Source organism: Haliotis cracherodii, unplaced genomic scaffold (assembly GCF_022045235.1).
Source record: "Haliotis cracherodii isolate W230 unplaced genomic scaffold, xgHalCrac1.p SCAF_15, whole genome shotgun sequence".
In the NCBI taxonomy this organism is placed as follows: Eukaryota; Metazoa; Mollusca; class Gastropoda; order Lepetellida; family Haliotidae; genus Haliotis; species Haliotis cracherodii.
In genome coordinates, this window is record NW_027266270.1 from 31313019 (window position 1) to 31420487 (window position 107469).

Consider the following 107469-nt stretch of genomic DNA (forward strand, 5'->3'; position numbering starts at 1 on the left):
ATGTAAATTTAAAAATTATTTCTGAGGGATTCTTTGACGAAGTACTTGAAATCATACGCGCATTCTGATTGGTTTGTCGTATTTTCGCACATAACATTCATCGATAGGGGGACGAGTCTTCTTGCAGGTTTCGGAAAGGGGCGAGTGGTGACGAATGCGGTGGGACAGGGCACGCTCGCCTTTTCGCGAACACCTGGTATCGTCTCAGTTTGACAGTGATTCACAAACACATGCTCATGATATAGCAGGAACCGTACAATCGGCTCTGCTTTTGGCAGATATTTCTTGGGAATATGGAAAGGGTTTCGTCGGTTTTATTATTAAAGTATCGCTTCCAGTTTCTTGGTTTCTGGAACCGCCTCCGTGTGCTAGTGGTAGAGCGTCCGCCCTGAGAGCAGAAGGTCCAGGGTTCGATCCCCGACCGCGTCATACCAAAAGACGTTAAAAGATGGTACTTGTTGTTACCCTGTCTGGCGCTCAGCATTAAGGAGCTGGTCGGCTCGGAGTCAGTATACTGTGTCTGAGTGGGGTATTCATGTTAAACTGCGGCATGGTACCTCAGTGGGTTAGCACTATAAATCGTCATCAGTCCTGACTAGTACAAGCAGCCATACACACACACGTGCATGCAAGTCGCTTATATAAGTGCAATAATCTTGGACGCGACGTTAATCCCAATTTCACCTCACCTCTTGGTTTCTGTCAGTTTTGTTGTAAGATAAGACTGTGAGGATCCTTGAGGCACTGGCGTTTATATTTAATTTAGAATTTTATATTGTGTCATTATGTAATAATACGGCAATAGTTTTTCATTAGTCATTGCATACTCAATGAAGACATTTAGTTCATAATTAATGAAAAGTGAAATAAAGATCTTTGATTGCAAATTAAGTATTCGTTTACTCGACTTTAAAAACGCACATAACATCAACGGGAAACGTCTATATATAATGTCAACGTTGACGTATAACGTGGACGTCGAATTTCAACATTGACTTCTTACGTTGACGTCTTGTGTCAGTGTTTAGTCTGTTGATTCCAATAAGGCATTGCGGTATTTAGTTTGTTTTGAAATAATAGTCAGCTGACATTGGTTACAACATAAACAGACTATTATATCAGTATCACGCATTCTAACTAATTATATCAATCATTGATTAATATTATTAGATCTATATATAAAAAATAACTGTATGATATTTGCCTATTTATTAGATGTACACTGTTTGCACTTTCAAGTACATTGTACATATCCTTTTACATCACCAGTAGACCCATGAAGATCCGAGGTAGAATAGGTCTTCAGCAACCCATGCTTGCCGTAAAAGGTGACTATGCTTGTCGTAATTTCGTGGACCGATGCTCATGATGTCAGTCACTGGATGGTGTGGTCCAGACTCGATTATTTACAGACCGCCGTCATATAGCTGGAATATTGCTGAGTGCGGCGTTAAACAACAAACCAAACCATAAACATCATCAGCGTCGTATTGTGCACTAGGGTTCATCAAAATCATTCTTCACTTGCAATATAATGTTCAACGGTATATATGGAAAAAGCGGCAATAATTGATACGCTCTTGTCAATCCTATTATCTTTTTGTACAATGAAATCTGTTTGAACTAAACAAGCTTAGCACGTTTATACATATGATCTTGCACCATTGTGAACGTTCAGAGATAATACAGTTAACCTAATCCCTAAACCCCACATGGGTACAATATGTGAAGCCCATTTCTCGTGTCCCCCGCCGTGATATTGCTGAAATATTGCTGTAAGCGGCGTAAAACCATACTCACACACTAATCCCGAAATCGAACTTGAAAGATACCACTCACTACGGTGGTCAACCTGTCACTCCTGAAACATGTAACGACAACAAGTGTTTGACCTTTGGTAGCCAGTACGGACAAATATCTCCCTATGGGGTGCCGATGTACTATCAATGACTTATAGGCTGATGCTTCTCCTTGGACATTTCAGAAGCATTAGAATGAATCATTTCTACGTTTGTGTTTATAGGGTGACATACAGACAGATTATTTATTTGAGTCTCACCTCGTCACATATATAATACATGGGGAACAAGAACATTAGAATTATCTTAGTATTAAAGCATATAGAGAAACGAGCGACTCCATACGGAGTTGTCAGAGACAACAAAACAATGATAACAACATAATTTACACTTTCACACATGTAGAAGATAAAGGTGGCTGAAAAAGGCTATTAATGAGAGATAAATCTATAACGCTACACGATATAAAGTATCCAATAGGGTTGTTCAAATTTTATTGCTTTTGGTAAAAGACACCACAAATACACATGACATGGTTTTTACTGCTCTTGGACACATGGTCAAGGTCGTCTACGATGGTCTTTAAAGGTTTTGCTAGAGTCGTTTAACATGACTGTTTATTACACTCTCGATAAAGAGAGGGGTGGCACGGGTGGCCCAGTCGTCTTGGCGCCAGTGCAGCCTTGCTGTATAGACGTGCGTCCCTTGGGAACGCCAGAAACCTATAGTCGTGGTTTCGAATCCCGTTTGTCTAGGTTTGTCCGCACCATACCCGTGATCGTAGGTTTCACCAAAGCAGCGATAAACCCAAATCACTAGTTCCATGAAGAGATACATATATTTTTCATATACAGTCAATTCTCGTTAATCCGACAATCGGCTTTATCCGACACTAATGATGGGAACCGATTAAATCAGTGCTATTTAGACCCGTTAATCCGACAGTCTCGCGCTCCGACTCCGACACACCTAATTTGCAACGAATTGGTGAAATCACTCATTAACCAGTCTCGTTAACACAGTTATCAGTGGTACACTGTCGGGCAAAAGGAAATATACACTTGAATAGATTTGACCAAAATATAACTAGGTTGAAAACCGCCGCCGAAAACACTGCAAACTCACGTGAAATAGATCGCCATCGAACAACCATTTCTTCTTTGTTTTTCATTATCCTCAATCAAACGAGGTGTATGCGTTCTGTGTTTCATCTGTCAGAGATCGGAAGGTCCGGGTTCGATCCCCGGCCGCGTCATACAAAAAGACGTTAAAAGATGGTACTTATTGTTACCCTGTCTTGGCGCTCGGCTTTGGGGAGTTAAAATAAAACTGACAAGCGCGGAGTCAGTATACTGTGTCTGAGTGGGGTATTCATGTTAAACTGCGACATGGTAGACAGACAGACAATTTAATTTATTTAAGTCTCACCTCACAAGTACAGGGTAAAAATATGTTATACAGAATACAATAAAAAATGAGCCACCCTTTAAGGGTTACGAGAGACTATATATGAACTAAAAATATACACAAAACATAAAACTATATACACATAAAAGGTTATCACTAAAAAATAAATCACTGGTATCTCAGTGGGCTAGCACAAAAAAAATTAAATAAATAAACCCCACTGACCTCACCTTTCATTGTATAACCAGCTGATGCACATGCGTACGGTGCAAAAATTGCATGACTAAATGTACTTACAAAAACATGTGCTTTTAAAATCATAACCATTACAAAAAATGAATGGGGATGGACCAAAGCGCCGTGTTGTCTGTGGCCAGTTGCTTTCTTCCATCAAGCTGATACCCCGTGCTGTAACTGAAATACTGTTAAAAGCAGCGTTAAATCAGACACCCTCGCTACAAATAGGTGAATGGTCAACAAATATAACACCTGTGTTAAGACCCGTGCAAATCAACCAAGTTACTTTTGGTCCTAATGATGATTAGTATATCTGAATGGTGTCGAAATTGTTTTCTTTTTGTAAAGAAATTGAGTGTCAAATCCAAAGTATAAATACAGATAAAAACTGTAGCGCGCCACTCGTTAAACAATGCTTGTTTAAGAAATTCCGCCATTTTTTTTTTTTTATGAAAACATTATCCTCTGTATCGAAAAGACATAAAAAAACGTCTTGACTCGAGGAGGGTGGAGTCTGCAGGTTTTAATGATGCTGTGTTTTGCTCTTTAAGTCCAATACAAGCGGGTGTCATTATGCAATAGGTTGTTTGAACAACTAATTGTTAATCTTAATTGAACCACATCTTTGGATCAGCGCAACTACAACAATAGTGTGTGAAAGTGGCTCCCTGCTTCAGCATTCTTCTAAGACAATGCGTAAGATTAATATCCCTGCCGATTTGTCAAAGACAAAAATGTCACGCGCATGCGCTGAAACGACCTTGTACTAATTGGCCCAAGGCCCTCGTAAATTAGTCTTGATTTGTTGTCTTTGAAATTAGATACAGCAACGGTGCATAATTGTACATGTGCTGACATCAAATAGACCATTTAAATACAGAGAAATTATTTTTACACTTTCTTTGTTCAACACAGTCATAAAACTGTGTTTACTTGATTGCTTTTCAACAATTGAAGTATATTAAACCTTTGCGCAAAAATAATTTGACGAAAATTTAAAACAATGTCATATTCGTTCTAAAGAATCCAATCTTTCGATTCTAGAGATTTCATAATACCCGACTTATTATGGTAACAATTTACACAAAAATCCACAGAGGTCAGATTGGGATATTTCAGCCTACACGTAACTCTGATCATTATTATTACAAACCTCATCAGTCTATTCTTTATGTTTGTTTCTTAGAACACGTATAAGCACATTTAAGCAATGCCACGTTAGTTATAACACTCTTCGTTAATACATTAATTTAACATTTAAATTATAATCTAAATGTTACAGTTCATCACCACGTTTCAATATGTTTTCGTGCTTTTAATTTTTTTAAATAAAATCAGTACGATTCGAAAAGATTAACAAAACATTTATAAAAAAATACAAATTCTAAACCATCAAAAATTTAAAAAAAACATATTTGAACTTATAGTGTCAAAAATAAAATATTTTAAGCAACGAAATAGTTAACAAACAATTAAGTAATATTTAAAGAGTAATTATACCTGATCATATAAGCTTTAAAAATCAAGAAGATCAACACAGAAATAAATAAAAGGGGAAAACAAAGGGTTCAATAGAATCACCTTCGCTCAGACCGTTCACGGTTAAGACATCTAAAGATGCATTATATCATAGTTGACACACGGTGTGTCAATCACAAGACATTACATCTTCCACAGAACAGCCTGTCAAAGCTCAAGATGTTCCTACACCGGGATTAAGCCCTGAAATGACAGTGGGCGGAGCTTAGGAGAGAATAGTCTTGGGAGACAAGACGAGAGGCGATGAATTGACACTGTTACCCTAGGTATTTAAGCCTGCCGTCCACTGTGCAGATTCAGTGGTGACGCCAACTAGCTTCGGGATCAGTGGGTTTAGCTTTCGCCACTTCTTCTGCGCATTCTGCATCTCTACCAAGGTAAGAAATGTCACAAACTTGTTTATCCTCATCGGGCGTGTGGCAGCTTTTATGTTAAACATTTCTTCTGATACAAACATACATTGTATAATTTAGTACATTACGATTGTATTTTGGTTATCAGAAATTCCTATGTTTAGATTATCTGATAAAGTAGATTTCACAAATGTTAACAATTTATAATCATCATACGTTATATTCTTAAAACGTATTCAAATACGTGTATGTACGAAGGTATGGGTAAAATACAAGTATAAGATAAGTATATTAATATCAAAAATAAATTCTTTGTCAAATTGAACACCAACATTTCCGCGTGAGTTGGTTTACACTACATGCCATAAAATTGTACCCTCTACACAATTATACATGAACTTCGTACCAATTTATTAATGTAAGGAGCTAAATTTAGGAGTTGAAAGATCGAAGTCAATATTAAAATAATTTGTAATTTTGTTTTCAAATTCATTCGTGATTACATGTAGATATATTTTCGTCAGGCATGTCCAGGTAACGCTATGCTAGGCTGTGAGCAGCGTTATCGTTCGACCAATCCATGGTGAACGTTATCACCGTAGCATACAGGCAAACACGGTGAACGCATTATGTCCTCATGTCGAGAGGACAAACACCGTTTTATGTCGTGTTGTGCAGAATTGTGTAACAAACTCGAACTTGTCTACATGACATTGTATCTGTCAAATATACGGGTATATTACATTGAATTTAAGAGCATTGCTTATGCATTTTATTGCATTCTAGTAGCCATGGGGGGTGGGGGGTGGTGACATTGCTGGAATATTGCTAAAAGCGGCGCAAAACCATACTCACTTACTCACTCATAGCTATGTAGCTGAAATGGCGACGCGACGTTCAATAATAACTTACTCTCTCTCTAACACATATTTCTGATCATAATAGGGTTTTACAGGACGCAGACATTGTGTTTAAAACAAAATTTGAAATGAATGCAAACACTTGACATTTCGAATCCTGTGGAACGCAAACAAGGATGACCGACATAAAATAATTAAATGTTTCATATAAATTAGATTTGTATACTTCCAAGAAATATAAAGTTCATGATTACAGAGGTAGACTTTTTGAGATCTATGAATTGAAATCCCCATCTAATAATAGCCTTAAGTCGTCTTTGTAGGATATCAGTAAATCTTTTAGCAATCAAGTGAAGCGTGCACCAGCATGAGACCCCAATGGTCATGCATTGGACCCCCAGAATATACTCCTCCAGAAGTAGGTAGCGCCAGATAAATCATTGCTGCAAATGTCTCGCTACAGACAAGCATTTCACGGCGTACATTGTCTGTTGGACACAGATCAATTACACAGGTAGACTAAGTGCTCTGCGACACACATGAGAAGGTACATGCGTTTTCTTGGAAAGAAAGTCCAACAATATGCCACCTGTGATGAATTAATCCTGTAATGTTGTCACACGCCAACGTCACCTGGTTACTCATACCTTGAGGCAAGCAGCCAGTGTTAGAGCGCCGTGTTTCTCAAAGCGTGGCTCTGGTTGACCCCTGCCGTGATATTGCTGGAACATTGCTAAAAGCGGCGTAAAACCAAAACTCACTCACTCAAAGCATTGCTCTGGTGTCCCACGCCGTGATATTGCTGGAACATTGCTAAAAGCGGCGTAAAACCAAAACTCACTCACTCAAAGCATTGCTCTGGTGACCCCTGCCGTGATATTGCTGGAATATTGCTAAAAGCTACGTAAAACCAAAACTCACTCACTCACTCAAAGCCCTGTTCTGGTGACCCCCGCCATGACATTGCTGGAATATTGCTAAAAGCGGCGTAAAGCCAAAACTCACCCACTCACTCTCTCAAAGCATTGCTTGAAAATTGTAAATGGAAAGCTTGGTTTTTTAATTGTACAAAATAAATATTCTAACAGCTGGGCAAAAGAAAGTACACACCCATGTTTGATGGTGGCTAAAAATGAAACAAGCAAGAAATGGTTATTGGACGGTGATGCAGTTGATACGGGTATCATAGGTGTGTTTTTTACCTTGAGTTTTCTGTGTTTTCAGCCTTGTAACCTTTTGATAACGTTTGTAATTTTTTGGTCACATCCAATTTTTTTAATTGTATACTTTCTTTTGAGGTCTTGGGGGAAGTTATCGTCGAAAAAGAGTAAGGGCAGGTGGATCTTGCAATATGGAAATAGCGTAGAGAAAGAAACCTCGCAATCTGATTGGTTCATTGTTTCATGCGTGTTGAGTTTCACTTGTCGTTCCTCTTGAAATGCAGTGCAGCTTAAGGTGCCTCTCAATTTCATACATCAACGAAACTCCCCGCAATTAAATAAATAGCGTATTGTCCTCTTTATCAGTGCAATTTGAATTATTTTGTTAATAGAGAATATACGGATGTCAACTTCTTTAGTATGAGTAACACGAGGTTTCTGAGTATATACTTACTCCTACATTAGGTGAATACGTTATAAATGAATAACTTGTCATTTGCATTGCTTGTATTGAATCGACCTTAAGATAGTCAATACTGTCTGTGTTTGGTGTGCGTGTATGCATCGTATGTATTAAGTAAATTTTGTATATTTTTATTTTCGTTTTTCTTTCTCACCTCAAACAATAACAAAACCTTTCAGAAAAAGCAATTCAAAGGCAGGTTATTTGTAAGGGAAAGTAATGCAGTTGGTAGTCCTTACTTAGCATACAGTGGGTGGGCTGACAGAATGTCACATTAATTATTACTCCCCAAACGCAGAATGGCAGGAATAATGGGTTACCCCCTGTCACCGTTGTTGTCAAGACAGCAGTTGTGTCAGACCTGAAGTTAAGACCCCTGCTTATCACCTCAAGGCTTAATCACGTCACGGCGGCGACGACAAACGCCTAAACTAGGCAAACACGAGAAACGCGCTAGCGCTTTAACATTGTCTGTAGACAGGCTCCCGGTTTGTACCGAAACCGACACGTGTGATGTATCACTGCCGCCGACTGCATCCCAGGTGAGACTAACCAACGACTTGACCTGGGTCATTATGAATATACAAATTAGACCGGGTTCATTAAGTAAGCGACTTGCATTTTTCTCTCCGCATCCTATAAGTAGATCTATGGTGCGCGTCTGTCGCGGAGTGGTTGAGGTGAAATACAAATGAAAAATGAAAAAAAATAACCATGCTGAGTTTTGGACCAGTCTGTGGTAACTGTCTCCAAGCAATTTCAGCGTGTCCTGTTTTCAGTATGAATATTCAATTTCAGAGATTCTGCTCAACCGGGGTTCATCGTATGTCGCAATGTGTGTCCTGTTTGCTCTCTCTCCCACTGCAAAGAATATGTTTTCTAACAGGACGGTCTATTGAACGTGTTTGACAAGGCGCTTAAGGCTACTGAAAGGAATATGATGACTGGCTAAATGACAAATATGGACGGTCTCCTGTTGTCAGCCCGCCAAACTGCCATGAACCACGTCAGTGTAGTATTTCATCGCAATTGTAGCGTCCGTTAGCTTGTCTATCAACTGCAGTCGCTGACGTGTCCCGACGAGGGGGAGGGGTTGACGGGGGTAAAGCTGTCGAACGTGTTTCCGAGCCGGTGCACGTTTGTGAAGGGAAACACTTTGAAACAGACGATGATATAGTGCACTTAACTACTGATGTAGCAGAACGAAGCCATTATTATTATTAAGGCCCTCTACCCCCAGATCAGTCAATATTCTATCTCCTTAACTCTGCAATTATGTAATATGATGGCGAGTCAAAGATTGTGTAAATTCAAACTTTAAGCCGAGCCTGTGATTTTGTATAATACAATCCTCATCGTACAGACAGTGTGAATATACCACTCCTTTAGCACCTCATACATTGAATATATACCACCCCTACAGCGCCCCAGACCTTGTAGGTATCACAGCCCTACTGCGGACCAGACCTTGTAAATATACCACCCCTACAGCGCCCCAGACCTTGTAGATATCACAGCCCTACTGCGCCTCAGACCTTGTCGATATCACAGCACTACTGCGCCCCAGACCTTGTAAATATACCACCCCAACAGCGCCCCAGACCTTGTAGATATCAGAGCCCTACTGCGGCCCAGACCTTGTAAATATACCACCCCTACAGCACCCCAAATATCATACTTGTTTAGAACTATGAACGACGTTGCTAGGTGACATCTGTCATCTCATGAGAACCATGACGTAATGGTAATTATTAATGTGCTACATCTAAATGTCAAGGGATGCGGGTTCACATAAGGTTACTCACACAACACCTGTACCGACTATGTTGCTAGTTGTCCCTTCATGTCAAAATGCCCGGTTGCCAGACAGTTACAACAAGTCTTGCAATATATTATTGTACCATGACCCAGCCCGATTAAAACAAGAACTGCAGTCGGATCCGCCACCTGTTGAGATCTTCTAAAGCCAAGAGATGCAATAGCGAAGGCCAAACTAACTGTATTTTTGAGAGATGGACAGCTACTCGAACCTATATAAACAGAGCAGCCAAAGATAAAAATGAAATCATACCAATATACGAAAATAGAAATCCTATCAATACAAAAACAGAAATTTTAGGAATACTAAAACTAGAAATAGATATGTGTACCCTACTCACAAACATGAGAAAAGAGTCTGTAACTTTAACTTTCATTTTTTAGCAATGTTTTGAATGATTTTTTATCTCTCATAGGCCTATTGGACTGGTGCCTGTGGTTTTATATTCACCGTCTTATCACTCTTATGTATTTACAAAGATGTGACATCTGAACTATATTTCGTCTTCTTCTTCATTATCTGATAGCACAGGGACGTAATTTACCGTACGTGGTTTTTTTCTTGACAGAACGTATTAATTTTACCTTTTTTCCCATCGCTTCGTCATCAAATTTACAGCTATGGTATAAGTACGCGTCTGTCTGTATCGTCTTTATTGCCAAGCATATACCTACATAAACACTTTCTTAGCTTTTATGTTTACAGTTTATAATGACGCTTTACCATAAGTCAATTAACCACAATTAAAACCTGTAACCCACCACTGTAACTGATACAATATTTACAAAAGACATAAACAATCTAGTTATACTTTTGCTGTTAACTGACTATTCATTCATCTGTGACCGTGTACAGTTATATCATGACTGAGGTTTGTCTTTTTCTACATTTACAGACTTCCCACAATGAATGAGAAACGCTCAGTATCTATCAGTGACGCGGCATCAATGAACTCACCTGGGTGCCTGGACACGAAAGGACGACGTTTCTCCTGTCCTGCCGTCAATGTCGTTGACAATGCCATTGTCATCAAGCGACCACCGTTCACGCAAACAGCGTTCGACGATATCCACGCCAAGACCGAGTTCGAATCCAAGAGCATATCCGAACGCTTGAAGAAACAGGCGTATTGCTCCAAGAAGCGACTATGGAAGCTGGTGAGCGGTTATCTCCCAATCCTCAAGGTCCTACGGTACTACAACATTAAAGAAAACATTCTGATTGACATCCTGGCAGGTTTAACAATTGGGGTACTACATATCCCCCAAGCACTGGCGTTCGGCCAGCTGACGTCTGTGAAGATCGAGAACGGCTTGTATACATCTTTATGGCCTGTTATCATCTACGTATTTTTCGGAACATCTGCCCACGTTTCCATCGGCACCAGTGCTGTGATCTGTATATTGACTGCTAGTGTTGTGGACCGTCAAGGCGGGGCCTTTGTCGCCGCTAATCCGGATATTCTGAACTTTACATTGAACGGAACCCAAGTGCCTCTTAATGAAATCCCTGCATACTTGGATTACAAGGAAGGGGTAGCCATGGCTGTGACTTTCGTTTCGGGGTTAATGATGATCTTCATGGGCGTCTTCAAGCTCGGGTTCATCACCGCCTACCTATCCGAGTCGTTCTTCTGCGCGTTCACTTCAGGAGCTGCCATCCACATTGCCACAAGCCAGGTTCCAGCTATGCTTGGTTTGGACATCACGAAACACGGCGGTCTGTTCAAGTTCATCAATAACTACATTGAAATCTTCTCCCACATCACCGAGGTCAACGTTGCTGCCATCGTCTGTGCCGTCATTACTTGTCTCATCATCGTGCTGGTCAAGGACTGCATTAACGAGAGATTCAAGCATAAGCTCTTCATGCCAATCCCTATCGAGCTTTTCGTCGTCGTGTTCGGATGCATCGTTGGCTACTTTGGTGACCTAAACACAAACTTCGGAATCGCAATCGTCGGAAGCATCCCTAACACCATTCCCCCACCTGTCATTCCACCACTGGCAGAAGCCCCCGATTTCTTGGCCGACTGCTTCATCATCGCCATCCTCATCTTCGCCAACACCATCGCCATGGCTAAGATCTGCGCCAAGAAACACAACTACGAGGTTGACGATAGTCAAGAACTCATCGCCTACGGCATGTGCAACTTTGTCAGCTCTTTCTTCAAGTGCTTTCCATCAAGCGTGGCGCCCCCACGATCCATGGTTTCCAGCGGCATGAACACCAAGACGGTCGTCAATGGCATATTTACGTCCGGTCTGATGGTCCTCGTCATCATGGTCATCAGCTTCGTCTTCGAGGTTCTCCCCAAGTCAATCCTCGCAGCCATCATCTTCATCGCTCTCAAAGGACTCTTCATCCAGATTCTCGACGGACGCAAATTCTGGCGTGTCAACAAATTCGACTTCGTCATTTGGTTCAGCACCTTCACCAGCGCCGTGTTCCTCGACATCGACTACGGTCTCTTCATCGGCGTGGGTGTGTCCCTCATCACTGTTGTGTTCCAGACTCAGTTTGCCCGCGGATACAGACTCGGCAGAACCATGAAAGACAGCACCCTTGTGGAGCACAAGAAATATCAGGATTCCGTCGAGATCCCTGGCGTCAAGATCTTCCGCTTCGAATCTTCTCTGTACTACGCCAACGCCGAGATCTTCCGATCCAACCTCTACCGATGCACTGTTAACCCCAGAAAACTACTGAAGATGATAAAGAAATACGAAAAGAAAATGGGCAAATCTGGGAAGAGTGTGATGCTGCTAAGCGAAGAAAGAAGAAGCTCCGTTGTGAAGACATCAGTGCCATCAACAAACACGACTGGTACCACGAATTTAAGCACGTCTGAGAACAACCTCACTGGACGTATGAACAGCACAGAGTCAACAAAAAGTGACAGCACCAAACGCAACTCCGGCTCCAGTATGGACAATCCTGTGTTCACAATCACCGACGAAGCACAAAATAACAGCTATACGCTCAAACAGAATGGCTTCAACGCCGACGGCAGCATGAAACGCCACGGAAGCATTGACTCCACCTTCTCCACCGTCACCATCACCACAATCAACTCCGAGGACGAAGAGGTCGACCCCGAGGACGGCGGCATCCTTGTGACGGATGAGAAACTAAGAACTATGAGACGCACGCACCACGTCATCGTCGATTGCAGCGTCATCAACTACTTGGATGCCTCCGGCGCCAATGTCCTTAGTCACATCTTCACTGAGTACGACCACGTCAACATCAAACTGTTCCTGTGCGGTTGTTCTTACGGCATGCGGGAAGCTATGAAACATGCTGGTGTTTTCAATAAGATTCCACAGGAAAATATTTTCTTGGATCTTTACGATGCCCTTGCCGTTGCTAAGATACAACGGGCCATTCCGATGCTGTTGGACGTGACAGATTATTCCGATGACGAGGCTGCTGAAGATTCCTACATTACAAAGCTATAACCATGGCAACTGAATCGCAATCGAGAATCTCATAAGCACTACAAATGCAGTTCCATGTAAAGACTTCGCACTCGGCTGAGCCGATGACGTCACTGGACATGGAATGATTTGATTGGTTCATCGCACTCCATATGTGTTTCACTTATGTATAATACTCAGGTGTGGCGTTGTATATGCGCAATATCTATCTATCTATATATATAAATGTGTGTGTGTGTGTGTGTGTGTGTGTGTGTGTGTGTGTGTGTACGTGTGTGTGTGTACGTGTGTGTGTGTACGTGTGTGTGTGTACGTGTTCGTGTTGCATTCTTTCGTCTTTGATACTGTCGATACTACGCAGAACACTGATGACAAGATTTATCAGAACTTTGGGACTAAAACTTACACAAATATGACCCATTTGTACATATGTATATATGAAATACGTATATTATAAGACGAGATTCAACTAAGAATGGTTATAGTGTGCTAATTGTAATGCATGTTAGTTTAAAACGTTCTAAATATTATCACACAATATGGAATTTGTTCATGATACGTTGTTGTGTTTCACCGCTGGTGTCAGGGGAATATTATATAAGGATCTGTTTGAAGATGGGAGTTGTTGTCACGGAAGATTAAATAATTTATATTACGCTTGTGTTCTGTTCTTATAAAATATCGCCGCAATTCGCTGCGTCCCTCGTGATCGCGGGTTGGAATCCCAGATTGTTCCTGATTCTAGGTTCCTAGGCGCCTTAGATCCTCACACAATACACAAACAACATACTGCATGCACTATCAGTGACGATTTAGCTTTGCATGAAAGACTCACAAAACACAAACAACATAAGCACTGTAAGCCACGTTCAAGCACTGGATATACGTGCAATGGTGGCTACTTAAAAACAACAACAACATACTACATGCACCATAAGTGACGATCTACTACTGGATATACGTGCAATGGTAGATCCTCACAATGCACCAACAACATACTGCATGCACTATAAGTGACTTGGAGCCTCGCTATGTATGTACTTGGTGCAACAAACCGTACACAAACAACATACAGCATGCACTATTAGTGACGATTTAGCCTCGCTATGCATGTACTTGGAGCAACGCACAATACACAAACAACATACTCCATGCACTATAAGAGACGATTTAGCCTCGCCATGCATGTACTTGGAGCAACGCACAATACACAAACAACATACTGCATGCACTATTAGTGACGATTCAGCCTCGCTATGTATGTACTTGGAGCCAAACACCGTATACAAACAACATACTGCATGCACTATCAGTGACGATTCAGCCTCGCTATGCATGAAAGACTCACAAAACACAAACAACATAAGCACTGTAAGTGACGATCCTCCACTGGGTAGACGTGCAATAGTAGCTGCTCAACATACACAACCAACATACAGCATGCACTGTAAATGACGATCCTCCACTGGATAGTGGATAGACGTGCAATAGTAGCTGCTCAACATACACAACCAACATACAGCATGCACTGTAAATGACGATCCTCCACTGGATAGTGGATAGACGTGCAATAGTAGCTGCTCAACATACACAACCAACATACAGCATGCACTGTAAATGACGATCCTCCACTGGATAGTGGATAGACGTGCAATAGTAGCTACTCAACATACACAACCAACATACAGCATGCACTGTAAATGATGATCCTCCACTGGATAGTGGATAGACGTGCAATAGTAGCTGCTCAACATACACAACCAACATACAGCATGCACTGTAAATGACGATCCTCCACTGGATAGTGGATAGACGTGCAATAGTAGCTGCTCAACATACACAACCAACATACAGCATGCACTGTAAATGATGATCCTCCACTGGATAGTGGATAGACGTGCAATAGTAGCTGCTCAACATACACAACCAACATACAGCATGCACTGTAAATGATGATCCTCCACTGGATAGTGGATAGACGTGCAATAGTAGCTGCTCAACATACACAAACAATATACCACATGCACTTTAAACCTGCATGCACTGTAAGTGACGATCCTCCACTGGATAGACGTGCAAGAGTAGCTGCTCAAAATACACAAACAACATAATTACATGCTCTGTAAGTGACGATCCTCCACTGGATAGACGTGCATTATTTATTAGCTACTCACAATACACAAACAACATAATTACATGCTCTGTAAGTGACGATCAAGCACTGGATATACGTGCAATCGTAGCTACTCACAATACACAAACATAGAGGTTATCACGCGAGTGTGTTTCGGGATGGTAAATAATATCATGCATTAGGAATAAACGTTGTATTTAGCGAGCTATGGCGAGCTAAATATATAGTGTTTATTCCTAATACAGGATATTAACCATCCCCAAACACACAAGCGTGATAACCTCTTTATCATACAATGTCATTCTTTAACTCTGTGCTTGAAAATCGCTTTGCCCCTCTCACAAACATTACCTAAACATTGCGAGTTTTCCTGGAATGCGCGCATTAATATATTACGTCATATATTACGTCACAGGGTATGTGATGTGTCAGTCGGACAGTGACAGTAGCCAATATAGTTCCAAGTGAAATCTGTTTCTTATACAGTGGCGAAGCAACATATACGCAAAACAACAATTGTTTTTATTTGCATTTCGCGGCAATCCATCGGTCTGTCCGCCGGAGTAGCTTCCCTTTGTCAAAGGGAAGCTACTCTAACCCCAGTCTATGCATCTTCCCAAGGCAAGAGAGTTAACTGACTTTAAAAGTCCAGTTTCCACCCTTGCCGAACTCGGCTGGAATTCCTGGGCTCGATCGTAGCGCAACCAGTGGCTATTACGAGTTATGTCCCTTCTAAGCCTTTCCTATGGACCAATCCGATTCCATCACTTGCATTTGTTTCAAACAAAATCGCGGCGCCCAGTCAAGACGATCTGATCGATCATCAAGATCTATTTTGTAATAAAACGGGTCTTACATCGCGAAGTACATCAACTCACGTGAGCACCTTGATCAAAAACATGTAAAGGTTAGGAAAACGAGTTGGCGGTGCACATGCTTTACAAATCCTGCAATGGACCGAAATCTGCACGACAGTTTACAAACCGGATGAAAATTCAAATGCGTGATTTTGATTGGACTATGCATAGACTCGTTAGTCCAGCCAAAATGTAACTCCATAATACTAGCCTGGTTCGGCAAGGGTGGAAACTGGACTTTTATTGTCAGTAAACTCCCGTGCCTCGGGAGGATGTAGTCTATGAGACGTCACGGCCACGTTCAGACGCTGTTGATAGTCGGCCTGTCCTGTCATAACGTTAAAAAGTGCAATCAGATGTACACACAGCGATAAAACGAACAAAGGTAACAATTCAAACATATTTCGGCCAAGTCCAAATATTTTAATTTGTGGAATAGTTTTCAAGCTGCAGAGGTAAAAAAGCACAGATATGGCTACTGATCCCACTTGGCTAGGCCTAGCGCCCTCGCAAAATTGTTTCGAAATTTATATCTCCAAAGTTGCCAAAACTTATAACATGCCTTAGCTACGTCACAGTTAGACACTGATTTTAAGTATATTAGACTGTTCTTTTGATAATGATAGCAATTATCTCTGTAGTTTATCCAGACTCCCGATGGTTAATTCTGATTCGATTGCCGAATGTCAAGGGCGACGCCATGTTTGTTTATAAACACTGAAAGTAGTCCCTACTTTTGATATTTGCATCTCTATCCGCTTATGGCCCCAACGGAAATCGTTTTTATCCGTTGGCTTTATCCTGCCGAGAAACCTGCCCATTATATAATAAAACATACTACATGCACCATAAGTGTCGATCAAGCACTGGGTGACGTGCAATAGGAGCTACTCAAAAAACACAAACAACATACCACATGCACTGTAAGTGACGATCCTCCACTGGATAGACGTGCAATAAAAGCTACGCAAACATACTACATGCACTTTAAGTGATTATCCGGAATGGCTATGCATGAAATCAGAGCTATTCACAATACACAAGGACCGCCTCCGTGGTCTAATGGTAGAGCGTCCGATCGGAGAGCGGAAGGTCCAGGGTTCGATCCCCGACCGCGTCATACCAAAAGACGTTAAAAGATGATACTTGTTGTTACCCTGTCTGGCGCTCGGCATTAAGGGTCGGCTCGGAGTCAGTATACTGTGTCTGAGTGGGGTATTCATGTTAAACTGCGGCATGGTATCTCAGTGAGCTAGCACTATAAATCGGCATCAGTCCGGCCTAGTACAAGCAGCCACATACATAAATGTTATATATATAAGTGCAATAATCTTGGACGCGACGTTAAACCCCATTTCACCTCACCACAATACACAAAACAACATACTGCATGCATTATTAATATACATGTCCATTTGTCAAATAAAACAATGTCTCGCGCATATGTTGAGACGACCTTGTACCCAAGCCTGTCGTATATTAAGCTTAATTTCTTACCATTTTTCTGTCATGATTTAAAAAGTCCCATCTAAGTTGTCTCATAAATTAGATACAGCGACGGTACTCCAAACTGTTCAAATTAGAGAGATTGGGGTATATATTGGATTGCTATAACATATTCCAATGTCTAAACATGCTGACATATATATAATATACCAATCAAATACCGGGAACTGACTCTTACGCTTCTTTCTAAAAAAGAGATTTCATAAATACCCGACATATCATGGTAACAATTTACAAAAAATCCACAGAGGTCAGATTGGGATATTTCTGCCAAAACGTAAATATAATCACTGTTATTACAAACGTCATCAGTATATTCTCTATGTTTCTTAGAACATGTCTAAGCTCATTTAAGCAATGCCGCGTTAGTTATAACACTCTTCGTTAATGCATTAATTTATCATTTAAATCATAATCTAAATATCACAGTTCAATAACCACGCTTCAATATATTTTTGTGCTTTTAATTTAAACCAATAAAATCTGTTGAACTTGAATACTTAGTTTAAATAAACATTCATATTCACACACTGTAATCAGTAAAAAATCTAAAACAAAGCGTTTGAACTAAAATGCATAAAAATAAAAATTTAAACATAATATGCAAAGAAAAATCGTTGACACAAATTTCAATCATATTTCGAAAATAAATATACCTGGTCACATATTAAAAATCAGGAAGAAAACGATTAATACAAAAACCAAAAAAATGAGAGAAAACAAAGCGTTCAATAGAGTCTCCTTGGCTCAGACGATTCTCGGTTAGACATCTGAAGATGTATTACATCATAGCTGACACACGGTGTGTCAATCACAAGACATTGCATCCTCCACAGAACAGCCTGTCAAAGCTCAAGATGCACCTACACCGGGATTTAGCCCTGAAATGACAGTGGGCGGAGCTTAGGAGAGAATAGTCTTGATGGCGATGAATTGAGAGGTGATGAATTGACACTGTTACCCTAGGTATTTAAGCCTGCCATCCACTGTCCAGATTCAGTGGTGACGCCTACTAGCTTCGAGATCAGTGGGTTTAGCTTTCGTTACTTCTTCAGTGCGTTCCGGATCTCTGCCAAGGTAAGACATATATCACCAAACTTGTTTATCCTCATCGGGCGTGTGACAGCTCTTGGTGATGTTTAGTGGTAAACATTTCGTCTGAAACAAACATTACGCTTTTATTTTGATTATCAGAAAATTCTATGTTGCTTTATATTAGATGAAAAAATAGATTTCATACATGTTAATATTTTTCATCGTCATATGTTATATTCTTAAAACTGTATCGAAATACGAACTGGATTGTAAAATTAATAAGCGTATTAAGGTTTACATACAGATATGTATACCTGATAGCAAATATAATTGAAAATTCGCACAGGTCTTACGTATACGTTAATTATCAACACATGCAATGCAATTATATCGTTTACAAAAGTATACATGCACTTTGTACAAGATTATTAATGTAAGGAGTTAAATTTAGAGTTGACACGCCGAAGTCAATACTAAAATAATTTGAAATTTTATTTACAAATTCATTCTCAAGTTCATTCGTGATTACCTTTAAGAATATTTTCGTCAGGCATCTGCAGGTAATGCTGTGTCAGTATGTAATCAGTGACAGGTCCATGGTGAACGTTATTACCATAACATACAGGCAAACATTGTAAACGCATAATGGCCTCATGTCGAGTGGACAAACACCGTTTTATGTCGTGTTGTGCAAATTGTGTAGCAAACTCAAACTTGTCTACATAAAGTTGCATCAGTCAAACATGTGGGTTAATCACATTGAAATCAAGTGCATTGCCGTTGAAGCATCTTGGGCGGATACAGATTTGGGGGGGGGGGGGGGGGGGGGTGCGGGGGTGCGCACCCCCCTTTTTATTTCGAACGAAATCTTTATTTCTGTATAAATTACCACCAAAGACAATAAATAGATCTTAACTGTGCAAACACACACACACACCCCCCCCCCCCCCCCCCCCCCCCTTTTAAAAAAAGCTGTATCCGCCCATGTGTTGAAGCATATTATTTCTGTATTAAATTCGCGTAGCTATGTGGGGAGGTGGCGCCTAGATATTGTTGGAATATTGCTGAAAGCGGCGCAAAACCATACTCACTCACTCATTCATATCTACCAGCTATGTGTCTGAAATGGCGATGCGCCGTTCAATAATAACGTACTCTGCTTGTAGCACTGCAAGTACGACTGATTTCTGATGATAGCAGGGTTTTACAGGAAACAAACATTGCACCACTTTAAGAAACTCAAACTCTACACCAAACACAGTCAATAATACTCTCACACAGAGGACAAGGTAAGCCGAAACTGCTAAGGCAGAAGGCCTTGAAGCAACAACCAACCACACGAAATACCAGGTCACAGTGCATCACTTCATTCTGGCGTATAGAAAAGGGATGTACAGTAAACTACGGTTATAACGAACACGCTTATAACGAACTGACGGATATAACGAACTTACTTTTTTGGTCCCGACTATTTGCTGTAGTTATACTGTATATATGCTTACAACGAATTACGGTTATAACGAACTAAAATTAGTAGTCCCTTGAGTTCGTTATAACCGTAGTTTACTGTAATTCACCCCGTTAATAGAAAGTATTTAGTGTACAGATTTTCCCATGCCTTCATCAACTTATCAGCTATGGTATAAGTACGTGCATATCTGTATAGTCTTTATTGCCTAGTAGACACCTTATATTTTATCTTTACATTTTATAATGACGCTCAATCATAAGTGAACCATTGCTGTTGAAGAATAATATTTTTTTATTACATTCTAGTAGTTGTGTGGGGCGGTGGCGCCGAGATATTGCTGGAATATTGCTGAAAGCGGCGCAAAAAATAATCAATCATTCACTCGTATTTATGTGGCAAAAGTCACTGTGTGGGGTCGAATTGAGTATAAACACAATGAAAACCCACAACTGTAACTGATACACCTTTTACAAAAGACATAAACAAACTAGTTACATTTTTACTGTTAACATTTCAACATTGAATATTAGTTCATCTGTGACCGTGTACAGTTATATCATGACTTAGGTTGTTTGTTTTCTACATTTACAGACTTCCCACAATGAATGAGAAACGCTCAGTATCTATCAGTGACGCGGCATCAATGAACTCACCCGGGTGCCTGGACACGAAAGGACAACGTTTTCTCCTGTCCTGCCGTCAACGTCGTTGACAATGCCATTGTCATCAAGCGACCACCGTTCACGCAAACAGCGTTCGACGATATCCACGCCAAGACCGATTTCGAATCCAAGAGCATATCCGAACGCTTGAAGAAACAGGCGTATTGCTCCAAGAAACGGTTATGGAAGCTGGTGAGCGGTTATCTCCCAATCATCAAGGTCCTACGGTACTACAACATTAAAGAAAAACATTCTGATTGACATCCTGGCAGGTTTAACAATTGGGGTACTACATATCCCCCAAGCACTGGCGTTCGGCCAGCTGACGTCTGTGAAGATCGAGAACGGCTTGTATACATCTTTATGGCCTGTTATCATCTACGTATTTTTCGGAACATCTGCCCACGTTTTCCATCGGCACCAGTGCTGTGATATGTATATTGACTGCTGGTGTTGTGGACCGTCAAGGCGGGGCCTTTGTCGCCCGCTAATCCGGATATTCTGAACTTTACATTGAACGGTACTCAAGTGCCTCTTAATGAAATCCCTGCATACTTGGATTACAAGGAAGGGGTAGCCATGGCTGTGACTTTCGTTTCGGGGTTAATGATGAGGGCGTCTTCAAGCTCGGGTTCATCACCGCCTACCTATCCGAGTCCTTTTTCTGCGCGTTCACATCAGGAGCTGCCATCCACATTGCCACAAGCCAGGTTCCAGCTATGCTTGGTTTGGACATCACGAAACACGGCGGTCTGTTCAAGTTCATTAATAACTACATTGAAATCTTCTCCCACATCACCGAGGTCAACGTTGCTGCCATCGTCTGTGCCGTCATCACTTGTCTCATCATCGTGTTGGTAAAGGACTGCATTAACGAGAGATTCAAGCATAAGCTCTTCATGCCAATCCCTATCGAGCTTTTCGTCGTCGTGTTCGGATGCATCGTTGGCTACTTTGGTGACCTAAACACAAACTTCGGAATCGCAATCGTCGGAAGCATCCCTAACTCCATTCCCCCACCTGTCATTCCACCACTGGCAGAAGCCCCCGATTTCTTGGCCGACTGCTTCATCATCGCCATCCTCATCTTCGCCAACACCATCGCTATGGCTAAGATCTGCGCCAAGAAACATAACTACGAGGTTGACGACAGTCAAGAACTCATCGCCTACGGCATGTGCAACTTTGTCAGCTCTTTCTTCAAGTGCTTTCCATCAAGCGTGGCGCCCCCACGATCCATGGTTTCCAGCGGCATGAACACCAAGACGGTCGTCAATGGCATATTTACGTCCGGTCTGATGGTCCTCGTCATCATGGTCATCAGCTTCGTCTTCGAGGTTCTCCCCCCAAGTCAATCCTCGCAGCCATCATCTTCATCGCTCTCAAAGGACTCTTCATCCAGATTCTCGACGGACGCAAATTCTGGCGTGTCAACAAATTCGACTTCGTCATTTGGTTCAGCACCTTCACCAGCGCCGTGTTCCTCGACATCGACTACGGTCTCTTCATCGGCGTGGGTGTGTCCCTCATCACTGTTGTGTTCCAGACTCAGTTTGCCCGTGGCTACAGACTCGGCAGAACCACGAAAGACAGCACCCTTGTGGAGCACAAGAAATATCAGGATTCCGTCGAGATCCCTGGCGTCAAGATCTTCCGCTTCGAATCTTCTCTGTACTTCGCCAACGCCGAGATCTTCCGATCCAACCTCTACAAATGCACTGTGAACCCCAGAAAACTGCTGAAGATGATAAAGAAATACGAAAAGAAAATGGGCAAATCTGGGAAGAGTGTGATGCTGCTAAGCGAAGAAAGAAGAAGCTCCGTTGTGAAGACATCAGTGCCATCAACAAACACGACTGGTACCACGAATTTAAGCACGTCTGAGAGCAACCTGATTGGACGTATGAACAGCACAGAGTTAACAAAAAGTGACAGCACCAAACGCAACTCCGTCACCAGTATCAACAACCCAGCGTTCACAATGACTGACGAGGCACAAAATAACAGCTATACGCTCAAACAGAATGGCTCTAAAGCCGACGGCAGCATGAAACGCCACGGAAGCATTGATTCCACCTTCTCCACCGTCACCATCACCACAATCAACTCCGAGGACGAAGAAGTCGACCCCGAGGACGGCGGTATCCTTGTGACGGATGAGAAACTAAGAACCATGAGACGCACGCACCACGTCATCGTCGATTGCAGCGTCATCAACTACTTGGATGCCTCCGGCGCCAATGTCCTTAGTCACATCTTCACTGAGTACGACCACGTCAACATCAAACTGTTCCTGTGCGGTTGTTCTTACGACATGCGGGAAGCTATGAAACATGCTGGTGTTTTCAATAAGATTCCACAGGAAAACATTTTCTTGGATCTTTACGATGCCCTTGCCGTTGCTAAGATACAACGGGCCATTCCGATGCTGTTGGACGTGACAGATTATTCCGATGACGAGGCTGCTGAAGATTCCTACATCACAAAGCTATAACCATGGAAACTGAGTCGTCTTCGAGAATCTCATAAGCACTACAAATGCAGTTCATGTAGAGACTAGCTCTCGGCTGAGCCGAGCGAAGCTGATCATGATGTACTTCAACAAATAATTGTCATTAACCTTCATTTGTAAGCCTGATTACTAACCATACATTTCGTTAGCTATTTGTTTGCGAAATCACATCTCGTTAGGACTATATAATACAGGGATACTGTGCTTTGTCCTTCTGTTACCAAACTATGAGCCACAGCATATTGAAATCTACTTAAATTCATATTGATTTGTAATAATGTTAAATGCAATACAGCCAAGACAATATCAAACACTGTTCGTATGACAACAAATTCTAGCAATCATTCGCAACCTGGACATTCACATGTCCCAATCAAAAGTTGAGTAGTGTAAGACTTTCATTCTTGTAACTGTTCTGGTTTTAGACTTTAGATGACGTCACTAGACATCGGATGATTTGATTGGTTCATCACACTCCTTAAGTGTTTCACTGATGTATAATGCTCAGATGGTGCTTTGTATATATGCTATTTATGTGCGCTTGTGTTGCATTCTCCCGTCTTTGATTATATAGATACTACGCAGAACACTGACAAAATTGGTCAGAACTTTGGGACAAAAACTTACAAAATATGACCCATGTGTACATATGTATATGTGAAATAAGTATATTTTAAGACGACATTAACTGTAAAAAATGTTAATTTAAATAGTTTCTAAATAGTATCACAGAAAATGGAAATTTATGTTGATACGTTGTTGTTTTTGACTATTGGAGTCAGGGGAAAGGTATATTGGATCTGTTTGACGATGGGAGTTGTTGTCAGGGAAGATTAAACTAATTTATATTACGCTTGATTTCTGTTCTTATTTAACATCGCCGCAATTCGCTGTGTTGAGTTGCATCACTCAGGCGTGAGAGAAAGCCATGATTGTCTGTTTGAATCCCAGAATACCCTAGAATATGATGCTAGGTACATTCACAAAAGTGACGGTCCTGCATTGGCTCTTCATGCAAACACAATACACAAACAGAATAATGTTTCCACTATAAGTGACGATCCTCCACTGGCTATGCTTGTAATTGCAGCTACACACAATACACAAACAACACACTGCTTCCACTATAAGTGACGATCCTCCACTGGCTATGCTTATAATTGCAGCTACACACAACACACAATACGCAAACAACATACTGCTTCCACTATAAGTGACGATCCTCCACTGGCTATTCTTGTAATTGCAGCTACACACAATACACAAACAACATACTGCTTCCACTATAAGTGACGATCCTCCACTGGCTATGCTTGTAATTGCAGCTACACACAATACGCAAACAACATACTGCTTCCACTATAAGTGACGATCCTCCACTGGCTATGCTTATAATTGCAGCTACACACAATACACAAACAACATACTGCTTCCACTATAAGTGACGATCCTTAACTGGCTATGCTTGAAATTGAAGCTACACACAATACACAAACAACATACTGCTTCCACTATAAGTGACGATTCTCCACTGGCTATGCTTGTAATTGCAGCTACACACAACACACAATACACAAACAACATACTGCTTCCACTATAAGTGACGATCCTCCACTGGCTATGCTTGTAATTGCAGCTACACACAATACGCAAACAACATACTGCTTCCACTATAAGTGACGATCCTTAACTGGCTATGCTTGTAATTGCAGCTACACACAATACACAAACAGCATACCTTCTATGTCCCTCCTACTGACCAAACTGACCTAAGATTCCACTTCTCAAAATCACTTGCATTTGTTTCAAACAAACTGGCGGTGCCCAGTCCAGACGATCTTATCGATAATTAAAATCTATATTGTAAGAAAACGGGTCTTACCTCGCGATGCGCATCAAATCATTTGAGCACCATGATTAAAAACATGGACAGATTTGGAAAATATCTGTTGACGCCCAGTTGACGGTACACATGCTTTGCAAATCATGCAGTCGACCGAAAACTGCACGTTGAAATCCATGGTGTTTATTAACCGGATATCTAGTTTGTTACGCGATTTTGGTTGGACTATGAATAGAGCAGCCAAAGTATAACTCCATAATTCCAGCCTAGTTCGGCAAGGGTGGAAATTGGACATTTATAGTCAGTTAAATCCCTTGCGTCGGGAGGATGACAGCACCCCAGACCTTGTAGATATACCATCCCAACAGCACCCAAGATATCATACTTGATAAAATAGCATGTTGCTAGGTGACATCTGTCTTCTCTGGAGAACAATGACGCAATTAAATTATTAATGTGCTACATCAAAACGTCAAGGGATACGGGTTCACACGAGGTTACTCATATATAATACTTATACCGACCATGTCGTCTAGTTTTCCCAAAACGTCATAGTGCTACCAAGTCTTGCAATTTATTATAGCGTGACCGGGTGATATAATATTAGTTAAGTCAAGCATAAAAAAGGAATATGCACGACTACATTATGATTACTTGTAAACTCTGCTCCGTGTGCTTCAACACACTGAATACGTATTGAACTGGATTCACTCAGTGGCCTCAGTTATTTAAGCATATAACCTCAGACAAACTAACTGATTTTCTTCAATGTTGTAAATATATTAAAGAGGATATTGTATTACGTTCATCCCATTTGTAAAACTTGTTTAATGTTGCACCAATATGTATATATTCTATATGTCAATATTTTTTGTACATGGACCTGTGGCCTTTATACTGAATAAGGAAATTGAATCTACCATTGAACTGGATTTAGTCTTATGTTCTCATTACATAATGTGAGCGCAGAAATAAGCCTGTAAACCTCCCCACTTGGACACAATGGTATAGTTAATTTGCTATCTCGCAATTACATTACTGAAACTGACGAGTTTACCCATAGAAATAAGATAATCACCCTTATACAATCTTTTACGACGTTCTCGAAACTGTCACCCAACCAAGGTATTTCTTTTCTAACTGTATCTCTGGTTAACAAGTGTCCGCTTTCCACGTGTTACACGTGCGCCGTCAGTATGCACGTGCGGCGTCAGAATTCACGTGCGCGATGTCATCACATGCCGTGTATTCAACCTGACGCGAGCTTATTTGTGAGTATGTTTACCTGTTCAATATCGACATGCTACTGCTATATATTCATCTTGTTTGAGTCATATCGTTGTGGCCTAACATTATCATCTTTGTTCACTTTAAGAGGTTGAGTATTGTCTGTGACTTCATTTATTGATTCCAATGAGAACGGGACAGGACAAGTGCACGGGTGACAACAAAGGAGAATAACCTTATATTTTTAACTCTGTAATCAAACATAATTGTGAAGATACAACATAATCTATAACATGCATGTTAACTAGAATAGTACTTCCATATTATTCTGGGGGCACGGGTGGCCCAGTCGTCTGAGGCGCCGCGATTCGCTGTGCAGAGTTGCGTCCCTTGCGTACGCAAGAAACCTATGATTGTGGGCTATTTATGGGGTGTATCATCTAAGTATTTTTTCGGAACGTCTGCCCACGTTTCCATCGGCACCAGTGCTGTGATATGTATATTGACTGCTGGTGTTGTTGACCGCCACGGCGAGAATTTTATCGCCGCTAATCCAGATATTCTGAACTTTACATTGAGCGGTACTTAAGTGCCCTTTAATGAAATGGTTGCATACTTGGATTACAAGGAAAGGGTAGCCATGGCTTTGACTTTGTTTCAGGATGAAGGATCTTCATGGGATCTTCAAGACATATCACCAAACTTGTTTATCCTCATCGGGCCTGTGACAGCTCTTGGTGCTTTGATGTTTAGTGGTAAATATTTCGTCTGAAACAAACATACGGTTGTCAGTACATTACGATTGTATTTTGGTCATCAGAAAATTCTATGTTGCTTCAAATCATATCAATAAGGTAGACTTCACATATGTTAATATTTTTCAGCGTCATATGTTATGTTCTTAAAACTGTATCCAAATACGAACAGGACTGTATAGGCAAAATAAGAATCGATTAAGGTTTACAGAAAGATGTGTATACTTGATAGCAAATATAATTTCTTGGACAATTTGAAAATTCGCACAGGGCTTACGCGTACGTTAATTAACAATAATTAATGTACGTTAATTAACGTGCAATAAAATGATATCGCTCACATTACTACTAGTATACGAGGGGGCACGGGTGGACCAGTCGTCTAAGGCGCCGCAATTCGCTGTGCAGAGTTGCGTCCCTTGCGCACGCCAGAAACCAATGATAGTGGGCTCGGATCCCGGTTCACCCCGATTATGTTTCTAGGTTTGTCAGCACCATACCCGTGCTCATGGGTTTCACTGAAGTGTTCTGAGACCTGCATCACTTCGGGCTTTCCTCCCACATTAAGCTGACACGCCGTGATGTAACTGGTATAATGTTAAAAGCGGCGTAAACTCAACTCAACTCACACTGGTATACGCGAACTTTGAACCAAATTATCACTGTAAGGAGTAACAGTTGGAGATGATACACCGACGTCAATATCTCCGTTATTTACCATAACATACAGGCAAACACGGTAAACGCATAATGTCCTCACGTCGAGTGGACAAACACCGTTTTATGTCGTGTTGTGCAGAATTGCGTTACAAACTCGAACTTGTATTAATGAAGTTGCATCTGTCAAACAAGCGGGTTTATTACATTGAAATCAAATGCATTGCTGTTGAAGCATAATACTTTTTTTATTACATTCTCGTAGCTGTGTGGGGCGGTGGCGCCGAGATATTGCTGGAATATTGCTGAAAGCGGCGCAAAACCATACTCACACACTCGTAGCTATGTGGCTTTAAAGACGATGCGATGTTCAATAATAACCTGCTCTCTATAACGTTTCGTAGATCTACAAGCACGATTGATTTCTGATGATAGCAGGGTTTTACAGGACGCAAATATTGCACCATTCCTAGAGGCAGAAACTCAAACTCTACACCAAACACCGTCAATAATATCATATACGATTACTATCGGACCAAGGGAAACAAGTGAAGATATGTTGGGTCCCGTCACACGCTTAACCATAAGTCACTGTGTGGGACAGAATTGAATAAAAACACAATGAAAACAAAACACGTAACCCACAACTGTAATGATACAATATTTACAAAAGACATAAACAAACTTATTATACTTTTACTGTCAACATTTCAACACTGACTATTCGTTCCTGTGTGACTGTGAACCGTTCAGTTCTATCATGACTGAGGTTTTTTTTATTTTCTACATTTACAGACTTCCCACAATGAAGGAGAAACGCTCAGTATCTATCAGTTACGCGGCATCAGTGATCCCACCCGGTTGCCTCGACACGAAAGGACGACGTTTCTCCTGCCCTGCCGTCAATATCGTGGACAATGCCATTGTCATTAAGCGACAACCATTTACTCAAACAGCGTTCGACGATATCCACGCCAAGACCGAGTTCGAATCCAAGAGCATATCCGAACGCGTGAAGAAACAGGCGTATTGCTCCAAGAAGCGACTATGGAAGCTGGTGAGCGGTTATCTCCCAATCCTCAAGGTCCTACGGTACTACAACATTAAAGAAAACATTCTGATTGACATCCTGGCAGGTTTAACAATTGGGGTACTACATATCCCCCAAGCACTGGCGTTCGGCCAGCTGACGTCTGTGAAGATCGAGAACGGCTTGTATACATCTTTATGGCCTGTTATCATCTACGTATTTTTCGGAACATCTGCCCACGTTTCCATCGGCACCAGTGCTGTGATATGTATATTGACTGCTGGTGTTGTGGACCGTCAAGGCGAGGCCTTTGTCGCCGCTAATCCAGATATTCTGAACTTTACATTGAACGGTACTCAAGTGCCTCTTAATGAAATCCCTGCATACTTGGATTACAAGGAAGGGGTAGCCATGGCTGTGACTTTCGTTTCGGGGTTAATGATGATCTTCATGGGCGTCTTCAAGCTCGGGTTCATCACCGCCTACCTATCCGAGTCCTTCTTCTGCGCGTTCACATCAGGAGCTGCCATCCACATTGCCACAAGCCAGGTTCCAGCGATGCTTGGTTTGGACATCACGAAACACGGCGGTCTGTTCAAGTTCATCAATAACTACATTGAAATCTTCTCCCACATCACCGAGGTCAACGTTGCTGCCATCGTCTGTGCCGTCATCACTTGTCTCATCATCGTGCTGGTCAAGGACTGCATTAACGAGAGATTCAAACATAAGCTCTTCATGCCAATCCCTATCGAGCTTTTCATCGTCATCATTGGATGCATCGTTGGCTACTTTGGTGACCTAAACACAAACTTCGGAATCGCAATCGTCGGAAGCATCCCTAACACCATTCCCCCACCTGTCATTCCACCACTGGCAGAAGCCCCCGATTTCTTGGCCGACTGCTTCATCATCGCCATCCTCATCTTCGCCAACACCATCGCCATGGCTAAGATCTGCGCCAAGAAACACAACTACGAGGTTGACGACAGTCAAGAACTCATCGCCTACGGCATGTGCAACTTTGTCAGCTCTTTCTTCAAGTGCTTTCCCTCAAGCGTGGCGCCCCCACGATCCATGGTTTCCAGCGGCATGAACACCAAGACGGTCGTCAGTGGCATATTTACGTCCGGTCTGATGGTCCTCGTCATCATGGTCATCAGCTTCGTCTTCGAGGTTCTCCCCAAGTCAATCCTCGCAGCCATCATCTTCATTGCTCTCAAAGGACTCTTCATCCAGATTCTCGACGGACGCAAATTCTGGCGTGTCAACAAATTCGACTTCGTCATTTGGTTCAGCACCTTCACCAGTGCCGTGTTCCTCGACATCGACTACGGTCTCTTCATCGGCGTGGGTGTGTCCCTCATCACTGTTGTGTTCCAGACTCAGTTTGCCCGCGGCTACAGACTCGGTAGAACCATGAAAGACAGCACCCTTGTGGAGCACAAGAAATATCAGGATTCCGTCGAGATCCCTGGCGTCAAGATCTTCCGCTTCCAATCTTCCCTGTACTTCGCCAACGCCGAGATCTTCCGATCCAACCTCTACAAGTGCACTGTGAACCCCAGAAAACTACTGAAGATGATTAAGAAATACGAAAAGAAAATGGGCAAATCTGGGAAGAGTGAGGTGCTGTTTAGTGAAGATAAAAGAAGCTCCGTTGTGCCGACTGAAAACACGACTCTAAAAAAAAGTGACAGCACCAAACACGTCTCCGTCTCCAATATGGACAACCCTCTGTTCACAATGACTGACGAGGCACAAAATAACAGCTGTGTGCTCAGACAGAACGCCGACAGCAGCATAAAACGCCACGGAAGCATTGACTCCACCTACTCCACCGTCACCATCGACACGGTCAACTCCGAGGACGAAGAAGTCGACCCCGAGGACGGCGACATCCTTGTGACGGATGGGAAACTAAGAACTATGAGACACACGCACCACGTCATCGTCGATTGCAGCGTCATCAACTACTTGGATGCCTCCGGCGCCAATGTCCTTAGTCACATCTTTACTGAGTACGACCACGTCAACATCAAACTGTTCCTGTGCGGTTGTTCTTATGATATGCGGAAAGCTATGAAACATGCTGACGTTTTCAATAAAATTCCACAGGAAAATATTTTCTTGGATCTTAACGATGCCCTTGCCGTTGCTAAGATACAACGGACCATTCCGATGCTGTTGGGCGTGACAGATTATTCCGATGAAGAGGCAGCGGAAGATTCCTACATCACAAAGCTATAACCATGGCAACTGAATCGTCATCGAGAAACTCATAAACACTACAAATATAGACTTGCCACTCGGCTGAGCCGAGCGAGCCTGATCATAATGCACTTCAACGAATTTGATACTGTTCATTTTTAACTGGGGCGTTCGGGTAGCCTAGTGGTTAAAGCGTTCGCTCGTCACGCCGAAGACCCGGGTTCGATTCCCGACATGGGTACAATGTGTGAAGCCCATTTCTGGTGTCCCCCGCCGTGATATTGCAGGAATATTGCTAAAGGCGGTGTAAAACCATACTCACTCACTCACTCACTCATTTTTTTAACTTTCTTAACTCTCATTTGTAAGCATGATTAGTGATTGCTGATCAAAATGTACTTGTCATTAACCCTTATTTGTAAGCCTGATTACTAACCATACATTTCGTTAGGAACATGTTCATGAAATCCTCTCTTTACGAATATATAATACTTAACCTTTGACAGGGATACTGTGCTATATCGTTACATTATCAAACTAAGAGCCACAGCGTATGGAAATGTACTTATTCATTTTGATTTGTAATAATGTTACAACTTGGTCAGATTCATGACAATATTAAACACTATTCGTATGACAACAAATTCTAGCAATCTTGCAATCGCCGCCTGGACATTCACATGCCCCAGTCAAAAGTTGAGTAATACAGGACTTTCATTTTCGACAATTATTCTGTTTTTTTTACTTTACATGACGTCACTAGGCATCGAATGATTTGATTGGTTCATCACACCCCATATGTGTTTCACCTATATCTAATACTCAGATGTGGCTTTGTATAAATGTTATATATGTGTGCATGCTCGTGTTGCATTCTCCCGTCTTTGATTATATAGATACTATGCAGAACACTGCCAAGATTGTTCAGACGTTTGGGACAAAAACTTACAAAATATGACTCCTGTGTACATATGTAAATATGAAATAAATATATTTTAACACGAGATTCAACTAAGATTTTATATATAGTAGGCTAATTTAATGCATGCTAATTTTGAATATTTTTCTAAATATTATCACAGATAAAGGAAATGTATCATAATACGTTGGTGTGCTACAGGGGAATAGTATATATGGGTCTGTTTAAAGGTCGGATTTGATGTCAGGGAAGATTAAAATAATGTACAGTACGCTTGTTTTCTGTTCTTATTAAACAGCTCCGCAATTCGCGGTGTGGAGCTGCTTTGATTAGGTGTGACAGAAATCTATGATTGTGGGTTCGAGTCCCAGATTATCTGTGATTGTGGCTTTAGGTTTATTATGACCTTACCCGCAGTCGTTGGTTTCAACGAAGAAGCAAGAGCCGAATACCTCAATCACTTTCTTGTTGCGACATACACAGATGTCAAACGCAATACATGTTTACATCTGTTATGATGCAGTTCAAACAACACAAAGTGTTTCTGCACATATTTACATACTATCGGAGTTAAACACATTGCATAATAAAACGTGAAGATCCGGGTAAGAATTGGCCTTCAGCAACCCATGCTCGTAAAAGGCGACTAGCGGAATCGCGTGGTCAGGCTTGCACATTTTGTTCATGCATGTCGTCGTGTCATTGTTCATAATGTCAAACACTGGATTGTCTGGTCCAGACGCGATTATTTACAGACCGACGTCACATGTATTTATAGTTGGAATATTGATGAGTGCGGCGTTAAACAACTAACAAACAAACTTTGCATAAAAAAGGCCCGCCATACATCCGGAGACGATCCTGCACGTGTAATCGTAGCTACACACAATACACAAACAACATGCTACTATGCACTCTGAATGACATTTCAGCACTGGTTATATTTGTTTGTTTGTTTGTTTGTTTATTTGGTGTTTGACGCCGCACTCAGCAATATGCAAGCTATTTGTCGATGGTCTGTAAATAGTCGAATCTGGACCAGACGATCAAGTGATTGACATCATGAGCATCGATCCACGCAAATGGGATACAATGACGTGCATCGTCAACAAAGTCAGCGGGCCTGCTTACCCAATCCGTTAGTCGCCTTTTAAAGCAAGCATGGGTTGCTGAAGACATTTTAACCCGGAAATTCGCGGGTGCACTGGGTTTACATGCTATGGAAGCTCACTGTTCTAGCTATATGATCGCGGCCTTTAAATAGTCGATTCTGTACCACACAATCCAGTGATATAATTATCAGGAGGCCACGACCGTGGCTACAATGTGTGATGGGGATGGGGGAATGGGGGGGGTGGGGGGGGGAGACAGATGGAGTGCAGGTCACAGACCACTTTGGAGAAACCTACGGGCACTTGCATGGTGTTGACAAACCCAAAATCATAACCTGAGCGATTCTGGTATGAGAGATCCTGGCACATCTAAGGGCCTCAACTCTTCAAGATATACTTAGTCTCAAATGAAATTGGAGTCACAAACTTAGCTGAAATATGCAATGAAATGACACAAAATGTCACTAGACCGTGGGTACCTTTATCGTTGCTTTTTGCGTGAATGAGGGTCGGTTGGGGTTAATGCTCTTTGAGAGAATGAAGTTTTGTCCGCCATCACTTGGTTCGGGGGGTGTAGGAACGCAGTTCGTCCGTCTGTCCGATTCTCATTGGGAACAATGTTTCTGAAAAAAGCTATTGAAGTTAGAGAAATGAAATTTTACACACTGGTGTAACTTGCCACGATCTCAACTGAGTTCGAAAATGTGTCTTACATTTATTACATGGTTATGGCCCTTGCTCCCTGCTTTTCGACTGCGTGAAATAGGAAACCACTGAAGCTCCTTGTATGAAACTTTGCAAGCTTATCTAAGAGATACTTATCAAGACTGAGTTCGAAAGTTGGTGCCATAAATATTTTTTTTCCAGAGTTACTTCCCTTGCTACATGTTTTAAGATTTTGAGATTACACAGTTATGGCCATTTATCCATGTTATTTTACAAAGAGCACAGTGTTTGCAGTGGAGACATGCAGAAACTCCTGAAATTGCATAAATGAAAATTTGCAAGCTTATCTAAGATATGATTATCAAGACAGTTCGGTGGCCCTGTCGTCTGCTGTGCAGAGTTGCGTCCCTTGGGAACGCCAGAAACCTATGATTGTGGGTTCGAATCCCGGTTCACCCCAATTATGTTTCTAGGTTTGTCAGCACCATACCCGTGCTCGTGGGTTTCACCGAAGTGGTAAACGCCTAAGACCTGCATCACTTCGGGCTTCCCGTCCACATTAAGCTGACACACCTCGATATAACTGGAATACTGTTAAAAGCGGCATTAAACACAACTCACTCACTCAAGACATTTCGAGAATTGGTGCCATAAATTATTGTTTTTCGGAGAAGTGGCTGTTAATGTGTATTAATTTCACATTTAATCATTTTTTCTGAAGAAATATAACAATCTTAGTGCTTATCTCTTCTTAAGATTGTATAGGACTCTTTTTCATAGTTAACATAAACTTCCATGTTATTCACGACTATATTGTTATATGGGGGAACTGATCTATCCGACAAATAAAGACATTTTCTCAGTGCCGTTACAAAACTCTTAGATCGATACACGCCAAAACGTTTGAGGCCGCAGTCAAAACAGTTTTGAATTATTGAAATCTTGCTTGTGCTGTCAACCCGCACGGGCCTTGTGCCCCTTCAAACTCAGTGTCACTAACGCATTCTTTCAAAGTGATCAAAATTATTCAACGGGGCGTCTAGAATGAGTCACGCCAGAAACCTTTAAGACTATGCATCATGGACGCGTGTCACGTGACGCGTCACCCGAGGCGGTCCGCCATGACAGATGAATGCGGGACTTGTGTTTACATCTTGGTCTGTAGCCACATTATAAATCTCTCAGTTTCCTGGCTAACCTCGCTATGTCACTCATGCTGTAACCGACATGCTCATCAGGTGGGAGACGGCAGGTTATAATGGGCTCGGAACAAACAGCTGTATAGGTTTAATGGCTATTCGGGTAGACTTGACCAGGGTGGGTCAGAGTTTGAGGGGAACTATTTTAGGGACCTGTCATTTATTATGGGGTCGGTCAGAGGAGGGACATACATATCTGACAGGGGTCAAGCAATATAAACACTAGGCTCTGTAACTCATATATTTTTTCGTATATTTGCAATGTTACATTAATTAGTGGACAATTATTTATGTTTGAAATATGTTGTTTGGTTTCAATGAAAATAAACTGCTTTAAAATCGTGAGAAGAATTTTGAGAGGGACGAAATCATAACATTCATTTTGGATGGTTAATAGTTTCATCTATAACCGGTAATGTCCATATTATAAAACGTGCGAGTATTGTTTCTTTGCAAAAGAATAGAAGCAAACAGCTATCGTTGGAACCTGAAGTGTATTGTACTCCAGACGCTTAAGCATGCACATTTGATCATACTTTTCATCATGTTTGTATTATGTTTTTGTTTGTTTTAAGGCCGCACTTTGCAATATTCCAGCTATATGACGGCGGTCTTGAACTTAAGTCTGGACCAGACTATGCATCAATCAAGTCAGCGAGCCTAGCCACCCGACCCCGTTAGTCGCCTCTTACAAGCAAGGGTTGCTGAAGACCAGTTCTACCCTGGAACTTCATAGATCGTTTGTATTGTGGGCCTAGGACCTAGCGTACAGAGTAAACTGTCTGTCTGGATGGATGGATGGATGGATGGATGGATGGATAATGTCCGACTCATCCCAACCTGCACAGGATGGTCTCTTACTGGTGATCATTGCAATAGGCCGGAATATAAATGAGATTGAAATGCATGCTACTTGTCTGCTTCAGATGACCTTGTCAAGCAGGATCTGTGTCTTGGCCTGCCATCGAAAACAAGGGTGTGAACTAGAACACTCTTATGAAAGAGGCCCCTACGGCGATTCCGGTTCAGAATAGGTCCCCAGTATTTTATGCTTATTTTAAGATCCCATTAAAATGGGATCGTGTCCTTGACGGCGTTGGACGTTGTTCATGTTATCTTCCACAGCTTTGATTATCCTATTTACATGCCGCCACTATACAGCAGGACTTCTGTTTGTTTGATTATTTGTTGTTTAACGCCGCACTCGGCAATATTTCAGCTATATGTCGGCGGTCTGTAAATAATCGAGTCTGGACAGGACAATTCAGCGACTGACGTCATGAGCATCGACGGGTATGGTGCTAACAAACCTAGAAACAAAATCAGGACGAACCGGGATTCAAACCCTCGATCTCAGGTTTCTGGCGTGCCCAAGGACGCAAAGAGGATGCAAAGTAAGAGTTATAAACAGACATGAAGGTGAGGTGAGGTGAAATTGGGTTTAACGTCGCGTCCAAGATTATTGCACTTATATAGCGACGTGCATGTACGTGTGTGTGTTTGTGTGGCTGCTTGTACTAGTCCGGACTGATGCCGATTTATAGTGCGAGCTCACTGAGATACCATGCCGCAGTTTAACATGAATACCCCACTCAGACACAGTATACTGACTCCGAGCCGACCAGTCCTTGTTTTAGCCCCTTAATGCCGAGCGCCAGACAGGGTAACAACAAGTACCATCTTTTAACGTCTTTTGGTATGACGCGGCCGGGGATCGAACCCCGGACCTTCCGCTCTCCGGGCGGACGCCCTACCACAAGACCACGGAGACGGTCAACAGACATGAAGATAGAATCTACCAGAGATGTTGTATGAAGAGATGTGTCAAGCAACAGTGACATGATCACCATCTAGAAGAACATCAATAACCACGTTGCCGACGAAGCAAAGATCCAAGTTGACAACTTTTTGCCAACCCGAAGACCAGCATTGGAGAAGAGTCCGCACCTTGACTAAAATATGTTTCTTGGATTGTTTGTTTGTTGTTTAACACCGCACTTAGCCGTATTACAGCTATATGACGGCGGTCTGTAAAATTATCGAGACTGGACCAGACAATCCAGTAATTGACATCATGAGCATCGATCCACGCAATTGAGATCGATGACATGCATCAACCAAATCAGCAAACCTGACCCTCCGATCCCGTTTGTCGCCTCTTTCGGCAAGCATAGTCGCCTCTTTCGGCAAGCAGTCACCTCTAACGGCAAGCATAGTCACCTCTTACGGCAAGCATAGTCTCCTCTTACGGCAAGGATAATCGCCTTTTACGGCAAGGATAATCGCCTTTTACGGCAAGCATAGTCGCGTCTTACGTCAAGCATAGTCGCCTCTTACGGCAAGCATAGTCGCCTCTTACGGCAAGCATAATCGTCTCTTACGACAAGCATAGTCGCCTCTTACAGCAAGCATAGTCGCGTCTTACGGCAAGCATAGTCGCCTCTTACGGCAAGCATAGTCACCTCTTGGTGGTCATGTATCAAGCAGACTTATGTACAAGCCGCCGTCACGTAGGAATATGCCAAGTGCGGCGTTACACATTAATAAACATGCAAAGCATCGTTTCGCATTAAAATTCAAACTAGAGCTTCTTGGAATTTGCACGCAGGGCCTACGCGAACTACGTACAGTTGCTGACTTGTACTAAAAGCTGTCTGTGATAAATTAATGTAACATGGCGTACTGACTTCGCCTGGCCCTGTTTCTCATGACCTCACGTGACCAGGGTATAATATAACAGATATTTGTTGATGTGATGAATGCGTAACAAGAGCAAATGTGAAATGTTTTCAGCAAGAATCATTTACACACGATAAACCACTTTGGTGAAGATCTAAAAGATACAGGAAATTACCGTATTTCCTCCAACATTCGCGCCGGTCCTTAATTACCGTCCTGCGCAAAAATAAAGTTTCAATCAAAGGAATTTAAAGTTTGACGGTATATATACTGAACCAAATTAAAAACTTCACAATCCTAAAATTTTAACCAGTTATCACTGTGGGCCCTTATTGTGTATTTAAACAGTAATGGCCACATATTGTCTTCAGATAACACACGTTTTTGTGCAGGTGAATCGATCAAAATCATGTGCAAAGCACTATAGTGGCAAAAGTAGTTTTTCACGTGCAACTGGTCACGTGGCAATAATACCGCACGTGTTTTCAGCCATACTTGTTAGCAGTCATTAACAAAAAAAGAAAAACACAAGAAAACAAAAGTCTTTACGGCCATTTGTCATGCCACGCCTTTCAAATGTGCAACGTGAACGTGTCATCGGCATGTTGCAGACGGGAACGTCCGTAGCTGAAGTCGCAAGGACGATGGGTTGTAGTCGACGGACTGTTTATGATTTACAGACGCGTCTACAGCAAACGGGTACCACCGCTGATCGCCCTCGGCCAGGTCGACCACGTGTGACGTTACACGCAGAGGATCGTCAGATTGTCTAACGTCACCTCCGTAACCGATTTTTGACGGCTACTTCAACCAGAAATGAACTGTTTAGGGGTAGACTGAGTGCGCAAACTGTTCGAAACCGTCTGAGAACTGCTCACCTTCAAGCACGACGGCCATACTGCGGGCCAAATCTGACTCAATTACATAGGCGTAAACGTCAATTGTGGGCACAGCGACACTTACGATGGACTCAGAGGAATTGGAATCAAGTCGTTTTCAGTGATGAATCCCGATTTAATCATCGATTTGGTGATTGTAGGGCGAGGGTGTGGAGGCCCCGTCATGAACGTTACGCCCAGTGTTGTGTACAGGAAGTTGACAGATTTCGAGGCGGAAGTGTCATGGTGTGGGGTGCTTTCTGTGGCAATGCACGTTCCAGGCTTCTTGTTATCCGTGGCAACTCAACGCTGCTGCTCACCGCGACCAGGTACTGGCACCAGAACTTCTACCTTTTATGGCAGCACATGGACCCGGTTTGATCTTCCAACACGACAATGCCAGACCCCACACAGCAATTTTGACAAGGAATTTCCTTCAGAATGCGGGAGTCAACGTCATGAACTGGCTGTCAAGGTCTCCCGACCTCAATCCAATCGAACACGTCTGGGATGCTCTTGGCAGAAGTCTGCGCACTGTGCTTGGAACAAATTATGGTTACCACCGTTAATTAAAATCCTTCTTTGGACATTAATGATTAAAAATTACCTTCTTTGATACATTTGTCCGTTGTATATCATAAATGGGATTACTTTTTAAAATGTGAAGTTTTCAATTTGACTTAATATGAAGATTGAATATCAGATTGTCTACATGACACTGCTGGGGGCTGCGGATTGTTCCCTGAGGTGAGGTGAGGTGAAATGTGGTATAACGTGCGTGCGTGCGTGCGTGCGTGCGTGCGTGCGTGAGGGGAGTTGAAATTGGGTTGTGCGTGCGTTAGGTGAGGTGAAATGGGGTTTAACGTGCGTGCGTGCGTGAGGTGAGTTGAAATGGGGTTTAACGTGCGTACGTGAGGTGAAATGGGGTTTAACGTGCGTGCGTGTGTGCGTGAGGTGAGGTGAAATTGGATTTAACGTGCTGGCGTGCGTGAGGTGAGGTGAAATGGGGTTTAACGTGCGTGCGTGCGTGGGTGAGGTGAGGTGAAATTGGGTTGTGCGTGCATGAGGTGAGGTGAAATGGGGTTTAACGTGCGTGCGTGTGTTCGTGCGTGAGGTGTGTTCAAATGGGGTTTAACGTGCGTGCGTGAGGTGAAATTGGATTTAACATGCATGCGTGCGTGCGTGTACTAGTCCGGAATGATGCCGATTTATAGTGCTAGCTCACTGAGATACCATGCCACAGTTTAACATGAATACCCCACTCAGACACAGTATACTGACTCCGAGCCGACCAGTCCTTGCTTTAGCCCCTTAATGCCGAGCGTCAGACAGGGTAACAACAAGTACCATCTTTTAACATCTTTTGGTATGACGTGGCCGGGGATCGAACCCCGGACCTTCTGCTCTCCAGGCTGACACTCTACCACTAGACCACGGATGCGGTCCAGTATGGAATAAATTACACAAAAGTTCACATTGAACAGCACATAGTGTCAAGAATATATCTGTTCCTTACTGGTTAAAACAAATTACAGACCCAACATGTTTGTGTATATCACATTTTATTTGCCTCTTTCCCCTTGATGAAGTATAACTTGGTGGAAATATTCTTCTCAATCTACACGACATATTTATGCAAGGGTACATTTAACAACACTTTTGATGAGCAAAACAACACTGAATGTTGTGTTCACTCATGTGCCACTTTCAGTCTAAATCACATGGTATAATCTCTCAATATGGCCATTATGGGGTGGAATATATGGACATAAGATGTTTTCTCTGAAAGGAACAGTTGAAGAAATGTTTGTCTTTTCACAACAGATTGTATTAGGGACATTCAACATATCCAGAAACAATATTTCTTTGGTAAATTTGAGACAAAAACAATGTTTCAATTGAAAAACATATTTTTAAAAAACACAAAAACCTCAGCCTGTCACTCACCCCCCTATAACCTGCATTCATTATATTTCCGGAATGATTTATTTCATATTTAGTCGACTGACTGCCAGATCATGTTCCCATCTTAAGAGATGTGTCGTGTCGGTGCAATCTCATGTTATCCTCAGAGGATACCTCTCTGCATGAGACCTTCTGCTCTCCGGGCGGACGCTCTACCACTAGACCATGGAGGTGATCTTGTTCAGCAATAACTTGACATCTAAGCTAAAGATCCAAAACATCCTTCATTTCGACTGGACAGTCAAAGTTTGATGAGACTTGGTCTGTCAATGGCTTGTCAGGTCTTCACACAGAGAGGTATTGTTTGGGAGATAAAGATTTGATTTTAATGGAGTAAATTTTATGCCATGCTATGTAAGAAAACTCCAATCCTCTGTACCCAAGAACTCACCCTAGAATTATGCTAAAGTAACCATGATAACACTGGAAAATCATTGAAAGACCAGGGCCCCGTTCCACAAAGCAATCTTAGCGCTAAGATGATCGTAACTCCCATACTTTAACATAAGCTTACGGTGGTCGTAGGGCTAAGATCATTTAGTGGAACGGGGCCCAGACCAATATAATGTCTATCTTTGCCAAAATGAAAAGGACTGGAGGCAAAGAATTTTATTTTTATTTTTTGTAATTAAAGTTAGAGTGATCTGTAAAGCACAACATAAACTGATCTAGCCTAACTAAGATTAAAAAAATAACAAGAAGAACCTAATGAAAATTATTTTGGTAAAGCTTCGAAGTCAAATGATGTAATTAAAAAATGTATCATGTTTGACTGTTGATTACTTGAACATCTGAAACAGCATATAATGATTATTACAAACAAGATGAATATAATATACCAATTTTAAATGGAAACAAATCCAGTGATCATAACCCATGGAAACAACAGTGTTATTGTCATCTAACTTACACAAATAGTGACAAACTGTTGACGAGATATGTGACACTACATTGTGATTTCGATCGACTGCACGATTTGAGGTAAGACACGTTATATTACAATATAGTTCTTGATTACCAATAAGATCCACTTGACTGGGCACAGCCATTTTGTTTGAAGCCAATGCAAGCGATGTGAGAGGTGGAATCTGATTGGTCAATGCAAAGGACATAGAAGGGACATAACTCATTATGGCCACTGGTGGCGCTACAATCGAGCCGACGATATTCCAGCGTAGTTTGTCAAGGGTGGAAACTGGACTTTTGTAGTCAGTTAACACCCTTGCCTCGGGAAGATGGACTACTAAATAAAATAATAAAACATTAGATGACTCTTTGTCAATCACATTCAATAGACCATTCTCTCATTTCATTTTTTTTATTTTATTCTTTGGACCATGTTCTCTTGAGATCACTTTAAACAACATGTTTCTAGTCTTTAAATATTTTCGACCACTGTGTTAATTTTTTTCAATCCGGAAACAAAGTAGTTAAACAAAATTAGACGTTTAACAGGGCTTGAGTACTAACATGGTAAGAGAGCTAATGGAGAAACAAGGAAATAAATAAACAAATAAACAACCAAGACAAGCACAAGCAGACAAATAATATGAACATACAGAGTTGAAGATATGAACTGACAGTCACATTTTGAAATATTTACAAAACAAAGTCACTAAACCATCTTTTATAACTAACACCATTGAACTACGTCAGAAGTGTACATGCACTACACTCCTGGATCACCCATCAATACATATTGACCCTAAGTAGTGTTATTTTCAACCAACAAATTTAAGGAACAGCCTGTTTCCCGAGAGAGGGAAATCAGACGTTGCTCACATTAATTGACCCGGCGTCTATTAAACGCTGGTGTGAATTAGAGGCCAAGCATCTATTCTGTTCAATGGTGGCACAGTGGCAACTCACTACCTTACACAAATACTAGTCATACAAGTGAGTGAGTGAGTTGGGTTTAACGCCGCTTTTAACAGTATTCCAGTTATATCGTGGCGTGTCAGCTTAATGTGGGAGGAAAGCCCGAAGTGATGCAGGTCTCAGACGTTTACCACTTCGGTGAAACCCATGAACACGGGTATGGTGCTGACAAACCTAGAAACATAATCAACGCGAACCGGGATTCGAACCCACAATCACTAGTCATACAAAGTGAGTGAGTATAGTTTTACGCCGCTTTTAGCAATATTCCAACAATATCATGGCAGCGAACACCAGAAATGATCTTCACATATTGTACCCATGTGGGGAATCGAACCCAGGTCTGCAGGGTAGGCCAACATTTGCAGGAAACTGACATTATAAATCACAAACATATGAGACTTGGTGTCTATGAGAGGCTGGGCTGCTAATTTGGGGACAGAGCGTATGACCTGGCATAAAGTAGAGGTGTGTATTGGAGCCCCGAAGCTTAATAGAGGAAATACAGTATACATATTGCTTCAAAACAATATCAGGCAAAGGTAAAGTTTGCATTAACCCATGGAAAAGGGCCCCATTTCCTTGCTGGACACTAAAATAACCCCATGCCACTATAACATTGTGTACTGGGTGTGTGTATTTGTGGATGATGGAGAAATGTAGTGTGTACCGTATTCGTCGTAATAAGCGCCCACGTCGATATTTGCTGATATATTGGCTGGTGAACAATCCCAATTAGCACCCCTTCCGATTGATCAATGTACACAAGACTTATTTATTTGCGTATAATACAGACTCATGTGTTATATGCATAATTATGGGCAAATAAATTCTTGGAAAATATATCTGTCATACATAAACATTTCAGTCTGTCATCATAAACCACAAAATTTATCTATCAACTCGTGGTTTTTTTCACCAAAATAATAATAGCCCCCTAATAAGAGCCCCCTATTTCTAATTTTGAGAGCACCCCTGGCACTTATTACGTCGAATACGGTATATATATATCTATACACACCTGTGCAGTACCGACGATGCACTAACATATATTAACTAACATATATACAGACATTCCAAAATCAATTCACACTAAATTTTGTCTCTGCTTGTTAAAAATGAAATCCTTATATTACCAAGTCTTTGAAAGGCATTTAGAAGTGATACACATAAGGAAGAGAATTTATGGATGTCAACTTCTTTATAATGAGGAACACAATATTTCTGAGTACATGCTTATTCCTTCTCCAGATACAGATACCCAACAAATTTTCTTTGACCATAAGATCTATATAGGAAATACTGTGAAAGCTTGTTAATCTGGGCCTTACTGATTCTAACTGTCCAGGCATTTTATTCTTTATTATTTGGCTTACAAACATTTTGGCCTGCAGGTGGTTGAAAGAATAAATAATAATTTTCCCCTTCCATATTAATAATGCTACTAATGCTTGAAAAACAAACTCATTTTAACATGATAAGATACAGATATATAATTGATACATTTTTTTATATGTATTTTTCTCCACTTTTTTTTAAACTTTTTTTTAATCTCATGTTTTGTTTTTTTTCATTTCACCTAATTGAAAGCAGAGTCACCAACCCTCCCCACATAAACCAAAAAAGTTGTCCAAGGACATTTGATTTTTTTAATTCTGTTAATCTCATAAACCAATAAAAAATATAAGGCCTAAGCTTAAACTGGTAGAGATATGTAAGTTTATATTTAAACTGAGCTTCTCTCCAAGTGTCCACATTAACAAGGGTGCAGGCTGACAAGAGTTTCATTACATACCATGACACGACAAACCACTACACATTAACTGCACAGTTTAACATACAGGAACCCAAATTATAACATATATGTGGTACATTCCCATGTCAACCATACAGCTTTTGGTATACGTGAGATTAACACACTATATAGAGAGAAAATACAACAGTACTATCTCTTGGAGGCAGTTGTGTTTAATGTGGAAATAGTATTGGAGAATCCTTTACATACTAAACAAAAAAAGAAAGGGATCATGAATATTTTGGGGGAAATTGAGTGCTCAGCTATCCCCAGAAATATTCATGATACCTAACGTTTTTTATTCAGTACACTTAACCTCTGGTAGGGATATTGCTAATATTCAACCCATCCTCATTTATCCAGTGTATAATAGTTTTCCTGTTACGAAACATTCCCTGGGCCTATTCACCACCATACCTCTTTCTGAAGTCATGAAAACAAAAACTGATTAAATTACACCAATCGTTCATGACTGAAACAAACGCCAAAACCAGCAGAACTCAGACGAAACCATATCAAAACTCGATTCAACTGCTGTGTGCTCTTAAATGCAACCAGAATGTCTTGTAGCATCTTTTCCAGTGAAAAGTTTAAAGTCTTCTGATTCAATTAAATATACTACGAAAAAGAAGTTAATGACCACCCAAATCTTTCGTATCACAAAAGCTGGTATGACAAATTAACCACAGTACTATCAAAGAATTGGGTGGTCCTTAACTTTTTTTTAGCAGCATACATTGTGAATGTAGCCTGCATCTATGATTTTGATTGTTTCAATTCAAGGAGAAAATTCTGTGCGAAGTTGGTGATAACGGACACGGAGCTGGTTATGTCACTTCCAGAACTATGGTATGGCGTCACTTCCAGAACTAAGCTTTGTTGTTTGTTTATTTGTTTGTTGCCACACTCAGCAGTATTCCAGCTATACGACTGCTGTCTGTAAAAAACTGAGTCTGGACGAGAAAAACCAGTGACTGAAATCATAAGCATCGTTCCTCGAAATTGGGATACAATGATATGCATCAACCAAGTCAGCGAGCCTGACCACCCGATCTCATTAGTTGCCACTTATGACAAGAATAGTCACCTTTTACAGCAAGCATGGGTTGCTGAAGAACCATTCTACCCCGGATCTTCACGGGTCCCAGAACTAAGGTATGGCGTCACTTCCAGAACTAAGGCATGGTGGTGAATTGTTCCTGGTCATATCACAGCAAATAACATGCACACCACACACCAAACTGAGTACATCCAGTGTGGGTGGCCCTGGTCCCGACAGGCATCACTAGCTCAGTATTCCTATCTTAAGTTGAGTAGCATAAAACAAATGGTTTGAGATAAATCGAAATAATATGAATCATATTTAAAAGGATCATACAAGCAACACATAACACATAATATAAATATCATCAAATAATGTAATGGAAGCACTATTGGGACCATTCAAATCAAATGTAATGAATTTTGTCATTTATTATTCTAATTGATATGAAGTAATATTTACGCTAAGATTTAACCATCATGGTTAATAAAAATCTAACAGTAAGTTTTATTGCACTTTCCCAGGGATATGTGCCAAAACTCACACAAAAAGTGTCCAGAAGTTAGTTTTTTAGTAAGATGCCATGACTCAATGCCAAAAAATGTGAAGAAACTAATGTTCGGAATTTCTGGATTTGTGATACATTCTATTAAGACATTGCATCATGACACATTGTATAAAGACATTGCATCATGACACATTGTATAAAGACATTGCATCATGACACATTGTATAAAGACATTGCATCATGACACATTGTATAAAGACATTGCATCATGACACATTGTATCAAGACACTGCATCACGACACATTGTATCAAGACACTGCATCACGACACTGTAAAATCGAACATTTTCTGCTTTTATATCAACTGTTAGCATTTAATATCAATAAGGGAAATTGGGCCATAAACCATAAAGAAAACCCTTACAGAAATATCACACACATATAATTATGTCTATTTCTCTGTATTCTCGCAAAATAATCATTTGACAAGGCATAAATTGGCTGTTACCATGGCAGCTGGGCACTATGTCATGAAATCCTTTAGTGTACTGACATCTACACATGCAGACAAGTCATGGAAGCACTAGCATGCAATCATTTGGCATAGCAAAATATAGTAACATTATCTGAAGCAAAAATAATATTCAATCTTCATATCTCAACAAGCTCTGACACACATCAACCTTGTGTTGTCATAATAGTGTTTTAACAACAAATTGTATACCTTTGGGAAATCAGTTCTCAGTTCTCACTACCACTGCACAAAGATCTGAGGACATCCCAATACAGGTCAGGTCAGAACGACTTTTCGCATACTTTGACCGACCAATGAAATCATCAACAAGAAATTGTCATTCACCAACCAGAAAGAAGCTTTCTTAAGCTTTTGACACTAGTTTCATCTTGCGACTTCCATTCCAGACTATGCTTTGAAAAATATTGATTCAAAACTTGAAAACTAACAGATGGCCAAGATTGTATAGCAGCACTTCCCAGAGGTCATGGAAAGTCTTTCATTTCAATGTTTATCCAATTGAAGTAAGACATAGACAAATATTTCTACAGAATCAGTCGTACAGCACGTAACTGTCGTTTGGAACGCCCCGTGTTGTCCTTTTCCACGTCGTTTAATTAGAAGACATTTCCAGTGCATGTGTGTGATCCTGTTCCCTTAATGACTTCACTTTTGATTTACATCTTTACAAGAGATGTTAATTTTCACGATCAAAGGGTAAGTGATACATTCAAGCTTGAATTAATATGCATGAATAACCCATAGAACCACAGAATTAATGTAAAGTAATACAGTCAACAAAGTATAAAAAGACAAGAGCCTGACATTGTGGTCACATTCACACATTACCTATGTTGAAACCATGAACCAATGTAACAACAAACACCTTCATCAAAATAGTTTCATGTACAAATTTGCAAGTCTCATTCAAATCAGATCCTTTAACATGCTTAGACATCAAGACAAACCCTCGCGAGGAAGTCGTATCACGTGAACTCTTTAACCAGCCAATCATCATGGAGGTTTCTAAATTCTTGGTATGAGGAAGCGAAGCATATATATATGGAGAAGACTGCTGCATCTAGGAATGAAATGAAAACAGGCAGTTCCAAGTGGAGAAAACGAAAGGCCAAAATTATGTTGTGGACTGTTTTCACCCTGTTGTTAAAATCACATCTTTCACAAGGACTTCATCTGGCTATGGTTTCATTTCTCCCAAACCAACCTTAGAACTTCTTTCCATAAGCATGACCCGAGTCTGGCAGATGGCCAATGAGTAAGTGAGTGAGTATGGTTTTATGCCGCTTTTAGCGATATTCCAGCAATTTCACGGCGGGGGACACGAGAAATAGGCTTCATACATTGTACCCATGTCAGGAATCGAACCTGGGGATTCGGCATGACGAGTGAACGCTTTAACCACTAGGCTACCCGACCGCCCCAGATGGCCAATGAAGTGGAATCATGTTAGTCTACATATAACAGCTCTAACCCCAACACATCATATATTTTGATTGGGCTTTGTTCAGGGTTCACCTCACAAGACCTCCCGGGGAGTTTTTGTCAGATCTTGACACAGGGAACTGTCAAAGCTAAAGAAAAGATCTGATTTTTAAGACTGCAAATATTCTGCAATAACACAGTATATCTACAGTATATACAACAAAGAACGTATCAACAAAGCAAATACTAGCACTAACAGATGGCATCAATAAAAAGTCCTTTCACCTAAACATTTTTTGGGTAATATATAAATAAATATCAATAAAACATCTTATGACCCAACAACATTTTTGAGATAATTAAACAACTTCAAAATTTGTTGTCCTTGATATTACAACATACAAACTCAGGGTTGAAGTATTTCTTGAAGTAATTTCATTAGCATATGCTGTCTTGCTGTGGATTTTATTTGTAGAAATGGATAGATGGATATTTCAACTTGATAATTTTTCTGAGTGAGTCTGGTTTTACACAACTTATAGCAATATTCCAGCAATATCACAACGGGGGACACCAGAAATGAGCTTCACACACTGTATCCATGTGGGGAATCAAACCCTGGTCTATAGTGTGAGGAACAACCACTTTAACCACTAGGCTACCCCACTGCTCCAAGAAATATATCAAATGAAAGCCACTGCATTATCCGCTTTGAAAGTATGAACTATCTCAACTACTTCTTTGAAAACAGTTTGTCAATAAAGGAAATAAGAGTATTTTTTTCAGCATCCATTGTAACTTTTCACAAGACCCTAAGGCAGTTACATAATGGGGTCCATATGTTGCAAATGCCCCAAGACTAGTCTTAACCCTATGTATCAAATATCATAATGCATTATGACAATACATATTTTTTGCATTTCATCAAAGTTTTCTACATCTGAGCTAATAAATTTGAAAATACACTCTAGAAGATACAAAGCTATTATGATCACAGATATTAAGAGCTTGACGGAGCTGATGCCTGACTAAATGTACTCGTCTGGGTTAGTAATCTTCTGTTTCTCATTTTTGAGACTGAATCGCATACATTGTATTGCTTTTCAAAATACTTCACTAGTACTGGTTCAGTTAGCATGGATGCAAGAAATTGTTCAAAGGAGATCGACCATTCTGAGTCTGGTTTGCTGGAGTTTTGGGATGACTCTTCGTACGACTGTTGACCCTCGGAAGCGACGCTGCTACGACTTTCCCGAGAAGCATCAGCACTGTTGCCTGATTTTTGACTTGAGTTGCCATTTTCTTCTTCGGATACATTCTCCTTCAAACTGTCCTCAGTTTTCAGTTCCTTCTGGGAATTATCACCTTTAGACTTGTCAGAATTGTCTCCCTTTGCATGAGAGTTATCCCCCTTAGATTTGTCAGCATTGTCTCCCTTGGCAATACTGTCCTCCCCATCAGTTACATTGCTGTTTGGGTCTTTAATAGCCACAGCATTATCACCTTCTGCTAAAGTTTTATTGGTCAAATTGTCTTTATCTGCAGGAGGATTGGATGAATTCGTTGGTGTATTTACATGACTTTCGAATGGCGAACTGCTCTCGAGAGTTCTCTGACTTGGGCTGATGGACATGTCGCTCTGACTGTCGATGCTGGAGGACAGAGGCAGGTCAGACTCAGTAAACAGGCTGCTGTCTCCTGATTCACTTTTCCGCATGAATCGTTTCCCAACCTCCCCTATCTGAAGAAGCAACGTGCCAATTGTGGCAATTGCATGGTAGAGCTGCTGTTCTTCTTCGTGTTCATTGAACATGTCATACAGGGTCTTCCACATCTGAATGAATTGGTACTGAAATTTAAAAACAGGGAACTTGAGTATTCATTTGTTTCTGAATTCCAAAAGAGACACTGCTTGAACTTTTGGATCTAGTTTGAGCCTACTCACATTACTGTCACCAGATTTACAACCTTGTATGAGCCAAAACAATTCAATTTTTTGTGTCAGCCATAAAAAATATGTAATTTGAAATACCGGTAATTGTGTTTGGTAACCTTTTATCTCATTTTGACATTTAACCTTATCTGTTTACTCAAAGACAACACCTTAAGTGTCAAGATTGCAATTTTCCTGGGATATATTTTTTTTTAAAAAAGAAGTTGTTCCAGATGTGTCATCAGGGTTTTACTTCCCACCCAATATAAAATTGTTCACAAGACATGCTTGATGTCCTGACAAAAATGAGTCAGTTCCTCCTTTCACAGCCAAAACCTGCCTGTTTTGAGGTGAGGTGAAATGGGGTATAACGTCGCGTCCACGAATATTGCACTTATATAGCGACGTGCATGTACATGCGTGTATTTGTGTGGCTGCTTGTACTAGTCCGGACTGATGCCGATTTATAGTGCTAGCTCAGTATACTGACACCGAGCCGACCTTGATTCAGCCCCTTAATGCCGAGCGCCAGACAGGGTAACAACAAGTACCATCTTTTAACGTCTTTTGGTATGACGCGGCCGGGGATCGAACCCTGGACCTTCCGCTCTCCAGGTGGACGCTCTACCACAAGACCACGGAGGCAGTCCTGCCTGTCTTGAAGCAGTGACCGGAATAACATCCCAATGCTAACAAACATCCTTGGACTCCCCCTGGTGGGTTCCTAGTATTATACATATAAACATAAGATAATAGGCACAATGAAATCACAAATCTAGTCAAATTATTTACTTTCTTCCCTCCTGCCTTTTTTGGGGGGACCAAAGTCTGTACGACAAGTTAGGCTGGTCTGGCCTGACCATGGGGATGACAGGAAGGAAACTACTCACCTGGTTCATCCTCGGTATGCTCCTGAAGTCATCCTTGCTGTCGGCACGGATCCTCTTCAACTCAAACCTCTTGAAGCTGGACTTGGAACTGATGCTTCCTGAGGTACAGAATGACATCATTAGGATCAAATTTAAATAAAATGCCATGCCTGATTTCCCAGGATGCCATCCTTTTATGTAGGTTTTTGTTTCAGACAAGGATTCAAACCCACCATCATATAATTCTGGCACACTTAAGGGACGTAACTCTGCACATTTACCACCAGTTAAACCCACAAGTATGGTATGGTGATGACATCTAAGAGTGAGTGAGTAAGTATGGTTTAACGCCGTTTTTAGCAATATTCCAGCAATATCACGGCGGGGGACACCACAAATGGGCGTCACACATTGTACCCATGTCTGGAATCGAACCCTGGTCTTCGGCGTGATGAGCGAATGCTTTAACCACTAGGCTACCCGCCCGCCACGATGACATCCAAGAAATATTATCAGGGCGAATCTGATATTTTGAAGCCATATTCATAGGTGTCTGGCAGGCCTAAGGGATGCAACTCTGTATAGAGAATTACAAAAGGTGAGTCAACTGGGCCATCTTTGCCCCTAACAATGATAATATATATGATAAATGCCAAAATATGCCCTCACTTGTAGGCGATTCAATGCTGGAGTTCTCTGTGGGGTCTTGACCAGATTCCTCACCAACACTCTCCCCTAGGGAGGTGTCTCTTTCCACTGACCCCAGGGGCAGGGAACCTGGGGGGCAGGCCTTCTCCCCAGGAGGGGCAGGAATGTCTCTCGGGGCAGTGGCCTTGACAGTAGGGACACTGGGCAATTCTAAGTCTGCAAACACAAAAGAGGGCAACATCTACAAAGAAATTCTATTTGTTGAACAGCTACACTGATATATAACTGATGATGGTTTTACCCAAATAGACACCTGGTGTTGTTCTTTTTACATTTGCACTGTTGAACTTAAAACGATAGATGATAAATGTTTAGCTACAAAATTACATTCTCAGTGTTACATGTTTCCCTATTAAGATTTCAAAAGGGGGAGATAATTCCATTGTCTTTATATTGGAGTGAGTGAGTGAGTATGGTTTTACGCTGCTTTTAGCAATATTCCAGCAATATCACGGAGGGGGACACCAGAAATGGGCTTCACACATTGTACCCATGTCGGGAAGCGACAAGCAAATGCTTTAACCAGTAGGCTACCCGACCGCCCCCTTTATATTGGAAATGTACAGTAAATTAATATAATTTTGAGTGTTGTTTACTTATTTGTTTGCCCCACACGTATATTTGAGGACACCCTGTATTTCCCCGCTACTGTGAAGCCACGCGGCAGACATTGATTCCTTGACTCACCATCAGCAGCATCACACTCCTTCTGCGAGTTGGCTGCATCATCGTCATCGAAGAAGTCTGTCGCCTCCACAGCACTCTCTGTCGAATCTGAAACATTGTATGGCGTACGTGATATTATCTTCACTTTGGCCCATATTGGTTCATAGTAATGTGGAAGGAAAGCCCTGACAGACGAACGATCACTTATCAGGGTGATTGGGGTATATTTGTCATCATCGTCGTCGTCGTCATCATACAAGGCACATATATCGGATGCAACTGAAGATGAAGATGCAGTGCCTCACTCTTCTTGGCCACTGATACCGACAGACCCGGGTACCAACAGGTCTACCCGGACCCATGGTTAGTCACGTGATGTACCTTGAGAACTACAGCAGGTACCCCAGGAGTCGTTTAATAGGGTGTAGGGTCAGGGGTAGTAAATTTGGACTCATCCCAGCCCTACACAACAGTATAATGTGAAACTTTTATTATTTCGTTTTGGAACTTGCCATTTATATTCATATTTCAAGACACAGAAAACAGATATGCTGCTCGGAATGCAACTCGGAATGCTTCACTTGTATGAAGAATTTAGAACCCTTGATACTGATTGACTGATCAGAAAGTCTGCCTATGTAACAACCTATGGGGGGAGGTTTGTCAGATCTTCAGGCAGAGAGACATCCTATCAGAATGAAATTTCTGATTTTATTGAGAATGCTGCCCCTCCCTCTAACCTGATTGAGGGGATGTAGGTGTTTCCTCATCCTTCTCATTGGGCAGCAAGCAGGGCGGCTGATGGAGGATGTAGATGAGACGGAGGCGCTGGTTGAAGTCCCCCTTGCACTGCACACCCAGCAGGTGCACAAACTCCTTGAAGTTCACCATGTTGTCTTTGTTGCTGTCCAGGTACTGCAAGAGTGAGTGAGTGAGTGAGTGAGTGAGTGAGTGAGTGAGTGGGTGGGTGAGAGGGTGAATGAGTGAATGAGTGAGTGAGTGGGTAGATAAGTGGGTAGATGAGTGAGTGAGTGAGTGAGTGAGTGAGTGAGTGAGTGAGTGAGTGAGTGAGTGAGTGTGAGTGAGTGAGTGAGTGGGTGGGTGGGTGGGTGGGTGAGAGGGTGAATGAGTGAGTCAGTGAGTGAGTGAGTGGGTAGATGAGTGTGAGTGAGTGAGTGAATGAGTGAGTGAGTGAGAGGGTGAATGAGTGAGTGAGTGAGAGGGTGTGTGAGTGAGTGAGTGAGTGAGTGAGATTGAAGTACTGATTTATCTAATTACTGATGATTTTGATTCAGGGATTATACAAAATCCCAAAATATGCAGCAAATGTCAGTACAACTTCCCAAATCGGAATTATATATCTACAACATGTACAATGTGTAGTGTTATGGCTTTGTTGCGGTGACTTTCATTTCACACATAACAGGAGGAACTTAACTTAGTTTTACATTATTGCATTCAATGCAGTGTTAATGTTTGATTCAGGATCTGGACTGTATAACCAAAGTAGAGTTGAGGTATTTCATACACTGCCTTGGAGCAAACAAATATTCAGTGCTGAAATCCAGTAAAGTGAACCTCAAATCTGCCACTACCTACCCTGAAAGATCTGAGGGCCGTAACTCCTGCATGTGAGCCTGTTGCCCATGGCGACAGAGACAGGAACATGGTCTTGTACTGATCAAAGTCCACCTTGTACTGCTCATAGTAGGGTCTGGAAGGGTCGTACTTGTCGCTCGTGTCCACCGGCTGTTGACTGGTGCGCCAGTAGCAGGAAGTCAGGTATTCCTCCTGTTGAGAAACACATGTTAGTGAGTCCGGTACATCAGTAATGTTCCATAGCACTCTCTCTATGTGAACCTTCATGATGTCGCTTTGGAAGGCTATGACGTCAAAATACAAAAAAGTCCTATGTTTCCACGGTAACTGAGCCCGCCTGGTTACTGGTGACTGTACACAACACCCCTCTACACTTACACCAGATGACATCAGATGCTTCCATGGTAACTGAACCCGCCTGGATACGAACACAACACCCCTCTACACTTATAACAGATGACATCAGATGTTTCCATGGTAACTGAGCCCACCTGGTGACTAACACAACACCCCTCTCCACTTACACCAGATGACATCAGATGTTTCCATGGTAACTGAACCCGCCTGGTTACTGGTTACTGTACATTTGTCACAAGACAGATAAGGACAATATCTGTACATAGTAGATGGAAATCCATTTCCAAACACGATCACAAACACGAAACTTAAATAAAAAATTCTTCAGAAAGGGGATTAATAACTAGTAATTCTACTTAATTATAGTGTGAAGTTAAATACTGGAAAAAATGTCCTTGTTTAGTTTTGTGCACACCGCCATGCATATGTGCAGATGCTGTTGGATGGAGAATACTATCTTCTTCAAGAATATGAGATAGGAGTGTCTGTTAAAAATCTTAAGATTTTATTTGTGATGACAGTCAAGATGCCGAATTTATGGCTATGACGTAAATCTGCTGTGTAATCAAAGAAATTACATTGGTATTGTTGCTTGAGATAGGATATTTCTTCTGACACTGTTTCAAGACATACCAACTATTTTCTCAGAAAGGAGGAGATAAAAATCTGTTGGCAGACCCTTTTTACTATATTTTTCAAAATATCTGGCACTTCAAGTGAACAATGTGTTTTCTTCAAAACCTGACCACAAATTATTTTTTGGTAGCATATAGGGGAACAACTTCTTTGTTTTGTTTAAATCCTATATCATCCCACAGCAGTGTGGCATCATATCAACATCCTGAGTATATCACTGACCTTGAAGAGAATGTACAGGTCAGCAAGCTCCTTGCCCTCAAACAGTGTCTCCGATGACACACTGCGAACGATGTTCTTCATCACGTTGTCCTCAATTGTCTGAAACAATCAGTGACTATCAGTATTTTATACTTATTGATAAAGTGAGCGCCAAACTTTGTATGAATGTCTTCCCAAGCTCCGACGTTCATACAGTTTGGCCCTCACTCTTTGAAGGTTCATACTTCAAGGAACTCCAACAAAGTGAAAGTCAATTCTTATCATTTTTTCAAATTTTTATTTAATACATTGAGGGATGTCTTACACAATTTCATTTAGTATGTGTGACTTCCTTACACTGACAGCCATACAACAACTAACTGTAACACAGAATAAAATAGTTCCTCAAAAGGAGAGGTGACACGTAGGCTCAACTTGCTCTACAGGAACGTCTTAGTCGTTTTGTCACAACAAATATATAATATTAATACCATCATCAGAGGAAGATGGTGTCTTGTCTACATCTTGGTTAGTCAGTCACAGTGACAGCACGTCGTAATACATTTACATCAAATACGGGACGTGAAAATGTCCAACATCATAAACGTGACGGGTGAGTTTTCCGAAGTTGTTAATGAACCTGTGGCAATTACAAGTGTAAGTCATCACTGATCAATTGGCCGATCATTGAAAGGTGATTGTAAAGATGTGTCAAATAGATTGCCATGGATTATCCCTGTCAGTCCAGACACGGTCAATATTATAAGGGTAACACTTTTTTTCGGGGCATTATCATTTGCAGAAGCCCAAAGTCTTCCATTAACTGCCCAACGAAGGAGGGCAGTTGAAAAGACCAAAGGCTTGTGCAAATGAAAATGCCCTTAAAAATAGCGTTACCGTTATTATAGCTAAAATAGATGGAATTATCAAATAAAAAGAAACAACAATATCGGTGTTTTAACATTTCCTGCAATCGACACGATTGTCACTGAACCACTTTTACTAATATGGAAACGTCATAGACCAAACTAGATTCCCTATCCTATGACGTCACCTAACAACAGGCGTGATAATGGCCCGTTGTCAAGAACTGTGAGGGCATTATCAAGTTATCAAGGGCCCGCTCATGTTTGATAACATCCGGGCGGTTTGGTGATAATTCTATCCATTTAAGCTATATTACTGTATATCGCCATCTATAAAGCGACCCCACGTATAAAGCGACCCCACGTATAAGGCGACCCCCCTGTACAAGCCTTTAAAATCAAAAATATATTATATACCTCGTCTAGAAAGCGAATCAGAATGAAGCAGGTCACCAGCGCATACACAATCTCTACATTTGCAATAAAAATGTGTTTGTCTTCCTCAGAAAAAAATAACATCGCATCGCTTCAGCAAATACAGGGAAACGAACAGATCATAACAATTAAACTAGGTCAATACAAATTTGAAAAAAAAAATAAAATACACATAATGATTTACCTATTAAATTGTATTTCCTGTTCTGACAGGCATTGATATATATGGAGAGATTAAGATTATCGTCTGTATTTTCTCGTAAACTAAGCCGGAAGTAGCAATCAGCTGTACATTTCTCGGAATCTACCAGGGATTAGAATAAAAATTCCCCACTAATGTAACTTTAAAGAATTTTGTTACAATGATCGGAAGAAAATTATTATTATTTTATCAGAAATAATTTATTGCAATATCATGTTATTTTAGTTGCAGCTTTACTATGTATATTTGAAATAAATAAATAAGCGTAGCACTTTCGTACAGCTGATGGCTTTTGCTGTATATTTTTTCGTATGGAACAATTTGACCATTCACTGTCGATGCTCCTGCGCTTGAAATAGCGAAAACTTTATGTTGACATATAGTCAAACTACAATAACAATGACTTTCAGCAAGTCAATGTAAAGGCATTTATGATATATATATATCCATTCTCTATCCACTAAAGTTTGTTTCAAAGTGTCAATAGCGGTAATATGACCGTGGTTGCTGTAAATATCTGTAAGTTGTGCGATGTTCTGATCACGATGTTCTGATCAAATGAATATTAACAATATTGAATGAAATTTTGAATAAAATTAATAAAATAGATTACAAACATCAGTCCAGATATATAATGAACTATTTTTATAACCAGACAGTGTAATGATTAGTTTGTGTACTTCAGTAAGGATTTGTTGACATGGTATTTCCGGGGTTACGTGCTCACAGTAAAACTCTTTAACCCTGTGTATAAGACGACCCCCCTTGAAAGCCCCCTAATTTGAGGTACGAAAAACTCCTTATACACAGTGATATACGGTATGATAGTTTGGATGTGTATTTCCTCATTTTGTTCACTAGGATGATGCGTGGCGAGGATATTCATGCAGTAAGAGTCTCTGATTTTCAGGATTAAAGGGCCTAAATGATCAGAAACAACACTTCTGTATGTATTCATGCTAGGGACTTTCCAGGGGTTTTCCCAGGAATGTTGAAGTAGTCCGTCAGTGTTTAAAATTTAAAAAGTCAGTTTCTCGCTCATGTGACCCAGCCTCTCGTCCAATGGAAATATCATTTAAACTTCACATTAAAAAATTATTTCTTGCAAAACTCCTACTGTAATTTTTTGCTGATAATGCTGAAAGCAATGAGCCAATGGGGGCCCCAACTAAGACTCTCACCTAAAAATCAAACTCAAAGGTTTCATTATTAAATATGACTGTCATGATTGTCCCTGTAAATTCAATTTTGGCCCATGAATAATGATTGGTGGAGCAAGTCCTACCTGTACAACCCTAAGTCGGTACTTGAGACGAAGTTGCTCGATGTCCTGATTGGTGATGATGCCAAACTTCCGGTAACTGCTGTCAATCAAATCTGTCACGTCAACGGACGACTGAAAAACAGAGTGAGTGAGTGAGTGAGTGGATGGGTGTGTAGATGAGTGATTGTGTGTGTGAGAGTGGTTAGAGGGTGTTTATGGTTGAGTGGTTGTGTGTGTGTGTGTGTGTGTGAGGTGGGGGGTGTATGGGTGTGGGTGTGTGTGGGTGGATGTGGGTGTGGGTGTGGATATGTGGGTGGGTGTGTGGGTGTGGGTGAATGGTTGCATGTGTGGGTTGTTAGAGGGTGTGTGGGTTGTTATAGGGTGTTTGTGGGTTGGTGGTTGCATATGTGGGTGGTTAGAGGGTGTGTGTGGGTGTGTGTGGGTGTTTGAGTGGTTGCGTGTGAGAGTGTGTGGGTGGTTAGAGGGTGTGTGGGTGTTTGTGGGTTGGTGGTTGCATATGTGGGTGGTTAGAGGGTGTGTGTGGGTGTTTGTGGGTGTGTGGTTGTGTGAGTGGTTGCGTGTGAGAGTGTGTGGGTGGTTAGAGGGTGTGTGGGTGTTTGTGTGTGTGTGTGTGTGTTTGAGTGGTTGCGTGTGTGGGTGTGTGGGTGGTTAGAGGGTGTGTGGTTGGTTAGAGGGTGTTTGTGGGTGTGCGTGTGGGTAAGTGGGTGCGTCTGAGGTTGTGTGGGTGGTTAGAGGGTGTTTGTGTGTGTATGTGTGCATATGTGGGTGGTTAGAGAGTGTGTGGGTGGTTAGAGGGTATGTGTGGGTGGTTAGACGGTGTGTGGGTGGTTAGAGAGTGTGTGGGTGGTAAGAGGGTATGTGTGGGTGGTAAGAGGGTGTGTGGGTGGTTAGAGGGTGTGTTGGTGGGTGTGGGTATGTGGGTGGTTAGAGAGTGTGTGGGTGGTTTGAGGGTGTGTGTGGGTGGTTAGAGGATGTGTGGGTGGTTAGAGTGAGAGAGTGAGTTTAGTTTAAGGCCGCTTTTAAAAGTATTCCAGTTATATCGCGGCGTGTCAGCTTAATGTGGAAGGAAAGCCCAAAAGCCCGAAGTGATGCAGGTCTCAGACGTTTACCACTTCGGTGAAACCCAGGAGCACGGGTATGGTGCTGACAAACCTAGAAACATAATCAGGGCGAACCGGGATATACCCCAGACATACCTGGTCCTGTGAGCGGGACATGTTGGAGGTGTGCTGTACTTGTGGCATGGTGGAGTCCCGGTTGGTCACGTTCTCCAGGTACTGACACAGAACAGTCATGGCCTCCCCATCCTCCGCACACCCCAGCAGCTCCCCACTCTTGTTGTCCAGGATGGTTAAAGCTATTTGAAATATCACCTGCAATAGTAATTCCCAGTCATGGACAGCACAGCAAAAGTCATTTTCTTTCTTATTTGAATCTAATCTAATCCTCTGAAGAACAGCAAATCCAAGACCAAAGGACCATTGCTTTCATCCAGCATACAACATCATCAGTATGATCTTTGTTTGTTTGTTGTTTAAATCCGCACTCAGCAATTTTACAGCTATATCACTTCGGTCTGTAAATAATCAAGTCTGGACCAGACAATCCAGTGATTGACATCTTGAGCATCTATCCATGTAATAGGGATACGATGACATGCATCAACCGATGATACACAACTAACCATGTAACCAAGTCACCAAGTCTGGTCTATCAGACTACGATGACACACAATAAACCATGTCACCAAGTCACCAAGTCTGGTCCATCAGACTACGATGACACACAACTAACCATGTCACCAAGTCTGGTTCATCAGACTACGATGACACACAACTAACCATGTCAACAAGTCTGGTCTATGAGACTACGATGACACGCAACTAACCATGTCAACAAGTCTGGTTCATCAGACTACGATGACACACAACTAACCATGTCACCAAGTCTGGTTCATCAGACTACGATCACACGCAACTAACCATGTCACCAAGTCTGGTTCATCAGCCTACGATGACACACAACTAACCATGTCACCAAGTCTGGTCTATCAGACTACGATGACACGCAACTAACCATGTCAACAAGTCTGGTCTATCAGACTACGATGACACGCAATGAACCATGTCACCAAGTCTGGTCTATCAGACTACGATGACACACAACTAACCATGTCAACAAGTCTGGTTCATCAGACTACGATGACACACAACTAACCATGTCACCAAGTCTGGTTCATCAGACTACGATGACACGCAACTAACCATGTCACCAAGTCTGGTTCATCAGCCTACGATGACACACAACTAACCATGTCACCAAGTCTGGTCTATCAGACTACGATGACACGCAACTAACCATGTCAACAAGTCTGGTCTATCAGACTACGATGACACGCAATGAACCATGTCACCAAGTCTGGTCTATCAGACTACGATGACACACAACTAACCATGTCAACAAGTCTGGTTCATCAGACTACGATGACACGCAATGAACCATGTCACCAAGTCTGGTCTATCAGACTACGATGACACGCAATTAACCATGTCAACAAGTCTGGTCTATCAGACTACGATGACACACAACTAACCATGTCAACAAGTCTGGTTCATCAGACTACGATGACACGCAATGAACCATGTCACCAAGTCTAGTCTATCAGACTACGATGACACACAATGAACCATGTCACCAAGTCTGGTCTATCAGACTACGATGACACGCAATGAACCATGTCACCAAGTCACCAAGTCTGGTATATCAGACCATGATGACACACAATGAACCATGTCACCAAGTCACCAAGTTTGGTCTATCAGGCTACGATGACACGCAATGAACCATGTCACCAAGTCTGGTCTATCAGGCTACGATGACACGCAATGAACCATGTCACCAAGTCTGGTCTATCAGGCTACGATGACACGCAATGAACCATGTCACCAAGTCACCAAGTCTGGTCTATCAGACTACGATGACACGCAATGAACCATGTCACCAAGTCGCCAAGTCTGGTCTATCAGACTACGATGACACACAATGAACCATGTCACCAAGTCACCAAGTCTGGTCTATCAGGCTACGATGACACACAATGAACCATGTCACCAAGTCGCCAAGTCTGGTCTATCAGACTATGATGACACACAATGAACCACGTCCCCAAGTCGCCAAGTCTTCTCCATCAGGCTATGATGACACACAATGAACCATGTCACCAAGTCACCAAGTCTGGTCTATCAGTCTACGATGACACACAATGAACCATGTCACCAAGTCACCAAGTCTGGTCTATCAGTCTACGATGACACACAATGAACCATGTCACCAAGTCACCAAGTCACCAAGTCACCAAGTCTGGTTCATCAGTCTACGATGACACACAATGAACCAAGTCACCAAGACACTTTGTCTGGTCTATCAGGCTACGATGACACACAATGAACCAAGTCACCAAGTCACCAAGTCTGGCCTATCAGTCTACGATGACACACAATGAACCATGTCACCAAGTCACCAAGTCACCAAGTCTGGTTCATCAGTCTACGATGACACACAATGAACCAAGTCACCAAGTTTTACCACCCCTTGGATGTTAGTTGCAAGCATCAGAGTACTGGGGATCTATTCTAACCTTGATTCTCGCAGTGATAAAAATATTGCCAAAATTGTAATCTAGTGACTAACTTCAGTCCCAAGTTGTCAACCCTGTATTAAAGCTGCTGTTTTACCTTGGCGCCATCGAAGAAGAAACAGTCCAAGATGTTGACGGCACAGTTGAATGGCATCACACTGCAAAAACAAACATGATCTCATTATACACCCAAGAAATATATGTAAGGAAGGTTATTTTACAGTTATCAAACACTCTTTACCCCTACAGCTGGAGTGAGTGAGTGAGTGAGTGAGTGAGTGGGTGGGTGGGTGAGTGAGTGAGTGAGTGAGTGAGTGAGTGAGTGAGTGAGTGAGTGAGTGAGTGAGTGAGTGAGTGAGTGAGTGAGTGAGTGAGTGAGTGAGTTGGTGTTGTTAGGGTGGTTAGAGTATGCAGTGTGTATTTGGGTTGGTGGGTGTGAGTGTGTGGGTAGGAAGATGAGTGTGTGGGTGCTTGGGTAAGTGGTTGCCTGTGTGGGTGTGTGGGGGGGGGAGTGGTTGTGTGGGGGGATGGTTAGAGGGTGTGGGTGTGGGTGTGGTTGAATGGTTGCGTGTGAGGGTGTGCAGGAATATCTACTGTCAAATGAAAGGGAGAGTGTTTTGCAGATTTTCATATGAGTATGAATACTTTTTTCTTGAAAAGTATCATTTACATCAATCCCAAATTTGAAGCAAACACATACCATTATGATAGGCCAAAAGGATATGCATTATTTATTACTAAGTGGGCCATCATGGTCACCAGTAGCTGACCTGAGGAAAATGGTGAGGAACCAGGACAGGGAGATCATCGACAGCAGCCCCAGGGTGTCCAGCTTCTGGTACAGACTCGGGATGTAGTCCCTGATCAGCTCCTCAAACACCCCTGAAACAGACTCGGAATATAGTCCCGGATCAGCTCCTCCAACACCCCTGAAACAGACTCGGAATATAGTCACGGATCAGCTCCTCCAACACCCCTGAAACAGACTCGGAATATAGTCCCGGATCAGCTCCTCCAACACCCCTGAAACAGACTCGGAATATAGTCCCGGATCAGCTCCTCCAACACCCCTGAAACAGACTCGGAATATAGTCACGGATAAGCTTCTCGAAAACCCTGAAACAGTCAACACCACACTGGACAACCCTGTGTCAGCTCCTCCAACACCCCTGAAACAATCAACACAACATTCCCATCTCCACAAACCCTAAATCATATCTGCAATTGAGTACTACAAGAGATGAGTGTGTTTCTGGCCATTACTAGTAGTACCTTGATCAATGAGCGCCCCGACCACCTTAGTGTTGTAGTAGTCCGGAAGAAGTCTCTCACAGATGGCCGTGAGCAGCCAGAATGCCTCCTCCTCACTTGTGTACAGCAGCAGAACGCTCGTCACGATGTTCATAGCTTGACAGTAACCTGAAACACACCTTCATGCTATAGATCACCAATATTTAAACTATATTACACCGGCTTCTAATCATTTGGTCCAATCTAATTAAAATCACATCTTATAGTTCTCGCTACCGCTAAACAAAGATCTGAGGACATCCAATCACGTCAGAACGACCTTTCATTCGACCAATCAGAGCGTTGCTTACTAGATCGGGAAAGTGACAGTCCGAATGTGTTCTCTAATAATGCAAATGGTTAAAACGGGGTATTTCAAATGACATTTCCATGCAGGTACGACAGATTCTGTAAAAATTATTATCTATGTCTCATTAGGATAGGAAGTACTGCCATACAATCTAGGCCATCTAATAAACATTTCAGAAATTTTCTTTTGTTAAGTTATTAAATTTTGAGTCAATATTTTTTAAAGCATAGTCTGGAATGGAAGTCACCATTTTGAAACTAGCACTGTGAAGCTCGAGAAAACTGCTTTCTGAATGACCAATGCCAACTTCTTGCAAGTCATTTTATTGGTCAGTCAAAGTTCACGAAAGGTTGCTCAGACGTGATCTGTAATGTCCTCAGATCTTTGTTTAGCTGTAGCAAAAAATGAGATTTGTTTTAAATGAGATTGTTATTGGGTCTGGGACAGACAACACAGTGGTTGATAATCTGAACATCTTGCCATCATCCAAGCCGGACCACCAGATCCAATCTAATCACATCTCATGACAAGAAATAGAGTGCTAGATTCTAACCCAGGTCCCTCAGTGAAGCAGAAACAAAGGTGTGCAGAAATATTGTTTGAGGGGGCATAATCCCAAGTCACTCAATGTTCTGTCGTGTTTGTATATCATATGTGATGGTTTCCAGTGTCTGAAATAATTTTTACTCCCAACAGTGAGTGAGTGAGTGAGTATGGTTTTACGCTGCTTTTAGCAATATTCCAGCAATATCATGGCGGGGGACACCAGAAATGGGCTTCACACATTGTACCCATGTCGGGAATCAAACCTGGGTCTTCGGCGTGACGAGCGAACGCTTTAACCACTAGGCTACCGGACCGCCCTTTACTCCCAACAAGCTAGGTAGGCCGATGACTCATAATGTAACTGGCCCATCTTGAAAGTTACAGGCTCGCATTTCGCAAAACCTAAAAATGTTTGACTGTTAAGTCATAAATCATGAATATATAGCCTAAACCAGGGGCCGAGCAATAACATGCTTCAAAACTAAAAATACTGTACAGTGACTTCCATATTGCCATTTTGTCAGAGGGACTTCATTGGTTGTAACCTCTACTATGATTGGTCCGCTTCCCAAGATGAACCAATCAGACACACTTTAAAGTTCATAAACACAGAAACTGATAACCATGCAATGTTAACATGGAATGAAATTATATCGAAATCTGCAGTAAATATAGTAAATCTACATTGACTGTCAAAATATATACAATAATATGGGCTTGCATTTTCAGGTAGGTGGGTTCAAATCCCGGTACGCCCTGATTATGTTTCTAGGTTTGTCAGCACCATACCCATGCTTATGGGTTTCACCGAAGTGGTAAACGTCTGAGACCTGCATCACTTCCGGCTTTCCTCCCACATTAAGCTGACACGCCGCGATATAACTGGAATACTGTTAAAAGCGGCGTAAAACCCAACTCACTCACTCACTCAGGTAGGTGGGAACAAATATTCCGTATCCCAACAGATTTGTTACCAGCCACAGGATAGCAGGCAGGCAACTTCTTCAGACACTGCTGGTTTCTGCTGAGGCTCGAAGAGCACAGTCTCACCTATGTTGGGGTTCCTCCAGGCGTAGGACGTCAGCACCCTCCGCAGCGCCCCGATGCCCAGGTCAGTCTGGAAGGCTGGGTGTTCCGGCAATGATCTGGGCAGCAAAACATCAGGGTGATGTACAGACAGGGAAGCAAAGCTCAGGTCAGGCAGTCCCAGCAAGTTGGATTAATGTAATTCAAAACCTGCTTTGTTTACAAACTCAAGTTCACAATGTCCATCAATTATTGGTAAATCCATATTATTCAAAGACAATGTTTTGGTTCCACACATGGCACTGAGCAGTGTGTAGACCTGATTATGGGTACCTGACCATGGAGCACAGTCTCCCTTTCAGATTATGTATATTCACACAGAATCCCTTTCTACATCAATCTAAAAACAAATCTGATATTATACTTGGATATACGATAGTTCTCTGCAGGAATTTTGAAACCAACCCATAGGAGGTTGCTAAAACTTTTTAATCAACCAATCATCATCAAGACTTCTGAGAAGCAAATGTGATTTCTGTAGCTCAAAAACAAACGGACAGTTCCGAATGGAAATAATAAGGGTTGGATAATGATATTGCTGTGGACATTTTATACACCTTGTCCTTCCTGAGTGCCATGTCATCTACATGTCATCAAAATGGACCACCATAGAAGAAATATTTCTGTGTGGGCATTCTTTTGTTAAAATTGAAATATTCCAACTGAGATGGAGTGAAATCAGTTTAGAAAGCTGACATCTGATTGTCTCAAAAAGCCTGCATCCTTCCTTCAGGTTGTCAGACAAAGTTCACAGTTGGTTTTGGGAGCCATGGCCTCTAAACGCAAAAGACTTTACAAGAGGAAATATTTGTGTTCTCTGGGGTTTTTCTTTTGTTAAATATCAACATTTTGCAAATCAAAGTGACACAACATTGAAGACGAATCGTTTTTGAAACATCCACACATCCATAATGTAGACTGGGCAGTGAAAGTATGTTCAGAGTTCACCCGAAGTGTCCTTCCATGGAGAGGTCAAATCTGACACAGAGAGGTATCGTATCCCGAGTCAAACATCAGATTTATTTGAGATTGTGTCTGCATGTCAGTGTTTTGCCTGCATCTAAATAAATAAATAAATTATCTACATTTTCATGCTTAACAAGCCTTTGAGTCGACAAGATTTCACAGTATTATGCAACTGCAGGTCCTTCGTTTTAGTTCAAAACTGTCAGCTAGTGCCCAGATTTGGACAGTGTTTAGTTTGTACAAGGGAACAATGTGTGGAGAACTGTACCTGTGTAAGTCTCTTTCAATCTCCTCAGTGGCAATGGTGGACTTCCCTTTACTTTGGTTCACAATATTTGCATAGTAGCCGGGGTTGGTGTTCATCTTAAACACAAAAACATTTCTCTATCACTGACTGGTATCACATCAGAAATTGTGAAATGAAACATTTGATTTTGATTTGCTTGTTTTTTTTGTTTAACGGCATATGACGGCGGTCTGTAAATTATCGTACTGATACAGCGATGGGTATGCACATGTGTGTGGATGCATGTACTAGTTCAGACCATTTTTAGAGTGCTAGGCCAATGAGATACCATTCTGCAATGGATAGCCTACTCCGACACAGCGTACTGACTCCGAGCCAAACAGTCCTTGTTTTATCCCCCTTAAAGCCGAGCACAAGGAAGACATATTTTGGTAGGATGCAGCTGGGGATCGAACGACCAGCCTTCCTCTCTCAGGGCAGACTCTCCATCAACTACACAAGGAGGCTGTCTTACCTCATTCAGGGCACCAGAAAAGATCATCCACGTCTCCCCCCGGTACTTGTCAGGGATGCCCTTCAGGATGAGCTCCAGGGTACGATGGGTGCGGTACGAACACATGCCCCTGGGGTGGGGGAATAACAGACACAATCAAACATGTGTTTGTGTTTGTTTGTTTGTTTGTTTGTTTGTTGTTTGATGCTGCACTCAGCAATATTCCAGCTACATGACGGCTGTGTGTAAATAATCAAGTCTGGACCAGACAATCCAGTGCTTGACATCATGCGCATCGATCCATCCAATTGGAATACGATGACATGCATCAACCAAGTCAGCGTCTGACAACCTGATCCTATTAATCGCCTCTTACGACTAGCATAGTGGCCTTTTGTAGTGACTGACATCATGAGCATCGATCCATGCAATTGGGATATGATGACATGCATCAACCAAGTCAGCAAGCCAGACCATCTGATCTAATTAGTCGCCTCTTACAACAAGCATAGTCGCCTTTTACGGCAAGCATGGGTTGCTGAAGACCTGTTCTACCTCGGATCTTCATGGGTAACATGTGTTTGTGATGCACCAAGAAAGTATTTGATTAGGCACAATAGTTGTGAATCATAACCAGGGGAATGCCATCATAAGATCCTGGCAAAGATAAGGGACGTAACTCTGCACAATAAATTGCAGCACCTTAGACAACAGGACCACCCATTCTCATCATCAATATGTAACATAGCATACACGATGTTCACCCGTCTAACATGATAGCACGTTATTTCCTTCTTGATTATTATAATTATCCTTGGAGATTGCATCCAAGGACAATTGGTCATGCATAACACAACCAAAAATGCATGACAGCTCATATTTGTGAGTGAATAATCTCATAGAGAAATACTTTTGCAGGAACGTGCAATGATATTGGGCGAATCCAGAGATTTCGTGACCTAGATTTATCTCTGGTCATAAATCAATTTGAAAATAAGGGTCTTAGGGCTGTCTTAGTACTACAACTTTCCAGCAGTTCCTAAAATAGCATTCTGGCATACGGTCCACATTGACCTTGACCTTGACCTTGACATTGGCGTCTCAACCCACCTGCCATATTCAGAGAAGTATACGTCCCACAAGTGTTGTTTGATGGTTTCTCTGGAAGACAGCTCATCCGAGTCGCGACGACAAAACAGACTGATGAGGGCTGGCTGAAACTGTTCCTCATCAGGCTCCTCTGGAAAAGTTATTTAGACACACGTTACAGACACAGTACACATGGTCAAACAGCAGCGATGCAAACCACAACCTATTAGGAATATCTGGAATAACAGCCTAAATTGGTAATTTTATAAAACATAATTAGTGATCATTCAGAGCTCCAGATAAGCTGTGATTCATGAAAAATATGCATAAATATACTGCAATATGCAGGTAAATCAAATCATATGCACCAAAAGCCATTAAATCTAATATATTACAACAGTTAGATAAACCGATTGTGTAAGAGCCAAAAGCAAAATTCAATTCAATCAAAATCAAACAGACAGGTAAAATACCTAAAAGCTTATCTAGAACTCTGATCTTTATTAGCTGAATTAACTGTATGGTTTGGATGAAAATAAATAATCTTTTGCATATCATTTTGTCATCTTAACTCAAACAAGTGGATATGTGACAAAGCATTTGTAAGTTAATTATCAATCTAAAATTACTGGCAATGCTGCTGTTTTAGTCTGGAAAATTTATTCATTACTATATTTACCTTAATTGTATTGATGGGAACAGGGAACATGCTTATAACGAACTAACGGATACAACGAAATGGTTTTTTTCGGCCCGTCCATTTGCTGTATAAATGCTGTGTATATGTGCATAATGAACTTCGGTAACAACAAACTTAAATAAGTGGTCCCTTTCAGTTTGTTATAACTGTAGTTTAGTGTAAATCAAACATCTTCTTACCACTGATGCTTCCTTTCCCCTCAGACGATGTGCTGACAGTCCTCCTCTTGCTGTCAAACAGAGGGCCACACAATCAGATGGGGTGAGTGAGTGAGTGGACATTAAGTGTTAGGTGCATTTCAAAAGTTTGATGTCGCCAAAAAATATTGCTTAAGTTTTTACCATAATGTATCGTATATGACTGTAGATGAGCCAGATTTATGACCAGACAAATGACTCCATAGAAAGGGGGCAGCCTATGTAAAGGTTACACTTTCACCTTACTATTTTTCTGTCAGTTAAAAACAAGATCGCAACATCGTATCGCTGCAGGTGAACAAACAAGCGATAACAAACAATCAATGAAAATTGTGAAATTTGCGATTAAACATCACTAGGCATAGTGATTTACCATTTCAATTGTATTTCTTGTATTGCAAGGCATTGTTTTATACACAGGGTTTACTGTGTGTATTTTCTCATAAACAAAGTCGGAAATAGCAATCAGCTGTCCACGTTTTCTTAAAAGAATTTTGTTGCAATGATCAGAAATAACAGTGTCTGAAACTATTATTTTATCAGGCACAATATATTCTAAATCTTGTGCAAGGGATAGGGTTTCCCTCACAACTATAGATATGTTGGCAGTGAAGAGAACGTCTCTTGAAAATTTATAAAAAATTATAGTGTGGTTCTCAGCATAAACAGGAATTTATGGCACCGATGTAATAGAGGTGAGGTATTTGCAAGAATTATATATATTAAAAATAAAAATAACCATAGCCAGGGTAAGGCAGTAGCACTTTGGTATATTGTCGGATACATTTTCAGCCATACCTTCTGTTAATTGACTGCTTTGAGAGGAAGTCAGATATCTTCTCCAGGATGAAGTTTCTGTCATCAAACTGTGCAAACGTGAAATTCAGCTGAAAGAAGAGGTAACAACATTTTCAAGTTTTCATTAATCTCACAATCATCATATCGGGGACAACTATTAACCTTGAGACATCACAAAAGTGGTTGAGCATGGTGAGTGAATGGTGTTTATTGTCAGAAATATTCGATCAATATCATCAGGATACAACACAATCAACATCATCAGGGTATAACACAATCCACATCATCAGGATATAACACAATGAACATCATCAGGATATAGCACAGTCAACATCATCAGGGTATAACACAATCAACATCATCAGGGTATAACACAATCAAAATCATCAGGATATAACACAATCAATGTTTCCCATTGTGTTCACTCAATCGTCATTATAGCCTGTTTTGCCAGAAACAGTATAAAATATCCTCAGCCTCTTTTGTTTGTTAAAACTTAACTCCAGCTTAATTTTCCAGCTACATGGCGATCTGAGATTAGAACTCATGATCTTATGAGCCTAGCACACCCAAGGGATGTAACTCTGCACAGCATCTTAGACAACTGGGCCACAGGTGCCCCTTGATTCTGCCTCAGAGTTCCCACAGAGGGGCAGTACAGGATATCATTTCCCAGGCCTACTCACCTTGCCTTTCGTCGTTATATGCAGTGCTTTCTGTATCAGGTTCCCTGACACAGAGTTATCTACCTTCTCCACCACCAGGATGTCACGGAGAGGGATTATGACAGTCACAAGGTCGCGTACCTGAAAGATGTGTCTATGTGTCAGTAACGTATCAGAACGAGGAACAAGCCACACCACATACACTCTTATGTAATAACAAATTCAAGGAGACCACTCAACAAATTTGTGGCTCCTGCTTGTGCTAGTCCAGACTAATGCAGACTACCGAGACTAATGCCAGTTTCATATAGCTAGCCCACTGAGATACCATGCCGCAGTTAACATGAATACCCTAATCAGACACAGTATGCGGACTTAAAGCCGACCAGTCCCCTAAATGCCAAATGCCAGGCAAGGTAACAAGAAGTACCATCTTTCTACGTTTTCAGGTATGTCGTGACCGTGGATCGATCCCCTGACCTTCATTATACGCGCTGACGCTCTATCCACTAGACCATGGCGGCAGTCACACATACATAGAGTTTGTTCAAAGTGTCAGTATATCAGAATAACTATTGTTTTCAAGGATGATGAAGGAAGAGAGAAGCTGCACCAACACCAGCATCAACAAAGTCCAGATTTGTCTTGCACTTCCATCACACATAACTGGCCATCAGTTGTCAGCTTAAGACTCATTCATTCAAAACATTAAACCATTTTTCATAAATTTGCCTAAGAAAGCCATTCCCAAATGGAAAATGACACACTTGAGTTTAAAGCATTTCCACATGTGTAACAACTTGAAAAATAAGAACAAAGGGAGGAAGATTGCAATTTCTTTTTTTCTGTTTGCTTAAAACCACAATTTTCAGAGGAAACGTAAAAAGTCCACATTAGATTTACTTTTTTAAACTTAGTTGTCAAAAAACATGTAAGGGGGAATTTTACATCCAACATCTTTTTTTTAGGCTCAAACTTAAGACAGATGTGAATCACATGACAGCGACAGAAGGGATCACACAGTGATTTGGGGACAAAATCGTATGGCAAGCGGGAGAGAAGATCTAATGTTTTATTTATCATAGTGTCAGAAATAAATATTTTTACTCATGTAGTTACAAAAATTACAGTTTAGATCAACGAGATTCATTATTTTTGTGACAGAATGGGTGTTGAAGAAAAGCATAGGCAAAGCACCAAAGCCAAGGGAGGTAACTGGGAAACTTACTGGAATACCAACCCGACTAGCAAAACACAGGTAGTTGTTGCTGAGGTACACCCGGCCCCACACATGCTGCTTGTTGTAAGGCGTCCACAGCGTACACTCCTCGTCCCCATCCAACTTCTCCCCGTCGGGCAGCCGGAAAGCTTGTCTGAAACAGCATCAGCTCAGGCAATAACTGTTTTGTCTCTTTGTAGTTTAATCTCGCAGTCGGCAATATTTCAGCTTTATGATGGTGGCCTGTATGTTATCCAGAATGAACCAGACAATCCAGTGATTGATATTATGAGCAACTATCCTCACTGCTGGGCCACCATAACACAATCAACCAAGCTGCCTCGTACGACAAGCATAGGTTTCTTGGAAGCAATTCTAACACACAGGTCTATAATTTTCTCTCCAGGCAACCTGTTAATTTTTTGTTCATCAGATGACCTCGACACGCAATTAGTCACTGTGCTGGCCACCCAATACCCAGTTAAATGCATAAGGTACAGGGACCTATTCTAGCCCAATGCTGGTATATCTAGGGCAAACTCAAAAAATTCATACCCCCCATAGGACCATCTAATGAAGCGTGAGTTCTTGTGGTAACAAAATACCATCTTTTAAATATGATTTGGCTCCGATCTTTTACTAACCTCTATTCAGAAATTTTTATCTTTAAGAAATAACAAAAACAAATACTTCCTTGATAGAACAACCTTTTCAATGGAGATGACATGGCTTTTAATACGAATAATTGTACAAAATATCCACAATAATACAGTACTGCAGCCTTTATTATGTTCCATTTGGAACTGTTCATTTTAGATCAGACATAGACACTATTCTTAATGCGTAACACGAGAATCCTAAGGAGAAACAAAGATGCACTGCACAAGCGGTAGAGATCTGATTTTGATGCGATTGCCTCAGGGGAATACTGTATCCTGATGACATACCTGAAGGCCTCACTCCGAGCTCTTGCGTCAAGGTCCCTCTTGAGTGACGATATCTTCCTTGAGGTCTTCCGTCTACAAACATACCAGGAGGTCATAAGCGTAGCTGCAGGGAGTGAGTGAGTGAGTAAGTTGTGTTGAACGCCACTTTTAACAGTATTCCAGTTATATCGCGGCGTGTCAGCTTAATGTGGGATGAAAGCCCGAAAGTGATGCAGGTCTCAGGCGTAGCTGCAGGGAACAACCAAGGGCTCCAAGATGAAGGTGAGGTGAAACGGGGCTTAACATTGCATATAAGATAATTGCACATGCATGCACGTGTGTGTGTGGCTCCTTGTACTAGTCCGGACTGATGCCGATTTATAGTGCTAGCCAACTGAAACACCATGCCATAGTTTAACATGAATACCCAACTCAGACACACTTTACTGACTCCGAGCCGACCAGTCCTTGTTTTAGCCCCTTAAAGCCGAGCACCAGACAGGGTAACAACAAGTACCATCTTTAAACGTCTTTTGGTACGATGGGGCCAAGGATCAAAACCCAGATCTTGGGCTCTCCGGGCGGATGCTCTACCACTAGACCCCGGAAGCAGTCCCAAGCTACATAGAAGTAGGGGGGTACATAAAGCATGTTAAAAAAGTGATGATGTTGAAGTGAACATGCTTATGTGATTGATATCATGAGCAACTATCCACAGCATTCGGTGCCATGACATGCAATCAACAAAGTCACAAAGCCTGACTGTACCTTGGTCCTTAAATATGCAATTCTCTGGGACTCCTGATAATAAAATTTGGAGGTCCCAGGCATCAAAATAGGTTTGTTTATTTGTCTATTCCTGTTTAATGCCACATTCAGCAATACTCAAGCTATGTGACTGAGGTCTGTAAATAATCGAGTCTGGACCAGACAATCCAGTGATTGACATCATGATCATCAGTTTACGCAATTGGGCTACGAAGACATGCCCGTCTGTGTGTCTGACCATCCGATCCTGTTAGTCACCTCTTACGACAAGCATGGGTTGCTGAAGCCCAATTCTAACTCTCATCTTCACGAAACCATTGAAATATATGTACTACGTCCTTAACGTTACTAAACAGGTTGCTTGTCATGATAACTTACTTGGTTCTGGAGGAAATCGTTGTATCTTCTTCAAATCCACCCTCTTGCATCAATCTGAAGAATATTAACCAACAATTAGTTGTTTCAGTTGTTATTTAGCAATTTTCAGGAAACATCTGCTTTACACAACATGCACATTATACCACATGGGGATTCAAACACAGGACTTAGGCATCAGGAGTAACCACTATAACCACTAGGCTGCCCAAACTGCATGCAAGGAGACTGACTGATTGATTCAGAATTTTTACGCCACTTGAAGCTATGTTCCAGCAATATCATGGCGGGGGAAACCAGAAATGGGCTTCACACATTGAACCCATGTGGAGAACTGAACCCGGGCCTTCGGCGTGACGAGCGAACGCTTTAACCACTAGACTACCCCACCGCCCGGCATGCAGGGAGAGTGCACACAAGTGAATCATACTCACTGTCTCATAGCCATATTAGCAAGTTGTTCCATCAGACGGTAGGACTCGTTACTGTGGAGCATCATTGAGAAGAAATGCTGAAAACACAATGATGTACTCATTAAATACATGCATACCATCTATACACCTGGGAAAAACTAAAAAAAATGTTAAACATCACTTTCCATAAATTTCAACATAAAACAGCCATTTCATAAAATCCCAAATATCAAGTATATCGTAAAAAATACTTTGTTCACAGAGTGATATAACTATATTGATAAAGAGAAATTGAAATTGATTAACATGCTCTGGAACTGTTCCATGGCAATAGTTGTTAGACAACCATTTCAGTTGCTTGCTCTACGTCTTTGTATCAAATGATCCAAGAACTTGTGACCATCTGGAGGAACACTGGACAAAGTTTATACCAGCTACCAATGGTATCAGAGACATATATCAAAATGAGCTGACATCACACAAAAACATAAAAAAAAGTTACATTGAAGTCATTTGACAAAAAATAATAATATTCTATTGATAATGTACTTTCTGTCAAATATCCATGTATCTTAAAAGTCAATATGTCATTGAGGCAGACTGCAAAAAGTCTTGTTTCAGGGTTATTGACTGGCAATGAATACCCCACTCAGACACGTTTACTGACTCCAAGCCGACCAGTCCTTGTTTTAGCCCCTTTACGCCTTTTGGTATGACACAGCAGGGGATCGAACCCCGGACCTTCCGCTCTCTGGGTGGGCGCTCTACCTGTAGACCACGGAGGCGGTCGCACTTGGTTTGGAGTCCTAGACAAATGACAAATGTGTGAGTGTACTTACATCAGCCTCCCGAGTTGACACCTTGACGCTGTCAGGGAACAACATGTTGTTACCTCGGTCCAGTTTCTGGAAGGAGAAAGTTGAAGAGTGAGTTGCGTTTTGTGACACTATAAACTATTTGCAGAGTATGATTTCATTCTGTTTTGCCACCTGCACCAGGTGCAACCAAGTAAATTAATCAGGTGACAACACCAAAATATTGACAGCACCATTTTATCAAAAATTGCAACAGTGTATTTTCAGTTATTAAATTCAGAGAAATTTGAGACTGTGTTCCAGTGTCTTATTTTTAAGGAATCTGTATACGGCTTTTCCCATCTTGATATCCAGTAGACGACCTTTAACAGAGGTTTCAAAGTGTCTGTTTGTTGTGATTGTAACCTCATGAGTGACTGTTCTGGTGATAATTGTGAAGAATTAGTTCTGCAAGTTCACTGCATTCAGACCTGGGTATTTCACTATTTTCATGAGAGCATCAGGTAGCCTATTGATTGAAGTGTTCGCTCGTCACGCCTAAGACCCGGGTTCGATTCCCGACATGGGTACAATGTATGAAGCCCATTTCTGGTGTTCCCCACCATGGTACTGCTGGAACGTTGCTAAAAGCGGCGTAAAATCAAACTCACTCACTCACCCACTCACACTCACTATTTTCATGAACTTTTGCTTCTTGGATTCTAAACAATTTGCAGACGGTTCTAAAACAATTAAGTTGCCCACTTTTATCAAATGTAACTGCTGCCGTGCACTTGTGGTGGGAAATGTTACCTGCACTGGTGCAGCTTGGATATAGTGAAATCGATTATGTCAGTTAAGTCACAGTGTGTTATTGATGACCATGGGTATCACAATCAGGGACTCAAGAAAAAAATGGACATTAGTGGAGCCATTTGTAGATCAATAGCAGCTGGAGTGATCACCAGAACTTGGGACTCACACATTATACCCATGTGGAGATCGAAACAAGATCTTTAGATTGACAAGCCAACACTTTAACCTCTATTCAACCCCACTGCCCCAATATGATTTGCGGTGAGGTGATATGGGTTTTAACATCACGTCCAAGATTATTGCACTTATATAGTGACTTGCACACACGTGTGTGTGGGGCTGCTTGTTCTTGTCTGGACTGATGCCGATTTTATAGTGCTTGCCAACAGAGACACCATACTGCAGTTTAACATGAATACCCCACTCAGACACAGTATACTGACTCCAAGCCAACCAGTCCTTTTTTTAGCCCCTTAATGCCTAGTACCAGACAGGGTAACAACAAGTACCATCTTTTAACGTCTTTTGGTATGACACTGCCGGGAATCGAACCCCGGGAATCGAACCCCGGGAATCGAACGGGCAAACATAAATACTGAAGAACAAAACAGCACAAATAGTCCACAATGACAAGACACAGCAGAGTCAACAATCCATATATTCTGAAAACAAATTCAGATGCAATTCCACAAGCCACATACTGCACATCCAATTTCATAATTGCATATGCAAAAAAGCTGAGTATTTGGCAAAAATGACATTTTCAATATGGCTGACATGGCAACCAAGAATAAAATCTAGACACAATTGCTGAAACTCATGTGAAGGTTCATGAACATGAACAAGCCTTTTAGATTAAGAGGTCGAAAATGTGAACGTTGACGAATGGACAACCGACAACACTTCACAAGATTAGGACCAGGTGAGCTACAAGCAATGGAGTTTGTGTTTTACTGACCGTGATGTCCGTCCACCTGAGGATGAGTTTGGCCTCTCTGCCCATCAGGAAGCTGTAGAAGCAGAGGTGATTCACACTCAGATACATCCAGCCCTGCCTTGGCACCTTGCCCTTCCAGTAGCTGCAGGAATAGTCTGAAATAGCATCAACAGACATGATTAAGTCTACAATACAGGCAGCTTTTCACCTTGCCTTTCCAGTAGCTGCAGGAATAGTCTGAAATAGCATCAACAGACACGAATAAGTCAACAATACAGGCAGCTTGGCACCTTGCCCTTCCAGTAGCTGCAGGAATAGTCTGAAATAGGATCATATACATATATATATGTCATGATAAAATAAAATAATTCCATATATCATAACAAATGATGCGCTCGGTGGAGAATGTAACAATCAAATCAATTTCTTCAACATTGCTCAAAAAGAAATATTAACATGATGATAGAAAGAATGAGACACATTCACTTACAATTTACAAGTTTTTCTTCCTTTGGCATATTGAATAGTTTCCTGAACTTCTTGGTAGCCGACTTGAACCTCTCAGTTTCCTCATCTGTAAAAGGAATGCATGAGTGGTCAACATACATAATACAACATCTAACATATCTGAACAATAACAAGTAATAATTTGGTTCAAACGGTTAATTCCAGTGAGTTTAGGAAAGTTCATATATTTCTGGTACACTTAATAATTGGCTTTAGAAAATTTATAGCGGCCTCAGGAAATATGAAGATAAAACAATGACCTACCTTCTTTGAGCACTACTCTGTTGGCCAACAAGCTCTCTATCTTGCAGCGTACAAAGTCAGTCGCCTCCTCATCACTCTCAAAGGCACCTGGACAAGGAAGGGAAGTAACTCTTGTACAAAGCACATAAACAAGGGAGATAACTCTGATGTCACAGTACACAATATCAAGCATCAAGAAGTCATAATGTCTCTATATTTTTAAAAGTCACAGAATTATACAGTGTTGTAAAATGAATGGGTGTGTGTGTGCTGCAATTTGGTTGAAATATGTTGCTTAATGCGATTTGATCCTGGAGGTTTTGAGGTGTCAAGTTTTTCTCAATCCCAAATCATAAGATACAAGTGCCATTCAGCTTGGTGAGATGGATAACACATTAGTCATAGTTAGTTAAATATCAAGATAGATCAATATTTATCACAACAACTTCAATCTAGTTTTTTTCCCACATTCTCCTGAACAGGCAGGATTTATTGTCATGGAAGCATGTGACATCATCACGGTGTCATGTCATGTCATGTCATGTCATGTCTGTCTCACAATTGTACAAGTCTTTGTAAAGTGTGAAAGAGAATAACTGATTACTTTTGTATTTTACATTATGTTTGTCCATCAGTTCTAAATGAGTGAATGTGTGCGTGTGTTGGGTTAAACACTGCTTTTAAAACAGTATTCCAGTTATATCACGGGGTGTCAGCTAAATGTGGGAGGAAAGTCCGAAGTGATGTAGGTCTCAGGCATTTACCACTTCGGTGAAACCCACGAGCACGGGTATGGTGCTGACAAACCTAGAAACATAATCGTGGTGAACCAGGATTCGAACCCACAATCATAGGTTTCTGGAGTTCCAAATGATATTCTGGAAGGTTAATCTCTAAGTCAAATCACCATTTATGTTAATTTCCTCAGGTCTTGTATTATTGGACATTTATAACCATTTTTGTTGAATCATTAATTTGAGAAACAAACTTTGCTTGCCATGTTCATGATGTTCATGGTGCTTTCATGAATATTATAATTTCCATACAAGAAAGTAATTTTGATCATGTTGATAGCTTTACATTGTTATGAAACAAGAAACACTGCAAAAACCTGCAGAGAAACTTAAGACAATTATTCCAATTCTAAAGTGGTTGTTTTTAGTTCTTTTTCTCGATGCAGAAGTCTGATATGCTGGTCTGAAAGTTTCAATCACTCGTATTGACAATTTGGAAGTCTTGACGCTCAATGGCAGAAATGAAATCTGACTTGTCTTCCAATGGATGTGTCATCAGATTCAATTGATTCAATACTCATTTTATTTTAATGAAAAATCCTAGTCAGTCAGCATGGTAAGAGAAAAAGTATAATACAATATAGACTCGTCAGATTGCTCCTTGTCAATATTTGTTCAAGTTCTAAAAAAATCCATTTTTCTGTGAAAACGATGCATCAAAATAAGGGGTCAGGTTGTTGTAAATGTTTTGCTGGAAAGACAGTTTCATGGCTGTCACAAAAATAACAATAATAAAACTTGGTATTTACTAAGTGTCTGCATGAGATGCTGTTCCAGCCATTCCCAGTCCTTGCTGATCTCTCGCTTGTTGGTCGCCACGGCCACAGCTGCAGACATAAATTTGAATTTTATAGAGAAACAATGGCAATAGAATTCCCAGTTGGTGATATAGTGTTTCAGTTTTCTATGAAAACAAACACCTGCTACAGGATCATCACCTTGATCGGTCATAAACAGCTGCAAAAAAATGACCATTAATGACCCAGTGCTTTGTAACATGGTCTGTCATTATTACTGGAAGTCCCTGCCACTGTTTGTTGTTTAAGGCACCACCCAGCAATATTAGAGACCCGTGAAGATCCGATTAGCAATATTCAAGCAATATCATGGCGGGGGACACCAGAAATGGGCTTCACACATTGTACCCATGTCGTGAATTGAACCCTGGTATTCGCCGTGACGAGCGAATGCTTTTACCACAAGGCTACCTGAACACCCCTCATATAGCTGGAATACTGCTGAGTGCAGCGTCAAACAACAAACAAACATAGCAGTAACAATCAAGTATGGACCAGACAATCCAGTGATTGATATTATGAGCATCATTCAATGCCAAAGGGGTATGATGACATGCTATCAACCAAGTGATCAAACCTGAACACTGATCCATCAGATCGCCTCCTGTGATATAATATAATTAAGTTATCGTAAGGAAATTGTAGACTGTCAATGACTATTTTCGAAACTATCTTAGCCCTAAGATTTTGTAAGAATGTCGTAAACCTAAGACAGCTCCACACTTCTTGTAAGTATATATTATGGTCATCCAAGATAGTCGCATACTTTACTATAGACATTTTTAAACAAATAATCTGCCTTACTTTCTAACACTGATATTTCATTTGGTTAAACTGAGTGATTCCAATGGACCATTCAAAAATACGAAGAGGGTTTCACATCAGAACCGTTGTTAATTGCGATACAAATGAGTTATCTGTCAGAGTTACGATAGTTATTGTAACTTTGTACGATCTGCGACAGGTAGATACATGTAGTTTCAAAAATGTATCCAATCCTAAACTTAAGATATCTTATCTTTGGATAAGTTGTTAAGATTAATTTTAACTAAGATCCAGGGTGTCGTTGTACAGAGCAATCTTAGCACTCAGGTGATCGTACCTCCCATACCTCAACATAGACTTACGACAACCGTAGCACCAAGGTTGTTTTATAGAACGGCACCCAGGAATCCAGGAGACCTTGCAAAGAGATTGTAGCACTACCTTGCACAAGACTAAGAGATCTTTGCATAGCCGAACTTACTTAGGGGTTCATATGTCAAAGCAAAGTTTGTGCACAGCAGTGTGTGAAAAGAAGCTTTTCATTACTCAGTACGCAAACATATGAATGGACAGTGCCACAAAGTAGGTGCTTTGTCCCATTCACAACATCAAGAACATCATAAACAACAATGGCAATAATGATGATTGAGGCATATCTGCTGGGTGAGGCATATTTTGAACAAAATCACTTGTCTAAGGAGAGACCACATTTGCTACATGTGCTTTTGCGTGGGGCAGGAGCGAAGCCCTGGAAACTCCCGGGTGTCAAACTGCCGAACACGGTCACCCATCCAACTACTCTTGATGTATCGCTTTTGCTTAACTTCACCTCATTTGTGACCTGGGACCTGGGACCTGTCACCTGTACACTGGACCATATGCCACCACATGTGATAAATACGGGTATTACCCACTCTCAATCGAAAGCCGCATTATTGAGACGTTGAAATGTAAAAAGTTACAGGTGCAGAAATGTGATACCTTGGATTGGTATTTAAAATTCCCATGACTATGTTTTCATGGATTGTCATGTTACTATTACTGATACTAAATGGGAAGGAAAATCATCCACTAGTATGAGGCTACTAGCTGTTCAATAGGGCTTGTTAAAATTGTAACATATCAAATGTAATTTAACAAAGAATTTTACTTACAGTAACTAACTTCTGATCCTGGTGTCTGATGAAGAATCCGGTATGGGTAGGTCTGAAAGAAGGAATGCAATAATTACACCTACATTCACTTACAACAGTTAAGAAGCATTCTATACAGGGGCCCTCAAATAGATCCCTGAGAGACCTCCTCCTCCACACCCTACCCTTCTCCAGGATATATCTTGTTATCCAACACTGCATCTAGGGTGACCAGAAACATGTCATGCCCTTATCCCAGGACACATACCTTGTTATCCAACACTGTTATCCAGCGTGCCAACAAGCAGCCCTGTGAGACCTCCTCCTCCATATCCCACCCTTATCCCAAGACACATACCTTGTTATCCAACACTGTTATCCAACGTGCCAACAAGCAGCCCTGTGAGACCTCCTCCTCCATATCCCTCCCTTATCCCAAGACACATACCTTGTTATCCAACACTGTTATCCAGGGTGCCAACAAGGAGTCCTGTGAGACCTCCTCCTCCATATCCCACCCTTATCCCAGGACACATACCTTGTTATCCAACAATGTATCCAAGGTGCCAACAAGGAGTCCTGTGAGACCTCCTCCTCCATATCCCACCCTTATCCCAGGACACATACCTTGTTATCAAACACTGTATCCAAGGTGCCAACAAGCAGCCCTGTGAGACCTCCTCCTCCGTATCCCACCCTTATCCCAAGACACATACCTTGTTATCCAACACTGTATCCAGCGTGCCAACAAGGAGTCCTGTGAGACCTCCTCCTCCATATCCCACCCTTATCCCAGGACACATACCTTGTTATCATACACTGTATCCAAGGTGCCAACAGGCAGCCCTGTGAGACCTCCTCCTCCATATCCCACCCTTATCCCAGGACACATACCTTGTTATCTAACACTGTATGCCAACAAGCAGCCCTGTGAGACCTCCTCCTCCATATCCCTCCCTTATACCAGGACACATACCTTGTTATCCAACACTGTATCCAGCGTGCCCACAAGGAGTCCTGTGAGACCTCCTCCTCCATATCCCACCCTTATCCCAAGACACATACCTTGTTATCCAACACTGTATCCAAGGTGCCAACAAGGAGTCCTGTGAGACCTCCTCCTCCATATCCCTCCCTTATCCCAGGACACATACCTTGTTATCCAACACTGTATCCAGCGTGCCAACAAGGAGTCCTGTGAGACCTCCTCCTCCGTATCCCTTCCTCTTCTGTAGGATGAAGTATGGGTTTGCCCTCTCCGTGACCCTGTACATAAAACAAGTAGCCAGTGAGACCAAAGAGACAGATAAAACAAAATATTGTATCTCATATGATAAAATGTCTATCTCTGCTATCCCTTGTGAACAAAGAAGAGTATCATGAATTGTGTGAATTCAGTTGTAGTATGGTTGTTAGATCTATGATGTCTCTATTCTGATAACAAACACAAAAGTCCATGCCAGATTTTCTTCAGTGATTATGTATCATTTCAACATGTTCAAAGGACAAAACAGGATTTTAACAGATGCAATACCTTGCATCTCCTTCCCATACAAATTGAAAATGAATGCAAAACAATACGGCTGTTTGCATCACTAAATATATCAACATTGAACATGCTGAACTTGAAGAACACTGCATATTACATATCAACATTTCTATAAAATATACTCGAAAGAACAGGATGTGAACATTTGATTGTCTTTAAACTAACATGGCCATCTGCTATCTATAATAGCCTTAGGCATACCAGCATGTGTACTGACGTGACATTAGACTGCCACATGTCACAGGCCTGGGACCCCGAAACTTATTACTGAGTGAGTGAGTGAGTTTGGTTTTACGCCGCTTTTAGCAATATTCCAGCGATATCATGGCGGGGGACACCAGAAATGGGCTTCACACATGGGCGTGACGAGCGAACGCTTTAACCACAAGGCTACCCGACCATCCCTTATTAATGAGAGTCCCCTCGACTCGGAAATAAATAGATCCATGTAAATCCCTGACAAAAACACCAAACATACTACTCAAAAGAAGTTAAACAACGCTTGTTTCTTTCATATTACAATGATTACTGTAGTTAATCTGTCATGTCATGGGTGTTCCTTAACTTCTTTTGAGCAGTATATAAACAAGGCTTCTAAGCAAGGACAGTGGTATGGTGTCAGTAAACTTCTTGGCCGTCAAGTGCATTGTGCCACATGGTGTAGGAAGTAGGGAACAAAGACCTCATTCCCATGCCTGAGAACTTGATTGAGTCAGGTAAATCCCTGTTAGATCATGATTTGTTTGTTTGTCTGTTGTTTAACGCTGCACTCAGCAATATTCTAGCTATATGACAGAGGTTTGTAAATAATCGAGTCTGGACCAGATGACATCATGAGCATCAATCTACACATTTGGAATATGATGACATGCATCAACCAAGTCACCGAGTCAGGCCACACGTCACCGTTAAGGTGCCTCTTATGACAAGCATAATCGCTTTTTACAGCAAGCATGAGTTGCTGAAGACCTATTCCACCCCGGATCTTCACGGGTTGTTAAACCATGAACCACACAGGAGAAAGACATTCATGATTAGTTGTAACACTTGTCATGGTCATAAAAATGATATTGGTGAGCAACTATTTCACAATGCAGGCAAGATTCCTATACACCTCCAGATGAGCTGCACATTTTAGGCAAATACGCAAAATATATACCAATTACCCCATGTTACCATGGTTACCCACTTAATTTTTAGTTGCTTGCATACAAATATGCATGAAAACTTTACGCCACACTCAGCAATATTCCAGCTATATAACGGCGGTTGTAAATAATTGAGTCTGGACCAGACAATCCAGTGATTGACATCATGAGCATCGATTGAAAACTTTGAAAACCCAATAGTATAACAACACTCTGTGTAATACACAATGTATTCTTTACAACTTGCCTTCCATTATTTTTTTACAGGCCTTTTCTTTCTGTTCAAACGCAGGCATCACACACACAACTCTCCTCAGGTACTTATCTAGGATTCCTAAGCATGTCCTTGGCATACATATACAAGAAAAACTTGTTAGTTTGTTCAACATTGGGATTTTTTTTATAGTTTTTATTTTCCTAAATTCAGAGGTATTTAAATGGCAGATACCTAGGAAATACAGAAAAATGGACTTTGATGATAAACATTTGAAAGTAGTATCTCTCATTAAATATCTAGGTATTGTCTTTACATCCAGATTAGTTTGGTCAAAAGCGTGTGAAACATTAGCGGTACAAGCAAGAAAGGCTTTGTTTCCTATCATTACCTTATTAAAGGATTATCCAAACATTTCTCTAAAGATACCATCTACAATATTTGATGGGAAAATAGCTTCCATATTGTTATATGGTTCGGAAATTTGGGGTTACACTTCTGGTGAAAATACTTTCAACAATATTATCAACCAATGCTGTACTAGGAGAAGTAGGTAGAACCTACTTATGAGTTAATTATTTTAGTCGTTGTATAAAGTATTGGTGCAGGCTGCGGTATATGGATAGTTATGATTGGTTGAAATCACAGGATGAAAAAGGCAGCCACAACTGGGTAACGCATGTTCCTTTGCTGCTACCAGAAACCAGATTTACTTATGTTTGGAAAGCACAGGAGTGTGGCAGCATCAAATCTTTTACAATGTTTTAAGCAAAGATGTAAAGACATAGAGATTCAAAATTGGCATGCTAAAATTATTTCTTCATCATTTCTAAACCATTATTCTACATATAAGTCTGTACTCGAACCAGAGAAATGTATCATGGAGTTACGTCCAAACAAAGATCTTATCCGCATATTACCGTATTCGCCCCGCGCCCCACTCTAATAAGCACCCACGGCGATATTTGCTAATATATATGGGCAAGTGAACAATCCCAATTAGCACCCCTTCCGATTGATCAAAGTACACAAGACTTATTCATGTATAATACGCACTTGTGTGTTATATCACCCTTAATTATGGGCAATTAAATTCTGGAAAAATATATCTGTCGTATATAAACATTTCAGGCTGTCAGCATAAACCACGAAATTTATCTTTCAACTCTGTTTTTTCCACACAAATAATATTCTAATAAGAGCCCCCTATTTCTAATTTTGAGAGCGCCCTGGGCGCTTATTACGTCGAATACGGTATGTAAATTTCAATGTTTGAGCCATAAGTTGGGTATTAAACACCTTTGTTACAATGACTAAGTCAACACTGATTTACTTAAGCGCAAGAAATGTAATCATAACATAACTGAAGATGAATACCATTTGCTTTTAGTTTTCCCATTTTATATCAACAAGTAGTAACAAAAAATGTTAAGCTAATTAAAAATATTAATATATATATTTGAAAAGAAATCTGCCAGTATAATGTATCATAAATATTGTATTGAGATAGTATAACAGTTGTCCCACTTGTCCATGTGCAAAAGTTATTCTCATGTATTGTACTCTTGGCCATGCAGCCTTTGATACCGAATAAATGTACAGAAAGATAAGTCCATGGATGTGTAGTAATTCTATCTGCCCAATCATGCTAATAGGCGAACCTAGATATGTGGACTCATGTCTCTTATAGGGACAACTTGGTCTTACTATTAACATAATCTAGAACTTATGATTTAAAGTTAGAATTATTGCCTTAGAGACTTGTGCAAGTCTACAGGCACGTCAGAAATGGAAAATAACATTATGAGCTATGTGTTACCGAAACCTGAAAGTTGACCTTGACCTTTGAATTATTTTACCCAAACCTTTTCAAATGATGGACCCAAGTTTCCAAAGCTTAATAATCATGGTATTAAATGACATTAATACTTTTTGAGTAAGTGTAACCATGGAAACCACAAACGTTTAGGGAAGAAGTCCATGGTTGAATTATGTCTAATGTCAGTTATCTTGATGTTGTGGATGTAAGGAAAATCACTGCCAGCAGCAGTGGACATATACTAACAAAATCATATATCAGTCCAGTTTCACATTTTTGTTACATAATAGTTCCTACACTCACAAAACTTGGATTCAAATAATATGAACTGTGCATTCCATGTGATGAAAAAATATATCTGTTTGCATCACTAACACGATCAACTGTAGAATACATATTTAATTCAAATTTAATTTAAATTTCTGACTTTCTTCATTCAATCGTTTAGTTTCATTTCAAACAACAAAAACACCTTACATTGTGTATGTAATTTGTAATGGGAGAAGAGAAGGAACAATGATCTGGCATTATTTCAGTTGAGTGTGCCTCGTGTTGACAGCCCGGAGTCACAGTGGTCGACCTGGGACCCCCACGAAGTATCCCTGGGAGTCATGGAGACTCCCACACAGAAAGACACAGGTAAATCATGTAATGTCACATCTCAAACTGTTACAAACTGTTGTTAGACAAACTATGCCTGCCTGCCTGCCTGCCTCTGCCTGCCTGTCTGTCTGTCTGTCCATGACTGTGTGTGTCTGTCTGTGTGTCTGTGTCTGTCTGTCTCAGTGTGTGTGTGTGTGTGTGTGTGTGTGTGTGTGTGTCTCTGTGTGTGTGTGTGTGTGTGTGTGTGTGTGTGTGTGTGTGTGTGTGTGTGTGTGTGTGTGTGTGTCTGTGTGTCTGTGTGTCTGTGTGTGTGTCTATATCTCTGTGTGTCTATGTCTCTCTGTGTCCAAACAGCTGTGACAACCACATGAACAATGAGTCATCAGAAGATAATCAATGACATCGTCTGTGACACCACAAATATCAGTCTGTCCAGTTGTACGATTCAGCAGGAACAACCATACTGAACATAACTTATTGACAATATCAAAACTAGATAAACCACCTGGATCCTGCTGTTCCCCAGGGAGCTGAGACAGAAAATTGAGTGCACAATGACACTGATCCAAAAACTAGAGTACCGTATTCGACGTAATAAGCGCCCAGGGCGCTCTTAAAATTAGAACTAGGGGGCTCTTATTAGAATATAATTTTGTAAAAAAAAAACAGAGTTGAAAGATAAATTCCGTGGTTTATGCTGACAGCCTGAAATGTTTATATACGAGAGATATATTTTTCCAGAATTTAATTGCCCATAATTAAGGTGGCATTTAAAACACGAGTGCGAATTATACGCGAATAAATAAGTATTGTGTACATTGAAAGGGTGCTAATTGGGATTGTTCACGAGTCAATCTATTTGCAAATATCGCCGTGGGCGCTTATTAGAGCGGGGCGCTTATTACGTCGAATACGGTAATTACTATAGAGCCATGAGCATTAAGTAGAATGGAATCTGCCACAACATATATAGACTTTGGTCCCTTGTGTCAAAACAGAAAAGTTCAGAAGGTCAACATTGTCAAGCCAAGATTTAACCCTACAGATTTATATAATAGATTTAAGAACCTCTTTATATACCACTACATCATCACCCACTGTCAATACAGACAAAGGGTTAACACCACCATCTGCTGCTGGTGTGAACTTTTCATCAATACTGAGACATGTTGTCCAGGAATCAGTATTCTACTTTCCAGTAGGATGAGGCTACACTATGTATATTTCTGTGGTTTAGAGATGGTTTGATAATCTCGGGTAGTTCAAACTAAAAATAAATGTCAAGGTAGCATGGAGATGATAAAAGCTGTTTTCAGTACACTGGTAATTTCAAGTTATAAACATGATAAAAGTGTTGAAAAAAATTATCAGGCATATTCAAATGGTGCACAACTTATATTTACTGAGTTATACCAAAATATGAACAGACAAATGAACAGTGATTTGAAATGCATAAGCTTATCTAAATAGATTATACATGTACCCAAAATACGAAATGATAAACAGAAGGTTATAATGGTCATCAAAAAGCAATTGTGATCAGTTAATACGAAATATGGAATAATAAATGAACAGTACTTTGAAAGACTTATGATTATTCGATTACGGTTTTAAAAAAGAAGGAATATATGAATATATGAATAAGAAGAGCCCCCTATTTCTAATTTTGAGAGCGCCCTAGGCGTTTATTACGTCGAATATGGTAGTGCCTATACTCACAAAACTTGGATTCCAATAATATGAACTGTGCATTCAATGTGATGAAAAATAAATCTGTTTGAATCATTAACATTATCAACTGTAGGATCCATATTTTGTTCCTATTTAATTTACATTTCTGATTTTTTCACTGAGTCGTTGAGTTTCATTTCAAACAACTAAAACACCCTTAATTAACACATGTGCATTAAGTAAGCACAAACACTTTGTGGACATATGCAACATTATAGAAATGACTGGAGTCACTCTTTGTTGGAAACACGACAAAAGAGAAGTGAAATGACAAACAGAATGCCTGGCACGACAATCACACAAATAATGAAGCACTAATGACACTAGTGAGTGAGTTGAGTTTAACGCCGCTTTTGACAGTATTCCAGTTATATCACACCGTGTCAGTTTAATGTGGGAGGAAAGCCCGAAATGATGCAGGTCTCAGACGTTTACCACTTCAGTGAAACCCACGAGCACGGGTATGGTGTTGACAAACCTAAAAACATAATCGGGGCGAACTGGGATTCGAACCCACATTCATAGGTTTCTGGCATGCCCAAGGGACGCAACTCTGCACAGCAAATCGCGGCGCCTTAGACGACTGGGCCACCCGTGCCCCGACTAATGATACTAGCAGTTGGTAGTGATATGCAAAGAACTCTAAAACAACAAAGCTGAAAAGTATCAGTACCCAGCCCACACCACCCATTGGACCGTCACATTATGCAATGAAAAATGATTATTGTCAACCAATGAATCGCCAATGACTCTGAAATTAGTATCTGGAGTGTCAACCCCTCTCACGGATGACATTCGCGAGGTGTCTCCTCATACTGCTGATCAGACGTCTGACTTTCATTAGGATCCTCTGCCATTCCTGGTGCAGTGCCTGGGTCAGTTCAGTCAGACTTTGAACTGGAGGATGTCTTGATCTCGCTTGGCGTCCAAAGTAATCCCCCAGGTGTTCAACTCAATTCAAATTAGGGTTTTGTCATTATTTTTTCGGAATTGGATTTTGAATCAGGTGATGCTTAATTAATGCTCATGTGTATACTATTACTAATCAGAATGTCATCAGTTACCAAGATTAATATTTAAGTGCAAAAAGTCTTATCATCTGCAGGGATAATTCTAGGGTGGGGCCTTGTGCTTTTAGCCCTTAAATTTTCTGACATGGGCCCTTTATGTGAAAATTTCAAATATTCCAGTGGTACACCCACACTTGCAGATACAGCACAATGTTAAAATGCCCAACTTTATTTGAAAATGTGGGCCTTTTAACATTGTGCTGAATGTGCAAGTGTGGGTGTACCTCTGGAATATTGGAAATTTTCACATAAAGGGCCCATGTCAGAACATTCCTACAGTGAACCCTGCACCTTTCCATATATTTTCTTCTCCATCACAATTATTGCAGCAAGACAATAACTTAAGCTTCTTACTTCAGTTTCTGATTCTGTCTTTTGGTTCAAGTTGTTTGAATCTGAATTAAATTTTATTTTTGTGTGTAAATGTTGGTAGAAACCGTAAACCAAAAAATGAAAAATAGTTGCCCAAGCAACATTTGTTTTTCCTGTAAAAACATAAGCAAACTAAAGGCAGACAAAGCTACACACAGTAGTTTCCAAGAGTCTGAGGTAATTTTATTTTTGGCAAGTGAAGGAAATAATCAATACGATATCGTATTCCGATATTTCTGAAGTGGTTGCTGTCTGCGCTAAAGGTTTACTGCTCTCAATGTTGAAACATCGACACGTCCATGGCAAAAAGTGCACGTGCCATGGCTGGCTAGTTCACCCATCTTGGGAGACATGTCCAGAACAGCATTTGACACTTGTTCGTAATTTTCTGAAAGGTTAAAGCTTTAGAGTCTTAGTTATTTTTGCTTAATTTGAATTCTATTTAAAATAGGAAACAAATTCCCAGTGCATGGAATGCATGAGATTTCAGCCCACACTTTCCCTCAGGGCAGCTATTAGCCTAGGATTGTATTGCATGGTTTAACAGAGCTATTGTTCTGTTCAGAGTTGTTTTGTAACTATATGTATGCTGTGCACCATTGAAGTACTACTGAAGGCAAGGTTAGGCAAATCTACCTCACTGTAACCATGGTAATGTGAAATGGAGTTTTGTAGAGAGGAATTTTGTGGAGCAGGGTGGAGCTGAATATTGAGGAGTGGTGCCGTGCCGTGCGGTGTTTTGTGGAGCGAAGATAAACATTGTAGAGTGGAGCCAAATTTGGTGCAGCGGAGCCTAATATTGTAGAGAGGAGCAGAATTTGGAGTAGTTCAGTTTTGTCGAGAGGAGCAGAATTTTGTGGAATGGAGCAGTATTTTGTGGCGTGGAATTTTGTTGAGTGGAGCGAAGCCAAAATTTGTAGAGCGGACGGAACTTGGTGGAGTGGAGCAGAATTTTGTGGAGTTCACTTTTGTCAAGAAGAGCAGAATTTTATGGCCCAGAGTGGAACAGAGAAGAGCAGGCCAGAGACAGCCGTGTCACAGCTGCACATATTGAATAGCTCAATGAATTAACCCTACCAATACTAGTGAATCTTGTTGAAAACCCACTTCACCATGTTCACTCAATCCAGACAACAGTATGTCAAACACACAGGGAACAGTATTCACATTGGAGGCAATCATTAACATGCATCGTAACTAACTGGTTGTGCGACCTATCTCACTCTCAGAGCATATTTCATCTTCACTGCTCAAATACTACTTTTTTCTTAACATCATTTCTCTGCCCCGGATAGACTTACATCTAGTCTCTGAAATGAACATTTTACAGAAGAAAAAAATAGTTGTTAAATTATAGTTATAAAATATATGCCCCAAAGACATGAAAGATACTCAGTAATCTAGACTTGCCAAACATTATAGACTTGCATAGGCTGTATGACAGATTATGCCCAGCCATGCCATGTGTGTTGCTTCAGGCTGTACATATGGTATGGCTTATGGCAACCCTTGATTATACAGTGTATTAAATCTCCATTCTGTTATGATAAATACTATTAACCTATTCCCAACCATAGATATGTTTTGGAAGAAACATCAACACCTCCATCTTTTATCCCTAACTTAGTACAGGACTTATGTTGCTCATGAATTTGAAATACAAACAACCAATCAAATTACTCTTCTCAACAAGAGTTTCCGCACTGACCATCATTGATAACTGGACATCTGACAGTCAAACAGTCACACTTCTGCCCTATAATGAGTGAGTGAGTGAGTATGGTTTTACGCCGCTTTTAGCAATATTCCAGCAATATCACAGCTGGGGACACCAGAAATGGGCTTCACACACTGTACCCATGACGGGAATCGAACCCGGGTCTTCGGCGTGACGAGCGAACCCTTTAAGCACTAGGCTACCCGACCGCCCCTCTGCCCAATAGGAATCACACTGTCAGCAGTAGAATCTAACAGTTTTAGTCCACTAGTCCTTATAATGATAACATATAGCAAAACCCTTAAAAGTGGCAAATTTCTACTCGTCCCTATGATACATACCCTAACTATTGGTCAGTTTGGCAAGGACTACAGGACTAGTGCCAATTTCTAACGCTGGACACTGCTTAGCAATTTCATCTATAATTATCTATTTTTGAGTTAAAGTGGTTTCATTGGTCAGAAAGTGTAGCTAGTCCACCCAGATAGTGATAATTAATAAAGAATCAATGATAATGATGTTTGCTTTCAAAAAATAAATGGATGGCACTCAGAAATGACAGGGTTTACGAAATATCCACAACAATAATGGCACAGCCTTTTTTATTAACATTTAGAACAGGCAATTTAACTTTGTTTTGAGATACAGAAATCAGTTATGCTGATCTGGAGGCTTTGCTCACTCATACCAAGAATATAGAAGACTCAACACTGGCTGATTAGAAAGGTCAGCTTACACCACATCTGACCGTGTCAGATTGCTACATATCATAAGGCTCCAAACATTACAAATGAAGGCACTTGTTGGGAAATATTCCACAAATATTACTAGTCAACAGCTACCAGCATCAGCAGCTACATAACAGTCACCAGCAAGATCCAGTTGTCTTTGACACGTGAGCATTTCCAAGGCTGCAATATTTACACAAACAGGACACATTTATGCAGTGACGACAACAAGTACCATCTTTTTATGTCTTTTGATATGATGCAGCCAGGGATTGAATTTCCAACCTCCCACTCTCTGGGCACAAGCTTTATGCACTACACCACAGAGGCGGTTCCATCCATTTTCAAGTCAAGGGGACTACTAGAAATAACTTTGGGGGGAAGGACACTTGCTACCTGTGGTATGCTTCACTCGGTTTCAAAAATATTTGTCTGCACATGCTCATAAGCTGTAGACTCAGACTTTAATGTTATATTGAAGAAAGTCTACCAACAACACTAGTGTATTTCTTGCCAGAATAGAAATGTCTGTTATGTGAAACATGCATCTGCAACTTGGATACAATTACAGTGGTCCCTCGCTACAACGCTACCAATGGGGTCCAAATAATTGGTGGGCGTTATAGACGATGAGCCATTTAACCGAGGCCGAGGCGGGGGAGCGCGCTCGGCAAATCTCAAATCATCAATATGTGTTTATCTCACGTCACGTCAAAGTAGTATATATTTTTATGGACCTAGATCTACCTGTAATATCATTCATTTATTAAATCTGTCACATTTCACAATGTCTGAAATATGTATTCCATTTCAATTTATCATTTTTTATCAATAAATTAAAAAATTATTCACTATTTCCCGCGATGTTATTGAAAATAAAATTCTCAGACACACATTTCGACAACGGGTCCGCATCGAACATGTCAAAGAGCAAAATAAAGACGTTTTAAGCAAATCTTTAAATATATTATACAAAGTGATAAATAAAATCAACAAAAATATATCTAAAAGTAATCAAACTTACATTTAAGTTATTATTTCCATCGTTTCGTGCGATCGCGTGTTATGTAAGTCAAATGACATCTCGGCTTTCGTCGCCTTGAATTCTCGGCTCGGACACAACGTTTAATGCAAAAATATATGCATGAAAATCTTTGTCACAGCTCGTAACCTAGCACGAAAATCTGTCGCCAACTTCTGAAATTTATCAAACACGAGCTCGGTATCACAGCTATAATTTGATTGGCTGCCTGAGGTCACGTGCTCAAAATTGACCAATCACGAAACTTGAAGCAGATTTCGGCATGAAAGCGTCATTAGAAACAAATTTTAATCCAATGAAATCGCTTGTTATAACTACGGAAAAAAACCAGGCGATGTTACGAAAGCGCGATTACGAAATGAATGACCGCCGTGTTGTGACAGCAACTACATGTGTGTGACAGTGTCGTCTGAAAATTTGATTGCCCACTAATTAAGAATATAAACTTCGCTTGTGGTTCTCTTTTATTGCATGCATGCGCTTCTAAGATCAAAGGATGTATAGTGTGAAAAGTTAACTAGTTGAACAATCGTATTTCCAGGACTTGCCGCGGATGTTTTCAAACAGATTATTAGAACTCCATTCAGCGATAAACGGTTGATTATGCAATGAGAAGCGTTATGTGCAAATGAACAACGAACAACAATACAATTATGTCTGTGTAAAACTCTAAGTAATAAAAGTGTACATAAATTTTGGGAGCCATACGTTACCGCGCGTAGTAACCGAGGTAGCGCTTTATCAAAAGAGCACAATAGCGAGGGATCACTGTAATGATTCAAACAGCCATACTTTCTGCATGCCTAATGACACTGAGGACTTGTGATTTAAATTCTATGCAACCATTCTCAAGATGTATAGGACACATTTTGTAAAAGTCTGTTAAAAAATCCAGCATATAATATGAAAATGCACAGACAAATGTACAGCTACAAAATTTAACATTTCATTATGTCCATGCTGGGATTCGTACCATGGACCTTCTGAAACATGTTTATCCCTGCATTCAGCTATATGACAGGTGTCTGTAAACAATCGAGTCTGGCCCATACAAACCAGCCATTGATATTACAAGCAGCATTCCATGCCTTTATGCAGAGCTACAGATAAGCTGCGTATTTGCATAAAATACACCCCAAAAATATTCAAAACCCAATTACTTTCAATTAACTTGCATACAGCATACAGCATACAGCATACAGCATGCGTAATTGCCCGATGTAGCTTTTTCAGCATGCGCACAATGGAGCTAATTTCCAAAACACAATTACGCACTAATTTACTTACAAAGTCAAGCTTATAATTAGGACCCTAATCAACATCTAAAACATTTTTATTTTTTTTAAATCTCAAAAATATTGGTTACCCAATAAAAAATGTAATAATCCAATTATAATAAAACTTTTAAGTAAAAACTCAATAACTCAAAAAGTTATCTGGAGCTCTGTTTATGGAACAATGAGAATTACAAGGTTCTCGTGATACATTGAGAATAGAAGTGTTTTACATATCCTATGAAAATTGAGAGTCACAGTTTTGTAAATCATGCATTATTTAAACTATAAATTTAAAAGATATTGATAACAATAAATAACATCATCTTTCTGTTGACTCATCAACAATATGATAATCAGGAGTGTTAATCCATTATCATGATTATGATGTCTGCTTAATGTGAAACCCTGTATCATGCTGTATGAAGAAACATTTCAGATCTCAATTTTCACGACTGATTGTGTGTCTCTTGTTAATGTTTTTTCCTACAATGGATAGTTTTGTGCTGTGACAAACTAATCCAATAAACATAAAATTGGTATCACGATACAATAAAAATGCAAACAATTTAAGGTACCCTAGCAGGAATGACTTCAGTAAGTAAAATGAAGTGCAAAACATTGATTATTCTAAGTAGTAGTAGTCATGGTAGTAGAGTAGTGCACTTTTTCGGATTTCAGTTAGCGCTGCATGGAGGACTGAACTCTCATGTTGTCAGCTTGAAGCTAAACTTGGCTATTGAGTTCATCTAATTCGCATTAGCTCCAGATTGCTTATCTTTATGTGCATGTGACGTAGCCATTTTCTCTGCAAAACTCGAAACTTGAAATTTAACGGTATGAAATTTGTTAAACCCATACCCTACCTCACAACTAACCCTAAGGATTGTAAAGGAGTGTTCAATTGGCAAGTGGTGCCCCACCCTAAGGACAGCGATGTTTTTTTGTTCTGAAAGGGGTACCTAACCCTAATGATCATAAAGGAGTAAATGATCGGAAAGGAGATCCAAGGGCTAAGGATCAAGTGTAAAGGGGTGTTTGATCAGAAAGGAGATCCAAGGGGTAAGGGGTGTTTGATCAGAAAGGAGATCCAAGGGCTAAGGATCGAGTGTAACGGGGTGTTTGATCAGAAAGGAGATCCAAGGGCTAGGGATCGAGTGTAAAGGGGTGTTTGATCAGAAAGGAGATCCAAGGGGTAAGGATCGAGTGTAAAGGGGTGTTTGATCAGAAAGGAGATCCAAGGGGTAAGGATCAAGTGTAAAGGGGTGTTTGATCAGAAAGGAGATCCAAGGGCTAAGGATCAAGTGTAAAGGGGTGTTTGATCAGAAAGGAGATCCAAGGGCTAAGGATCAAGTGTAAAGGGGTGTTTGATCAGAAAGGAGATCCAAGGGCTAAGGATCGAGTGTAACGGGGTGTTTGATCAGAAAGGAGATCCAAGGGCTAAGGATCGAGTGTAAAGGGGTGTTTGATCAGAAAGGAGATCCAAGGGGTAAGGATCGAGTGTAAAGGGGTGTTTCATCAGAAAGGAGATCCAAGGGCTAAGGATCAAGTGTAAAGGGGTGTTTTATCAGAAAGGAGATCCAAGGGCTAAGGATTGAGTGTAAAGGGGTGTTTGATCAGAAAGGAGATCCAAGGGCTAAGGATCGTGTTGGGGGTGACTTGCATCATCATTTATCTGCACATCATGCCTAAAAATGATAAAGACCTACTGGTTTAAACAGAACAATGACAAATTGGTTATGTACGATATACTATTGTGTGATATTGGTAAAAATTATTATTATAGATAAATATCACTGAAATTAAGCTGACATGAGCACTTCAGAAACATGAAACATATTTGAATTAAAAGCATAAAGGTTCGTCACAAGTAATAAGAACAACATCAATGTCAAAAATAAATATGACATAGAAGACAAAGAATGCTGGCACAATAAACTGAATATTGGTTCAAGTTTGCAAATATCGTGATATTTAGAAGTGAAATATTGATTCAAGCAATTATTTATTCTGCAGGCATATTTGTACACTACTGACTGGAATTAAATGACGGATTAGTTACTAAATACGTAAGCGCGTGATGATGACAGCTCGTGAATGGGGTGTAAACACAGCTGTTTATTTATGTCATAAACAACCGGAAGTGGGCTTATCATGACATCCGACACATAAACATTGCAACGTAAACTCTTACCACAGCGCGTTGGCCAGAAGAACTTCCTCTGGTTTCACCCACATCACGACAACTATTAATGATCGCCTCAAACAAATAGCTGTCCTTTACATCCGATGGCTCTTGAGAAAATTAATAAACTAAATTGCCTTCTTTCCGATCATTATAATCGTCTACATCTGAGGCAAGTACAAGGTCACATGATCACCATACAAATAGAAATTTCCTAACAACAGATAATATTTCAAAGTTACAATGTGGTCCGGTATCGTTTACGCTGGAACTTCTTCTACTTCTTTTCATTTGAAATAAACTAGTTTAGAAAAGCTTAATATTATTGTATTAACTGATTAATATTGTTTTATAATTCAAAACATAATAAAATTAGAACGGGTATTTTAGCCGGAGATAATATAACCGGACAAGACCATGACACACCACTGCATGCTAATATTTTGTTTGTTGATATTATTCTAGTTGATCAATGGTTATTGTTTCAAGTAGATCCATATAGTTTTGTTGTTTTCTATGTAGTAAATCACACAGATAAAAACGGACATGAATATTATTTTATTGTTGAATGTCTGTGTCTTGATTATTTTATTTTGTTTACTCGTGACAAAGAAACTATTTTGGTTAGTTTTATTCCCGATTTAATGCTGTTACTTAAATAGATTGTTACATCGCCAATGAAACGTCTTGTAAACATTTCCAGATTGCCACGCAGCTGGGAACTGTAATGCCAACAGGCATCTATTGTCTCAATTATGTATGGCGGCTGTTTTCACAACGTTAGTGCGTTACTCCTATTTATGTGCGGTATGCGCGGGTTGACTGCAAATGTTGCACTATGACAATTTGTATGATGAATACTGTGTTGTGGTACGTACATTTTCTGATCATAAATATAAAACAAATCGACAAATAAACAAATCTCTCTCTCATGATATAGTCGGAATCATAAATGGACATAGATATCTTATGATTATGGAAGGGGTTTTGTCGCTTTTATTTATAACTGTCACAGCAGAATCCCGAAAAAGGGTTTTACAACATTTAATTTACATCCAAAGTTTTCGTCAATAGAACGCAAAGCGTACAGAAGAGTAATATGACTTGTTCGTTTAAGCTAAACAAGTTATTTAAAAAAAAGTTATATTTCACGTAAGGTTTGTTCGATACAAATATATAGATGGAATATAGTTGGTAGGGTGGTAGTATGATACTTGTTTATCTTTCCGGATTTTATTGCGTAGGTGCCCGCTGCACAGTTATCCCCCTTATTAAAATAATAGAGTAACCTGCCCTTACTTCCGACATCAAGCAGACATCCATATTCAATATTTTGCATCATTTCGGGGTATTTATGTGCATTCCTGCAAGTTTCTGCTTTTCAGACAACGATTAGGCGAAGGTCAAACGCCATCACCAAGCTGATCACTGGCACACGTTGTCTGCACGGTTAGTTCCGATATCATAATTTATTATATTATCATGATTAGATCTATCGATATATGCTCATTAATTTATAATAAGTTTTGGACCTTTAGCATGTTTCGTGATGATACAAGCACCTTAGGATTTAAAGGCTTGCGCTTTGGATTAGAGTTTAGACTTACAATGCGTGGGGTTTTAAATGTTCATTAAATATTCATTGGGGACATGGCTGAACTTGCAGCGATGGAGAGCTTTTTTCGAGGAGGTTGTTTCTCGTTATGTGGACATGGTAAATATTGTGAACCATTTGCATCAAAATAAAGTATTGGATTAAGCTATTAAGAATGCCTTTAGGCGAATATCCAAAGCAATGTTATTTCATAATATGTAACTATGATGAATTAGGTTAAAAATATTAGGTTTCATTTGTAAAATGTTGTCATGGTTGTAAGATATAGGCTTACTTTGTTTAGTTGTGGATCTGGTAATCATCAGATCATGGTAATGTCTGGTTGATGCAAGATGTCACAGACTGTGTAATGTGTGTATTTATACATTTAAGCAAAGAACAAGAGATTTGTTTTTGCAAGAATGGTCACACTGAAAATCTAATTCACCAAGGCTAGAATTATATTGTACAATATCTGTCATCAATTAAGACTAAACATGTAAATCTAAAAAGAGCTTTTTCAAAATTTAGATGTTGTTGAACTGAGTTTTAAATACAATAATATGAAATGTCTAGTGATCATGATTTTTCTGACAGTTTATGCAATTTCTGTGGAGAAGACTTAGGTGATGAATATGCGTTATTTATGAATTATTGCTAAAATGGTACCTCAGCAAAATGTCATTGAGCAAAAATGGCACCAACTGGCAAAAAGGGAGCCTTGCCCAAAGCAAATACAGCTACTATTGCGAGACAAATATGGTACCTTATTCATCTTTTTTAACTTTGGTTTTAAAAACATGCATTTAATGAAATTATACTTGTGTGGGACATTGAATGTGTTTACTGGTGCTTCATCTCTTGAAGTTTGATTGAATGTTTTGAAGTTTAAGTAAAATGTGAATAAAATGTTTGACATTTATATATAATGAATTATGTACGAGGGTTCATGGAATTTTACTTGCTCAATATTTTTGAATGTGTGAAAAAATTGCCGTGAATAAATTATGTTTCTGAAATGTTTAATGATTGCTATGAAAAAGTCTATAAAACTGTATTAAATTAAACATGTTAAAGTGACCAAACTGTATGCTAGAATATGTGAATTTAGTGCCGTGAATAAATGATTATGAATATATATCTGTTTGTCATATTTATGGTCGATACTGGTTAACGCAATCTGACTTGTTACAAATGCAACAAATATGAAAGTAAATGTGTATGGGTCCTCCTAATTTGTGTGTGGGTGATCCTAATTTGTGAGTGGGTGATCCTTATTTGTGCGTGGGTGATCCTTATTTGTGAGTGGGTGATCGTAATTTGTGTGTGGGTGATCCTAATTTGTGTATGGGTGATTCTTATTTGTGCATGGTGATCCTTATTTATGCATGGGTGATCCTTATTTGTGCATGGTGATCCTTATTTATGCATGGGTGATCCTAATTTGTGTATTCGTGATCCTTATGTGTATGGGTGATTCTTCTTTGTGCATGGTGATCCTTATTTATGCATGGGTGATCCTAATTTGTGCTTGGGTGATCCTTACTTGTGAATGGGTGATCCTTACTTGTGCATGGGTGATCCTTATTTGTGCATGGGTGATCCTTACTTGTGTATGGGTGATCCTTATGTGTGCATGGGTGATCCTTATTTGTGCATGGGTGATCCTTATTTGTGTTCATGTCAGCCAAGTAAAGTGTGAATGTTCAAAATCAGGTATGGCTCGGACAGGAATTTTTACTGAGGTGCCATTTTAGGCTGCTCCCCTATTTGTCAATCAATCTTTTTTTAAGCACCTAAGAGGTCCCAGGCCTATTGTACATTGACAGAGATGTTGCAATTTAAATATTATTTTCAAATTTGGCTCTATATAACCATGATAACAGTGTGTTGAATATAAACATGCCTAAGTTTTGTAATATTAATTTATCTAGACTGTTGAACAATTGTCGGAATTTCACAATATTTTGGATCATTAATTATTAATGTGCCCAGATTATACTAATTAAGGTCAAGATATTTGCCTTTGTATTATTATGATTATTATGAGTATCCAACCTTGCATAGGTTTGTATCTTTACTCCCAACAAATGACTGCAGCATCTTATTCATCTGGCTCTTTATCTTAAAGAAATGTTTACATTTAGAAATTCCAAAACCAGTGTAAATTGAAACATTCTGCCACAATGGGTCTATATTATCTGATCAGCTGTATTGGCCTAACAGCCAGACTATACAAAAATGAATTCATTTTCAGCAACCTGATGGTGGCTTGTTATTAAGATAAACTCAGATGGTGGCTTGTTATTAAGATAAACTCAGATGATGGCTTGTTATTAAGATAAACTCAGATGATGGCTTATTATTAAGATAAACTCAGATGATGGCATGTTATTAAGATAAACTCAGATGATGGCTTATTATTAAGATAAGATCAGATGATGGCTTATTATTAAGATAAACTTGTCTTAATTAAGTGAGTGAGATGTTTTACAGTTGTTCATGTGATTAACAAGAAAACTTCAACTGTTTCTTAAGCAATTGAAAACCCATAACACAGGGATATATGTTAATACTTCTTTTTTTTAATAGAACTCTTTGTTGTTGGCATACATAACATTAAGTAATGTTAAAGTTACAAAGGGCACACTTAAACATCTTTGTTGGTGCTCTGTGGGACATTTGAAAAACATACCATTTCCTAGATCAATCCTTGATTATGTTTGAGGCTTTTTCCTGCAGAACCTCTTTAATTATTAGCGTATTTTTTTATTTCCAGTTTTACAGGCATAGTACCCCCAGCTAATCATCCTCTGGCAGAATGGGTGGGTCCCACTCCAAGTCGGACCCTCCCCGCTACATGAACACGAAGGAGGCCAGGGAGGTTGCCGGCCTCATCACAGAAAACTGTGTGATGGTTTTCTCTAAGACTTACTGCCCATACTGCAAAGAAGTAAAAAATATTTTCAAGAACCTGAATGTGCCTTTTCAGTGTGTGGAACTGGATATCCGCCATGACGGACAGGAGCTACAGGATATACTGCAATACTTGACCAAGGCCAGAACGGTAGGTAGAGACACAATAGAGCTGGGATTATATCATTTAACAGAGGTTCTAACAATCTCAAATTACTTGCCTTGATTTTCATTAAGGGTTCACTTTACTCACTCCCAGATAGTATCTTTGATATTTTTTTGTAGCGTTTGTTTGCAGGGTTCAAAAGTCCTAGTATATAGTGCCAATGGCACTATTAACATCATAAGTTCCTCTTAACGTGCATCTTCCGGAGGCAAGGGAGTTAACCGACTCTAAAAGTCCAGTTTCCACCCTTGCCGAACTAGGTTGGAATTTGCTGCCCAGTTGACAGTACACATCCTTTGCAAATCCTGCAGTCGACCGAAATCTGCATGTTGAAATCCATGCTGTTTTACAAACCGGATGTCAATTCGTTTTATTGGATTATGCATAGACTTGTTGGTCCAGTCAAAATAAAACTCCATAATTGCAACCTAGTTGGGGAAGGGTGGAAACTTGACTTTTAAAGTTAGTTAACTCCCTTGCATCGGAGAGATGCTTAACGTGAGTCACTGACACATGTATACTGACAGATCACCCCAAGGGGATCCCAGGTTAGGACTGGTCCCTAGCAAGCTATGCTGATCGTCAGAGGTGACAAATGGATTGGGTGGTCAGATTTGGTGACTTGGTTGATTGCGTGAAATTGTGCATGTTGCACATCAACAGGTTGGATCGTTGTTCACAATATCGATCGCTGTATTGTCTGGTCCAGACTAGGTTATTTACAGGCTATCGTCATATGGCTGCAATATGGCTGACTTTGGCTGTGTTAAACGTGTTAAACAACAAACAAACATAGATATATGGTTACATCCCTAGAAGTGATGCTGCTCTTTTGTATTGCAGTTAATCAGCTTGTGAAGATCCAGGTTAGAATAGGTCTTCAGCAACCTTTGCTTGTCGTAAGAGGCGACTAACAGGATCGGGTGGTCAGACTCGCTGACTTGGTTGATGCATGTCATCATATCCCAAATGTATGGATTGATGCTCATGATATCAATCCCTGGATTGTCTGTTCCAGACTCGATTATTTACAGGTTGCCGTCTAAGCAGAAATATTGCTAAGTGCAGCATTAAACAAACAAACAAACAAACAAACAAACAAATAAGCAGTTAGTACAAGTATATATCATAACATCCCTAGATGTGGTTTTGCTTTCCTATATAGCAATTAACTATGCATGGATATGTCATGATCTGTCGTTAATCCCTCGATACCCGTGAAGATGCGGCTTTTAATAGAACTGGTCTTTGGGAACCCATTCTTGTCGTCAGAGGCAACTAAAGGGATCGGTTGGTCAGGCTTGCTGACTTTGATGCAGGTCATCATATACCAATTGCATTAATCGATGCGCATGGATTTTCTGATCCAGACTGAGTTATTTATAGACCGCTGTCATGTACCTGGAATATGCTGAGTGCAGATTTAAACAACAAACAAACAAAACATCCATAGAGGTGATTATGCTTTGGTTGAACATGTTATTCCTAACACTGACAATATGTACTTGTTCTCCAGGTGCCACGAGTGTTTGTCAACGGGGAGTGTATCGGCGGCTGCTCTGAGACCAAGGCCCTGTATCAGACCGGGCAGCTCAAGGACAAGCTTGAGTCCTGCGGCAGTTGATACTGACCGCAATCAGTCCCGCTTCTATTTAACTACTTTACGATATTCAGATTTCAATATCTTTTATGCATTGTTCTCCCACTGAACATAGATCTCTTAAGCAAAGATTTGTGGCAATATTAGCGAGTAACCATGGTAACTTGTTTGAGGCGTCAGGAGGAGAAGGGGTGTGTTGACCATGTGACATGCCAGGATTATATATCCAGCTAAAACCTGAATTTTTATATATGTCATTAATCAGAGGTTCATTTTTCTTATTAAACCGTAACCATGGTAAATCTTGGAATTTTATCTGGAATTTCAACGAAGTGTCCGTGGTAAAGCTTTATTCAAAAACGTCCCAAAACGTTCAAGTCCTTACTTTCCTAAACATTGTCTTCAGTAAAATAATGTAAGCCTTTGTGTTTTTCTCTTAGGCCACACATTTTTAATTTTATGTTTCACAGATTTTTTTCCAGCTTTTCCACAAAAGGTCGGTCAAAATAAAAATAAAAATAAATAGCTATGTCAATCATTTATTTCTTTCTATGAAAGTCATTCTGGCATGGAGATAAAACTGCAGCTGGCTTCTTGAATCACTGATAGTGGTAAGGACATGGAATTTATATATAACTTTATATATTGTACAAGAGGGTCTATATTACTATAGCCGCGAATAGCTGCAATATTGCTGATGCGGCTTAAAGCAACATTTACCCACTCACTATATTACTAGCGGGAGACATAATAAAAATAAATATTTTTATGTTTAATTTATGTCTTTTCCAGCTGCTTTTCAGTAGGGGCGGCGGGCCCATGAAACGAAAAAAATAAAAAATGTGTGGCCTAAGTCGCATGAGATTTTAGTAAGATTACAAAACTAAAACGTTACCCAGGGTGCCTCATAAATTTGAATGATCTGAACCTGGAAATATCTTGTTTCATTTGGGGAATATATTCCAACTTTTGTTGAAGACCTGGGCCAAAAAGCCCTGGGAACTTTCAGTCCACAAGCCTGAATCTATACTCTGACATTCACTATACCCTGAAGCTTGTGTCTTGTCAAATGTCTTACAGACTGGTAGTGTTACCTGGTATAGGCCCATGTGTTTGAGGCTGGTGGTATTTTACAATCATATGGAACAGGTTTGGTATTAATTTTAATCAACCTCAAATTTAGACAAGTGATATTGCGGAGATGGTGTAGCTCTATCTCAAACTACAAGTCAATTTAGGTTTCTCAAAGTCGTTTTAATGTAGACGGAATTCTTGAATATTACACACAATATTCTATTGTAACATTGTCTGGGGCGTGTAACAAATTCATACATTTTCTTAGTTTCATGGCATGATAAAAGAGAACTGATTCTGAAATTCTAATGGATCTGAAGATGGGATGGCGATTAGGTTCCTCTTTCTTGAATGTGATGTGTGTTGATTGTTACATTATATACCTACATTTATATCTCTAGCAAGAAGTTTGCATTTGAAGAGGTTTATGGTTAAGATTTTTATATTTATCGGTTTCTATTCCCGTGTTGAGACTTTCTTACAAGTTCCAGTATTTGCACGTTGTTGTCTGGTTTTGTCGTGCCTTTGCTTACCATCTTGATGTTTCTTCCTTTTTGAGATTTTCCATGAGATTCCAGTAAGGTTTGATGAAAACTTAAATATTTCCACAAGATTCCAAAATGGTTGGATGAAAACTTGAATATTTCCACAAGATTCAAAAATGGTTTGATGAAAACTTAAATATTTCCACAAGATTAAAAAATGGTCTGATGAAAACTTAAATATTTCCGCAAGATTCCAAAATAATTAAATAAAAACTCTAATGGTTACACAAGATTTCAAAGATGGTCAATTGAAATTGAACTGTTTCAACAAGATTCTAAAGTGCTTTGATGGAACCATTAGCATGTTCCACAAGATTCAATCAGGGTGGCTGGAACATCTTCAGTTCAACCAGATGTTCCCCTACTTTTGGTGCCCCCTGACTTGAATACTGGTGCAATCAGCATAAGCCTTTTCACTCACTCATCAGACCTGTCATACCACTGTGCAGAGTTACATCCCTTACCCAGTTCAGGATCTGGTGATCATGGCTTTTAATCCCAGGTTTACCCTGTTTATGATCCTTGTGTTGGCAGCATTCTTGACCTTGTGGAACCTGCATCACTTCAAGCGTTCCTCCCACAATAAACAGTAACCCTCATATAATGGAAATATTGCTGTAACATTCACTCAATCATATCCTAATGTACAAAATGAAAAAGTCTTTGATGGAAAAGAGCCCTTTTTTTGTCCACTTGAAAATACATATGCAGAAAACTTTGAAATATTGGTATAAAAATAATATAACACACGTTTAAATCGCTGACATCAGTCCTTGTTTCTTTCTTACACTGGCATGTTTTGAACTTATTACATGATGTACATCAGCTAAAACGAGTGAAAAAGCCTTTTTTGTCAAACTTCAATTGAAAAACCAACTACAGTCAAGTCCCGTTAATCCGACATTGATGGTTGCATATGATTATGTCGGATAGATAAGGATTCAAACACGTAATAAAAAATATAAAATATATATTCATATTGTTATGTTACTTTGTTGGCGGAATATGTTTTCTAATCATGCAACCTCTAAAGTTTAACACAAAACAACTGTTACGGACTGTATGACCGATTCAAAATACTTTAAAAAGCATAGTCTGGAATGGAAGTCGCAACTTTGAAACTGGTACCCGAAGCTTAAGAAAGCTGCTTTCTAAGTGGCTGATGTCGACTTCCTGTTGTATGAGCAAGTCTCTGACCCAACATGACCTTTTACCATCTGCTGTTACACTTTTTGCCTGCTTCTATGAAATGAGCTTGAAGCAAAGATTTGCTCCTGTTGAAATATTAGAAAATGGACTGCTGAAAACCTAAAATCACAATTAATGCCTCCTGCATATTAATCTGTAACAATTTTGAAAGGTTTTGCTCAATTATAAAATTAGGCAGACCTTGTGAGCCGAAAAGGGCCATTATCCTTTGCAAGATTCCTGTGTCCGGATTGAAATACATAAAGGTCTGCTGGGTGTTATTATTGATATTGTGTTTTTATTATTATGGTTGTTCCTCTTTGACAATGTTTAATACAAAACTAAAATTTTATGCCTTTTTAAGGATTTTTTAAATTATATGTTATGAATGAATATTTAATCAGGTCTCATTTTCAAATAAAAAGAAGTTATTCAAGTCTGTTATACCGGTAATTTTATTTAAATGAATTGAAAATCAAGTGGACTTATCTGCTTATGTCATGGCCTGTTTGTTCATCATGTGTTGATAACATCTCAGAAACCACTGGACCTTCAAGTAATGTAGCTGGCTTATATATCAGTATTGTTGATAATATTATCAAAGTATTTAATATAGTTGAGACAATATTTTGTTATATACTAGAAGGTTAATTTGTATTTGAGACTGTTCACAGGTCACAATGTTGAAATAGAATGTAGAATATAAAATCAAATTGTTGCTAAATAATTTAGGTCAAGATATTTTGAATGACACATGTTATCTTCTTGGCTTTATCCTGTCCGCTAATGCCTGACTAACCACTAATTCAGTTTTGTGCAAAGGGTTAGGCTTAGGAAAATAAAAGAATTGGTTCTCAGGCAATGGTTTTTGAAAATATAGTGCGGGCGGGCGGTATCTTTTTTCTTTTTTTGGGGGGGGGGGCGTGGGGTGTTCACACTAGTATGTAACCAATAAACAGTTGTGTAATCAATAAAACAATTGTGAACATTCAACCTGGGAAAGGGCCTCCCTACATAAATGTATTTGGACTTGGGATATTTAAGGATTTTTTAAATATTTAAAAAAAAAATGAAATAAAAACGAAATGTGCGGCAAACTTTGATGATGCGGACAGTGCCTGAGAACCAAGAGTATTATTTTTTTTAGCCTTATTGAGATTATTTGGATGACAGCAATCTCGTGAAGACATAGATTCACATGCGTTATGATGCATTGGAAGTTGGAAATCTGGATTTTATCTGAAACATGCCTTCGTGTCTTTTCGAGGAGCTGTTGCTTTTAGCAGTCAAGAAATAATCTTTCCCTTGCCTATGACCTTTGCCTTATCTATTTTTCTACCTTTCATAACAGAGTTAAGAACACATTTGCCTTGTATCTAACATACTTTTCTGTGTATACGGCAACTCTTCGTGGACAGATTGAAGAAACAATTCCACCAGCTGCTGAGTCCATTGCAAGAGTACTTTCTAAAGCATTGGTAATTGTCTTCGAACCAAATACAAGAGTATGGTCAGAGTAGATCATGTCGTGGTAACCTTAGCAACAATATCAAAATGGCTATTGGTTGATACATGAAGACTCAAATTAAATGTAATTGTAATTTTCTTGTCATTTTATGCCCAAACCAAATATTCGATGACTGCTGCAGTTATGGAGGGAAACCAGAAAAGAGATATATAAAATGACTATATACTTTGAACCAAACTGCCAAGTTATTGTACTTGGAAATAAATACCGATGAACACTGTCATATGTATGGTGCTGATAATGAAGTTATTTTTTAAAACAGAAATTTAGATGTCAAAGAATAACCAATCTTGAACATGCTAAATAATAGATACCGTATTCAACGTAATAAGCTCCCCGCTCTAATAAGCGCCCACAGCGACATTTGCTAATATACTGGCTGGTGAACAATCCCAATTAGCACCCCTTGTACACAAGACTTATTTATTCGCGTATAATACGCACCCATGTGTTTTATGCACCCTTAATTATGGGCAAATAAATTCTGGAAATATATACCTGTCGTACATTAACACTTTAGGCTGTCAGCATAAACCACAAAATTTATCTTTCAACTCTGTTTTTTTTCCCTAAAATAATATTCTAATAAGAGCCCCCTATTTCTTATTTTGTGTGCTTATTACATCGAATACGGTACCCCAAATATATATTTTCACATTTCATAATCTCCACTTGTTGATCGCTACAGTTTACATGTTTCTCATTATAACTAATGTATTACTTTAAGCCAAAGTGAAGGATGTGACTTGAAGTCCCAAGCATTTTGATAACAGGATTGTAAGATCTGTTATGAGCTGTGTTGTTTGACCATCAGGTGATGTCTTGACTTCAATCAAATATATTTATTATTTATAATTAAATACCATTTCTGCATTCAGACTTCTATGTTAAATATCGTTGGATTTTCGGACATTTTCACCTAATATATTTTTGCACATCAGATACAATATTTGTACACAAATTCAACAATTGTGATCTTTGCACGATGTTGTAAATTTTCAACCATCTAGATGTCCATTTAATTCATTACTTTTTCATTGAATAAAGTTTCAATAACTTAATCATGTCTGTCCTCATTTTGTCAGTTAAACAGGAGACACGTGAAGATCCGGGGTAGAATTAGTCTTCGGAAACCCATGGCGTCGTGAGAGGTGACTATGCTTGTCGTAAGAGGCACCTAATGGGATTGGGTGGTCAGGCTCACTGACTTGGTTGATGCATGTCAGCATATCCCAATTACATGGATCGATGCTCATAATCTCTATCACTGAATTGTCTAGTCCAGACTCTATTATTTACAGACCACCGTCATATAGCTGGAATATTGCTGAGTGCGGAGTGAAACATCAAACAAACACTCAACTCTTGACTTTGACATCATGACTTCAACAAAATATATTGCTTATAGTGAACAAACATTCACTCACTCATAACTTGGGTTCAGCTTCATAAAAATATGTTAAAATCTATATTAAAAGGAGACTGCCTCCATGGCCTTGTGGTAGAGCATCCGCCCGGAGAGTTTAAAGATGGTGAGGTGGTGAGGTGAAATTGGGTTTAAAG

At 40.3% G+C, this 107469-nt stretch overlaps 4 protein-coding genes and 1 pseudogene across 4 annotated transcripts; 4 read left to right on the forward strand and 1 right to left on the reverse strand.

Annotated features, from left to right (window-relative positions):
• Positions 1-10542: 10542 nt before the first annotated feature.
• LOC139462049 (prestin-like) lies at positions 10543-13098 on the forward strand. Its single transcript, XM_071243550.1, has one exon. The coding sequence runs from the start codon at positions 10543-10545 to the stop codon at positions 13096-13098; it is 2556 nt and encodes an 851-aa protein (XP_071099651.1).
• Positions 13099-20681: 7583 nt separating this feature from the next.
• LOC139462050 (prestin-like) lies at positions 20682-23236 on the forward strand (annotated as a pseudogene).
• Positions 23237-28541: 5305 nt separating this feature from the next.
• LOC139462051 (prestin-like) lies at positions 28542-31016 on the forward strand. The gene has a single exon (XM_071243551.1). It carries the CDS (start codon positions 28542-28544, stop codon positions 31014-31016), a length of 2475 nt encoding a protein of 824 aa, XP_071099652.1.
• Positions 31017-43843: 12827 nt separating this feature from the next.
• Positions 43844-95466, reverse strand: LOC139462511 (TBC1 domain family member 9-like). Its single transcript, XM_071244283.1, has 31 exons — positions 95305-95466; positions 80998-81109; positions 79865-79916; positions 77898-77975; positions 76376-76462; positions 76095-76178; positions 75626-75759; positions 73897-73962; positions 73079-73155; positions 72648-72701; positions 71523-71594; positions 70585-70729; positions 69378-69497; positions 68692-68780; positions 67876-67925; positions 67018-67147; positions 65929-66037; positions 65436-65530; positions 64166-64260; positions 62242-62388; positions 61740-61851; positions 61067-61127; positions 58529-58705; positions 57333-57443; positions 54566-54664; positions 53351-53542; positions 52492-52666; positions 51773-51859; positions 51047-51241; positions 50399-50496; positions 43844-49424 (listed from the first exon to the last, which is right to left on the reverse strand). Exons 1-31 carry the CDS (start codon positions 95346-95348, stop codon positions 48576-48578), a joined length of 3996 nt encoding a protein of 1331 aa, XP_071100384.1. The 5' UTR covers positions 95349-95466; the 3' UTR covers positions 43844-48575.
• Positions 95467-96578: 1112 nt separating this feature from the next.
• Positions 96579-102399, forward strand: LOC139462512 (uncharacterized). The gene is made up of 3 exons (XM_071244284.1): positions 96579-96744; positions 99669-99956; positions 101488-102399. Exons 2-3 carry the CDS (start codon positions 99711-99713, stop codon positions 101593-101595), a joined length of 354 nt encoding a protein of 117 aa, XP_071100385.1. The 5' UTR covers positions 96579-96744; positions 99669-99710; the 3' UTR covers positions 101596-102399.
• The last annotated feature ends 5070 nt before the right edge of the window (positions 102400-107469 follow it).

What these genes read in the sequence shown, in the direction of transcription:
- LOC139462511 (XM_071244283.1), bottom strand. Translation starts at nt 95,348, where the DNA reads ATGTGGGTGAAACCAGAGGAAGTTCTTCTGGCCAACGCGCTGTG. An exon ending in AGGATCAGAAGTTAGTTACT is followed by an intron (nt 77,976 to 79,864) that starts GTAAGTAAAATT and finishes TTATGTCTGCAG; the next exon opens with CTGTGGCCGTGGCGACCAAC. An exon ending in TTTCTGGTGCCCTGAATGAG is followed by an intron (nt 65,531 to 65,928) that starts GTAAGACAGCCT and finishes TTTGTGTTTAAG; the next exon opens with ATGAACACCAACCCCGGCTA.
- LOC139462051 (XM_071243551.1), top strand. Translation starts at nt 28,542, where the DNA reads ATGAAGGAGAAACGCTCAGTATCTATCAGTTACGCGGCATCAGTGATC.
- LOC139462049 (XM_071243550.1), top strand. Translation starts at nt 10,543, where the DNA reads ATGAATGAGAAACGCTCAGTATCTATCAGTGACGCGGCATCAATGAAC.
- LOC139462512 (XM_071244284.1), top strand. Translation starts at nt 99,711, where the DNA reads ATGGGTGGGTCCCACTCCAAGTCGGACCCTCCCCGCTACATGAACACG. An exon ending in ACTTGACCAAGGCCAGAACG is followed by an intron (nt 99,957 to 101,487) that starts GTAGGTAGAGAC and finishes CTTGTTCTCCAG; the next exon opens with GTGCCACGAGTGTTTGTCAA.